The sequence below is a fragment of the Bombina bombina genome, chromosome 1 (assembly GCF_027579735.1).
Source record: "Bombina bombina isolate aBomBom1 chromosome 1, aBomBom1.pri, whole genome shotgun sequence".
In the NCBI taxonomy this organism is placed as follows: domain Eukaryota; kingdom Metazoa; phylum Chordata; class Amphibia; order Anura; family Bombinatoridae; genus Bombina; species Bombina bombina.
In genome coordinates this window covers 1,374,460,422-1,374,604,600 of record NC_069499.1, presented here as the reverse complement: position 1 = coordinate 1,374,604,600, position 144,179 = coordinate 1,374,460,422, and the positions used below count along the sequence as shown (strand labels likewise).

At 38.7% G+C, this 144,179-nt stretch overlaps 2 protein-coding genes across 5 annotated transcripts; both read right to left on the bottom strand.

Annotated features, from left to right (window-relative positions):
- Window positions 1-24,386: 24,386 nt before the first annotated feature.
- Window positions 24,387-124,370, bottom strand: CREB3L4 (cAMP responsive element binding protein 3 like 4). Of its 4 annotated transcripts, none has more exons than XM_053704428.1 (11): window positions 124,055-124,370; window positions 81,368-81,454; window positions 51,527-51,709; window positions 40,716-40,986; window positions 38,689-38,831; window positions 38,528-38,614; window positions 38,281-38,387; window positions 37,484-37,552; window positions 36,700-36,784; window positions 36,452-36,551; window positions 24,387-26,730 (listed from the first exon to the last, which is right to left on the bottom strand). In XM_053704428.1, the coding sequence occupies exons 3-11, from the start codon at window positions 51,692-51,694 to the stop codon at window positions 26,411-26,413; spliced, it is 1,350 nt and encodes a 449-aa protein (XP_053560403.1). In that variant the 5' UTR covers window positions 51,695-51,709; window positions 81,368-81,454; window positions 124,055-124,370; the 3' UTR covers window positions 24,387-26,410. The 4 variants fall into 4 exon arrangements, with proteins under 4 accessions (XP_053560403.1, XP_053560404.1, XP_053560402.1 ...); XM_053704429.1 differs by lacking the exon at window positions 124,055-124,370 and adding an exon at window positions 83,781-83,818; XM_053704427.1 differs by lacking the exons at window positions 81,368-81,454; window positions 124,055-124,370 and adding an exon at window positions 56,030-56,116.
- On the bottom strand, window positions 92,253-124,384 carry LOC128650529 (leucine-rich repeat and immunoglobulin-like domain containing-NOGO receptor-interacting protein 4). The gene is made up of 2 exons (XM_053704426.1): window positions 124,321-124,384; window positions 92,253-94,544 (listed from the first exon to the last, which is right to left on the bottom strand). Exon 2 carries the CDS (start codon window positions 94,538-94,540, stop codon window positions 92,630-92,632), a length of 1,911 nt encoding a protein of 636 aa, XP_053560401.1. The 5' UTR covers window positions 94,541-94,544; window positions 124,321-124,384; the 3' UTR covers window positions 92,253-92,629.
- Window positions 124,385-144,179: the final 19,795 nt, after the last annotated feature.

The following is a 144,179-nucleotide window of genomic DNA, read 5'->3' as shown; positions in this document are numbered from 1 at the left end:
TGATGAAGATTACTGGCCCCAGTGGAAGTTAGGAGTACCTTGCCTGGGAGGACCTCCCAGGGAGGAATGGCTGTCTGAATTGGATGGACTGGTCCAGGATGAGATGGTTCTGGATGACAGCTACAGGGCCCCCTGATGGTATGCTATGCAAGTGTGGCCATGGCTGGGTGATGGTGTCCCCACAGAGAGCTTTGGCTACTGCAGCCCTGGATTACTTTTTGAACTAATGGCAGAGGACCCAGATTTTGGGAGTCAGGAGGAGTGGAGACTTAAGGACATTTGTGAGTACAGAGGAAACATGCTCTCAGGGGTACCCTGGCTGCAAGTCAATTTGGATTATATATGTGGCCAGGACTTGAAGATGGAATAGAGATACAAAAGACTGCTAGATTGCGTTAAACAGAATGCCACAGAGCCTGCAGGGAGCTATGATACAGCAGTCTGGGAATCATGCAGGTTGGCCTCCCAGGAGTGGCAACAGAGCATAAGCAACGACGAGCTGCTAGATACAGATCAGCAGCCTGGCCCAGAGCTTATGGACTTGGACAAGGGAGCCACCCTAGCAGAAGTGCTGGCAACAGGGCAGAGAGCCATTGGCCTCTGCCTAGCCCCTGCAGCAGCTCTGGTAAACCAGGGAGAGGAGGTAGTTGTCCTCCCTCTACTTACACAGAAACCCTTGCAGGGAGAAACAGATGTTGATAACTCTCCCCAGCAGCAAAACCCCTTCCCAGGAGAGGAGACAGTCTGTCTTTCTCCCCAGCGGCAGAGCCAGGTACAAGGAGAGGAGACAACCGGTCTCTCTCCCCAGCGGCAGAGCCATTCCCAGGGAGAGGAGGTAGTCATCCTCCCTCCCCTTACACAGAACCCCTTCCTGGGAGAGGAGACAGTCAGTCTCTCTCCCCAGCGGCAGAGCCAGGAGCAGGGAGAGGAGACAGTCGGTCTCTCTCCCCAGAGGCAGAGCCATCCCCTGGGAGTGGGGGTAGTCGTCCTCCCTCCCCTTACACAGAACCCCTTCAAGGGAGAGACGGATGTTGATAACTCTCCCCAGCAGCAGAACCCCTTCCTGGGAGAGGAGACAGTTGGCCTCTCTTCACAGAGGCAGAGCCATCCCCTGGGAGTGGAGGTAGTCTTCCACCCTCCCCTTACACAGAACCCCTTGCAGGGAGAGACAGATGTCGATAACTCTCCCCAGCAGCAGAACCCCTTCCCAGGAGAGGAGTCAGTCGGTCTCTCTCCCCAGTGGCTGAGCCAGGAGCAGGGAGAGGAGACAGTCGGTCTCTCTCCCCAGAGGCAGAGCCATCCCCTGGGAGTGGAGGTAGTCGTCCTCCCTCCCCTTACACAGAACCCCTTCAAGGGAGAGACGGATGTTGATAACTCTCCCCAGCAGCAGAACCCCTTCCTGGGAGAGGAGACAGTTGGTCTCTCTTCCCAGAGGCAGAGCCATCCCCTGGGAGTGGAGGTAGTCTTCCACCCTCCCCTTGCACAGAACCCCTTGCAGGGAGAGACAGATGTCGATAACTCTCCCCAGCAGCAGAACCCCTTCCCAGGAGAGGAGACAGTCGGTCTCTCTCCCCAGTGGCTGAGCCAGGAGCAGGGAGAGGAGACAGTTGGTCTCTCTCCCCAGTGGCAGAGCCATCCCCTGGGAGTGGAGGTAGTCATCCTCCCTCCCCTTACGCAGAACCCCTTCCTGGGAGAGGAGACAGTCAGTCTCTCTCCCCAGCAGCAAAGCCAGGAGCCAGGAGAGGAAACATTCGGGCTCTCTCCCCAGCGGCAGAGCCATCCCCTGGAAACGGAGGTAGTCGTCCTCCCTCCCCGTAAGCAGAACCCCTTCCTGGGAGAGGAGACAGTCGATCTCTCTCCCCAGTGGCAGAGCCAGGAGCAGGGAGAGGAGACAGTTGGTCTCTCTCCCCAGCGGCAGAGCCATCCCCTGGGAGCGGAGGTAGTCGTCATCCCTCCCCTTACACAGAACCCCTTCCTGGGAGAGGAGACAGTCTGTCTCTCTCCCCAGCGGCAGAGCCAGAAGCAGGGAGAGGAGACAGCTGGTCTCTCTCCCCAGAGGCAGAGCCATCCCCTGGGAGTGGAGGTAGTCATCCTCCCTCGCCTTACACAGAACCCCTTCAAGGGAGAGACGGATGTCGCTAACTCTCCCCAGCAGCAGAACCCCTTCCCAGGAGAGGAGACAGTTGTTCTCTCTCCCCAGTGGCAGGGCCATCCCCTGGGAGTGGAGGTAGTTGTCTTCCCTCCCCTTACACAGAACCCCTTCCTGGGAGAGGAGACAGTTGGTCTCTCTCCCCAGCAGCAGAGCCAGGAGCAGGGAGGGGAGACAGTCGTTCTCTCTCCCTAGTGGCAGAGCCATCCCCTGGGAGCGGAGGTAGTCGTCCTCCCTCCCCTTACACAGAATCCCTTCCTGGAAGAGGAGACAGTCGGTCTCTCTCCCCAGCGGCAGAGCCAGGAGCAGGGAGAGGAGACAGTCGGTCTCTCTCCCCAGCAGCAGAGCCATCCCCTGGGAGTGGAAGAAGTCGTCCTCCCTCCCCTTACACAGAACACCTGGCAGGGAGAGACAGATGTTGATAACTCTCCCGAGTGGCTGTTGATAACTCTCCGGAGGAGGAGACAGTCGGTCTCCCTCCCAGCAGCAGAGCAGTTTCCCATGGAGCGGAGGCAGCCGACCTCCCTCCCCAGCGGTAGATCTCCTTCTCTGGAGTATTTCTCACAGGGGGCAGGCCAGGGGGGTACCTGCTCATGCAGTTAGTGCCACAAGTTTGGGCACCCGAGTTTTGCCTGCCCCACAAAGGAGCAACTTCCACCTACAGCCTGAAAAACGGCAATGGCTTTGTTGGATACCCGCCCCTGCAGTTGGTGCCACAAGTTTGGACACCCGAGTCTTGTCTGCTCCACCAAGGAGCAACCTTACCCTCCAGTCTGGGGTTAGAATACAGCCGGGAAACCGGCACTGGATTTGTTTGTGAGTGGGTCAGCTGGTACTCAACCAAGTGTCACAGAAGGAGACAGTGTGGCCATAGAACCTAAAGACACTAGAACTTGTGGGAGAGCAACTGTTTGGGAGCCGGCCTTGGCAAACTTGTTTGGGACCAGGGCGCAGGGAATAAACACCAGCAGGAACCCCCCAGGATGCCCCAAGCCCAGGAGAGATGGGATAACCTTCCCCAGCAACCGAGAATTGGAGGGCCACTGGCGGACAGCCTCAGGCCGACCCGCTAAGGGTCTAACCGGGTCTGCCGAACTGGAGGGGGGGAGATGTCATGGATACCAGACCCAACAAAGGTTTTTTTTGGTTAAGCACACCACAAAAAAAAGACTGTTTTATCTTAGCACACATATTGTGGGAGTGCTACCGAAGTGACCAAAACAATTACAAGACAACAAAAAGTATCGGTGCACATCCAACCACTTAAGTCCACTTTTTCATGGCATATTTGTATATGCTTCTGTCAGTCAAATATACTTACCTAGCTTCTAATAAGATTGGGATCAACATCTCACAATAATATTGGCTTATATTTGAGCTTCAAAAACAAATATACTTCTATCTACTAAATATACTTACATAGTTCAAATAAGATTGGGATTAACATCTCGCAATAATATTGATTTATATTTATGCTGCAAAATTTTTTTTGCTTGTTAAAAATGCCTTTAAATTTAAATAAAAACTTCTGTCTGCTAAATATACTTACATAGTTCAAATAAGATTGGGATAAACATCTCACAATAATATTGACTTATATTTATGCTGCAAAAAAATTTTGCAACATAAATATAAGTCAATATTATTGCAAGATGTTAATCCCAATCTTATTTGAACTATGTAAGTATATTTAGTAGATAGAAGTATATTTGTTTTTGCAGCTCAAATATAAGCAAATATTATTGTGAGATGTTGATCCCAATCTTATTAGAAGCTATGTAAGTATATTTGGCAGACAGAAGCATATACAAATATGCCATGAAAAAGTGGACTTAAGTGGTTGGATGTGCATCGATACTTTTTGTTGTCTTGTGATTGTTTTGGTCACTTCGGTAGCACTCCCACAATATGTGTGCTAAGATAAAACAGTCCTTTTTTTGTGGTGTGCTTAACCAAAAAACCCCTTTGTTGTATCTTTGAATAGGGAGCTGACCAAATCCCTCCCCTTTGGTTAATGCACGCCACCCAGCCCAGGTGTGTTCCAGATAAATTGTGATATACTTAATAAGCTAGAAAGCTTCACACTGTGTAGACATGACTTGCTGCAGTGTGGAAACTGGTTAGTTAGGACCAGTCTAATATGGGGACACCTTGTAAGTGGTGACAGGCTTAGCAGAATATGATCATATTGTGTGACTAAGATCCCTATTTTATTTAATTTTAAACAGGCAATTTTTTTGCAGCATAAATATAAGTCAATATTATTGTAAGATGTTTATCCCAATCTTATTTGAACTATGTAAGTATATTTAGCAGACAGAAGTTTTTATTTAAATTTAAAGCATTTTTAACAAGCAAAAATTTTTTTGTAGCATAAATATGTCAATATTATTGCGAGATGTTAATGCCAATCTTATTTGAACTATGTAAGTATATTTAGTAGATATAAGTATATTTGTTTTTGCAGCTCAAATATAAGCCAATATTATTGTGAGATGTTGATCCCAATCTTATTAGAAGCTATGTAAGTATATTTGACTGACAGAAGCATATACAAATATGCCATGAAAAAGTGGACTTAAGTGGTTGGATGTGCATCGATACTTTTTGTTGTCTTGTGATTGTTTTGGTCACTTCGGTAGCACTCCCACAATATGTGTGCTAAGATAAAACAGTCCTTTTTTTGTGGTGTGCTTAACCAAAAAACCCCTTTGTTGTATCTTTGAATAGGGAGCTGACCAAATCCCTCCCCTTTGGTTAATGCACGCCACCCAGCCCAGATGTGTTCCAGATAAATTGTGATATACAGGTGGCCCTCGTTTTACAATGGTTCAATTTACACCGTTTCAGAATAACAACCTTTTTTTCCAGTCATGTGACTGCTATTGAAAATCATTGAGAAGCAGTGCATTTAATAAAATAGCCAGTAGGTGGAGCTGTCCGCTTGTGTTGCAGCAAAGTGAAGCAAGCTGAAATTAATCAGTTTAACCAGACCTGAGCTATCGAGCAGATTTCAAAGGAACAAGATCTTCCTGTCTATAAATCAGTCCAGATTGGAATGCATAGAAAGAACTGTTTGCAGAAAAATGCAAGTGAAGTCTGTGTTGTGTGATTATTTTATTAGGTTTATAATGCTGTTTAGCAAATGTTTTTGTTCATTTAACTTAGTTTAATTATATATTCTGTGTTGTGTGCTTATTTTATTAGGTTTATAATGCTGTTTAGCATTTAAAGTCTTCATTTCAAAGCTTTAAAAATAATGTATTAGGTGTTACTTATGACAATTTTGAGAGGGGTCTGGAACCTATCTCCCTCACTTCCCATTGACTTACATTATAAACTGGGTTTCAATTTACAACGGTTTTGATTTACAACCATTCCTTCTGGAACCTAACCCCAGCGTAAACTGAGGGCTACCTATACTTAATAACCTAGAAAGCTTCACACTGTGTAGACATGACTTGCTGCAGTGTGGAAACTGGTTAGTTAGGACCAGTCTAATATGGGGACACCTTGTAAGTGGTGACTGGCTTAGCAGAATATGATCATATTGTGTGACTAAGAATAAGATCCCTATTTTATTTAAATTTAAACAGGCAATTTTTTGCAGCATAAATATAAGTCAATATTATTGTGAGATGTTTATCCCAATCTTATTTGAACTATGTAAGTATATTTAGCAGACAGAAGTTTTTATTTAAATATAAAGGCATTTTTAACAAGCAAAAAAGTTGTTGCAGCATAAATATGTCAATATTATTGCGAGATGTTAATCCCAATCTTATTTGAACTATGTAAGTATATTTAGTAGATAGAAGTATATTTGTTTTTTGCAGCTCAAATATAAGCCAATATTATTGTGAGATGTTGATCCCAATCTTATTAGAAGCTATGTAAGTATATTTGACTGATAGAAGCATATACAAATATGCCATGAAAAAGTGGACTTAAGTGGTTGGATGTGCACCGATACTTTTTGTTGTCATGGATACCAGACCCCAAGGCTAACCTCCACCCCCTTACTACCTCACCTCTGTTGTTTCTCAGCGGTTTTGGGCTCCTCAGAGCAACCGCGGTCTCTGGAAGCTTTTGGTTGCTTGTTTTGTCACCAGTACTTTGTCAGAGAAGAGCTGGCCGCTGACCGGAAAAACACTACTAGGCTGGCCAGGCTCCTGGAACTCGTGGTTGGCCACCTCACAACGGACACCCACCTAACCCCTCTCAGGCTGGCCGGGCTCCTGGAACTCCCGGTCGGCCACAGAACAGCAGGACACCCATTAACTTTACCCCTGGTCGCTCCAGCAACCCTTTGCCCCAGAGCTCCACTCTTTTGGGGATTGGTAGCCTCTTGGGAGGACAAGAGCTGAGGCAATTATTGGAGGGGAGCTCCTTTGGGGACTGGGGGTTTTGGACACCCCTACCCCCAAAAACTTCAACGGACTGTAACTCTGGTCCCCAGTAACGAATCATGTCACTTTTTGGACTGTGGCATCTGGTGACAGAAAGCTTTAAAATGAGACCCTCTTGGCATCAGTCAATTTACTTTATGGTAATAAGTAAGGGTATGGGACGAAGCATTGAAGTAATGTGAACTATTATATATGCCCCCAATAATGGTAATTTGCTAGCCCGCTTGGATATATTCTATCAGGCCACATAGGGAGTGAAGGAGTTATTTTGGGAATATCCAGTTGCTATATTTTTTATGCAGATGCCGTGTATTTGCAAGTGGCAGTCCATTTACAAGAACGGTTCATGTGGAAACTTTTCATATGTAGATACTTATATGTCGACTTGCCGGCTTAATATATTATATCTATTTTGTTCTAGGTACCCCTGCTTTCTGGGTAAGGAATGAATTGCATATGCTTATATTTAGGACCAATTAATGTATGGTTTCTCTTTTTGCACACTTTTTTTGCACATGATTAAGAATACTAATAAATAATATATTATTTACCAGACATCCTTGGTAGTGTCTATTTGGGAGGGAGACGGTTCCTATACTTATTTGATTAATTGGCTTCATATGGGGTTGCTGGATAAGGTTTTGCTGATCTTTTTGTATTTTTATGTATATATATATATATATATATATATATATATATATATATATATATATATATATATATATATATTATATGTATAAATATAGATGCTATCAAAATACCATTATATATATTCATATATATATATATAAATTTATGAATAAATAGAACATATTCTTCTATGTGAAGAACATTGGAATGTGAAATATTCATGTTTTCATGTGAGGTTCGCACACATGAGAATATGCAATCAGGTTTGCGCGCGTGTTGGGTGTTAGTTTTTGTTCCATTTTTTTTCTCCTCAGACTTCTATGGGGGAATATGTTATCGCGCACGCAATATTCAAAGTTTGGCTTTTTTGGTAATTTCACTTTGCACATCGGGGTATTACATAAACCCCGCCAGCAGTTCCTAAATTGCCGTAAGTCGGATAAACTAGCAAAGTCCAGAAATTAGAATAAATACAAATTTCTGGAGTCGCCAGTGACTTATGGCACTTTAGAAACTGCCGGCGCCTAAGAAAAGAAAAAAAAACATAAAATCTCCTGTAAAAGTCTAACCCACCTCCCAAAAATAAACCTGACACGTAAAACCCCTATATCCACCATCAAACCCACATCGGAACTAATAATACAAATATTAACCCCTAAACCAACAACCACCCACAATGCAATATGCCTAATTAAACTATTAACCCCTAATCCGCAATTCACCCACATCGCGATCTACCTAATAAAAGTTTTAACCCCTAAATCCGCCAACCCCAACATCGCAAACTACCTATTAAAACTATTAACCCCTAATCCACCATTAACCCACAACGTAATAAACCTATTAAACTATTAACCCCTAATCCGCCAAACCCACACAGCGCAATAATGCTAATAAATCTATTAACCCCTAAACCACCAAACCCCACAATGCAAATAACTAATCACTAAACCCCCTAACCTAACACCCCCTAAATTAACCCCATTACATAAATTAAAATAAAACTAAATTATAATTAAAATAAAGTTTAAATTAAGCTAAAATTACAGAAAATAAAAAACAAAATTATCAAAAATAAAAAAATTATACCTAATCCCTATAAAAATAAAAAAGCCCCCCAAAATAAACCCCCCAATCTAATACTAAACTGCCAATAGCCCTTAAAAGGGCCTTTTGTAGGGCAGTGCCCTAACTTAAACAGCTATTTTCCTTAAAAAAATACTAAGTCCCCCCTCTAACAGTAAAACTCCCCACCCACCAAACCCTCCAAAATAAAAAAAAATAACACTAACAAAACCTAAACTACCCATTGCCCCTAAAGGGGCATTTGTATGGGTAATGCCCTTAAAAGGGCATTGAGCTCTTTTACTGCCCTTAAAAGGGCATTCAGCCATTAGGATTTTATAGGATTTGAACAGCCAATAGGATTTCAGTAGCTCTCATCCTATTGGCTGATTTGAATTTGAAGAATCAAATCAGCCAATAGGAATTCAAGGGACCCAATTTTTAATTACTTACCTTGAATTTACTATTCATTGTAGAGCCGTACGAAAAGGATCCTCCACGCTCCATGGCTCCGCGGTTGCCGGTCTTCAGTTCCACGGTCGCAGGTCTTCAGTTCCGCGGTCCTGGATGAAGACAGAAGAGGTCGCCACTTGGAAGAAGACTTCACCGCCGGACTTCAGGAACCGGTCGCCGCTTGTAAGAAGACTTCACCGCTGGACTTCAGGAACTGGTTGCCGCTTGGAAGAAGACTTCACCACCAGACTTCAGGAACAGTGAGTACCTATCTGGGAGTTAGAGTTAGGCTTTTTTTGTAATTTTTTTTTTTTTTGTAATTTTTTAGATTAGGGTTTTGGGCACTCTTAAAAGAGCTGAATGCCCTTTTAAAGGGACAGTCAAGTCCAAAAAAAACTTTCATGATTTAAATAGGGATTGTCATTTTAAACAACTTTCCAATTTACTTTTATCACCAATTTTGCTTTGTTCTCTTGATATTCTTAGTTGAAAGCTAAACCTAGAAGGTTCATATGCTAATTTCTTAGACCTTGAAGACTGCCTCTAATCTGAATGCATTTTGACTGACCACTAGAGGGCATTAGTTCATGTGTTTCATATAGATAACATTGAGCTCATGCACGTGAAGTTACCCTGGAGTGAGCACTGATTTGCTAAAATGCAAGTCTTTCAAAAGAACTGAAATAAGGGGGAATCAGGGGCGTATTTATGCATAGGCCAACAAGACCGGTGCCTATCCGACAGATTTTGGGGGGCGGCATTTGTTGGCAGTGGCACTGATTAACTTATGTTGGCATTATTATGTAAAAATAAATAAATTATTTTTTCCGTGCGGCGGTCACGTGACCGGCTTTTGCCAAGGTCACGTGATGTTTCCTCCTTCCGCCCCCCGCCTACCTGTCTGTTCACACGCCGCACATGGATGGAGGGAGTCACGCAGGTGCGCACGTGATCTCCAGTCCCAGGGCAAGCGGTGAGAAGACAGAAGCGGAGCTGTGCTGCTGAGAGATGGACAGTCAGAGTGGGATCGGTGAGCCTGACTCCTGAGACAGAGTCACAGAGGGGACCGGACCGACTGTCACTGGACTACTGGAGAGGAGGCGGATGACCCGGGCCGGCTGTTACTAAGTAAAGTACTTAAATCAGGTAGGGCAGCAAGCAGAGATATTTAGCGTGCACTGATGCTGCCAGATCTCAGCTCACACAATGCTGTCACGTTGGCTACATTTACTGTCTATCACAATATAAGTGCCACCATTATTTTATTTTTCTTCTCATTTATTATTATTCTGAGTTACCTTAAGAGCATCTCCTGTGCATGAGGGATTGGGATGGACAGATTGTGTGGCGTGTGTGCCAGTTACTGAGGCAAAAGCTGTTATTCACTGTGTGCCCTATAGCCAAAGGATATGCTTGTATGTTATTAAACAGTACTAGAAAATGCTATGTGCTCGCCTTATGCCCAGTGTGTAAAGGGGCCACCCAGGATGCCCTAGTACTAGTAGTCAGCATTCATTAGCAATGTGCAATAAGATGCCCGTTTTGTCTTCTGACTACAACACACATTTAACTGCCCCAAACGCTTGTCAGTAGATTATGGGTTTATTTTGCTCTAGCTCAGAACAGATATTTCTTATCCTCATCACCCGGCAAGCATATCCTCTTGATGCCTAACTGCCTATTGTTACAAGCATAATGAAGAGCTGCCATTATAATGAGAGAAACCTAAATTAATAAACCGCCAATTCTTAAGGGCTCGTGCCCATTCAAGCTGGTATTTGCTGCTACTGTGTATTTCATATTTAGGTATTTGTTGTGCTCACACATTATAGAAGAGTTCCACAAGCAGGAGAATGTGGAGTAAAAATAGAGGCCGACAGGTGAAATATACGCCCCACATTTTCACGCGGCGCTGTATATGTAATACCAAAATCACGTAATGTAGCCCTGGGTTAGCACAAAAAAGTTTACTTTTAACTTATAATACCAGCGCAACCCAACGAGTGCAAAAAGTTTACTTCTAGCACAATTAGCGCTCTAGTGAATGCACTAATTAGCGCTCCACTCGTAATCTGGCCCTTATTTTGCAAATGCACCACTTCACTCACTATATATTGTTTTAGGATTCAATGATCAGCGTAATAAAGACAGGAAAAAAAGTTGCAGCGTGCTCCAGCCGCACGTTGGCTGTAAGAGTTTAAAGTACACTCAGAAAAATAAAATATTTACTTTTGTGTGTAAAAGCAGGATGCTGGGTGTGTAAGAAAAGGGGAGTCATACTTTTAATGCAAGGAACCTACGCAAATTTGTAACTTGTTATCCAATTCCGAACTGGCATTTGCAATCACATTGTAAACAAGATACCCTGGTGCAAACACTTTAGTGAAAACAGAAACTTCTAAAGTGATCAGAAAGGGGTTGATACTAGTAAAATACCTTGTATTCTCAAATACAAATGAACAATACCTATTAAGTCACTGTTTTTCTTGACATAGCTGCTAATACCTTCATATTTCTAGAAATGTACATGCATGCACAGTTACTCATTCCACTTTTATATCTGAATGGAATCCTGTTCTTTCGGAATGCTTTTAAAAAATGATGCTAATTTTAATTGTTTAGGAGGGAGCAAGGATAAAAAAGGGAAGGTTTTATATAAGGATAGCTTTTGTATGTTGCATTAAAAGTAAAAAATGATGAATGAACTTTGCTCTAAAATCTAAAGTTTTTTTCGATTATTACTTGTACCGTACTACCGTGGGAAAATGTATAATTATTTTAACAATTTAAGACAAGAAATAGTGGTTATACTGAAGGATTTAAATAAGTTCATTAACCATTATGATTATAAAAAAAAAGATTTATTACAGGAAATTGTGTCATCAGTAATTGATCAGGCATGAATGTATTTATGACAAGTTATCACAATTTGATAGGAACAATGCAGTTTACATATGGCCCTCTAAGCAAATTAGAAAGATAACTATTATATTGAGAGACATCAGGTGGTAGAAGAAGTTTAAAGGGACACTGAACCCAAATTTTTACTTTAAAGATTCAGATAGAGCATGCAATTTTAAGCAACTTTCTAATGTACTCCTATTATCAAATTTTCTTCATTCTCTTGGTATCTTTATTTGAAAAGCAAGAATGAAAGTTTAGAAGCCGGGCCATTTTTGGTAAATGCATCCAGCATTAAACAAGTGCTGCCTGGTGTCTGAACCAAAAATTGTCTGGCTCCTTAGCTTAGATGCCTTCTTTTTCAAATAAAGATAGCAAGAGAACGAAGAAAAATTGATAATAGGAGTAAATTAGAAAGTTGCTTAAAATTGCATGCAATATCTGAATCCTGAAAGAAAAAAAATTGGCTTTAGTATCCCTTTAAGGAATATGATATAATAAACATATGTAATATATAAAACATCACATTCTCAGTCACTAATCCTGATTCTGCTGAAAGTGAGGGTGGAAATATTTCTAACACTGGACCAAGTGAAAAAATAGATTGCTAGATTTCCTTTGAGAACTGCAATGTAAAACTTTTTGTCATAATAGGTCTATCCTAAAAAATTATATAGGAGGAAACCCTCACCTACTGATCTACACAGGCAGAAATTTGCAAAGTATAGGCTTTTCATAACATAAAAGGAGTATTTATGCCTGATGTAAGGGGGTACTAAGGTCCCAATATTCAAAGCATGAAACAGACTGAAGAGAAATTGTCTGTTTGGGTTCCCCAGGCTTTCAGTCTGTCGGTCTGGCGATATATTTTAAAAAAGTGGGCTGAACCATGTGCTGACGAGTGGTGTTGTGTCTCCAATAGGATATAATGGGGATCGCAACTTTAGTATAGCGACCGCCACTGAGCTGTGATGTAGGCAGTGGGGGGGTTGTCTTCAAAGTGTGTTTATACAAAATAATGTGTGTGTTCACGAAGCTAAAACATTTTTTATTTGTAGCAACACTTCAATATACATATGTATATTCAGTTTCACTGTACATTCACTAGATTTGTCACACTGGGAAATATCGCCAATGAAAAGCTGGCGAGACTGATATGACTGAAAAGGTATAGCTAAGATGGAGAACAGTGCCTATTAGGGCTGCAACTAACAATTATTTTCATAATCGATTAGTCGGCAGATTATTTTTTCGATTAATCGACTAATCGGATAAAAAATATTTTTTTTCCTATATTTAAAATAAAATCCACATACTGAGTGTTATGAATATAAACTTCCGACTAAAACTTTACATTAGAACAACTGTTTGTCCAATTTTTTAAGCAGCAGAACAAATTTTTAAATTAAGCAAAACAAAACCACAAACTGAAAAGAGGTAGAACTAGAAAGAGGTAGACTACCACTGTTTATAACATTCTGTTATTCACTCTGTCAGACACTTTGCATTAAAATGCAAAAATATCAACATGTCCACATGCTCCTGGCTGAGGCTGGCTCTCTTTTTGCAGCTATTTTGCCTGTAGCAGAGAAGAGGCGCTCAGATGGTGTTGAGATGCCTGAGATGCATAAGTAGGGCTTTTGCCAATTTCACCAAGGTGAGCTATTTATCCTTGTTAGCTCTCCACCAATGCAAGGGGCCTCTCAACAAAGTAAGCTTGGACTTAATTTTAACATAAAAATATCTTGAATATCTATATGCAGTGGTAAATAACCATCTATAAGGTTAGGGGGAAAAATATCTAGTCCACTCTTAAAATAACAGATATATACTTACAGAGGTTGAATTTGGTACATATTCCAATTAATTAAAAATAGAGAAAAAAATAAAGGCAAAAGGGCTAAAGACTATATATCAGTAACAGGACAAAGCCTTACACATTTATCTATACAGTACATAGATCAGCAATAGCAAGCGATCCGCTAAAAATTGTGCAAACAGGTAATAGTGACATCAATTCATATAACAAATGCCACCAATCTAGGGCTAGGTGTAAAAAACAAGCTCAGCACTATATCATGCAAAGCATTGTCCCTAATCACCTGATTTTATATAAACAATCCAAATTATGACTCCTATTTTATTTCTGGGTTGCACATAAGACAGGAGTAGTTGTAATCTTAAAAAGAAACTTATAGTGTCCTAAAAAAGTGAAAAGTAGACGTCTGTAGACGTTGTTTAGGCTAAGGGCATAACCATAAAACACAATACCATGTGCAGGATCTCACTGGAGTGAAGCAGCTGGTGCTGTGCACAGGCAAACTAATTGCATACCAACTAATCGATTATGAGAATCATTGACAACTATTTTCATAATAAATTATTATCGATTATGCCGATTAGTTGTTGCAGCTCTATTGTCTATATATACAGTATGCTTAAACCCTGTTAACCTATCATATGAATGAATGTCTGAATTGGAGATTCAGGATTTCAGATGAACAGACATAAGGACAAAGGAGGGGGTATTGTGTTGATGAGCAAGATGGATTATATATAGGAGGATTTGTAAGAGTTAAGTGCTGGTCAGGCTTATCATGTATTAGATAAAGATCCCACATACCTTATAGATAATGAGAAGGAAATGGGAGTACTGGATGATGACCCCTATCGCTACCTTATGGTACTTAAACCTGTCACTCCCATATTTCACCATCTTCTGGTTAATATTAAAGGGATATAAAACCCAATACAATTTATTTTGTAATTCAGACAGAGCATACAACTTTAAAAAACTTTCACAATTTACCTCTATGATCAAATTTGCTTTGTTCCCTTGGTATTCTTTGTTGAGGAGATACCAAGGTAGGTGTCTGGAGCACTAGATAGCAGGAAATAGAACTGCCATCTAGTGCTCTTGCAAATGAATAACATTTTTGCAATGTTCTTATCAACAACAGATAACAAGAGCAAAGAAAATGTAATAAAAGGAAATTTTAAATATATTTTATTATTTTTTTTAAATATTTAATATTTTAATAACGTTTCTTCATGTGCGCTAACCCGACCGCGTTAGTTCTAAGTTGCGAACCCCGATGCGCATTACTCATATTTTACATTCCAATGTTTTTAACATAGAAAATAATGTAGTTTTACTATTAAATATACAGTATATATATTATATTCCTAATATAGGAATAGATATATAGGTATATAAGTATTTTGACATTATCCTGTAAGTGAAGAACATTGGAATGTGAAATACGTACCGTACAGATACAGTAAAACACATAAATACATATGTACACACACACACACACACACACATATATATATATATATATATATATATACACACACACACACATATATATATATATATATATACATACACACACACACATACATATTTATTTAAACTACTGACAACATATCTCCCAAATTTCAAATAAAAATATTGTAATTTAGAGCATTTATTTACAGAAAATACCAAAAAAGATGCAGTGTTTTCAGACCTCGAATAATGCAAAGAAAACAAGTTTATATGTCTTGGCATGCTCTCCACCAGTCTTTCATATTTCTGTTGGGTGACTTTATGCAATTCCTGGCACAAAAAGTCAAGCAGCTCAGCTTTGTTTAATGGCTTGTGACCATCCATCTTCCTCTTGATCACATTCTAGAGGCTTTCAATGGTGTTCAGGTCTGGAGATTGGGCTGGCCATGACAGGGTCTTAATCTGGTGGTCTTTCATCCATACTTTATTGACCTAGCTGTGTGCATGTAGCATTGTCCTGTTGATAAAAACAATTTTCCAATTGAGGAATATTATCAGAGTAGAAGGAAACAAGTTCTCTTCTAGGATCACCTTGTACGTGGCTTGGTTCATGTGTCCTTCACAAAGATAAATCAGCCTCTCAGCCTTGCTGAAGCACCCCCAGATCATCACAGATCCTCCACCAAATTTCACAGTGGGTGCAAGATACTGTGGTTTGTAGGCCTCGCTAGGTCTCCATCTAACCATTAGATGACCAGGTGTTGGGCAAATTGGACTCATCAGATAAGATGACCTGGAATCAGGCTTTTTTACTTTTTTGTGGAAGATGCATGAACCAAGCCACGTACAAGGTTATCCTGGAAGAAAACTTGCTTTCTTCTGCTCTGACAATGTTCCCCAGCTCTGAGTATTTTTTTCACAGCAGGACAATGCTTCATGCCACACAGCCAGGCCAATCAAGGTGTTGGTGTGATCTTGTGCACAGATCAAGACCCTGTCATGGCCAGCCCAATCTCCATACCTAATGTTGATTTCTCAACTTTTGCTATGTTAGAATATTAGTATTGTGCTGTTTTAAAATTAATATGAACCAGTTGTCATTTTCTGCAAATAAATGCTCTAAATGACAATATTTTTATTTGGAATTTGAGAGGAATGTTTTTAGTAGTTTATAGAATAATAAAAAAATGTTAATTTTACCTACTACTCTTCAGCTTAAGATCATAACCCCTGTTCTATGTTACTCTTTTTGTGAAAAACAAAATTTATTCTTACCTGATAAATTCCTTTCTTTCTTGGTGGTGATAGTCCATGATTCACTACTGTTGGCCATTTCAGCGTAAAAACAGTAACGCAGCCATTACGAGTCTTGTCGGTATCTCAGTGTACATACATATACAAATAAACTGTTAAGCTCCAAAACCATAGAGATATGTGTTTGTCTCCTTGAGGAATTTGAAGATGAGGCTATATCAGTGTAGTGGGCATTTGTATTTGCTTGGTTATTGCAATATCGTGCTTGTGTTAACGTTACCGCTCCACTCATAATCTAGCCCTGAATATGGTAGAATAGCATAATTAACAACTGCCTCAACTCATGTGACAGCCATCAGCCAATCATAGACTAGTATATGTATACATTGTGAGCTTGTGCACATGCTCAGCAGCAGCTGGTGCCTCATAAAGTGTGCATAAAAAAAGACTATGCACAATTCCATGGAAACATTTTGATGGGAGATAAGAACCATAGGCCTAATAAGTCTGACCAATATTCCCTAAAAGTATAAATTTAGTAAAGTCCCCCACAGTGTTTGTCATTACCACCTCTTGTGGAAGCTTATTCCATAAATCAATCACCCTTTCTGTAAAGAAGTGCTTCCGCAAATTACTACTGAATCTACTATTTAATTTTTTTTAATGAAAAATAATCAGCTTCAGCTTTACTAAGATACATCTAAGAACAGAAGGCAGCACCCGGAAAATTCAGCAGACTCACTCACGGGTAAAAAAGCAAAAATGAAGTTTAATAAGCTCAAAATAATGCAGAGTACAGAAAGAAAAAATAAAGGTCAAACATGTTTCGTAACATAATCCTGGAGAGAAATATATATATATATATATATACTTTATATAGATTGTTCCATTTATCAATTATAATATATTTAGTTTTTGTTATAATGTTTGTATTAACAAATTAATGTACATGTATTTATTTCTATGTATTCCTCACACTTATCAAATTAAATAAAATTTCCGGGCGCTGCCTTCTGTTCTTGGATGTATCTTGAGTTGGAGCGTTGATGGAGCTCTCTTTTGAAGAGCTAGCACTGGTGATGTCATCATCCTGAGACCATCTATTCCCCTTTGGCGTGTTGCAGTAGTCGTTTAGCGTGAAGACGGCTGTGTCTCAGTGTGGGCTAACTGTTGCTCTTGAGAGAAAAGGGTTTTATTGCTGAGTGTTTGCGCACGTTGGAAGTAGTATATATATGTGTGTGTGTGTGTGTGTACATATATATTTACAACGTATATGTGTATATATGTATTTACAGACATATATACACATATAAATACACATTTACACACATATAAACACACACACACACACACACACATATATATATATATAAATATATACAGTAAATATATATAAACACATAAATACATTTGTATACATATATAGACATACAATATAGTGTAATCAGCAGAAATAAATGGTGTAGGTAGCTCACCTGTTAGATCACAGGGTCCAGTGATCAACGATGTATAACTTTCTTGGTATTTCTCTCCAGGATTAACTTATATTCAAAACGTTTAATAAATGATTAAGAAATGAAAACAGAGGGGGCGGAGCCTACTCTCAAAGTGGCAGGATGCGTCTCTGTGAAGCTCCTGAGGTTTGAGGAGTTTTTTATAGTTTACCTACGGTTAATCTATAATATTTTATATACTTCTAAAAGTTCTTTATATCTGGAAGCAGATAGATGCTCAAGGTTGGAGATCTGACTGTGCTTCCGCCTATGCTCTTTGAGACAGCTATGTGATGGACTCTCTCACAGCCTGGAAGCCATTTTGTGACTTGCTGAGTAAATGCAGCATATTGATTTAAAGCAAAAATTCTGTGTGAACCGAGAAGCATAGGTCTGGGGCTGCCGCATTTTAACCCCCCCCCCCAAACTCTGGGGTTATGATATCCTGAAATAGGATAAACTTTTGAATAGAGGGAACCATCTACCCTAATACGAAGCCTAGAAATAACTTCTACAGCGACATACTAACACCTAATATTGAAAATGGAAGGACTTAACAGATGGGAGCGGCAGATTACTCGACTCTTGAGCGACCACTTTAGAAGCCTGGAAGAGGAGCTATGCAGGCTACTTGTGGTCCCGCAGCCTTGTTCAGGTACTCATCTGGCGACAACGGACCGCTCAGTGGAGGAGCCCCATGGCGGATCTTTCCTCCCCACGGCAGACCTGACTTGTGAAGAGGCCCCCACTTCTATGCCCAGATGCATTGCATGAGGGCTGTCTGTGAAAGTCCTACCGATGCTCCAGAACCCCAGTTTGAGAGATCTTTACCACCAGGAGCCCTATCTAACAATCTTGCTCTGCTGTTGGCCGCCCATATACCGTTGCAGCCTGAGTCTGCAGGGGAAATGGAAACTCTGACCTATTGCAGGATCACCTCTCTCTGCCAAACACCTCTGGGGCAGCTGAAATTGATCCTGAGTTAGGTATGAGCTTAGCTTCAAAGCTCAAACCTAACTTTATATTTCTACACTACAATAGGCAAAATGTTATTCAGCCTATTCTAGTAGTTCTCTTTTTAATGATGGTTACCATTTCAACATATTTGTTTGCATTTACTAATGGACCCACAAGTGGTCCTTTTCCCATTTCCTCTCCCTCATATCCCCTACTTAATCTTTCTTCATGGCTTGCAGTCCAAGAGTGGCTGCTTTGTTTCAAAATGGGGGAAATTATTATTTGACATTTAGACTTATTAAATGAAGGGACATCCTTGTTATTATATAATGAAAATGAGGTTTCTGACAAGTAATCATATTTGTTATTGTATACATGCACATTGTATTTACCTAAGATTAATGTGTGTTGCTCTACCATTGTGCCGTTAATTATCGCACTGTAAGATATTCTTAAAGTTTATGTATGAGAAAGTTACACTGGGACACTGAACCCAATTTTTTTCTTTTGTGATTCAGATAGAGCATGCAATTTTAAGCAACTTTCTAATTTACTCCTATTATCAAATGTTCTTCATTCTCTTGGTATCTTTATTTGAAAAGCAAAAATTTAAGTTTAGATGCCGGCCCATTTTTGGTGAACAACCTGGGTTGTTCTTGCTGATTGGTGGATAAGTTTGTCCACCAATAAAAAAGTGCTGTCCAGAGTACTGAAAAAAAGCTTTCTTTTTCAAATAAAGATAGCAAGAGAACAAAGAAAAAATAACAGTAGTAAATTAGAAAGTTGCTTAAAATTGCATGCTCTATCTGACTCACAAAATAAAAAAAATTTGGGTTCAGTGTCCCTTTAACCTCAATAAAAATATAAAAAAAAATAAAAAAATGAAAACAGTAAAATTCCCAGACAATCTGGATAGAGACTGAAGAGGAATTGTAGGACTTCCCCTCTGATTCCACTCCGTATGATTGGACAGAGGGTGGATAGAGAGGGTATTCCACTTTATTATGAGCTGGTATCCGTATAGGAAATGTGTGAAAAAAATTGTAATAAAAAGGATTTTATTGAGAAGTTTTAAAATATGATAATAATAATAAACAATTCATGTCACAAATAAATACGTAATAAATATATATGTATAATAATGATTATATAAAAATATATAAAACATTGATAAAAGGGGTATGTACTGCTAAAAACAATGTAAAAAACAGATGAGTTCAGACATAACACGAATGGGTGGACAAACAATGGTAGAATAATGTGTAATAGATAGTGGATTTGCCGTTTAGTGCAACCCTATATAAACACTTACTTGATAATAAATGAAGGGTAAATGAGAAGTGCGAACAGCTAAGAATAGCCGCTAGTGAGAGGGACTGTTGGCGTGTACAGCCTGACAGTGATGTCAGATATCCGGAAGTGACGTCATGGACGTGCGTCACGTGCCTTACGCGTTTCGTGAGCGTATCAGCTCACTTAATCAGAGGCATGTACCCTTCATTTAATATCAAGTAAGTGTTTATATAGGGTTGCACTAAATGGCAAATCCACTATCTATTACACATTATTCTAACATCGTTTGTTCACCCATTGGTGTTATGTCTGAACTCATCTGATTTTTACATTGTTTTTAGCAGTACATACCCCTTTAATCAATTTTTTATATATATATATATTTTTATAATCATTATTATACATATATATATTTATTACATATTTATTTGTGACTTATGCATTGTTTATTATTATTATCATATTTTAAAACTTCTCAATAAAATCCTTTTTATTACAATTTTTTTCACACATTTCCTATACGGATACCAGCTCATGATAAAGTGGAATACCCTTTCTATTCACCCTCTGTCCAATCATACGGAGTGGAATCAGAGGGATAGTCCTACAATTCCTCTTCAGTCTCTATCCAGACTGTCTGGGCATTTTACTGTTTTCATTCTTTAATCATTCGAATATAAGTTAATCCTGGAGAGAAATACCAAGAAAGTTATACATCGTTGATCACTGGACCCTGTGATCTAACAGGTGAGCTAGCTACACCATTTATTTCTGCTGATTACACTATTGTACTGATTGGGGATACATTTATCTCTTTGTACCCACATATGCACATGCGGAACATCTCTTGGAAGCGCTGTTAGAAACATCATCTCTTCAAACCACTAACATTTCATCTCACTCTGGAGGAAGCCAGATACCCCTAACAGCAGCAATCTTCAGACTCACTCCCAGTGCTCTTGCTCATTTAACCTCCCTCAACCTTTTTAGGCACAATTACCTACAAATACATCCAGAAACATATATAGACATATATTTATATATATTCTGTCTATGATTAAGGCTCCCAAGGAGTTGAAACGCGTCAGACGCCCACCCCAGCCCCTTCTCTGCTGTCTATCATAGCCATTTGCCTATCAACAATAATTTTAGGAGCTTCTAATTGACACTGTAAATAAATACTCACTTGCTTTGAGCTCCCTGTCTGGACTCTTTTTCGTTATATATATTGAATAGACATGTGCGATTCGGTTCGGTTCGATTCGGAAATTCGGAAAATTCTGCAAATTCGGAGATTCGGATCGAACCAAATCTCCGAATTAAAATAGTGCCGAATCTACCGAATAAATCCGAATTACTTCGGATTTATTCGGTAGATTCGGATGGCCATGGATTACACTAGTATTGTACAGTATATTAGGTTATATCACTCTGCTATGGGTTACACCTAAAGTACAGTACATAATACTAGTCTAATCCTACCTAACACTTACCGAAATTCCGAATTTCCGAATCGAATCGAACAGAATCCAGCCGAATTTATTCGAATCCGAATGAATCCGAAACAAATCCGAACCAAATTTATTCGAATCCGAATGAATCCGAAACAAATCCGAACCGAATCGATTCAAATTTTTCCGAATTCGAATCGCTCCGAACCGAAATTCGAAAAAATCAGAATCGATCCGAACAGAACCAAATTTTTTCGCCATGCACATGTCTAGTATTGAAGCCTTTTGCAGTCAAGTAGCTGAAAACATGAAAAATGTTCTTCACACAAGGGAATATGTTCTAAGTACGGTATTTTTAAACAATATTACTATATATATATATAATATATATGAAAATATTTATACCTATAACTATATATATATGTATTTGTGAATAAACAGAACATATTCTGCTATGTTAAGAACATTGGAATATAAAATATTTATATCTTGTGTCAAGTTAGCGCACTTGGTTAAATGCGATCGAGTTTGCTCTTGTTGGGTGGTTTTTTTTTCTGCTTTTTGTGCTTTAGTGAAGTCTGTGAGTTAATATTTTAATGCAGTTACGATATTGTAACTTCAGCTTTTTGTGTGTGTCAGGTTCGTGTGCGAGCAAAAACTTTTTACTTTTAACTTGTGATAAGCTTTGAAAGTGTTTCATTGTGTTTTGCCCATGCTCACAATCAATGTTACATTCAAAATCGTTTGGGGGACTTGGCAATAAGTCAACAAGTTACTTTCAAAAGTGTTATCCAGGGTTTACCAAGTCCTTTCAGCTACTGAATTTGAAAAAAGAGAAACATTGCTGGATAAATGTGTCATTTGGTCTTTGATCAGACAACCAGCTTTAGTATTGGACTCACCAAAACCATAATAAAAGCGGTCAGCAGTTAATAGCGGATTGTGATATCTCATCAGCAGCCATTAACATACCATGAACTGTAGATTGTGATCAACCCCTTAAACGGACAGTTATACTTCAAAATTGTTTTCCCCTTAGTGTGTTTACAATTACTTTTTAGACCAGCTACCGAGTTTAAAATGTTTGGGATATTGAACCTTTAGGTATTTTTTTGTATATGAAATTGCTGCTTCTGGTAATTGAAACCAAAACCCAATAAAATGTATTGAGCTTGCAGGAAAAGCAGACCTAATCATCTTTCTCACATCTCTTCCTGGATGTCCTCTCACTACCTCAAGCTAAATCTCTCCAAAACTGAGCTCCTCATTTTCCCCCCTTCTTCCAAAATCTCCACCCCCAATATCTCTATAACTGTCGACAACTCCGTCATTACCCCTACCCTGCATGCCCGATGTCTCGGGGTCACATTTGACTCAGATCTTTCCTTCACTCCTCACATTCAGTCCTTGGCTACAGCCTGCCGCTTCCACCTTAAAAACATCTCTAAAATTAGACACTTCCTTACACAATACACAACTAAGATTTTAATCCACTCTCTCATTCTCTCCCGCCTTGATTACTGCAACTCTGTCCTCTCTGGTCTCCCCACCTGCTGCCTAGCTCCTTTACAATCCATAATGAATGCCTCTGCCAGACTCATCTTCCTTACACGTCGCTCTTCATCTGCTGCGCCTCTCTGCCAATCCCTTCACTGGCTTCCTCTTGCCTCTAGGATCAAACACAAAACTCTCACTCTTACATACAAAGCCCTCAACTGCACTGCTCCCCCCTACATCTCAGACCTTGTCTCCAGATACTCTCCCTCCCGTCCCCTTCGCTCTGCTCATGACCTCCTACTCTCCTCCTGTCTTGTCACCTCATCACACTCCCGTTTACAGGACTTCTCCAGACTGGCTCCCATCTTGTGGAACTCTCTGCCTCGCTCCACAAGACTCTCTTCTAGTTTTAAAAGCTTCAAGTGCTCCCTAAAGACTCTACTGTTCAGGGATGCATACAACCTACGCTAACCTTTCTTTATACCAGTTCCTCTCCTCCATTGCTATCCCCTGAACCCTCTTAGCATGTAAGCCTAAAAGTCCAGCGGTTTGTAGATCACCTTCTTAAGAGCTGACTACAACAGTGCAACTCTTGGCAGGGCCCTCTACCCTTTAATTGATTTGTTGTACTCCCCCTTTGTTTATAGCACTGCGGAATCTGTTGGCGCTCTACAAATAACCGATAATAATAATAATAATAATAATAATAATCTTATCTCTCTATATTTCTACAAAATCCTTATCTTATCTCTTGCTGCATACACAGTAAGACTACAGTAAGAGAATGGGAAATCTCTCTGTCCCACCCCCATTGGGAGCAAGATTACTTTTTAACTGCCTTGTTTACATAGCTTTTCTATAACTATTACTTAAAGGGACACTGAACTCAATTTTTTTTTCTTTCCTAATTCACATAGAGCATGCAATTTTAAGCAACTTTCTAATTTACTCCTATTATCAAGATTTCTTCGTTCTCTTTCTATCTTTATTTGAAAAAGAAGGCATCTAAGCTAAGGAGCCAGCAATTTTTTGGTTCAGACCATAGACAGCACTTGTTTATTGGTGCTGTCCAATCAGCAAGGACAACCCAGGTTGTTCACCAAAAATGAGCCGGCATCTAAACTGACATTCTTGCTTTTCAAATAAACATACCAAGAGCATGATACAAATTTGATAAAAGGAGTAAATTAGAAAGTTGATTAAAATTGCCTGAATCACAAAAGAAAAAAAAATTGGGTTCAGTGTCCCTTTAAGTACTGACATTTTCAGAAAAGGTGAGGGTACAACAGGCAAAAACAGTTGTTTCAAATGGGAAAACAAAGGTAAAGGATAAATTTTAATAATAAAAAATAACAAAACGAATACACTCCAGCAGGTAAAAAGGTAATTGGAAATACATTAAATGGCAGAATTATTTATTTATAGTACACTGTCCCTTTAATATCTGTACGGAGCAAACAAACTCCATTTGTTTTAATCTCCTGCATGGCCCTTAAGATTATGTGGGTTTACTACAAATAAATAGCAACTAATCCATACATTCAAAGAAAAAGAAAACAGTTAATAATACAAATGGAACATTTTTATTAAATTATATTACAAATAGTTTTCTCAGCCAAAGACATAATTGGTTCCCAAAATAATCAATATAAGTATAAATATTATAAAAAAAGATCTCTGAATATCAGGAAATGAACCCAGTAAGAGCCACATAAACAAAGCAAGTAACAGTGAGGGTTATGGCTGTCCGCAGACACGTACCGTTTGAAACACGTGCACAGTACCTGTAGCTCTGACCAATATGACGTATCCCTAGATACCGTGTGCACTTCCAGTTTAAGAATCAGAAAACAGCAAGTGTAATTTGTAGAGGGTATATTACATATAGAGGGACAAGAAATCTAATAAGAAGATGACACAATATTCCACAATTGTCATTTAGTTTGCATTTGTACTACTGAACTAACGTGTCTACTCTTTGCTACCATAAAGCTGATTTGTGTAGACTGTATCTGGACTTTATACAACCATTTTGAAAAATTATTCTGATTTAGTTATTTTGATTGTCACAGTCATAGAAATAATGTGATGCCGGTCCTTTTGTGGCCCTTGAAGACTGATCTTGGATAACCCTGACTTCCATTCCAATCCATTTGGTTGCTGTGCTAAAACTTTGTTATGAACTCATTCAATTGGAAGCGCAGTTTTCTTACATGCAAATAGGGCAAATGGAAGAGTCAGCTTTTTTTTCTGAATTTCATTGAAGGGGGAGTTCCCTAAGTGTTTCTGTATGGAAGAAAACTATACAAGGTCCATACTAAAGTAAAACATAGTGGCTAGTTAATTAAAGGGACATGAACGTCAAAAATAAACTATGATTCAGACTGAGCCTATAGTTAAAAAACAACAACACCAACATTACAATATACTTTTATTATAAACTTTGCTTTTTACTTGGTATCCTTTGTTAAAGAGCATACCTATCTATGCTCAGAGCAGGCATGTGCCTTAAACACTATTTAGCAGTATTTTCAGCAATATTATACATTGATGAAAAAACTACTGCCATATAGTGCTCAAGACGTGCATATTCCTAAGCCTATACAGGTATTCTCTCATGGAAATTATCTAAGTTTTAATAGAGGATACCAAGAGAAAACAGCAAATTTGATAACAAAAGTAAATTGGAAAGTTTTGTAAAATTTCTAACACTCCTGAGTCTATCTAGGTATGCTCTTCAGCAAAGAATGTCAAGAATAGTAAATTTGATAATAGAAGTAAAGGTGGAAAGTTTTTTTTATTTCAAACGTTATCTGAATCACAAAGTTTAATTTTGAGTTCCATGTCCCTATGCACAGTACTTTCAGAAGCTTGTCAAATGGATTGGAATAGACCCGACTGTGTTTGTGTTTCCTATCATTTTATGTGTGTGCTTGAAAGAATCATTCAACACATTTGTTTTTATCATTATATCTGTTTGTGAAATGTTATTTTATGTAGTTGATCCTTGTGCTGATCACACTTGTGTTTAATGTAACTTTATATTATTGTGTATAACTCTGTTTTATTGATAAATATATATATTGTTTTATAGATCACTGACTATATTATAGCTGTATTTTTGTGTATATTGACGTATGTAGCTGTATTCTTAAAGAGATAATTATGTTGTGTAGATCAGCATATATTAGCTGCTGTATCTCTGCTTTCCCAGTAAGTACGTGCCCATTTGTATGTGTAGATGTCAGTATAACCCAACATGTATCTGTACCGCAGGTCTGTAAGCACCTCATTGTATATCTTTGCATCTGTTCGGGAATACAATTACTGAATCAAAATTACTGGCAGTTTTTTTCTCTCGCTCCTCTGGAGCTAGCCCATCACTGTGTCCTCTGGATCAATACAGAGCTAGCCCATCACTGTGTCCTCTGGATCAATACAGTGCTAGCCCATCACTGTGTCCTCTGGATAAATACAGTGCTAGCCCATCACTGTGTCACAGTGTCTAAAAGCATGTGCATAGTCTCTTTTCTCAAGCCTCTGCTCCTAAAAGCATGTCTAGCAGGTGGCTAGGTTAAAGGCACTCACATCTCATCTGCACGAGCTGTCTTTGAATAATCTTTGCTATACGAGTTCTCTTCTTGTGCCAGTAATACTCCATTCTCTGAGGAAGCTCTGGGTTCTGCTTCTAGGGGAACCCTCACTTCTGAAATCTGCCTTTCCTGAACGAGCCTCACACCTTCCGTGTCTACGTCAGCCCCTTTCAGATCTGTGATGGTGGGGGGCAAATCATGATTCTCCATTGTTTTTTCTTCTGGTTTCGGCTTGTACTGAGTGTCATCCAGTCCTGGAGGTTCCAGCACCTCAGAAGAACCCACTTTATTCAGAATATTTCGGGATATGACTGTAAAGATAATTGTATTGTTATTTATCGATAATTTGTCTCTAAAAATAGCAATGAAAGCAGTTGTATTATTCACAGTATTGGCTAGTGACCCTGTAACCATGCCACAAAGAGCTGAAAAACATCATTTATGCTTACCAGATAAATTCCTTTCCTTCCTGGCAGGGAGAGTCCACGACTTCATTCCTTACTGTCGGGAAATACAACACCTGACCACCAGGAGGAGGCAAAGACACCCCAGCCAAAGGCCTAAATATCCCTCCCACTTCCCCATTCCCCCAGTCATTCTGCTGAGGGAACATGGAAAAGTAGGAGAAACATCAGGGTATAAAGGTGCCAGAAGAAATTATATAAAAAGGGTGCCGCCCATCAAAAAAATAAATTACGGGCAGGGTCATGGACTCTCCCTGCCAGGAAGGAAAGAAATTTATCTGGTAAGCATAAATTATGTTTTCCTTCCATAAGGCAGGGAGAGTCCTCAACTTCATTCCTTACTGTTGGGAAAACTATACCCAAGCTCCAGAGGACACTGAATGAATAACGAGAGGGAACAAAAAGAGAGGCCAACCCTATTCGGAGGGCACTACAGCCTGCAAAACTTTTCTCCCGAAAGCTGCTTCAGCCGAAACAAACACATCAAACTTGTAAAATTTAGAAAAAGTGTGTAAGGAGGACCAGGTAGCCGCCTTACAAATCTGATCTATAGAGACTTTGTTCTTAAAAGCCCAAGAGGAAGCCACTGCTCTAGTGGAATGAGTCATAATCCTCTCAGGAGGCTGTCGCCCCGCTGTCTCATAAGCTAAGCGGATGAAACTCCTCAACCAGAAAGATAGGGAAGTCGTAGTAGCCTTCTGCTCCTTACGCTTCCCTGTATAAATGTCAAACAAAGAGGAAGATTGACTGAATTCCTTAGTAGCCTGAAGATAGAACTTCAGGGCACAAACCACATCCAGATTGTGAAGCAAGCGTTCCTTCACTGAATAAGGATTAGGACACAAAGAAGGAAGAACAATTTCTTGATTAATGTTACGGTCCGACACCACCTTAGGGAGGAACCCTAATTTAGTACGTAAAACCACCTTATCAGCATGGAAAACAAGATAAGGGGAGTCACATTGTAAAGCAGAAATCTCAGAAACTCTGCGCACAGAGGCAATAGCCAGCAAAAAAAAGAACATTCCAAGTTAACAATTTAATGTCAACAGTATGCATAGGCTGCTTTACGGAGCCTGCTGTAAAATACTAAGAACAAGATTTAGGCTCCAAGGTGGAGCCCCAGATCTAAACACAAGTCTGATCCTAGTCAGAGCCTTAACAAAGGACTGCACATCCGGAAGCTCAGCTAATCTCTTGTGCAGTAACACCGACAGGGCCGATATCTGTCCCTTCAGGGAACTAGCAGATAGACCCTTCTCCAGTCCATCCTTGAGAAAAGATAACATTTTGGCCACCTTAAAGGGATAGTATACACTCATTTTCATATAACTGCATGTAATAGACACTACTATAAAGAATAAGATGCACAGATACTGATATAAAAATCCCGTATAAAACCGTTTAAAAACTTACTTAGAAGCTGTCAGTTTGGCTCTGTTGAAAAGGTAGATGGAAAGCCCACTGCAAGTGGCAAATAAGACACTCCCCCCCTCCCCCTTCTTTTGCATATGAAAAGACCCTTTACACAAACAGCAGCAAGCCGGAGAAGGTAGCTGACAGTATTCACATAAAACTTTGGGGCTTGGTTAGGAGTCTGAAAATCAGAGCAATGTTATTTAAAAATAAGCAAAACTATACATTTATTTAAAAAAAAAAACTTTATAGGCTATATAAATAGATCATCTACAAAACATTTATGCAAAGAAAAAATGAGTGTATAATGTCCCTTTAACCTTATGCCAAGAAAAGTCACGCTCTTCACACCAGTACAAGTAAGTCCTCCACACTTTATGGTAGATACAAGTAAGTAACTGGCTTACAAGCTTGAACCAGAGTGTTGATAACACTCTCAGAGAACCCTCTTTTGGCTAAGACTAAGCGTTCAATCCCCACGCAGTCAGCCTCAGAGAATCTAGATTTTGATGAACGAAAGGACCTTGTATCAGCAGATCTCTGCGACAAGGTAACCTCCACTAAGGAGATGAGGACATCCCCACCAGATCCACAAACCATGTCCTTCGCGGCCACAATGGAGCAATCCTGCTTGATGCGAGCCACCACACAAAGGAGAAGTGGTAATGGAGGGAAAAAGATATATGAGTCTATCAATTCCGCCTGAGGATCCCTCGACCTCGACCCGTACCTGGGTAGCTTGGTATTGAGGCAGGATGCCATGAGATCTATTTCTGGCATCCCCCACTCGCTGCATATCTCTGCAAACTCCTCGGGTGGAGAGACCATTCCCCTGGGAAAAAGGATTGCCTGCTGAGGAAGTCCGCTTCCCAGTTGTCCACACCCGGAATGTGGATCGCTGACAGCGTACATATGTGAGTCTCCGCCCACTCTAGTATCTGAGATACTTCTCTCATCACCAAGGAACTTCTCGTTCCCCCCCTGATGGTTGATGTAGGCAACCAAGGTTATATTGTCTGATTGGAATCTGATAAACTGGGACGAACCCAGAAGGGGCCAAGCTTTCAAGGCATTGAAGATTGCCCAGAGTACCAAAATATTGATCGGAAGGGAGGACTTCTCCTGTGTCCACAGACCTTGTGCGTTCTTGGCACCCCAAATGGCTCCCCAGCCGGAAAGGCTTGCGTCCGTAGTCACAATCTCCCAGGACGGTCTCAAGAAGCACGTGACTTGGGACAGATGATCTGGACAGAGCCATCAAGAGAGCGAGTCTCTTGACAGGTTGTCCAACAAGATCTGTTGAGACAGATCTGAATGGTCGCCATTCCATTGTCTCAGCATGCATAGTTTAAGGGTCTGAGATGGAATCTGGCAAAAGGAATGATGTCCATAAACGACACCATGAGTCCGATCACCTCCATGCACTGAGCCACTGAGGGTCTCAAGGAGGCCTGGAGGCAAGACATGCAAAAGTTAGCTTGCAACGTCTCTGATCGGTGAGGAATATTCTCATGGATATGGAGTCTATTATTGTCCCCAGGAAATTCACCCTTGTACTTGGAGTAAGAGAACTCTTTTCCAAGTTTATCTTCCATCCATGTGATCGAAGAAGATTGAGAAGGGACTCCGAATGTTCTTCCGCTAGACAAAAAGATGGTGCCTGTACCAAGATATCGTCAAGGTAAGGCGCTACTGCGATACCTCGTGTTCTGACAACGGATAGAAGAGCCCCCAGAACCTTCGAAAATATCCTTGGAGCAGTAGCTAGGCCAAACGGAAGAGCTATGAACTGGAGGTGCAGGTCCAGAAAGGCAAACCTCAGGAACTGAACATGTTCCCTGTGTATCGGGACATGAAGGACATGACGAAAAGTTCCCTCCTTCTTTGGAAAAAGGTTTGAATAAAACCCCAAACCTCTTTCTGTTGTAGGGACTGGGACAATTGCTCCTAGAGAGGAGAGATCCTGTATGCAACCTAAGAAGGCAGCCCTCTTTTCTGGTCTTGTAGACAGACTAGAGAGTAGGAATCTGCCCCTGGGCGGATGAGACTTGAATCCTATTTTGTATCAAAAAAGAAGAAAAAGTAAGCTCAACTATAAAAAAAAAAAAGAAAATGGTATCAAATATGTGGTACCTAAAGTGAGGTGCAACCTGGAAAAATTATATACTAAAGCAGTAAATTAGAAAAGTGGATCAGAAAAACAGCACCCTCACTATAAATAATTAATCAATCACAAGGACACAAAGGTTAATATGCAAAATAGAAAAATATTTATAAGATCATAAATACATAAATAAAAACCACATGTAGACACATAGACACACAAAACAACACATGAGCCCCTCACAAACAAAAGAGTAACCTAGCCAGCTGTAATAGTCATTGATGATGCACCATATTAGCAAAAGTCAATGCAATTACTGTTCAATATTGCAATAATTAAGCCACAATGCTTGATTCCATGGATGTATAAGGTGTTAGTTATAACAGCCAAGCGACAGATGAATACATGAATATGTGACAGAGCAAGCAAGCAATTAATCATATAAGGTGCATGCAGACAGGAAGGCACTCAAATGAATAAGAAAGTTATAATCCGCTGTAACCCTGTGTGGGGTATCCACATGAGCATAAACAATATGCGGTATCAAGAGGCAAGTAGCCGTCAGCAGTAGCCACCAACTCCTCCGGTAACAGCAACAACCAGTTATACTACCTCTCCTTCAAAAGAGACAATGACACCAAAGATGGTTAAATGTTGGTAGGCAAGCTCACTTCTCCTCCACACAGTGAAAAATTACAGCTGGGTAAGGTGGGGGGATCCTACGGGTAGAATGCTGCACACCAATGCCTCTTGCGCGTTTCGCTCCGTAACATGAGCATCCACTTTTCTAATTTACTGCTTTCCTATCTTGTATCCTTGAGATACAACCTCCAGGACCCAAGAATCCTGTACATCCTGGAACCAAGCGTCTGAAAAAAGAGACAGTCTGCCCCCTACTTGATCCGATCCTGGATCGGGGGCTGCCTCTTCAAAGCGATTTGTTCTCGGTGGGCTTCTTAGTCTGTTTGGACTTATTCCAGGACTGAGTCGGCTTCCAAGTACTCTTGGGCTGCTCGACTTTGGATGAGGATTACTGTTGTTGTGAGTTGTCAGAACGAAAGGAACGAAAATTAGAAAATTGCCGTCCCTTAGGCATATTTTTCTTATCCTGCGGTAGGAAAGCACCTTTCCCTCCGATAACCGTAGAAATAATGGAGTCCAGCCCTGGACCGAATAAAATCTTCCACTTAAAAGGAAGAGAAAAGAGTCTGGATTTAGAAGTCATATCTGCAAACCAAGACTTTAACCAGAGAGCCCGGCGTGCTAGGACCGCAAAGCCAGAAGCCTTTGCATTTATGTGAATAATCTGCATATTCACGTCACAGATGAAGGAGTTAGCAATTCTCAGAGCCTTAATTCTCACCTGAATATCCTCGAGGGGAGTCTCCACCTCAATGAGCTCCGACAGAGTGTTGCACCAGTAGGTAGCTGCTTCAGCAACCAAGGCTACAGCTGCCGCCGGTTGAAATAAAAACCCTGTATGTTGAAAACATCTTCATCAGAAAGGTTCCCATTTTCTTATCCATAGGCTCTCTAAAAGAAGAACTATACTCCAGAGGGATAGTAGTACACTTAGCCAGCGTAGAAATAGCGCCATCTACCTTAGGGATGGAGCCCCACAAATCTAATTGAGAGTCAGGGACCGGAAATAATTTTTTTAAAGTAGACGAGGGGGAAAAATAAGTTCCTCTTCTTTCCTATTCGTTACTAATAACGTTCGCCATTTTAACTGGCCCAGGAAAAGTCAGAGGGACCTTCCTGTCTTCATAAACCCTGTCTAATTTAGGGATCTTAGGTTCCTCAGGGAGTGTAGCCTCTGGAACCTCTAGCATAGACAGAACCTCATTTAATAGAAAACGCAGATGCTCAATTTTAAATCTCCGCTGAAGGAGGTTTAGAAACTGAAGTCTCTGACTCAGAAACGTCACTCTCTGAAGCTACAGAGGTTAACTCATCCTCGTAGAGCTGGGACATAGTAGCTAAATCCGACAAATATTTAGATGACTCTAGGTCAGGAGAACTATGTTTAACCTTTCTCTTGCGTTTGTTAGAGCGAGGTAAGGCACTCAGGGCCGCAGACACCGCTGATTGTAACTGTGCGATAAAGTCCGCCGGTAAAAAACCCCCTTCAGATGGAGGATTAGTTGAGCCACAGGGAATTGCATGTGGAGCGGGTAGTGTAGAAAGGGTAGTAATCTCTCGGGACCCAGATTCCTGAGAGGTAGACGGCTCAGAGGGGCTAATAGCACTATGAGTATTAGCAGGCTTGTCTCCCTTCTTAGACTTTAGAACAGTGCTTAGGTAAATGGAAAAAAATTGAGCATGCGGGCAAACCACATCCTCCTCACAATATAAACAGGAATTATTAATCAGTACATAAGGAGCGGTACCTTATCAGAGTATCAGAGTCCTCCATAGTTAGATATTCACAGGACAGACAAAAAGTAAAAGCTTTTATTAAAAAAACTGCACCTTTATAATCCCAATGGCTGGGGCACTCACCACCACCTAGACAGCTTACAGTGAGAACGCTCTTCTTAGGAGTGATGTCCGCAGCAGGATTGAAGGAAATTAAAAGAACGCACCCGGTGACGTTAAGCGTAGGACAGGACTTCCCCTGCTATGAAAAAAGGCGCTAAGCTATTTTGAGCTGCGCAACACTCAAAAACGAAAGTGAAACCTGTTTGTTCCAAGCCAAAAGCACACAGTCTATGAGTCCAAAAAACCTCTCACATTAAAGCAGTTATAAATAACCTCTATCTGTTCAAATAATCTATCTGAAGGAAAAATTAACCCTTGATCCAATCGAGGCATAAAGGAGCCACATTGTGACCCTGAATAGCAAAAGTGTAAATATAAACTCTCAAGTGTGACAGTCTTGCAGCAACGCTTCTGACATGGACTTGAGTGTGTAACAGCAAGCAGTGAAACTTGTCAACACTGATTGCTCAGGAGCTGTTAGGCAACAGTCTGGATGGGTTCCCAGAAAAACTTTCCCTGCATCTCCAGACTCTAACTTTCATCAATACTCTCACTGAGAGATTGACATGATTACTTAAAACTCCAGTCCTTTCTTGAAGGGGACATACCCATTACAGGAATATCCAAATCTTCTGACACTTCTCTGCCACCTCCTATAGTGACGAAAGGCAAAGAATGACTGTGGGATAGAGGAAGTGGTAGGGATATTTAAGCCTTTGGCTGGGGTGTCTTTGCCTCCTCCTGGTGATCAGGTGTTGTATTTCCCAACAGTAAGGAATGAAGTCTTGGACTCTACCTGCCTTATGGAAGGAAATATGGAATAGCTAAAAAAAACAAAACTGCAAAATACTAAAATACAATTATAAATATATATAAAAAGGAAGTCTGAAACATGGCATATATTATCTGAAATGTATAATATGGCAAATCATAGTCATGGCTTGATTATTTTTGTCTACAGAAGCCATATTGTTTTGTAATGTGAAGTTATAGTTCATTAACCTGTGAAAAACCAATACAGTTGTTAGATTCACCTACACTTAATATTTGTATATGGTGAAATGGGTTTTGATTTGTTTTTATTACACAAGGGATTGTTAATAGTCATACCTGGTGTAATAAAAATAAAATAAAAAACTAATAGATCTCTAAGTATACTGTAACTAAGACAATAATAAATAAACATAACAAAAATATATTGAACATTTTTATGCAACAGGTCCATACATTCTGGACTTTCTATGTTTATTTACAAAAGAAAACATTAGTAGCTTATATTCCACTTGAATAGTTTATTAACCTCATTTTATACAATTCTCTTTTAAAGCTCATGTAGGTTTATAAAGATAAATTAATTCATTTTTCAGTTGGACTCTTCCACATAATTTGATTTTTTTTCTTGTATGTTTCAGAGAGATCATGCAACTGTAAACAACTTTTCAATTTACTTTTATTATCTAATCTGTTCCCTTCTTTTTGTATCCTTTGTCGAAAAGCATACCTAGGTAGGCTCAGAAGCTGCTGATTGGTGGCTGCACAGATATAAACCTCATTTGGGCCAGATTACAAGTGCTAATAAATGCTCCCGCTCTAACCTTAACTGTGCTAGAAGGAAGCTTTTTGCGCTCATCGGGTTGCGCTCGTATTATGAATTTAAAATTAAATTGTTTTTGCATGCGTGCTAACCCTACGAGCACAAGAAGCTGAACTTAGAATATTGCATGCGCGTTCACGTAATCCCCCGTTGAAGTCAACTGAGAAAAAAAAAGTGGAAAAAAAAACACCCACTATCGCGCAAACCCGATCGCATATTCTCATGTGCGCTAATCTAACATGAAAATATGAATATTTCACATTCCAATGTTCTTCACATAACATAATATGTTCTATTTATTCATAAATAAATATTTCTATATATTTTGGTACACTATATATTTATACATATATATAGATGATTACATATAGGTATAGATATATACAATATATATAGGAATATCTATTCATAAATTCATAGAGCATAGTCTGCTATGTGCAGAACATTGGAATGTGAAATATTTACAGTAAATACACAGTATAACACTTTATTAAAAATTAATATTGCATAAATATGCTTTAACATGTTTTTATCTACTTGACAGAAATGGGCTCCAATGCACTTAAATACATATATACACACATATAAAGCAAACAAATACATACTGTATATATATACATGTATATGCATATGTATGTCTATGTAAAAGCCCTAAACACCTGAGATCTCATATCTTTGAGCGTTTATAACTTTCATGTGCAATATTTGTTTTGATGGTGTTATTATGAGTGTAACTGTACTTTGTTATGTATTTTTGATGTGCTTTGTTACACTTTTTAGTTTTGTAAAACAGCTAACCAGAGCTCTGAGGACGCGTTAATCAGCTCTGATTGCAATCACGTTTACTTTTGAACTAATATGAGCGTAAAACCCGATGAGCACAAGCCCCAGCAATAAACCCCTTATCCCTCTTGCGCAAACATTTGTGATCCACTCGTACATTTATTTGCATTGGTGTTTCTTCAACAAAGGATATCAAGAGAATGAAGCAAATTGGATAATAGAAGTAGGCTTCAGAATGGGGCTCATTTTAAGTAAATCATTTATAATTAACACTTGTTAACATTTATGGTTTGCATTAAACTATAGCATTATTAGAATTCAAAACAAGAATATTAAAAATGGATTTTAAACACAATATTAAATTCCCTCTAATTGATTTTGGGCTAGATTCCAAGTGGGGCGCTAATTTCCTGCACGCTCGTAAACGGGAAAATTTGCCTGTGTATGAACGCGTGATAAATAACCAGCTCACGGTAGCGATTAGTGCTCCAAAAATTAACCAGAGATTAGATCTTTGGTTAATTTTCAAAATGTGACCCAATTGCCCCCCAAAATAATGTGTGTTGTAGTTATTAATAATAAAAAAGGAGCATTTTTATTTTTTTAAACATAAACTGCAAGAATCAGTTATGAGGGGTTAAAGTTGGCGGATGTGTGGTGTTAGAAAAAAAAGACACTGAAAAGCGCCTTTACATTGCGGTCTATTGGGAACAGTGTGTTCCTTGTAAATACATATGCTTATATACATATATATTTATGTGTTAATATGTGTATATACATATAAACATAAATATATATGTACAGTATATATTCATATATATTTCAACTTTGCTGCCCATCGTTGCTCGACTTCTCATGCCGTGTCTCATGGCATGAGAACGAGGCTCCCATTGGAGCCCATGGATGCGCATTCTCATGAGTGCAAAGCTTCTGTGCAATGCGAACGTGATACCAGTGCACATTAACATGCGCTGGTATTACTGAGTGGAGTGCAAATATTGTGGTTGCAAAAGCAATATTGTGCGCTCCACTCGTAATCTGGCCCTTTGTCTGTTAAAATTGGACTATGTTCACTATTCAATTTATTTAAAAAAAGGCCAAAAGGTGGAAATATTCTTACAATACAATGCCCTTAAATTTGAGTCCATAAAATCTCTTTGCTTTACCACCCAACCAGGTACTTTGATTACCTCCAGTGGGCCTGTAAGTGGATCCATCACTTAAAGAAGATCTAGAACGCAGAGGACTGTAGCTTGGGAAGATCAACAAGGCCAATGAGAAGACGAGAATCTGCAAAAGAGTGTCAGCTCTGTGACAAGTACATGTCAAAATGCACCAGTTGTGTAATCACACAAAAGTTGTCACAACATAAGCACTGTGGTCATGTTTTGTGCACTGAAATGAGAAGTTATCATGCACATAATCATGTGTGACATACCAGAACACAGGTGCTGGTCTGCGCAGCCTTGTTAGATGTTTGTTTGATGAGTGTCTGCAGCTTGCGGAGCTGGGTGATCAGTGATCTGCAGGGAATGAAAGAGAATCTCTGATTCCAGTACCTGACACATCCACATCATTTACCATATGTGCCCTGACCACAACTAACATATCTTCCTTGTCTTAGCTTCTGTCCACAATCTATCTCCTTCTACATAATCTGTCCCCTCTGTCACGCACCCAATGTCCCAGGCTACTATACACATCATCTTCTGCCTGACACCTATAGTCCACTGTTTATTAACAGCAATGTTTTACAATTTGAGCCCTCAAAACCCACAAACACATTAAATTAGGATGATGTCTGAAATATACAACAGGTGTTAACTGAACAACTCACTAATTGTTTTTAACTAACCTATTATCATTAAATGTAATCCTGAAATTCCTGGCTGATAGTTGGTGCTAAATGATGATGATGAAGAACCTTGATATATACAATGTATTTTTTACATTAACTTCCACCAGATGGATTTACTCCTTTACTTAACCCCCAACACATTATTTGCAACCCTGATTAATACCATCAAATGCTCCCATACAGCATACATAACTTTTATATTCTATTCCCTTTTGACCCATCATCCACACTCTTCTCTTTTTCTTACCATCTATCATAACATTCTACTATCCACAGGTCCCTTCTGATTAGTGAAAACCAAACCCAACACCCAAAGTTCCCTCTCCATCCAATCACCAAGTTTTCCCCTCTCTCACACACTTACACATTGTGTTTTTCCAGCTCCACAACCTTTTTGTGTAGCTCCTGATTCTGTGCAGAGCAAGCAGCAACTCTGAAAGAAGACATAGAACATTTACCATAAATGAACTATGTAAGCCATGAACCAATAATGCTAATATGCAAAAGAGTTTTAAACAAAAGACATTTCTGTGTAACAGAATCTTAGAACCAAAATAGCTACTGTCCTGCTGAGGACAAAAATCTACAATTGTTCAAGAAAGGAAAGAAAGCAGCTATAGAGCAGTGGCCGAAAGTCAAACTGACTGAAAGACCATGAAGAGAGGCCATAAAACAAACACATCTCACTACAGAAGATATCATGTACTAACGGAATGCAACATAAGGTCATATATAGAACATTGTGTGATATAAGAAATCCTTTGCAATGTACCCCAACTAATCTGCAGTTCAAGAGATGCCTTGAACCAAAGTAACTACAGCTGAGGAAGGGCTGTTAATTCATTATTGTGCAAGAGCAGTCATTTATTAAACACAACACAGTCCAGAAGAGGTCATACAGTAGACATTATACTGTGCTTAGTAAACAAACATACTAGGATGCAAATAATATCACTACATAAATACAGTACAAGACATGCTGTGAGCTATAGCTACTACATGCCATTAACTGAGCCATAAACAAGCAGCAGAGCAAACGAAACAATCAGCCAACTGAAACTAAAGTATAGGGGAAGATCTGAAGCAGACATTATATAGTGCAGGCTATATATAAGGAGACAATACATATTTCAGTGTTTGACACCCAGCTATTTGCTAGACCTGCTTTCCAGTCCATCGATATATTCTTTCTTGCGTTTCCGGCTGTCCTGTGCTGACTGCTTGTTTCTTATCTTTCTTCTCACCTTCTTCAAGATACGTTCCTCTGCCTGAACCAGAGATATTCACATAAAAGTGCAAGGACAAGGGAAAAAATAAGGAAGAAGTTAAGAGAACACAAGCACATTGTAGGGAGCAACTCCGTATAGATGAAGGGGTCTGTAGACTGTATGTACACCTGACCTCTTACCTTGGTGAGTGGCAAGTTACTGGGGAGCGCCACACCCTCTTGAGTCAGAAGTCTTTTCTCCTCATCAGTTAGGTGCAGTTCTGGGTACTAGAAGAAGGAGCAAGTGTCACAAAATGGTATAAAGCCAAATAAGAACAAAGAAAGACATCACTGTTACTCACCAAAGACTCTACAGAGAGCAGGTCAGATGAAGTCATTCTGACGGGTAACACTGCAGGCTTAAACAAGGCTGATGTGTGAATAGGGGGCACCTCATTCAATAAACAGCTCTCTGGTATTACCACCGGGGTGGTCCAATCTTCTGCTGCAGGACATGGACAGATACACACATATGAATGCAGACTAGAAAATTGCAACTAACTCAGTGAAACATTCATTGCAACTAATCTATATACTACTTATCTATATATTCTTTATATTTTTTTCACACAGTACAAAAAAGATTTCTTAATTAAATAACAAAGTTTCTGTACAGCTCAATTTGTATATGTACACATATATACAGTATGCATGTGGACGCAACCAATCGTGCATGTTGCATTATCCTTATAGCAACTTTGCACAAAGAATAGAACACAATCTGGTATTCCAAGTGGATTGTGAAAATGATTTACCACATGAATCTAAATGCGGCCGACTTTTTTTTAGTGCACCCTATACTTTTAATGGATAGTGGAGGGAATACCATTATCGCTCATATTACAAGTGATAATGCAATGGAGACCTGGGGGTCAATTTATCAAGATCTGTACGGAGCTTGATGCCCCGTGTTTCTGGCGAGCCTTCAGGCTCGTCGGAAACAGAAGTTATGAAGCAGCGGTCTAAAGACTGTTGTTCCACAACCTGTCCACCTGCTCTGAGACGGTGGAAAGAACTGCTGGTGCAATGATAAATGCTGACAGCGTATGCTGTCGGCATTTATTGATGTGCAGCGGACATGATACTCTACATTGTATCATGTCCGCTCGCACATTAATAAATTGACCCCGAAGTAAAGTGCTAACGCTTGAAAATAGGCATAATAAAACACGTTAACTATATTCAAATTCAATATTTCACTAATATTTATACATATTAAATTATTCAAAACATGTTTTAACAGTGATTTAAAGGGATATGGTCTATGATCAAGTGCTGGACTGGGATGGGCTCAAAGGTGTATATGTATGTATATGCCTGTTGTATGTGTGTACTGTATGTACCTATCTGTATGTGTTTGTACATATGTATTACAATAGAAAACCATAGTTTAGAAGTCAGTGGAGAGCTCCACTATTTGACCTTCAGTTTGGTACAAAAGTGATAGGTGACAGGAGTTTTTCAGCACCCCCCACATAAGTTTATTATGTGATGGATTTAGCGCACCAGCACTGTCAGACTTTTGCCCAATTGCTAAAATAATACTTTCAACTTGTAATATGAGCTAAAAAAATAAAAGCACTATTGATTGCACTCGAGCAATGTTAGCACACATTATTCCTGAGAGAGAAAGTAACAGAAAGGAATTTTATAATTTTTGGTTAAAGAATGTATGATATTTTCTGTCTTTCAAATGAAATTTGTTTTAATTTTTTTTATACTTTATTTTTTATTAACATTGATGCAACAATGAATATTTTTAACTTGTATATGTAAGTATTGTATTCTATGAAGTTACCTACATGAAATGAAGGGGTTAATAATTATGTCTCCTCAAAGGGGTGTGTAAATCAATTACACTCCTGCAAATTCTATTGGTCCATGGTAACTACAAATTGAACACAGACACAGGTTCATTATACCTGTCCTCTTGAAAAAGCCTGTTCGCAAAACGGGGGAAACGCGTTGAGGTATTGAATACACTATACTGGTGAACTCCAGTTAATCTACATTGCAGGCCATCTGTATTTGGGGTCCAGACATGACCAGGTGGGTTCACGGTGATCGTTTCGGGCGGATGAGCTTGTTTACATGTTTAACTCTGCTGTTTTTAAATTATCATCTTGTAAGTTCATTTTTATATGTGCGTGTCTGCTGTCTACTTGTGAATAAAATCCCTTGAATCCTGGTAGCGCTCTCTGTTCCCTTCTTGTTTTACATACAAAGGAACATAAAACCTTAGTGCTGATCTGGGCCATATGTGCTATATAGGTATATTCACAGACACATAAATCAGTAGTGATCATTTATTAAATACATCTCTCAGTACCTAGCTGTATAGAAATGACACTGCTCATTTCACTCTGTACTCTTCTTCTGTCCAAAGAGCTGACATCATATACCAGTTCGTACACAGGGGTGGGCTGGGGCAGTGGAGTACTTGTCTCATTCTGCGTGGGAGTGTCTGGCTGGGGATCGTCTGAAAAGCCACTGTCACTCTCAGGAGATGAACTAGTAACTGTCCCACCTGTGCTGTAAACCTCATTAGGGTTGATCATCATTTGTAGGAATTCATCTGCATCTTCTCGCTCGCTCAGTCCCTGAAAAAACAAACAACTTAACTAAGCCACTAACTATTGTATGTGCGTCCTGTAGGAACAGGAACAAGGTCAGAGGTCTGGGAGGGGCAGCAGAGCTGGTGCAGGAAGAAATGTAGGGCTGATCTGAGCTATGGGACTGGTGAGGCAGCATTGCAGGTGTAGGAGGAGGACAACATTATAAATTATAATTAAATGTATGATATCTAGAGGGAGAATCATGTTGGGGTTGAAAAAGTGATTAAAGGGATATTATACTAAAAAATGTTATCTGTTTCATTTAAAAGAGAATGTTTTAAAATGTATTACAGTGCTTTGTTTTGTGATAAATTAATGTTGCTGTACTAAATAAACAAACTTTTTTTATGTGGGAGTAATCCCTGTAAGACAATGAACAGTAGAATCCTAGGACCCATTGGGACAGAATCATTTCTTGTTTTGAGTTTAATGTAAACAGCTTTTTCTTATATTATTATTTATAACATATAAAAAACATTATCTGGGGTAAAAAAAAAGGTTAACTGTGCAGCTCTTTCATATACACGATCGAACAGTTTTGAATAATATGGCTATTTAAAGGGACAGTGTACTATAAAATGTTATCCCCTTTAATGTGTTCTATTTTACCTCCGGAGAGTATTAAACAGCTACTTTACCTTTATGTTGTTGTCTGAAATAACTAGTTTTGCCTATTGAAAATACCACCTTTACTAAAAAATATGAATGTTCGTATGCTCTGTAGAAAAGTTATGTAAACAGGAGATAAAAGTGAGGGGATGTGGGGTGTTTGAAGAAAAAAGGCACCTAAAGTGCCTTTGCATGGAAGTCAATGGGGGGACTGTGTTTTCTCTATAATTATATATGCTTATACTGTATATATATATATATATATATATATATATATATATATATAGAGAGAGAGAGAGAGAGAGAGAGAAATATATGTGTGTGTATATACACAAATAAACACATAAATATATATGTATGTAAGCATATACATATATATTTATTTATTGCTGACCAATGCACTGCAATAGATGTTTTTTTGTGGCTGCTGGCATGAAAATGAGGCTCCCATTGGAGCCTACTTGTGAGCGCTTGCCTTTCGGCAATGCGAACACGAGATTGCATTCACATTGAGCTGCACTTGTAATACTAGCGCACATTTACGTGCAATGGTATTACTGAATGGAAGTGAAGGCGTTATCTAACTTTTTAAACAATAACATTTTTAGTGTAGACTGTCCCTTTAACTATGCCTCTAAGTTAACTATAACTATCATAGGCCTAGATTTGGAGTTTGGCGTTAGCCGTGAAAACCAGCGTTAGAGGCTCCTAACGCTGGTTTTAGGCTACCTCCGGTATTTGGAGTCACTCAAAAAAGGGTCTAACGCTCACTTTTCAGCCGCGACTTTTCCATACCGCAGATCCCCTTACGTAAATTGCGTATCCTATCTTTTCAATGGGATTTTTCTAACTCCGGTATTTAGAGTCGTGTCTGAAGTGAGCGTTAGACATCTAACGACAAAACTCCAGCCGCAGGAAAAAAGTCAGTAGTTAAGAGCTTTCTGGGCTAACGCCGGTTTATAAAGCTCTTAACTACTGTGCTCTAAAGTACACTAACACCCATAAACTACCTATGTACCCCTAAACCGAGGTCCCCCCACATCGCCGCCACTCGATTAAATTTTTTTAACCCCTAATCTGCCGACCGCAAAGCGCCGCCAGCTAAGTTATCCCTATGTACCCCTAATCTGCTGCCCCTAACACCGCCGACCCCTGTATTATATGTATTAACCCCTAACCTGCCCCCCACAACGTCGCCGCCAGCTACCTACAATAATTAACCCCTAATCTGCCGACCGCAAAGCGCCGCCACCTACATTATAGCTATGTACCCCTAATCTGCTGCCCCTAACACCGCCGACCCCTATATTATATGTATTAACCCCTAATCTGCCCCCCACAACGTCGCCTCCACCTGCCTACACTTATTAACCCCTAATCTGCCGAGCGGACCGCACCGCTACTATAATAAAGTTATTAACCCCTAATCCGCCTCACTAACCCTATAATAAATAGTATTAACCCCTAATCTGCCCTCCCTAACATCGCCGACACCTAACTTCAATTATTAACCCCTAATCTGCCGACCGGAGCTCACCGCTATTCTAATAAATGGATTAACCCCTAAAGCTAAGTCTAACCCTAACACTAACACCCCCCTAAGTTAAATATAATTTTAATCTAACGAAATTAATTAACTCTTATTAAATAAATTATTCCTATTTAAAGCTAAATACTTACCTGTAAAATAAATCCTAATATAGCTACAATATAAATTATAATTACATTGTAGCTATTTTAGGATTAATATTTATTTTACAGGCAACTTTGTAATTATTTTAACCAGGTACAATAGCTATTAAATAGTTAAGAACTATTTAATAGTTACCTAGTTAAAATAATTACAAAATTACCTGTAAAATAAATCCTAACCTAAGTTACAATTAAACCTAACACTATACTATCATTAAATTAATTAAATAAAATACCTACAATTACCTACAATTAAACCTAACACTACACTATCAATAAATTAATTAAATACAATATGTACAAATAACTACAATGAAATAAACTAACTAAAGTACAAAAAATAAAAAAGAACTAAGTTACAAAAAATAAAAAAATATTTACAAACATAAGAAAAATATTACAACAATTTTAAACTAATTACACCTACTCTAAGCCCCCTAATAAAATAACAAAGACCCCCCAAAAAACAAAATGCCCTACCCTATTCTAAATTACTAAAGTTCAAAGCTCTTTTACCTTACCAGCCCTGAACAGGGCCCTTTGCGGGGCATGCCCCAAGAAGTTCAGCTCTTTTGCCTGTAGAAAAAACATACAATACCCCCCCCCCAACATTACAACCCACCACCCACATATCCCTAATCTAACCCAAACCCCCCTTAAATAAACCTAACACTAAGCCCCTGAAGATCATCCTACCTTGTCTTCACCTCACCAGGTATCACCGATCCGTCCTGGCTCCAAAATCTTCATCCAACCCAAGCGGGGGCTGGCGATCCATCATCCGGTGGCTGAAGAGGTCCAGAAGAGGCTCCAAAGTCTTCATCCTATCAGGGAAGAAGAGTAGATCCGGACCGGCAACCATCATCTTCCAAGCGGCATCTTCTATCTTCATCCGATGAGGACCGGCTCCATCCTGAAGACCTCCGACGCGGACCCATCTTCATCCGGCGACGTCCAACTGAAGAATGAAGGTTCCTTTAAGGGACGTCATCCATGATGGCGTCCCTCGAATTCCGATTGGCTGATCGGAACAGCCAATAGAATGCAAGCTCAATCTGATTGGCTGATTGGATCAGCCAATCGGATTAAACTTGATTCTGATTGGCTGATTCCATCAGCCAATCAGAATATTCCTACCTTAATTCCGATTGGCTGATAGAATCCTATCAGCCAATCGGAATTTGAGGGACGCCTCTTGGATGACGTCCCTTAAAGGAACCTTCATTCTTCAGTTGGACGTCGCCGGATGAAGATGGGTCCGCGTCGGAGGTCTACAGGATGGAGCCGGTCCTCATCGGATGAAGATAGAAGATGCCGCTTGGAAGATGATGGTTGCCGGTCCGGATCTACTCTTCTTCCCGGATAGGATGAAGACTTTGGAGCCTCTTCTGGACCTCTTCAGCCACCGGATGATGGATCGCCAGCCCCCGCTTGGGTTGGATGAAGATTTTGGAGCCAGGACTTATCGGTGATACCTGGTGAGGTGAAGACAAGGTAGGATGATCTTCAGGGGCTTAGTGTTAGGTTTATTTAAGGGGGGTTTGGGTTAGATTAGGGGTATGTGGGTGGTGGGTTGTAATGTTGGGGGGGTATTGTATGTTTTTTTTACAGGCAAAAGAGCTGAACTTCTTGGGGCATGCTCAGGGCTGGTAAGGTAAAAGAGCTTTGAACTTTAGTAATTTAGAATAGGGTAGGGCATTTTTTTATTTTGGGGGTCTTTGTTATTTTATTAGGGGGCTTAGAGTAGGTGTAATTAGTTTAACCCCTTAATGACCACAGCACTTTTCCATTTTCTGTCCGTTTGGGACCAAGGCTATTTTTACATTTTTGCGGTCTTTGTGTTTAGCTGTAATTTCCCTCTTACTCATTTACTGTATCCACACATATTATATACCGTTTTTCTCGCCATTAAATGGACTTTCTAAAGATACCATTATTTTCATCATATCTTATAATTTACTATAAAAAAAATTATAAAATATGAGGAAAAAATGGAAAAAAACACACTTTTTCTAACTTTGACCCCCAAAATCTGTTACACATCTACAACCACCAAAAAACACCCATGCTAAATAGTTTCTAAATTTTGTCCAGAGTTTATAAATACCCAATGTTTACATGTTCTTTGCTTTTTTTGCAAGTTATAGGGCCATAAATATAAGTAGCACTTTGCTATTTCCAAACCACTTTTTTTCAAAATTAGCGCTAGTTACATTGGAACACTGATATCTTTCAGGAATCCCTGAATATCCCTTGACATGTATATATATTTTTTTAGAAGACATCCCAAAGTATTGATCTAGGCCCATTTTGGTATATTTCATGCCACCATTTCACCGCCAAATGCGATCAAATAAAAAAAAAAAGTAAAATTTTTCCAAATTTTAGGTTTCTCACTGAAATCATTAACAAACATTTTGTGCAATTATGGCACAAATGGTTGTAAATGCTTCTCTGGGATCCCCTTTGTTCAGAAATAGCAGACATATATCGCTTTGGCGTTGTTTTTAAGTAATTAGAAGTCCGCTAAATGCTGCTGCACACCACAAGTGTATTATGCTCAGCAGTGCAGGGGTTAATTAGGGAACTTGTAGGGAGCTTGTAGGGTTAATTTTAGCTTTAGTGTAGTGTAGTAGACAACCCCAAGTATTGATCTAGGCCCATTTTGGTATATTTCAGGCCACCTTTTTACCGCCAAATACGATTAAATTAAAAAAAATAGTCAACTTTTTCACAAACTTTAGGTTTCTCACTGAAATTATTTAGAAACAACTTGTGCAATTATGGTACAAATGGTTGTAAATGATTCTCTGGGATCCCCTTTGTTCAGAAATAGCAGACATATATGGCTTTGGTGTTGCTTTTTGGTAATTAAAAGGCCGCTAAATGCCACTGCGCACAAAACGTGAATTTTGCCCAGCAGTGAAGGGGTTAATTAGGTAGCTTGTAGGGAGCTTGCAGGGTTAATTTTAGCTTTAGTGTAGAGATCAGCTTCCCACCTGACACATCAGACCCCCTGATCCCTCCCATAGAGCTCTCTTCCCTCCCCCACCCCACAATTGTCCCCGCCATCTTAAGTACTGGCAGAAAGTCTGCCAGTACTAAAATAAAAGGTTTTTTTTTTTACTTTTTTTTTTTAAGCATATTTACATATGCTGCTATGTAGGATCCCCCCTTAGCCCCCAACCTCTCTGATCCCCCCCAAAACAGCTCTCTACCCCCCCCACTGCCTTATTGGGGGCCATCTTGGGTACTGGCAGCTGTCTGCCAGTACCCAGTTTGCATATAAAAATGTTTTTTTTTCATTTATTTCAGTTTTTTCTGTAGTGTAGCTCCCCCCCCCCCAGATCAATCCCCCACCCCCTCCCAGATCCCTTCCATTACGTTTTATTTTTATTATATTGTACAAAAATATGTACAAGTTTCTGTAGTGTAAGCGGTTCCCACCCGCTCCCTCCCCGTGCACGCGCCCTCCCGCCGCCCCCTGTGCACGCGCGCGCGCCTGTGCGCGCCCCCGGCGATCCCGCCCCCGATCCCGCCCCCCTCTCTGACTAAGAAGCCATCGATGGCCGCCCACCCACCTCCCATTTACGCTCCCACCCACCAACAAATGCGGCCATCGATGTCCGGTGCAGAGAGGGCCACAGAGTGGCTCTCTCTGCACCGGAGGGGCAAAAATTGTTATTGCAGGATGCCTCGATATCGAGGCATCCTGCAATAACCGGAAAGCAGCTGGAAGTGATCAGGATCGCTTCCTGCTGCTTTCCAAACCGAGGACGTGCAGGGTACATTCTCAGGCATTAACTGCCTTTTTTCTGAGGACGTACCCTGCACGTCCTCGGTCGTTAAGGGGTTAAAATTGTTGTAATATTTTTCTTATGTTTGTAAATATTTTTTTATTTTTTGTAACTTAGTTCTTTTTTATTTTTTGTACTTTAGTTAGTTTATTTCATTGTAGTTATTTGTAGATATTGTATTTAATTAATGTATTGATAGTGTAGTGTTAGGTTTAATTGTAGGTAATTGTAGATATTTTATTTAATTAATTTAATGATAGTATAGTGTTAGGTTTAATTGTAACTTAGGTTAGGATTTATTTTACAGGTAATTTTGTAATTATTTTAACTAGGTAGCTATTAAATAGTTCTTAACTATTTAATAGCTATTGTACCTGGTTAAAATAATTACAAAGTTGCCTGTAAAATAAATATTAATCCTAAAATAGCTACAATGTAATTATAATTTATATTGTAGCTATATTAGGATTTATTTTACAGGTAAGTATTTAGCTTTAAATAGGAATAATTTATTTAATAAGAGTTAATTAATTTCGTTAGATTAAAATTATATTTAACTTAGGGGGGTGTTAGTGTTAGGGTTAGACTTAGCTTTAGGGGTTAATCCATTTATTAGAATAGCGGTGAGCTCCGGTCGGCAGATTAGGGGTTAATAATTGAAGTTAGGTGTCGGCGATGTTAGGGAGGGCAGATTAGGGGTTAATACTATTTATTATAGGGTTAGTGAGGCGGATTAGGGGTTAATAACTTTATTATAGTAGCGCTCAGGTCCGCTCGGCAGATTAGGGGTTAATAAGTGTAGGCAGGTGGGGGCAACGTTGTGGGCGGCAGATTAGGGGTTAATAAATATAATATAGGGGTCGGCGGTGTTAGGGGCAGCAGATTAGGGGTACATAAGGATAATGTAAGTAGCGGCGGTTTACGGAGCGGCAGATTAGGGGTTAAAAATAAAATGCAGGTGTCAGCGATAGCGGGGGCGGCAGATTAGGGGTTAATAAGTGTAAGGTTAGGGGTGTTTAGACTCGGGGTACATGTTAGGGTGTTAGGTGCAGACTTAGGAGGTGTTTCCGCATAGCAAACAATGGTGCTGCGTTAAGAGCTGAACGCGGCTTTTTTGCAGGTGTTTTTTCAGCTCAAACAGCCCCATTGTTTTCTATGGGGGAATCGTGCACGAGCACGTTTTTCAGGCTGGCCGCTTGCGTAAGCAACTCTGGTATCGAGAGTTGAAGCTGCGTTAAAAATGCTCTACGCTCCTTTTTTGGAGCCTAACGCAGCCTTTATGTGGACTCTCAATACCAGAGTTATTTTTATGGTGCGGCCAGAAAAAAGCCGGCGTTAGATTTTCGGGTCGTTACCGACAAAACTCCAAATCTAGCCGATAGCATTTACCTATCGCTGATTTGTAAAAAAAAAAAAAAAAAAGAGATTAAAACCACTAGCTTTAGGCTTATGCTCTTAAAATGTTTAGACATAATAATCTGTAAATGTCATGTATGCATTTCCATTTTAAATAGAATCATTTAGCAAATGTATCACTATTTTAGCTGTGCACAGACACCGAGCCTACTGAGTGACTAAATATTATTGCATCATTGGTAAGTCAAGTTGCATTCTAACTAAAAATAAATACTGCTGCAGGCTTACTGAGCAGGTGTGGTGTTAAAATGAGGATGCATGCGGCAAATCTACATATGCTCTGAGAACAGTAAGAGCTCTGCTTCATGAAATCATTCATGACTTTTGCTAGAAGCATTTCTGCTAATAAACGTATATTATTATACACAAAGACAACAGAATTCCCTTGACTTGGAATTTGTCAGCCAAAGTATTGATGTCATGCACAGCAAGAGTTTGATAACGGTGAGATACCTTCCCATGAGATTGCATTAACAGCTGCAATACTGAAGTCAGGTAAAAAGTGTGATGTGATTTTCCAAGTGTTTATCAATGAGCTCCATGGCATAACACAGGAACAAAATTAGTAAATACTTAATTTTAACTGAACCAGGCTGACTGTCTGGTACTAGAAGAGCTCTGATAGCGACCTGCCCAATATGTGAAGATATGACATTGTGAACATAACCTATATCTTCATATATTATTACTTGCTTTACAATTATAGGCTTCTGACAGCACATTTACTGACAAAACTACTGTCTACAGTGATATAAATATAACTTTATGTTATGTAATATAACCCAGAAATTAAAGGGTTAGGTAAGTCAAAATTAAAGTTGCATGATTCAGATAGAGCATGCCATTTTAAGACACTTTTAATTTCACTTCTATTTTCAAATGTGCTTTGTTCCCTTAGTATCCCTTGTTGAAAAAGAATATGCACATATCCTACACTAGTGAAAGCTAGCTGCTGATTGGTGCCTTCACACATTTATAAAGTATACCATCCTTATTTGTTATTTTATTTCTGGTGTTAAATGTTATTTTAAAGGTAACTTTTTCAATGTCATCTCTGTTTACATTATTATCTGGGAGGGACAGGGTGGTATCTAATCTGGGGTGTGAGGTAAATCAAATCTGAGAGGATAATTAGTGAAAACTTGGGAGAGGCAACATTTAAAGACCTAATCTGAGATGTCAATTAGGTCTGATCTGGGTGGACTATTTGGAACTGAATAAGGATTGAAAATCCTGGCTAATCTGGGGACGAGGATCAGATTAGGCTAATTTTGCAGGTAGAAATAAATTCTAATCTGGAGTATCAAACAGACATGAAGGGACAGTGAAGTAAAAAATAAACGTTCATGATTCAGATAGGGCATGCAATTTTAAACAACTTTCCAATTAACTTTTATCATAACATTTGCTTTGTTCTCTTGGCATTATTTGTTGAAGGCTAAACCTTGGTAAATTAATGCTCATTTATAAGCCTTAAAGGCTGCCTCTTATCTCAGTGCATTTTATCAGCTTTTCATAGCTAGACAGAGCTAGTTTGTTTGCCATATAGATAACATTGTGCTAAATCCTGCGGAGCACTGATTGACTAACAAGTTTGTAAATAGCACTGAGAAAAGGGGGCAGTCTCCAGAGGCTTAGATACAAGGTAATCACAGAGGTAAAAAGTGTATTAATATAGCAGTGTTGGTTATGCAAAACTAGGTAAAGGGGAATAAAGGGATTATCTATCTTTTTAAACAATAAAACTTTTCTAGTAGACTGTCCCTTTAAAGGAACAGTATACACCAATTTTCAAATAACTGCATGTAACAGACACTACTATTAAGACGAATATGCACAGATACTGATCTAAAAATCCAGTATGAAACCTTTTAAAAACTTACTTATAAGCTCCCAGTTTAGCATTGTTAATGAGGTAGTCTGGGACACCCACTTAAAGGCGCTGTGTAAACAAAAGAGTGGACACTCCCCCTCCCCAGCATATGAAAAGACAGATAACATAGACAGGAGCCTGCAGTAGTCTGTAGACATCAGTATACATCTGACACTGTGGGGCTTGGTTAGAAGTATAAAAATCAGCACAATGTTCTTAAAGAATAAGCAAAACTATATATAACTTTTTTTATAAAAACACTACCAGATGGGCTATATAAATGGATCATCTACAAAATATTTATGCAAAGAAAAATCTAGTGTACAATGTCCCTTTAAGGAAGACTCAGGTCTCATAATAATCTAAGTGTGGCTAATAGTAGGGCAGGGAATAGGTGAGGTGGACTGATGAAAAGGGGATCTAATATATGAAGATTTTGGGGTAGATTTATGTAGCTGCGAATGGAGCTGTTGGCTCGCCGGAAACATAAATTAAGAAGCAGCGGTCTTAAGACCGCTCCTCCTTAACTCATCCGCTACCTCTGAGGCGGCGGACAGCAATCATCCCAATCAGATATGATCGGGATGATTGACACCCCCTGCTATCGGCCTCTGCAGGGGGCGGCATTGCACAAGCATTTTACATGGAATGCTTGTGCAATGATAAATGCCGACAGCGTATGCTTATGCTGTCTACATTTAGCGATGTCGGGCGGACATAATCCGATACAGCGGATCATGTCCACCCGCATCTTGATAAATCGGCCCCAATGTTTGATCTGAAGAGACAGCAATGTTTAGATTGGGAAAGCATATTGTTTATTTAAGGATTATAAACAAGTAATAGCTATTTCTGTGAAAAGAACAAAATCTTGAAATATAGGAAAATATACTTTTACAAAAAAAGTGTCAAATGCGTTAAATATCATAGAAACTAATGGAAAAACTAATGAATGATGAAAGCTGAAATGGGGGAGGACAAATGGTTTCTGAATGGTGCAAGGGGCTGGGGTACCTGATCTGGATAGTAAAATTAGGATTATCAGGATCATAGCACAGAATATAGTTTGGTGTTTGTGTATAATACTATTGACATAGAAGAGAAGGAAGGATACCATCCCCTGCTGATGCTAACTTACCGTTTTTTCATTCATTGTCCAATCGTCATATAACTTCTCAGCTGGGAAGCCATGGGCCTCAGAGAGAGGGAATGTGCTAGCATCAGATCCAGAAAACCCGTCTGTGTGAAACAGCTCCTGTTGCTCAAATAAGGAACCTAACAGAAGGTCTGGTCTGGATGAGTCCATAATCTAGTGGTGGTGCTGTTTGGGGAATAGAAGACATACATACATAACATAAGCTCAAGGGAACTTCAGAACTTGACAAATCCTGGTAACCAAGGAGCCAAGGCTCATAATAGAAGAATGCTGGTTCCAGTTTTTTTTACTATCATACTTATACCTGTATACAAAACCCCTAACATAGCTCCTAAGAATAAATGCATCTAACTTTTTAAATTTGCCAAGTTCCTAGCATATAAACAACAGAGATCATTATAATGACATTTTTTATGACTTCTACGCAATAACCTATGGAATGCTGTGTATTTCTATGTGCACTAGTCCAGTGTATCTTTACTGCAGCCTTTAAAGAGACGTTAAAGCCATTTTCTTGGTTACATAAAACTGAAGGTAATTTAAAATGTATTCAAGTTTTTATGCTTGAGGTGTGCTACTGTCCATCAACAGAGCGACACTACAGAAGCATTGGGCACAAACATGCAATTCCAGTTAGTTTCATTGTTCCTGCAAATCCTCTTTGATATACATACTACACTTATATAGTTTAATCTCACTGTTTAAGTAAAGCTTATAGGCCACAGTTAAAGGACCACTAAATACAGTCAAACTACATAATTAACAAGTGCACATTAAAAAGACAAAGCAATAGCACTTACTCCTAATTTTAAATAAGAAGTAGATTTTTTTCCTGACCAATTCAATTTTTCTCCATTTGCTGGTTCCCTGCATCATGTGACAGCCATTAGGCAATCACAGACTAGTATATATATATATATATATATACTGTATATATATATATATATATATATATATATATATATATATATATATATACACATATCCAGCAGTGAACTTGTGCACATGCGCAGTATGAGCTGGTGCCTCAGAGTGTGTGTATATAAAAAGACTGTGCAAAATTTGATAATAGAAGTAAATTAGAAAGTCTCTTAAAACTGCATGATCTATCTGAAGCATGAAAGTATAATTTTGCCTTTTGTCTCCCTTTAAAATATCCCTTTCCATAAGTATAGCTGAGTTAATTACACTGAGCTTTTGATCATTCCAAACAAAATTATGAGGACTGCAGGAGAGAAACTTCATTCACTATATTCACTAAATTTGGAAATTCCTCTCAAGTCTTTCCAATTTCTGAGATTCTACAAAACCACTTTTTTGGTACAAGGTGCAGGGTTTTGAAAACTAGAATAAACCACTTGAAAACCCCAGTATATTTATCATATCTCCTTTGATTTTTGTCAGTTATGGATATCTGTAAGCTAGTTTGTACAATTCTTTCAGCTAATCACCATGACACAGAATACAAATGGAGCGCTATTGATAGTGGAAGGTGAGCTCTCAATATCACTTGACTGCGCTAAAATTAGCGCACAGAATGATATTATAAGTCTGTGATAAAACTGAATAACAAGAGAAGATGTAGTGGTGGAAATCCCTTTAGCATGCCCTATACTTCAAATGGATATCGCGACCGAGCTAATTATCGCTCATATTACAAGTTGAAGGTTATTTTTTGTGCAACCCGAAATAGCACTAGAAAATTTAGCACAACATGACACCTGAAGTAAAGAGTTAGGGATAGAATAAAAGTTTCGCAAAACACATGTAAAACATATTACAATAAAGTATATAAATATATTTAATATAAAATATAAGTTTATTATTGAAATAAATGTATAAAAATGGTTTAAAAGGGATATAATATATGACATGGTATTGGACTGGGAAGGACTCAAAAGTATCTCTATATCTTTATTTGCATGTGTGAATGTATACATGTGTATATATTCATATAGTTATATAGCTATATATACAGTATATATATATATATTTTACAAAAATATATGAAGATTTATAATGAAATATATATTCAAAATTAAAAAGAACATTTTCTTCTAAGTAAAGAACATAAGTATTAGTGCAGTTCTCCTAGCACACCTTCGAGTTAGTGAGCGAGCAAAAGACAGAAGAGGCTTTTTTTAGCGCGCCACCTAGAAGTATATGGGGAAAGGGGTTTCGTGCAGTTGCGTTATCTGACCTCCAGCTGTTATCATGCCCATGAGTCTTTCACTCGAGCCCTAACTTTTAACTTGTAATACATTTGCAAATATAGGAATGCTATTAATTTACTTTAAGTGGTGTTAGCGCTCAACAGATCCACTTATAGGGCATAGTATAGAATTTGATTTGCAGCCTCACTAGGGAGTTTGGGCAAGGACATTTCTGAAGTAAAAGCCAGCACAATAAATAATGTATGTGTACTGGAATTTTGTTTTAAAATATTCATTAATTAATTTATGGGGAATTCAATCAATTTAGAGAGAAATAAAATTAAATGCACAATTGTTGAAATTTACAAATTTTACTTCTATTATCAAATTTACTTCATTTGTCGTACTTTGTTATTGACTCTCGTATCCCTTTAAAATAACTCACTAGTGTACAGAATAACAGGATATTTAGACAGACTGAAGACATCATTCTAGGATATTTCTCCTGGAATATATAGAAATTTAATGCCACTATATAATTCTACTTATATTGCCAGTCTACTCACTGTAAACTAACATAGCTTACATTGAATGATGCTGAAGTACGACTTAAACCAGATTTCTAGAATTGTCTCCTATTCTGACACGCTTTTTATAACATAGCTTACATTGAATGATGCTGAAGTACAACTTAAAACCAGATTTGTAGAATTATCTCCTATTCTGACACCACTTTTCTAAAAAAACAAAAAACAACAATCACATAATGATATTTTACGAAGAACAACAACAAACTTTCTGATAAATGCTGCAGTTTTTACTTATATTATTTTTGACAAAAGTCGTTGGAGAAAATATTTTAATACACATAAATAAGACTATCTGTGTGTTAAGATCAGACTTAGGCAGACAAGACACACTACAGTTTTCTCCCCAGACCCTTTTAATGGGTGCACCTCCCAGCTAAATTTTTAGCCAATATTAAGCAAAAACTAATATTAAAAAAATGTCTTTGTTTATTGCACAAATTTTGATTAAATAGATTTATGTTAAATTATGCAATTAAATTGGTGCTTTGGATATAATGTTATACTATTAGAACACTGCCCCCACCCGACTACTTTATAATACCACTTAGATGACCAAATTTTCTGTGGAGAACATTGCACTATTGAGCAAACACAAACATTATATATGAATCACACATGAGGTTTCAGGATTTCACCCTGCTGGGCCGATTTATGAAAGTGCGAACGGACATGATCCGCTGTAGCGATCATGTCCGCCACACATTGATAAATGCCGACAGCATACGCTGTCTGCTAGCAGGAGGTGTCAATCAACCCGATCGTATGCAATCGGGCGGATTGCTGTAGCCGCCTTAGAGCAGACAGACGAGTTAAGGAGCAAAGGTCTTAAGAAGGCTCGCGCGGAAACAGGTGTTTACGGCCCCATTTGGGCCGTGATAAATCGGCCCCTGAGACTCAAGACTTTAGAAATAATCTCATTGTTATGGTACCAAATTCTTATGTAAGTTTTATGCAAATTCACACATTTTATTTAGTTTTTGTGGTTCTAATTATGTATAATTTTCGGAAAGTGGTACTACTGATCTGCCTCCACTATTAGTATTTACTGCCAATTAAAAGACTCAAAATCCTTTTAAATACCGCCCTCTATTTTACTTTCCCTGTATAGCTTCAAAGTTATATGCAAGCAATAGTGCAATAATAAAATACTCTGAGAGTATTTTATTTTGGGATTTTATGTCCCTTTAAGTGAAGCATTAGATAAATGGTAAGCTGATCTGACTCCTGATGAAGGCTTAGAGAGGGGCTGTAGGCCCTGGGGTCTAATCTAAGGTGACTAAGATGAACTGCAGGAAAAGGTGTCTGGTTGTTTATTTTTCCTTCACATATTTTTAATTTACCAGCATCATTTTAGAAAGGTTTTATGGCTTGACATGTTTTATGCAAGTAACAGGCAATAAGAAATGTTACAGATGCCATGTGGGTAAGATTCAATATTAAACCCATTTGCTGATGACACAGAGCTGCATTAAAGACATAATGTCATCAGTAAAGTTAATGCTGACTGTTCCAAGGACTATAAATAATGCAGCACAAAGAAATACACATCAACATTGTACAGTGGCAACAGAAAAGAATCTCTGTCATCTCAAATTAGTGTGAGTTCTGTATATTACACACTTGCACTTTATCTAGAATTAAGCAGATCTAGTCTTTACACAGTTTTGTTGTGATGTGCAGGTCCTGCTCTGTTACATATTATAATATAAAACATTAAATAGAAGCAAATGCATATTACTTACCCAGAGCCTGTAAGAAAATAGTCCAGCAGCCCAGTGGGATATGTCCCAGTGCTCCAGGATACTTAGATCCTGGATGTAAAAGCCAGGTACCACCCTCTAGCCTTAAAAGGGTAACACACCTCCTGTTTGGCAGGTTTCAGGGGCGTGCACCTCTCTGTGTTCACTCTCTCCCCTGCACCTGCTACACAGGTTACTTTGTGACACAGGTCACAAAGATTATATAGGTGTGTCTGCATGAGGAAGTCAGTGACAGGAATGAGAGCAAAATAAGAAACAGATATTACAGGCAGCTATAAATGTTCTGATGTTAAAATATTGTAAGATCTGGTTAGGTAAATGTAAAGCACTTTATTCCCTGGGATAAAAACCTGCTCTGTTGTACGATCCTGAAAGGAATTGCACAGAGCATCTTAACAGCAGAAGTGAAGAAAATAACTAATTAAATAAATTATTACTCCAGGAATAGCTCCACAGTCACACAGTATTTTACTATTTCATACTAAAGAAACACAGTTTACAAAACAATAATATATGAGTCTTCTCATATAATAAGTATAATATATCATATTTATGTTTGTTAAAGGGATACTAAACCCAATTTCTTTTCTTTCATGATTCGGATAGAGCAAGCAATTTAAAGCAACTTTCTAATTTACACCTATTATAAATTTGTATTCGTTCTCTTGCGATCTATATTTGAGAAAGCAGGAATGTTAGGTTATGAGCCGGCCCATTTTTGGTTCAGAACCTGGGTAGCCCCTGCTGATTGGTGGCTAAATGTAGCACACCAATCATCAAGCGTTACCCAGGTGCTGAACCAAAAATGGGCCGGCTCATAACCTTACATTCCAGTTTTTTCAAATAAAGATAGCAAGAGAATGAAAAAATAATAATAATAGGAATAAATTAGAAAGTTGCTTAAAATTGCATGCTCTATCTGAATCATGAAAGATTGGGTTTAGTGTCCCTTTAATGTTACCGTTTGCTAATTAGCCGATTTCACTTCAGCAATATCCAGATAAAAGGTAACATAAATTCACTTGAGAATTAACCTTGTTGCTTTCTGGGACAGAGCTAGACACTGACCATCATACAAAGTGTAGCAGGTCTTGCAGGAAGTTACCTAAAACATAGCTTAGGTATGTCACAGGAAGGAAAGGGAAACACAGCAATATGGAGACCATGGTGCGGCTCAGTCAGCATATTGCACTGTATAGAAGTGGTGTATGGCTGCAGAAAAACATATGCTCATGCCAAAGTTTAAGTTCTCACTTAAAGGGACAGTTTGAGATTGTAAAAATGTTTATGTGTAGTAAAAAAAACATAACATTTGCAATATACTTGTATTATTTATTTTGCCTCCTTTTCCTGTAATTTAAGCTGGAAAACCGTGGGTTTTTCAGACCTAAAATTCAGTAGTGCACACAGCGAACTTCACAAGCCCTGTGACATATCTGCCCCTAAATGACCTCAGCAAAACAATATATAGTATATATATATATATATATTACTATCAAAATGAATGTGTCTTGCCTTTTCTACTCCACTAAAACAATTGCAACAAACAAAGTGTTAATGTGTTTTTGTAATTACAAAGTGTTCCCTGTCCCTTTAATAATGAAAAAGCAGGGGGGATTCCTGGCTTCAGCTCTCTATGGGAATGGAAAGTACACTCTATGCTCTAATATGCTGTCCATCAACCATAAGCCAAAATGGCTTGTGAATGTTTAATAATTTTAAAGGAACATTCTAATGCAACAATTATATGCTCTAATTAATTAATAATATAACTCTTTGTTTAATTCATACAAATGGGTTACATAGGTAAATTCCTGGTTGGGAGCAACATTTACAGCTCTCAAGCAAGACACAAGACACCACCAATGATTGGTGGGGTTGTGTGACTGCTGCTTTTGATTGACTGACCATCTTTGTTCTGCTCTGCAGTTGCAAGGTCTGCAGTTCTGAGGCAGGACTTTAACTTTGTATTTATCCCCTAGGGATGGTTAAACACAGTTATCTAGTGCCAATAGTGCAAAAATAACATGCTCAATTGGATTAGAGTACACTGTTGTTGAATTAGAATACCCCCTTAAGTCTGAGCTCTGATATATAAAAATGAAAGATTAAATAAAATTTAAAAATACCAAATGTTATCAGACGTATACCTGTCTGTGATATTTAGTTCAGTAGTAAGGTGCTATATCTGCTGAACTTTTTGGACACTGGACAATTCCTTTTGCAGTTTTACATTTTATAAAGTAAAATAACTTATTAATAATAATAAAAAATAATAAAACTTAAAGGGATAGGAAAATCAAAATAAAAATTTGTATGATTCAGATAGGACATTACATTTTATATTCACTTCATTGTCAAATTTACTTTTTTCTCTTGGTAGCCTTTGTTGAAGAATATTTACGTATCCTTCACTACTGGGAGCTAGGTGGAAATAGTCTCTTGTTGTTGGTTTACCAGCTGTTTCCTAGTAGTGCATTGCTGCTCTAGAGCTTACTTTAACTATGTATTTATTTATTTTTATGGTTTAAAAACATAGTTATATGCAAGAAATAGTGAAATAATAAAATGCTCATAATTAATAAAAAAAAATGCACTTTATATCTCTTTAACGCAGTAACATAGCAATACATGTATAACATTTTTGCAAACATTCAGCTTGTTTACTAGTTTTGCGTTATGACTCAAAAAGCATTGTTATGGCCCATACCAATGCTTTTTCCCTAACGCCGATATTACAAGTCTTGTCAGAATAGGTGTACCGCATACCTTTTTGGCCGTCACGCAACGTCAGTACCGCACTTTTAAAAAAGTCCTTTTGAATGGGACTTCCATAGCGCCGGTATGGGCCTGGGAGGCCAAAAAGCGAGCGTTACAGCCTAAAATGACAAGATCTGTACCGCCATCTAAAGTCAGTAGTTGTGAGTTTTATGCTACAAAGCTGTACTATAAAACTCATAACTAAAGTGTTACAAAGTGCACTAAACACCCATAAACTACCTATTAACCCCTAAAAGTTAGCAAAAATGCACAGCAACACACTACATAGCATACACTTACATATGCACATACACACACACTACATAGCATACACTTACACATGCAGATACACACACACTACATAGCATACACTTATACATGCAGATACACACACTACATAGTATACACTTATACATGCAGATACACACACTACATAGCATACACTTACATATGCACATACACACACACTACATAGCATACACTTACACATGCAGATACACACACACTACATAGCATACACTTATACATGCAGATACACACACTACATAGCATACACTTACATATGCACATACACACACACTACATAGCATACACTTACACATGCAGATACACACACACTACATAGCATACACTTACACATGCAGATACACACACACTACATAGCATACACTTACACATGCAGATACACACACACTACATAGCATACACGTATACATGCAGATACACACACTACATAGCATACACTTACATATGCACATACACACACACTACATAGCATACACTTACACATGCAGATACACACACACTACATAGCATACACTTACACATGCAGATACACACACACTACATAGCATACACTTACACATGCAGATACACACACACTACATATCATACACTTACACATACAGATACACACACACTACATAGCATACACTTACACATGCAGATACAAACACACACTACATAGCATACACTTACACATGCAGATACACACACACTACATAGCATACACTTACATATGCACATACACACACACTACATAGCATACACTTACATATGCAGACACACACACTACATAGCATACACTTATACATGCAGATACACACACACTACATAGCATACACTTATACATGCAGATACACACACACTACATAGCATACACTTACACATGCAGATACACACACACTACATAGCATACACTTACACATGCAGATACACACACACTACATAGCATACACTTACACATGCAGATACACACACACTACATAGCATACACTTACATATGCACATACACACACACTACATAGCATACACTTACATATGCACATACACACACACTACATAGCATACACTTACACATGCAGATACACACACACTACATAGCATACACTTACACATGCAGATACACACACACTACATAGCATACACTTACACATGCAGATACACACACACTACATAGCATACACTTATACATGCAGATACACAGACACTACATAGCATACACTTACATATGCACATACACACACACTACATAGCATACACTTACACATGCAGATACACACACACTACATAGCATACACTTACATATGCACATACACACACACTACATAGCATACACTTACATATGCAGACACACACACTACATAGCATACACTTATACATGCAGATACACACACACTACATAGCATACACTTATACATGCAGATACACACACACTACATAGCATACACTTACACATGCAGATACACACACACTACATAGCATACACTTACACATGCAGATACACACACACTACATAGCATACACTTACATATGTACATACACACACACTACATAGCATACACTTACATATGTACATACACACACACTACATAGCATACACTTACATATGCAGACACACACACTACATAGCATACACTTACATATGCACATACACACACACTACATAGCATACACTTATACAGGCAGATACACACACACTACATAGCATACACTTACACATGCAGATACACACACACACACTACATAGCATACACTTATACAGGCAGATACACACACACTACATAGCATACACTTATACAGGCAGATACACACACACTACATAGCATACACTTATACAGGCAGACACACACACACTACATAGCATACACTTATACAGGCAGATACACACACACTACATATCATACACTTATACAGGCAGACACACACACACTACATATCATACACTTATACAGGCAGACACACACACACTACATATCATACACTTATACAGGCAGATACACACACACTACATATCATACACTTATACAGACAGATACACACACACTACATAGCATACACTTATACAGGCAGATACACACACACTACATATCATACACTTATACAGGCAGATACACACACACTACATAGCATACACTTATACAGGCAGATACACACACACTACATAGCATACACTTATACAGGCAGATACACACACTACATAGCATACACTTATACAGGCAGATACACACACTACATAGCATACACTTATACATGCAGATACACACACACTACATAGCATACACTTATACATGCAGATACACACACACTACATAGCATACACTTACACATGCAGATACACACACACACACTACATAGCATACACTTATACAGGCAGATACACACACACTACATAGCATACACTTATACAGGCAGATACACACACACTACATAGCATACACTTATACAGGCAGACACACACACACTACATAGCATACACTTATACAGGCAGATACACACACACTACATATCATACACTTATACAGGCAGACACACACACACTACATATCATACACTTATACAGGCAGACACACACACACTACATATCATACACTTATACAGGCAGATACACACACACTACATATCATACACTTATACAGGCAGATACACACACACTACATAGCATACACTTATACAGGCAGATACACACACACTACATATCATACACTTATACAGGCAGATACACACACACTACATAGCATACACTTATACAGGCAGATACACACACACTACATAGCATACACTTACACATGCAGATACACACACACTACATAGCATACACTTACATATGCACATACACACACACTACATAGCATACACTTACACATGCAGATACACACACACTACATAGCATACACTTACATATGCACATACACACACACTACATAGCATACACTTACATATGCAGACACACACACTACATAGCATACACTTATACATGCAGATACACACACACTACATAGCATACACTTATACATGCAGATACACACACACTACATAGCATACACTTACACATGCAGATACACACACACTACATAGCATACACTTACACATGCAGATACACACACACTACATAGCATACACTTACATATGTACATACACACACACTACATAGCATACACTTACATATGTACATACACACACACTACATAGCATACACTTACATATGCAGACACACACACTACATAGCATACACTTACATATGCACATACACACACACTACATAGCATACACTTACACATGCAGATACACACACACTACATAGCATACACTTACACATGCAGATACACACACACTACATATCATACACTTACACATACAGATACACACACACTACATAGCATACACTTACACATGCAGATACACACACACACTACATAGCATACACTTACACATGCAGATACACACACACACTACATAGCATACACTTACATATGCACATACACACACACTACATAGCATACACTTACATATGCAGACACACACACTACATAGCATACACTTATACATGCAGATACACACACACTACATAGCATACACTTATACATGCAGATACACACACACTACATAGCATACACTTACACATGCAGATACACACACACTACATAGCATACACTTACACATGCAGATACACACACACTACATAGCATACACTTACACATGCAGATACACACACACTACATAGCATACACTTACATATGCACATACACACACACTACATAGCATACACTTACATATGCACATACACACACACTACATAGCATACACTTACACATGCAGATACACACACACTGCATAGCATACACTTACACATGCAGATACACACACACTACATAGCATACACTTACACATGCAGATACACACACACTACATAGCATACACTTATACATGCAGATACACAGACACTACATAGCATACACTTACATATGCACATACACACACACTACATAGCATACACTTACACATGCAGATACACACACACTACATAGCATACACTTACATATGCACATACACACACACTACATAGCATACACTTACATATGCAGACACACACACTACATAGCATACACTTATACATGCAGATACACACACACTACATAGCATACACTTACATATGTACATACACACACACTACATAGCATACACTTACATATGTACATACACACACACTACATAGCATACACTTACATATGCAGACACACACACTACATAGCATACACTTACATATGCACATACACACACACTACATAGCATACACTTACACATGCAGATACACACACACTACATAGCATACACTTACACATGCAGATACACACACACTACATATCATACACTTACACATACAGATACACACACACTACATAGCATACACTTACACATGCAGATACACACACACACTACATAGCATACACTTACACATGCAGATACACACACACACTACATAGCATACACTTACATATGCACATACACACACACTACATAGCATACACTTACATATGCAGACACACACACTACATAGCATACACTTATACATGCAGATACACACACACTACATAGCATACACTTATACATGCAGATACACACACACTACATAGCATACACTTACACATGCAGATACACACACACTACATAGCATACACTTACACATGCAGATACACACACACTACATAGCATACACTTACACATGCAGATACACACACACTACATAGCATACACTTACATATGCACATACACACACACTACATAGCATACACTTACATATGCACATACACACACACTACATAGCATACACTTACACATGCAGATACACACACACTACATAGCATACACTTACACATGCAGATACACACACACTACATAGCATACACTTACACATGCAGATACACACACACTACATAGCATACACTTATACATGCAGATACACAGACACTACATAGCATACACTTACATATGCACATACACACACACTACATAGCATACACTTACACATGCAGATACACACACACTACATAGCATACACTTACATATGCACATACACACACACTACATAGCATACACTTACATATGCAGACACACACACTACATAGCATACACTTATACATGCAGATACACACACACTACATAGCATACACTTATACATACAGATACACACACACTACATAGCATACACTTACACATGCAGATACACACACACTACATAGCATACACTTACACATGCAGATACACACACACTACATAGCATACACTTACATATGTACATACACACACACTACATAGCATACACTTACATATGTACATACACACACACTACATAGCATACACTTACATATGCAGACACACACACTACATAGCATACACTTACATATGCACATACACACACACTACATAGCATACACTTATACAGGCAGATACACACACACTACATAGCATACACTTACACATGCAGATACACACACACACACTACATAGCATACACTTATACAGGCAGATACACACACACTACATAGCATACACTTATACTTGCAGATACACATACAAACTACATAGCTTACACTTATACTTGCAGATACACACACACTACATAGCATACACTTACACATGCAGATACACACACACTACATAGCATACACTTATACATGCAGATACACAGACACTACATAGCATACACTTACATATGCACATACACACACACTACATAGCATACACTTACACATGCAGATACACACACACTACATAGCATACACTTACATATGCACATACACACACACTACATAGCATACACTTACATATGCAGACACACACACTACATAGCATACACTTATACATGCAGATACACACACACTACATAGCATACACTTATACATGCAGATACACACACACTACATAGCATACACTTACACATGCAGATACACACACACTACATAGCATACACTTACACATGCAGATACACACACACTACATAGCATACACTTACATATGTACATACACACACACTACATAGCATACACTTACATATGTACATACACACACACTACATAGCATACACTTACATATGCAGACACACACACTACATAGCATACACTTACATATGCACATACACACACACTACATAGCATACACTTATACAGGCAGATACACACACACTACATAGCATACACTTACACATGCAGATACACACACACACACTACATAGCATACACTTATACAGGCAGATACACACACACTACATAGCATACACTTACACATGCAGATACACACACACTACATAGCATACACTTATACATGCAGATACACAGACACTACATAGCATACACTTACATATGCACATACACACACACTACATAGCATACACTTACACATGCAGATACACACACACTACATAGCATACACTTACATATGCACATACACACACACTACATAGCATACACTTACATATGCAGACACACACACTACATAGCATACACTTATACATGCAGATACACACACACTACATAGCATACACTTATACATGCAGATACACACACACTACATAGCATACACTTACACATGCAGATACACACACACTACATAGCATACACTTACACATGCAGATACACACACACTACATAGCATACACTTACATATGTACATACACACACACTACATAGCATACACTTACATATGTACATACACACACACTACATAGCATACACTTACATATGCAGACACACACACTACATAGCATACACTTACATATGCACATACACACACACTACATAGCATACACTTATACAGGCAGATACACACACACTACATAGCATACACTTACACATGCAGATACACACACACACACTACATAGCATACACTTATACAGGCAGATACACACACACTACATAGCATACACTTATACTTGCAGATACACATACAAACTACATAGCTTACACTTATACTTGCAGATACACACACACTACATAGCATACACTTACACATGCAGATACACACACACTACATAGCATACACTTATACATGCAGATACACAGACACTACATAGCATACACTTACATATGCACATACACACACACTACATAGCATACACTTACACATTCAGATACACACACACTACATAGCATACACTTACATATGCACATACACACACACTACATAGCATACACTTACATATGCAGACACACACACTACATAGCATACACTTATACATGCAGATACACACACACTACATAGCATACACTTATACATGCAGATACACACACACTACATAGCATACACTTACACATGCAGATACACACACACTACATAGCATACACTTACACATGCAGATACACACACACTACATAGCATACACTTACATATGTACATACACACACACTACATAGCATACACTTACATATGTACATACACACACACTACATAGCATACACTTACATATGCAGACACACACACTACATAGCATACACTTACATATGCACATACACACACACTACATAGCATACACTTATACATGCAGATACACACACACTACATAGCATACACTTACACATGCAGATACACACACACACACTACATAGCATACACTTATACAGGCAGATACACACACACTACATAGCATACACTTATACAGGCAGATACACACACACTACATAGCATACACTTATACAGGCAGACACACACACACTACATAGCATACACTTATACAGGCAGATACACACACACTACATATCATACACTTATACAGGCAGACACACACACACTACATATCATACACTTATACAGGCAGACACACACACACACTACATATCATACACTTATACAGGCAGATACACACACACTACATATCATACACTTATACAGACAGATACACACACACTACATAGCATACACTTATACAGGCAGATACACACACACTACATATCATACACATACAGGCAGATACACACACACTACATAGCATACACTTATACAGGCAGATACACACACACTACATAGCATACACTTATACAGGCAGATACACACACTACATAGCATACACTTATACAGGCAGATACACACACTACATAGCATACACTTATACATGCAGATACACACACACTACATAGCATACACTTATACATGCAGATACACACACACTACATAGCATACACTTACACATGCAGATACACACACACACACTACATAGCATACACTTATACAGGCAGATACACACACACTACATAGCATACACTTATACAGGCAGATACACACACACTACATAGCATACACTTATACAGGCAGACACACACACACTACATAGCATACACTTATACAGGCAGATACACACACACTACATATCATACACTTATACAGGCAGACACACACACACTACATATCATACACTTATACAGGCAGACACACACACACTACATATCATACACTTATACAGGCAGATACACACACACTACATATCATACACTTATACAGGCAGATACACACACACTACATAGCATACACTTATACAGGCAGATACACACACACTACATATCATACACTTATACAGGCAGATACACACACACTACATAGCATACACTTATACAGGGAGATACACACACACTACATAGCATACACTTATACAGGCAGATACACACACTACATAGCATACACTTATACAGGCAGATACACACACTACATAGCATACACTTATACATGCAGATACACACACACTACATAGCATACACTTATACATGCAGATACACACACACTACATAGCATACACTTATACAGGCAGATACACACACTACATAGCATACACTTATACAGGCAGATACACACACTACATAGCATACACTTATACAGGCAGATACACACACACTACATATCATACACTTATACAGGCAGATACACACACACTACATTGCATACACTTATACATGCAGATACACACACACTACATATCATACACTTATACAGGCAGATACACACACTACATAGCATACACTTATACAGGCAGATACACACACACTACAGATCATACACTTATACAGGCAGATACACAGACACTACATAGCATACACTTACATATGCACATACACACACACTACATTGCATACACTTATACAGGCAGATACACACACACTACAGTGCATACACACACTACATATCATACACTTATACAGGCAGATACACACACACTACATTGCATACACTTATACAGGCAGATACACACACACTACATATCATACACTTATACAGGCAGATACACACACTACATAGCATACACTTATACAGGCAGATACACACACACTACATATCATACACTTATACAGGCAGATACACAGACACTACATAGCATACACTTACATATGCACATACACACACACTACATTGCATACACTTATACAGGCAGATACACACACACTACATTGCATACACACACTACATATCATACACTTATACAGGCAGATACACACACACTACATATCATACACTTATACATGCAGATACACACACACTACATAGCATACACTTATACATACAGATATACACACACACTACATTGCATACACTTATACAGGCAGATACACACACACTACATTGCATACACACACTACATATCATACACTTATACAGGCAGATACACACACACTACATTGCATACACACACTACATATCATACACTTATACATGCAGATACACACACACTACATAGCATACATTTATACATACAGATATACACACACACTACATTGCATACACTTATACAGGCAGATACACACACACTACATAGCATACACACACTACATATCATACACTTATACAGGCAGATACACACACACTACATAGCATACACACACTACATAGCATACACTTATACATGCAGATACACACACACTACATAGCATACACTTATACAGGCAGATACACACACACTACATAGCATACACTTATACATGCAGATACACACACACTACATAGCATACACTTACACATGCAGATACACACACACTACATAGCATACACTTACACATGCAGATACACACACACTACATAGCATACACTTATACAGGCAGATACACACACACTACATAGCATACACACACTACATAGCATACACTTATACATGCAGATACACACACACTACATATCATACACTTATACAGGCAGATACACACACACTACATAGCATACACACACTACATAGCATACACCTATACATGCAGATACACACACACTACATAGCATACACTTATACATGCAGATACACACACACTACATAGCATACACTTATACATGCAGATACACACACACTACATAGCATACACTTATACATGCAGATACACACAAACTACATATCATACACTTATACAGGCAGATACACACACACTACATAGCATACACTTATACAGGCAGATACACACACACTACATATCATACACTTATACATGCAGATACACAGACACTACATAGTATACACTTATACATGCAGACACACACACACTACATAGCATACACTTATACATGCAGATACACACACACTACATATCATACACTTATACAGGCAGATACACACACACTACATAGCATACATTTATACATACAGATATACACACACACTACATAGCATACACTTATACTTGCAGATGGGGCATGGCTTCTCTCTGCCTCAAATTCATTAAGAAATCAATATATATATTATATATTATATATATATATATATATATATAATATATATATATATATATATAATATATATATATATAATATATATACATAGAATATATATATATATTGGGGAAAGGTTGCCAGTCCCAAGCTTATGCTGCCTCCTCTGCCTTTGCTGGCTGCTATCCCCGTGAACCGCTCCGGGAGCCCCTCCCTATCTGCTTTGGAAGCCCGTGTGTAGGTCAGACCTGTTGTGGTTTGTGTACACTAAAGTGGGGGAAGCCCTGGTCATTATTCAATAAAAATAAATCATAAAGGCCACACATCCCCAGACTTTTCTAAACTACCTCCCCCAATAGAGACCACGCCTTACCTGGGCTTGATTCCGTCCGCGCCCGCGCTCCACTCATAGTGGCCCAGGCGGCTGGAGATGTAGGAGCCATTGCTAAGCCTGGAGGCGGAGCTGTTCCCCGTGTTGGTTTATTTTACAGGATGCATTGAGTATGGCACCTCCTCCATCTCCCCCTTCTGGTAACACGCCTAGGACAGAGTGTTAGGTGGCCGCAGCCGTCAGTGACAACATCTGGAGTAACGTCTCCTTCTCCCAGCACTCAGTGGGTGTGTTTGTGTGAGAAACCAATGGGCTGATTCATCTAAGTATAGAAGCGCTCCCCACTCCCACATCATCTTCTGTCTCTACTGCAGACTCCACCTACCCCAGGCTAAGCGCTCCTCTGGCCAGCTTATTTTTTGTAAAGTAAAAGTCTGTGCTCACTGCTGCTTGCTGCGCCAGGGGAGCGCTTCGCCCGGGACATTTAAGGCTAGTTCCGGGACACGGGACCGGGGCGGGTGGTAACCCTAACTACATAGCATACACTTATACTTGCAGATACACACACACACACTACATAGCTTACACTTATACATGCAGATACACACACACTACATTGCATACACACACTACATATCATACACTTATACATGCAGATACGCACACACACACTACATAGCATACACTTACACATACAGATACACACACACTACATAGCATACACTTATACTTGCAGATACACACACACTACATAGCTTACACTTATACTTGCAGATACACACACACTACATAGCATACACTTATACTTGCAGATACACATACAAACTACATAGCTTACACTTATACTTGCAGATACACACACACTACATAGCATACACTTATACATGCAGATACACACACACACACACACACACACACTTATACATACAGATACATAACCCACACACCATTACTTTTCCACAAGAAATCTAACAGGTATATAACCCTGGGAGAGAAAAGCCAGCTGCTTCTGAGTATGTGCCCAATAGAATTAAAAGAAAAAAAAAATTAACTTTTTTTTTATGCATGGGGCAATGTAGGACAGATGGCTAGCAACCCAGGACAGCGGGACAGACCCCTAAAATCGGGACTGTCCCGTGAAAATCGGGACAGTTGGGGGGTATGTCATTATATTAGTTTTATCCTGATAATTCAGATATTTGACGATAACTGGTCTGTTTTTAATCTTGCCATCTGCAAATGTTCTAGCACTGTCTACCCTGTGTGCTCTTTCTACCTGTAAACCTTGTGGGGTATTTGCATACCTAATATTAGGGGTAATTGTATTGCAGTAAATTGTACTAGATCTTGAAATTGTTTGGATTCTGGTAATCCTATGATTCTTACATTGTTGCGTCTTGCACGATCTTTTCATGTTAGAAATATTATCCACCTTATATAACTGTTGCTGTGGTAACTTACATATGGCAATAAATGGTAATAATTTTGGTAGCTTATAAGCACTGCAACACATGATTAATGGCACCAGCTGTTAACGGTGTGGACTTTATAGGGCTATGTGTATACTACCCTCATAGCTTAAACTTAATTATAAGATTTGGAGTTCTGGTAGTTGTAATAGAGGTAATAAATGGTAATAGGTATCAGCCACTTTGGCTGATGATTTGATAGCTTAATTCTATCGCTACCTTAAGTTGAACTTCATCCGTCTATCTACTGATATGCACTTCTTTCTGTGCTAACCGGATTGGGAATTAATAGTACATCTCCATCATTCAGGGAGCAGTCATCCTTATATGTTTTTTAGTTGTTTTTAAATGTATGTGTATTTACCCCCCTTTTTATATATAGATTTTGAGTAAAAGTTAAGTTTTAATGATCCAACTAGTTTTCCCCACTTTCTCCCGAGATTATGGTTCCAACTGTCACCCCTTATTAGCATTAAGTGTGCCACAATAGTGCTTCTTCCACCCTCTTTATTCTATCCCTTCTCAGTTTAGCCACTGTTGAAAACTAAAAGCTGCTGTGAAAAGTAAAGCTGCAACAACTAATCAATATAATCGATAATAATCGAGTATGAAAATATTGTCAACGAATCTCATTATCGATTAGTTGGTCTGCGATTAGATGGTCTGTGCACAGCACCAGCTGCTTCACTCTAATGAGCTCCTGCACATGGTATTGTGTTTTATGGTTATGTCCTGAGCATAAAGGATGTCTACAGACGTTTACTTTTCACTTTTTCAAGACAGTATAAGTTTATTATTAAATTTACCCAGAAATAATAGGAGTCATCATTTGGATTGTTTATATTAAATCAGGTGATTTGGGACTATGCTTTGCATGATATAGTGCTGAGCTTGTTATTTACACCTAGCCCTAGACTGATGGGAGTTGTTATTTGAATTGATGTGCACTATTATCTGTTTGCACAATTATTAGCGGATCGCTTGCTATTGCTGATTATATGTACTGTATAGATAAATGTGTAAGGCTTTGTCCTGTTATTGATATACAGGTGGCCCTCGGTTCACGCTGGTTCAATTTGCGGCGTTTCAGAATAACAACCTTTTTTTCAGTCATGTGACTGCTATTGAAAAGCATTGGAAAGCAATGCACTAATTAAAATAGCCAGTAGGTGGAGCTGTCTGCTTGTGTTGCAGCAAAGTTATGCAAGCTTAGCAGACTAAAATTGATATGTGTACACAGAGCAGACCAGACCTATCGAGCAGCAAGATCTAGCAGCCACTTCCCTTTTATCTTCCTGTCCAGCTGCTTGAGGTGATGGTGCCTAACTGCCTATTAATCACTGCAGATTGAAATGCATAGAATAGGGGCAGACCAATATTATCTAACATGCTAACAATGCCGAGAACTTTTTGCTGAAAAATGCAAGTAAAAAAACGTTTTTGTTCATTAAACTTAGTTTGTTGATGATACAATCTGTTGTGTGATTATTTTATTAGGTGCTGTTTAGCAAATGTTTTTGTTCATTAAACTTAGTTTGATGATGATACAATCCATATTATTAGGTTTATAATGCATTTAAAGTCTTCATTTCAAAGTTTTAAAAATAATGAATTAGATGTTACTTATGACAATTTTGAGAGGGGCCTGGAACCTAACTCCCTCACTTACCATTGACTTACATTATAAACTGAGTTTACAATGGTTTCGATTTACAACCATTCCTTCTGGAACCTAACCCCGGCGTAAACTGAGGGCTACCTGTATAGTCCTTAGCGCTTTATACTTTATTTTTTATTTTAATTGTTTTTTTTATATTTTTAATAAATTATGATATGTACCAGATTCAACCTCTATAAGTATATATTTGCTATTTTAAGTGCGGACTAGATATTTTTTCCCTAACCTTATAGCTGGTTATATACCATTGCATATAGATATTTAAGGTATTTTTATGTTAGAATGAAGTCCAAGCTTACTTTATTCAGAGGCCCCTTGCCAAAGAGGAAGACACTTTGCATTGGTGGAGCTAACAAAGATAAATATCCCAACTTGGCAAAAGTGGCAAAACCCTAATTATGCACCTCAACACCATGTGAGCGCCTCTTCTATGCTGCAGGCAAAATAGCTTGCAAAAAGAGCCAGCCTCAGCCAGGAGTATGTGGTGTGGACTTCTTTGCATTTCAATGCAAAGTTTCTGATAGAATGAATAACAGATTTTTATAAACAGTGATAGTCCACCTCTTTCAAGTTCTAACTCTTTTCAAACAGTTTGTGGTTTTGTTTTGCTTAATTATAAAAATGTGTTCTGCTGCTTAAAATTTGGACAAGCAGTTGTGTTAATGTAAAGTTTTAGTCTTATTTTTTTTTATTTGTAACACTCAGTATGCAGATTTTATTTTAAATACAGGAAAAATATATATATATATTTATCTGATTAATTGATAAATTAAAAAAATAATCGGCCAATTAATCGATTAGAGAGGTGACGTTTTAACCTCTTAGCCAATAGCCGTGCACGAAATCCGGCTCCCAAGGGCACCAAGCCAGATTTCACGCACAGCTATTTGCTAAGTAGTGGAAACGTCACCTCTCAGCCAAATAGCGATCTGCCGAGGGCTGCCTTAGCAGCTCAGAACGGCGAACGCTTGAAACAAATAAAGGAGCTTTCAGCATAAAGTATTTTATACTTCATGAATGAAAGTCCCCTTTTGTTTCAATGTCAATCCTAGCGTTTCACAAACGCTAGGATTGACTTTCACTTTAAAAAGATAAAAAAAACAGTATAAGTGGAGAGTTTGAGAGTGAAAGGGTGAGTGGAGGACTGAGAGTGAGTGAGAGATGGAGCGACAGAGAGAAAGGGACAGCAACAAAGGGAGAGAAAGGCGGAAAGAGAGAGGAAATACATAATAGTAGGGCATAGTAATAAAGGGAATGACATGGAGAGTAATAGAGAGGGGGGAGAACTGATACATGGACTGATTATTAGGATAGCTTCATGAGAGAAAGATGTGTGAGTGTAAGGTGAGGTAGATGTATTAAGCTGCACTCACAGCTTTGAGGCTTTGCAAGGCAGCAACAATTTTATGTAGCAGAAATAGCTTCTTTTGCCTCTTCACCACCTCAGATGCGAGATCAATAACCCTGACGCTCGTTTGTTCGGGGTGACTGACATGCCCTGCTCTCAGTCAGTTGCGTGAGAGCATTGCACAATAAATCTCTTGTGCAGTGTTAAATTTTGCTAGCAATGCAGCATCTTAAGTGGCAATTGCAGGCGGACACGTTCTCTACTTGCAAACTTGTCTGCCTGCAATCATGATACATTTTCCCCTGTGTCTGTAAGAGAGGAGTAGGTCACTGGAGGGGGAGTGAGAAGAGAAAGCACCAGTGAGGATGTAGCCCCTAAAAAATAAATAAAACATGCTAATGGGATATGAAAAGAAAAACAGAACTAATGCGCCTCAGTTTTCAAGTATTCCCTTACAAACACAGGAGCCCCAAATTCAATCATACAAAAATATATGCCTAATAGAGGGTCTGTATTTTCTAAACCATTTGTTTCACCTGAGAGTGAGAAATGCTAAGAAAACTGCACTGTTGTTAAATTAGAGATGGGCCTCTAGTTATCAAGCCGTCAACCTCAAATACGCTGGGATTCCGCAGCGTATTTGTGGCGAGGCTGATTCGCCTAAGTTATCAAGCCCTTTACACCGGCAAAAGTAGAATTTTGTGACGTAAGCTTCGATCCGCCGGACTCAGTCGGACACAGATCGATTCTTACGTCACTCCAGATGTTCCGCACACAAATTCGGCACAATCTGACTACTTTTGCTAGGTACGCTCGGCACTTTTCCGGCCCAACGTACCTGGTTTTCAAATGGGAGTCTGACCATAGCGAAAGCTCATGTTCGCTGCTGCCCGACATCCCATTGATTCCTATGGGAGCTGTCTACACCTAACACCCTAATATGTACCCCGAGTCTAAACACCCCTAATCTGTCCCCCCCTACACCGCCGCAACTAAATAAATGTATTACCCCTAAACCGCCGCTCCCGGAGCCCACCGCAAGCTACATTATACATATTAACCCCTAATCTGCCCCCCCTACACCGCCGCAACTAAATAAAGTTATTAACCCCTAAACCGCCGCTCCCGGACACCGCCGCAACTATAATAAATGTATTAACCCCTAAAACGCCGCTCCTGGACCCCGCCGCCACCTATAATACATTTATTAACCCCTAATCTGCCCCCCTACACCGTCGCCACCTATAATACATTTATTAACCCCTATCCTGCCCCCCTACACCGCTGCAACCTATAATAAATTTATTAACCCCTATCCTGCCCCCCCTACACCGCCGCAACTATAATAAAATTATTAACCCCTAAACCTAAGTCTAACCCTAACACCCCCCTAACTTAAATATTAATTAAATACATCTAAATAAATGTAACTCTTATTAAATTAATTATTCCTATTTAAAACTAAATACTTACCTTTAAAATAAACCCTAATATAGCTGCAATATAAATAATAATGTTATTGTAGCTATCTTAGGATTTATCTTTATTTTACAGGCAAATTTCAATTTATTTTAACTAGGTACAATAGCTATTAAATAGTTATTAACTATTTAATAGCTACCTAGTTAAAATAAAGAGAAATTAACCTGTAAAATAAAAACTAACCTAAGTTACAATTACACCTAACACTACACTATCATTAAATAAATTATTCCTATTTAAAACTAAATACTTACCTGTAAAATAAACCCTAAGATAGCTACAATGTAATTAATAATTACATTGTAGCTATTTTAGGATTTATAGTTATTTTACAGGTAACTTTGTATTTATTTTAGCTAGTTAGAATAGTAATTAAATAGTTATTAACTATTTAATAACTACCTAGCTAAAAGAAATACAAAATTACCTGTAAAATAAATCCTAACCTAAGTTACAATTAAACCTAACACTACACTATCATTAAATTAATTAAATAAATTACCTACAAATAACTACAATTAAATACAATTAAATAAACTAACTAAAGTACAAAAATAAAAAAAGCTAAGTTACAAAAAATAAAAAAAATAAGTTACAAACATTTCAAAAATATTACAACAATTTTAAGCTACTTACACCTAATCTAAGCCCCCTAATAAAATAACAAAGCCTCCCAAAATAAAAAAATGCCCTACCCTATTCTACATTAAAAAGTTCTATTACCTTACCAGCCCTTAAAAGGGCCTTTTGCGGGGCCTGCCCCAAAGAAAACAGCTCTTTTGCCTGTAAAATAAAAATACAACCCCCCCCAACATTAAAACCCACCACCCACATACACCTAATCTAACCCAAACTCCCCTTAAATAAACCTAAAACTACCCCCTGAAGATCATCCTACCTTTAGCCGTCTTCAGCCAGCCGACCACCGATGGAACCGAAGAGGAGATCCGGAGCGGCAGAAGTCATCATCCAATCAGATTGAGCTCGCATTTTATTGGCTGATCGGGACAGCCAATAGAATGCGAGCTCAATCATCCAATCAGCCAATCGGATTGAACTTCAATTTGATTGGCTGATTGGATCAGCCAATCAGATTTTTCCTACCTTAATTCCAATTGGCTGATAGAATCCTATCAGCCAATCGGAATTCGAGGGACGCCATCTTGGATGACGTCACTTAAAGGAACCGTCATTCGTCGTTCAGTCGTCGGTGGAAGAAGATGGCTCCGCGTAGGCTTGTCTGAAGATGGCTCCGCGTAGGATGGATGAAGATAGAAGACGTCGCCTGGATGATGACTTCAATCGGAGGGAAGACTTCTTCAGCGCCCCTTGGATGATGACTCCGGATCTCTTCTTCGGTTCCATAGGTGGTCGGCTGGCTGAAGACGGCTAAAGGTAGGATGATCTTCAGGGGCTGTTTTCTTTGGGGCATGCCCCGCAAAAGGCCCTTTTAAGGGCTGGTAAGGTAATAGAGCTGGTAACTTTTTAATGTAGAATAGGGTAGGGCATTTTTTTATTTTGGGGGGCTTTGTTATTTTATTAGGGGGCTTAGATTAGGTGTAAGTAGCTTAAAATTGTTGTAATATTTTTGAAATGTTTGTAACTTATTTTTTTTATTTTTTGTAACTTAGCTTTTTTTATTTTTTGTACTTTAGTTAGTTTATTTAATTGTATTTAATTGTAGTTATTTGTAGGTAATTTATTTAATTAATTTAATGATAGTGTAGTGTTAGGTTTAATTGTAACTTAGGTTAGTTTTTATTTTACAGGTTAATTTCTCTTTATTTTAACTAGGTAGCTATTAAATAGTTAATAACTATTTAATAGCTATTGTACCTAGTTAAAATAAATTGAAATTTGCCTGTAAAATAAAAATAAATCCTAAGATAGCTACAATAAAATTATTATTTATATTGTAGCTATATTAGGGTTTATTTTAAAGGTAAGTATTTATTTTTAAATAGGATTAATTTAGTTAATTAGAGTTATAATATTTAGATGTATTTAATTAATATTTAAGTTAGGGGGTGTTAGGGTTAGACTTAGGTTTAGGGGTTAATAATTTTATTATAGTTGCAGCGGTGTAGGGGGGGCAGGATAGGGGTTAATAAATGTATTATAGGTGGCGACGGTGTAGGGGGGGCAGATTAGGGGTTAATACGTTTAATATAGGTGGCGGCGGGGTCCTGGAGTGGCGGCTTAGGGGTTAAACAATTTATTTAGTTGCGGTGTGGTCCGGGATCGGCAGGATAGGGGTTAATACATTTATTATAGGTGGCAGCGGTATAGGGGGGGCAGGATAGGGGTTACTAGGTATAATGTAGGTGGCGGTGGGCTCCGGGAGCGGCGGTTTAGGGGTTAATACATTTATTATAGTTGCGGCGGTGTCCGGGAGCGGCGGTTTAGGGGTTACTAACTTTATTTAGTTGAGGGGGGCTCCGGGGGCGCCGGTATAGGGGGTAGAACAGTGTAGTTAGTGTGGGTGCTTAGTGACAGCTTGTCAATAAAACTGTCAAAAAGCCGAAGAGCAGCGAGATCGGATGAGTGATAACTATCACAGTCCGTTGCTCATCGCCCCGTACTTGGTGCGCGGCTTTTTGACAGATTTATTGATAACTGTGGCGAGATTTTTCAGGTCGGCGGCGGCGATGGTAGGCGAGCTTAGGCGGGCGTATTGGGCCGGAGAAGGCAGGTAAGTAGACACGTTGATAACTAGAGGCCATGGTGTAAATAGTGTCATCACAAAAGGGGTCCACTGAATATGTAAAAGGTCTATGTGTTCAACCCCTGCAAAGCGGTTAAACACACAGTGAAAGTACTGCTTATGATACGCAGAGCACTGCTGGGGGGTTTCAGCTACTTTTATCTGGGCTACTAGTTTATATATTAAAATGAGGACTGGACTGCAAGACTGTATTAAAGTAGGGTAGGGTGGGTGTTTGGAGTGAAATGCACATGAAATAATTTGCAGCAAAAGCTCCTGCTGTGAATCCAGCCCTATGCCCATCTACTCATTCCCTATATCTGCATATCTTTCTTAAGTAGCAATTTACTACAGATTGCCCTAACTAAAATGGTACCTGGTTAAATAGCCTGATTGGTGTTTGGCTCATAGGGTCATCTCTCCCATTTGTAGACTTAATTACTAGTACAGCAGTGAATCATGTCTCAAGGATCCTCAGCATTTTAATCTTAAGTGAGTTAGCCTTATTTGCCATTAACTCTAACAAAACTGTGAGTTCCATATCTGTAAATCCTAAACAAACTAAGATCCCGCCATAATAAGCTTTCCCATATATGACCCCTCATGCACAATGCACCCTTACACCTAATACCCAAACAACATAACCTACCTAGAAAAAATCCTCTTGAGTATTAAAAGTACCTCCTACATAACCTAAAAATCAAGATGGAACCAGGGCCGTCTTTAATATTGACTGGACCCTGGGCAAAAATTTTCTTGGCCCCCCCCCCCACCCCATGCAATTTCGCTCTCCACCCCAACATCCCAAAAAACAACTAAATCAATATCATCTACTGCTGGGCTAATCATTTTAAAAAAAATGAAGTAAATTGCAATATGTGAAACTGTATCTAAGCAGTATTAATAAGTAAATAAATGTATAAATTCCTCCACTGTGGATTTATTTAATATTCTTTTGAATGTGATTCTGGTGTGAGGTTAGCTGGTTAAAGATATTTAGGGCAGCCAACAGGAGCAAAGCAAGTTAAAAACGGAGGAAGAAGCATGGAGGTGCAGCCAAATATAAGTTTACTGACTGGAACAGCAGAACTGCTATGGGAAACTGTAAAATCTGAGACACAGAGAAAACAAAAACTATAAAAATAAACCTTACATTAATGTGTGAAGACATCAGCCACAGCAGCACATGTCACTTCTTTGCTAGGGACAAGTTCCCTCTCACCCTGCACTAGACAATGCTGCATGGGGAGGGGCGTGTGTGCACTCACTTATTCTTCCCACTAACACCTTTCTACAAAGCACTGTTCCCGTAACAAACTTCAGTTAGTTGATCTTAGGGCCACAGCGGAAAGAGCCGGGCTAAGGGGACCAGCAGACTGGATGCTGTCTTCCCAAGGCTGCATGGCTACAGTGTGAGATGAGTCACACAGCCTCAAGACTGAAGAGAGCAATGTATGCAGCTGCACAGATGCTCAAATCCTCATGTGTCTGCCGCTCCAGCTTTCTGCTGCATGCGCCTACAGTCAGCCCTACCCAGAAACAATCCCCACCACCAGAGCAGTTACCTGGTAACAGTGGTAACCCCAGTAGGACCTTTTCTGATGCAGTGGGAATGGCTGGATGCCAAGTTAGGGCTTTGCATTCAGTGCTGCACAGTGCTCATCTAAAACAGCATATGGCAATAGCTTGGCATGTCACATGACACCGGCACGGTCTGGCAGTTTTTTTTTTTTAAATATAGCAGAAGTACTTTTGACTGTGACAGTATTATGACTGAATGTGTGTGTTCGCCATGTCACATCAGCAGTCTGGTATGAACCATAAAAAAAGAGACTGGGCCCTGGGCAGCTGCCCCTTTTAGCCCTGTGTTAAAGACGGTCCTGGATGGAACCTATGATTTTCTTCATACTTCCTTCTGCACACATAGTGGATATAATCACTTCTGTTGTAGCTCTAATATGAGGATTAAATGACTGCTACCACACAGTCTCATTACCAACCTAAATCATGCAAGCCCTGGTTTTTAGGTATTTTTTGATTGTATGATGTACTGCTTTGCATATTTGTAGCATATTATTATTATACATTGCTGAAATGCCCACAAATCATTTAACACCTCCAATATTTCTTCATTATTATTTTATTTATTTTGTTCATAACGTAAAAGCAGATCTGCCAACTTTAAGAATTACTTCATAGTGTGAAATCATTTTCATGTGCAACTATTTCTTAAAAGGGGCAGTTACAGTTCTTAGCAATCTTCATTTCTTGGACAGAACAGAATTTGATAACTAAATAATAAAAATACTGATGTGTATCTTGCTATGTTTGTTAAACAGGACTGTTTTGTTTATTATCATTTAATAGCAAGATTCAAAGAGATACGGATCTAGCTTGTTCTTCTATTGTGCTAAAATACAGGTGCATATGGGTCAAGCCACCATACACACATTTTACTGTCAATTAAAAAAAATGCACTATGCAACAAATGCAGTATGCTTGTACAAGCACAGTTAAGTGGTGATGGGGCTGCCAATATGACACTGGCTCCGCTCCCCCAACCTTTGCATTGTTCACTGTGGCTCCATTGAAATCCTTACCCTCTCAGGACAGCTCAACACCTCCTCTCATTAGTCACCAGAGTTTTCCATTTCTTCCTCTCTCTCCGACTGCTTCACTGCTGTTACCTACATAACACAAATAAAGGATAAATCTTCCTTCACGCCTCACCAATTTCAAAGAGTTACTGTCTATAGGTTTATATATATATATATTATTTATTTATTTTAAATCTAGGAACCAAATCTGCCTCTTATGTAGAGCCATCAGCTTGCTCCCACTCTCTCCTATAAAACATATCGGGGGTACACCACTACTGGAGTCTTGATTATGGAATCTCCTATACCTAGAGTTCTCCAGCAAAGAGTTGAAGAAGTTTTTATCTGTAATTTGGCACAAATTTGAGAACACACTGTCGCCAGGTTTTTGTATAGTTGTCCTAGATTATGTGGGTGCCAAACTTGCAAGTCCAGTTTATTTCCTGAAACAAACGTGCCTGTGAAGAATCAAATGTGCCATGTGATTTTGAAAAGAGGATAGACATATTTTAAAATGTTATTTATTTATTCGTTTGGGTACCTGGTTATTTATGAAGAGCTCTAAATAAATAAAGGCCAGATAGAATAATACATTAAAAAAATGTTTTTGTCTCAGAGTAACATGTAGATTTATTTTTTAAGTTTCATTAGTTGTTTAAATAGTAAAGAAATAAGTGTAAAGTTTTAAAGGGACAGTCAAGTATAAATTAAACTTTCATTATTCAGATAGGACTTTTAATTTTAATTGACTTTCCAATTTACTTTTATCATCAAATTTGCTTTTTTCTCTTGGTATTCGTAGTTTAAACTAAACATAGGTAGGCTCATATGCTAATTTCTAATCCTTTGAGGGCTGCCTCTTATCACCTGCTTTTTAAATCTCTTTTCAACACAAAGAGACAGAAAGTACACGTGGGCTATATAGATAACACTGTGTTCAGGCACAGAAAGTTATTTAAGATCTAGCACAATACAATGCTAAATTTAAGACAATAGATAATAAACAGTCACAGTCATGTGATCAGGGGGCTGGAAGAAGGTTCTTAGATACAAGGTAATCACAGAGGTAAAAAGTATATTAAAGGGCCACTAAACCCAAAATCTTACTGTCATGATTCAGATAGAGAATAGAAATTTAAACAACATTACAATTTACTTCCATTATTTATTTTGCTTCATTTTTTAAATATCCTTAGTTGAAGAAAAAGCAATGCACATGGTGAGCCAATCACACGAGGCTTCTATGTGCAGCAACCAATCAGCAGCTAGTGAGCATATCTAGATATGCTTTTCATCAAAGAATATCAAGAGAATAAAACAAATTTGATAATATAAGTAAATTAGAAAGATGTTTAAAATTGCATTCTCTTTCTAAATCATAAAAGAAAAAAATGTGGGTGGCATGTCCCTTTAATATAACTGTGTTGGTTATGCAAAACTGGGGAATGAGTAATAAAGGGATTATCTATCTTTTAAAACAATAACAATTCTATGGTTGACTGTCCCTTTAATGTCTATAAAACAACGGGAGCTGCCATGTTGTAACGTAGGTTACTTTCTCTGCTGTGGCCAATTAGGGACATTTACAGTGTGCAGCCAATGGCTGTGTGGAATATAACAGTGTGCTGCACCATTTCTAACAAGAACAGAAATGCTCACATTTTCAGAATGGAGTTACAGGAAAAGGGGACAAAATAAATAAAGTATATTGTAGAGTATATATATATATATATATATATATATATATATATATATATATATATATATACAGTATATATATATATATATATATATATATATATATATATACAGTATATATATATATATATATATATATATATATATATAATTTATCATTTTATATTACCATCTCAAAGTGTTTAATGTCCCTTTAAGTTAGACAAACAAGTAATTTAACAAACTCATCTTTAATTATATTATGGAAACCAGATATTTTATAGCCATTCCTTGCTATTAAATTGGCAGGAACATGTTATGTATAAGACCCCAGCTGGCAGGAACCTCCTAAGAACTAGTTAATAAATTTGAACTTGCTGATGATCTCGGAGGCTTGGTGATGACACTGGAGGAGGCACAGTTTGCCCTTTAACATACTATTTTATGAAAACATATATACAGATTATCATCTGAAGACAAGACACTTACTCGAAAAGCTAACTTGACAGCTTTTGTATATAGATACAAATTTATCACTGCTTATCACATACATTGTAATTTCCCAGGTGTAACTACAACAGAAGTCCATAGCAATATGGCCATGGGCAGTATAGGCATTAGAAGAAATTGGTGTCTCAATGCACAATATACTGAGCATAGGGTAACACTGATATAAGGGTTAGGGCCAAGCAACGGTTGCCATAGAAACGTTTTTCTAAGGGACCACAAACTCACTTACCGCAGCTCAGCAGCGTTACGTCACTCCAGACAAAAAACTTTAACTCTCTTTCTATCATTGGCTGGAAATGCTCCAGCTCAGCCAATACAAAACTGGCAAAACTATTGGGCATGGCTCGTGTGTGACAACCTGGCACATTAGGCGCAAGATGATTGGGTGTTTAGGTGTCAGTCAACATTATTCCTCCCATAGCAATGCAAGAGCAGCATCCTTCAATTAACCCGTGTACTATCAGAATGTTTTCAAAGACATGAGCGAAGTTATTCAAATGAAGACCTTGCAATGTGTTGGTTAATTTGACATTCCGGAGAACGTGGACATAGCTAGCAGTAGTCACATTTTCGTCCTCCATTTAGAGTTTGTAGCGCCTTGTCAGTTCACACAAAAATTGTAGTACGCCATTGTAGTCCCATAACTAGTACAGAAGGGACTGTAAAACCTCAAACTTATGTGGCACAGTTTTAATCAAAACTATTCGCTCTGCTTTGTTTGGAAGGAGGATAACAGAAGACAGGAGTGTGACTGGTTAACAGCGCAGTTATATACACTTTTGTGCAAAACTAAATGTAAACTATTTTCAGAATTGTATTTTATTGAAAATACTCAAATGGTCAAATAAATAACAATACACTGTTATCTAGGGTTGCCATCTGTAAAATACTGGACAATCTGTCGATGACTGGGCACTATGGTAGGAAAGGTCAAAATGCCACTAAATCTTTACTTTAGCACTGAATTTTAAACCTAATGTTTATTTACACAACTGAGCAGTACTTTTACCCCTTGACTGCCAGTAACATGTAAACCGATGTGATTTGACCCCTTTGACTGCCCTCCCTTTCTGCTCCATATTTGTAATGCATTTAGGCATAGTAGCCTTTTACATTTAGTTAACACTCAAGGACTTTACAAAAAAGTAGACATTTAATTGTCCAGTATTTTTGTGAAAAATGTACTGGATATCTTAAACAAACTACGGACTGTCAGGTTGAATAATTACTGGACACCCTGTCTGTCTATCTATTCTACATATATCTATCTCTGTGATGCTGCTTTTTCATAGCATTCTTTTTAACTAAATTGTGCATTTATTTCATTTACTAATTCAATTGTTTGTCTAATCCAAACTGCTGTCTAATGAATTGGAATATATTTCACAAGGAAGCAAATAATCGACAAGCTGTGTATGATGTTATTGTGCAGAAATTTTGACAGATTAAAAGGGGATCCTTATATTGGTAAATGCATAGTTCTAAAAAAACATAACAGTTTAATGTTGTCAAATATTCTTATTAACTTAGATTCTCATTTTATATTTTACAATAACAAACAAACAAACAAAATACATGTATTATCATATAAAACTGACAGATGAACCTTTATTACAGGTTAGGTAAGTCACCTCATCCAGATAAAATAACCACTTCAGAGTTGAGTCATTTATCATCCTGTGCTGAATCTGTTTTTAATTACATTTTTTTAAGATTTTTGTCTGCATAACATGCACAATAGACATTAGAGTGACATAAAGACAAATATACAGAAGCACCTGTTGTTACCATACAAGGCTGTGCTGTTAATACATATTTGAAGTACATAGACAATCTTTTTAAAAAAAAATCTATTTTTTTGATTTAGACAGAGCATGCAATTTTAAAAAAAGTTTCCAATTGACTTCTGTTATCAAATTTGCTTCTTTTCCATAGTATTCTTTGTTGAAGAGATATCTAGTTAGTTGTCTGGAGCACTACATGGGAGGAACTAGAGTTGATATCTAGTGGGTTTTTTTTGCAAATGGAAAACATTTTTGCAAAACTGCTGCCATATAGTGCTCCTGAGTTAAAGTGAAGGTCAATTTCGATGAATTGGTGCCCGGTTTTTAATAATCCTGTTAAAAACAAGTGCACTTTAATTAATCAAAATTGACATTTCACTCGTTTTCTTCAAAAACGTACCTTTTAATCCTGACAGCCGCTCCAGCGATTCCCCTGGCCGTCGGAAGCCTCTTCATACGTCAGAAATGACGAATCCGGCTTCCTCCAATCCCCCCAGGGGAATCATAGCCTGAGGCAACGCCGTGATTGGAGGAAGTCGGATTCGTCATTTTGGACCCTCGAAGAGTGCTTGCGACGGGTGTAGGAAGAGCTGTAGTGGCTGTCAGGATTAAAAGGTACGTTTTTGAAGAAAACAAGTGAAATGTCAATTTTGATTAATTAAAGTGCCCTTGTTTTTAATAGGATTATTAATTACTGGGCACTAATTCATCGAAATTGACCTTCCCTTTAAATTCCCTGCTTTTAAACAAAAGATATCAAGAAAACTAAGACAATTTGATAATTGAAGTAAATTAGAACTTTGTTTAAAATTGTATGCTCTTATCGGAATCATAAAAGAAAAAAAAATTGTGTTTAATATCCCTTTAATATGCGTCACTATCTCTAACATCTGACTCTCACTCATGTGCTTATCATTTAACCAATGTCATAGCTAAAAATAGGTATACAGAAAGGTATCTCTGGTGTCAGATCATGGTGAAAAGCCTCACCATCAGGGCAAACATAACCTTTTAATTGAATGCAGAGCAAACATGAACGACTGTATCAATAGGTATTGTTCAGCATATGCCGGGCCATATGCCAACCAGCCAGTAATTTATAGTATCATTTGTACAGAGTCACATAGTAGATCATGGACATGGTGATGATAATGACCCCCACCATTCCTTACCCATGTCTTAATGTGTCTATAATTTATAAAATGAGGACAATTATTCATGCACCTGTAGTATACATAAAGTGATCTATCCTTGGGGTTACTTCTCTGAGGTTACTTTTCTGAAAGTCTCAAATACTCAAAGTGCAGTTGCTTAGGGAGAACATATTCTTTTGTAAATATGGTCATCTAAGAAAGCCTGCGTGATAAGGGTACAAACCTAGATAGTCCGAGCACTTCCCAGCTGTTTTAGTCTTTTGCTCTTCTATTTTAATGCTTTTTTCTTTAGGTTCCTCCAAAAGTCTTTTTTTTTCCCCAGCAGACCAATGACTTTTAATAACTAATTTGCAGAATGCAATTTCAGTAGTATACATTATATGGTCATTTATTTAGCAGCTTTTCACTTAAAGCAAATAAACAAAATGTACATTTTAATACCTAAGTAAAAATAAAAAAAGAGTTGCCAAAAAGGCGTTTTAGTTGCTGCGCAGTATTTTGAACTTTATGCACAAAATTAATATAAATAACATTTAGCCTTAAAAAATACATTTTTAGAATACACAAAAGTGGGATTTCACAGATAGGTATCTCATATGCAAGTGAACTGCAAGAAAATGCTGTGCATTTGTAGTTCATTTTATGTCCCTTAGTAGAAAATATGCTGAATACAGAAGATATGAACCTCCTTGTTTGGTATTGGGTGATTTGTATTGAGTGATTCATTTCCTCTCTGCTTTCTCCCTAGACAACGTTCATGGATCAACAGTAGGCAGCAAATGGTTCACTTGCATGTTTTCTTTATGTTATAAAACTGATCTCCCCAAATCTCATCACTGCAAATTTGTGACCAAACACAAAAATCAGGGATGGAATACAAATGAATGTTTAGTATTTATGATTATTATCATTTTAAATAAACATATTTTGTACAGCTGTAAAAGAGGTATCAGAATAGAACATACAACAAGGTGTTTTATCACTGTAATAATTGGTATTGCATATCAATCCTTTCAAATGTAACATCTTAGGGGTATCCTCCATTTGAACCTGAAATATTGCTTATTTAAAGTTACTTAAACCCAACTTTGTTCATGGTTCAGATAAAAAATACAATTTTAAACAACTTTCTAATTTACTTATATTATCTAATTTGCTTCATTGTCTTGGTATCCTTTGTTGAAGAAAGACAATGCACATGGTTGAGCCAATAACGTGAGGCATATATGTAATGATAAAAACAAAACAAAGGCGCCACACAGTGCAGACAGCCACTCTGATGGTGAGGGAATCTGTAATAATGTTACTCACATATGTAGAAGCACAGACTTGTGCTATAGAGGCAGGCCGGATCCTCGGAGTCGTCCTGCAGACTCAACTCTAGCACTGGAACAAAGCCAGAGTACAGCGGCAACAAGCTGCAGGCAGAACCCAGGCGAATGTGTATCCAACAGGAACCACGCGTGGCCGGCTACGGGAACGTAGCCCAATCCTTGAGGACCAAGAGCTTGCAATCTGCAGGAAATATTTGTAACCTTCGCAGACAGAAGGACAAAAAGTGGCAGAGTAAAATCAAAAGCAATTTATTATAAAAACAGTATAAGCAACATGTTTCTTGGTGATAACACAGTTTTATCAGACTATACTCTGCTACTTTTTGTCCTTCTGTCTACGGAGGTTACACTCCGAGGATCCGGCCCGCCTCTATAGCACACGTCTGTGTTTCTACATATGTGAGTAACATTATTACAGATTCCCTCACCATCAGAGGGGCTGTCTTTTTGTTTTTATTGTTATAGATTCCTCATCGTCTGGCCGGGCTTTACAAGAAGAGCTGCCTTATATGGGACACTCCTCATAGAAAAGATCCTATCTTCACATATTTGACATATTCTATGCTCAGAGACTGCAGCTATTATATGCACCCCTCTTATGTTTTGTATATATATATATTCCTATTTACTGTTGTCTTTTGCCTCTGATCGTTTAGCGGTCTGTTAGTATTTTGGAGTCCCTACATACCTCGCTATAGTATTTAGGCAAATATATGCAGCCACCAATCAGCAGCTCCAGAGCCTACATAGGTATGCTTTCAACAAAGGATACCAAAAGAACGAAACAAATTAAATAATCAAAGTAAATTGGAAAGTTGATTAAAATCGCATGCTTTCCCTAAATCATGAAAGAAAAAGTTTGGGTTTCATGTCCCTTTAACCATCGAGACAATAGGACTTGGCACCTTACTTCATACCATTCTATTTACTTTTACCTTGTCGTGGCTATGCCTGATTTGTATCTCACTACTTGAAATTGTTTCTTGTTTTTTGTTCTTATTTTAAAAAAAAATCAATAAATAATTTGAAATAAAAAAACTGCAATTTCTCTATGAATGCTTCAGAATTTCATTCCACTAGAGGGAGCCATAATATTATTTATATAACTTTTAAAAACACCTCCACCAACCTTGTGTAAATTTGGTTTAACAGACATCTAAGTCAAAATTATTCTTTCATTACCCTGACAAATCATATCATTAAAAAAAAAAAAAAAAACTTTCTAATTTACTTCTACATAAAATGTTCTTTTTACTTGGTATGCTTTGTTGAAACTTTGCTCCTTTTTATAAGAGCATATTGAGGTGCAAAATACCCCAGAGTTTTAATGCCCAAAACTGTTGGATTGAAATGGGGGGATGGTAATCCACAGATGTGTTTTTAGAATTGTGCAGGGGTTACGATATAGGGCCAGATTACACGTGAAGCACAATAATTAGCTCTTAGGGTTGCCAGGTGTCCAATATTCAACCGGACAGTCCAGTATTTTTGCAGGCTGTTGAGTAAAATCTACACAAAGATACAGGACACTTAAATGTCCAGTTTTTTAAAGTCCCCTGAGTGTCAGCTAACTTTAATAGGCTCTATGCAATACAAATAGAGTCCTAAATAAAAGGTACACTGTGCATGCACTACTATATATGTTATTGGTAGACAATAAGGGTAAAGAAACAATGTTATGTTTCTGGTGGTCTTGGGGGTGTTAAATAACTGAGCTATGTGTACTCCTGGCTGTCACGGGTGTCTAATCACTACTATGTACAGGTGTTACTGGCATCTTGAAAGGATAAAATATTGATTTATATGTTACTGGCAGCCAACCCCCCCATAGAATGGTTAAGGGTGCAGTCTAAGGAAGATATTTTAAAGGGGCTATTTTGTGACCCAACCTACGAATCGTGCCCAGTAACCCACAAGTTGTCCAGTATTTTTGTGGAGTACAGCTGGCAACCCGAAAAGCTCAGGGTGCGTTATCTTGCACTCTGTCTCATGTAAAGAATAACACACAATCTGGTATTACAAGTAAATGGTTAAACATTTTTAACAAAGCATCTAAACATGACCAAAAGTTTTTTAGCGCACTCTATAATTTTAATTAATAGGGCAGGGAGTGGTATGAGCATGCTCATTGCTTTTGTATTACAAGTGGTGAGTTAAATGTTGCGCTTTAGCACAATGTAAATAGTGCTGTAAAATTTAGTGCTTTTTGAGACTTGAAGCAAATGACTATGGCATAACAAAACATATTATAGTGCTACGAAAATAAAAGCTTTTAAATTATATTCACAACACTTGCAATAGAGCCGAATTGAAATTCAACAATTCCTGAGATATTTAGAAGCCATCTATGGGGTACTTTACAAACCCTGTTCTGGTTTTTGCTCAAGAGATAACTCGAAGGTGCGCCAAGCTAAGTGCACTAAAGCCAAAGGTGCGTTAAAAAATGTTTAAATAGCATTGTTCTTATTTTAAAGATACATATATATACACATATATATATATATATATATATATATATATATACTGTGTTTTCCCCAGGACCTTTTTAGCGGGTGCACCTCCCAGCTGATTTTACTGACCACCCTGCTAAAATTATAGCCAATTATTTCCACCCTGCTAAAATTATAGCCAATATTAAGCTAAAATTAGATAATATTAAAAATGTATTTTTGTTGCACAAATTATCATTAAATACATTATGGTTACATCAAGGAGTAAACTGAAAACATTCGACAGGAGGTTCCTGCGGCAATGACTGCGAATTTATTGTCTTATGGATGGCTAGATGTTAACTCATACCTGGTGAGGTAGGCGCTTCATTTAATCTTTGCCGTAAAACCTTGGAGGTGATGTACATCTAACTATAGAGACAAATCTTTCAACCTGATACCTTGATTGCCGCAGGAACCTCCTGTTGAATGTTTTCAGTTTACTCCTTGATGTAACCCAGAGAGCAGCCTGGTTTTCACTATCTCCCACTTGAAAGAACGCTCTAGCCCTATGTCTGATCTGATTGCCAGATAAATACATATACGTTTTGTAAAGATTCCGTCTACTTTGGGGACTTTGAACACCCATCTCTTGATGAATTTACAGATATATGATTGATATGATATGATCTAACACAAGTGGGCTCATGTTCGTTCTTGTATATACAATTGTGTCCTGATATTTATGCATTGATTGTATATTTTCTGACCATTTATATGCTATCTTGTATCCTTTTCCTGCTATTTGAATTAGATAGTATTACTAATCAACCTTTTATACTATGGTGCTGGAAAAAGGGAACTTTGTGGGTTTTATAATCCACTATTTCTTTCTGCTCAATATATATATATATATATATATATATATATATATATATATATATATATATATATATATGTATGTGTGTGTCTAAGTGCAAAGTACTTAATTTAATATGTTTTACATGTGTTTTTTGTTATACTGTTATACTTTATTCTTAAATTAAGGTCTCAAGTACAATCTAAATTTTTTAGCCCTGTTACACAACTTGTAATATAAGTGCTGTTAAGCGTTTGTACTATCCATTGAAAGTATAGTTTGTTTTAAAAAAATATTGGCCGCGCTAAACATTTTCTGGCAATTCTGTTTTTTCATGGACTTGTACTACCAGATTGTGTGCTATTCTTAGAGTGGGCCCACAATATTGATAGCGAACCTGCACTATTAGTAGCACTCCACTTGTAACCTGGGCCAACATGAGCTCATGACATATGCAATTAACAATTTCATATCATGTTTAAACACTTTATTAAAATAATATATGACTGGTCTAATTAACATAGTTTAGATGTGATTAAAGTAAAAATGTGATTTGAGCTATATTTTTATCTTTTTATTTAATCAGAAAATTGTTGTACAGAGGCCAGAAAAGAGCACTATTTAAACTTGGTAAATATAAATGTCTTGCATGAAAAGTTATAAGTTAAAGATTTGTATTTTGATTAAAAACAAACAGATAGTGTGCAACTAGTCTGTAGGATAGAAGCTCACTGGCTGACATGGAAAACTATCACTGCTCTATTGGTGGATCGTGACAAGCCCCACAATCATTAAAAAATGGGGGGGTTTATTTCAGTTTCAGCACAGGAACATCCATTTTACAAGCAAAAAGAATAAATAACTTTGAAATATTCCCTTGTATTTTAAAATAATGAGAAAATGCATGCAAAACACTTGAATGGCTCTTTTAAAATCGTGTGCCGTATAACAATTTTACCTCATTTTTTACATTTGCCACCTAAAATGAACATACATCCTTTTTTCTTGTCTCTTATAGAAGGCAATTGAAAACATTATTTTATAGATCAAATTAAGAAATAATAATGAAAGGTTCTAATAATGGATAAATGGACACATTTCTCTGTTTGTAAAAAAATAATAATTTCTTACTAACCAAATCTTAATTAAAAAAAGTGTTTATTGCATTTGATGCAGGTACCAAAATAATAAAACAGTCTTTTCTGTTTGTCTAAAGTACCTTATATTTTTCAGGTACCGTGTTATGCTTTCTATAAGCTTATTGGCTGTCCTTTCTTTAGAGTCCAGAGACTTTATGAAGTGTTTTGTTTTAATAGTTCTGTTAGCTATTGGTGATATAAAGTTGGTATTTCCTGAGTGTAGGTTTTTGTTGTTGCTGCTGTTTTCCAATGGTCTGCACGCACTAATAGTATTTATAAAATAATAAATGCAACCATTTGTAGATCGCCACATCTTATACATTTTTTTCAACCACTTATTATTATACTTAATTCTAGTCCAGTTACCTTTCTTCACTCCCTAAAGGAGCTTCATTGTAAATTTGTTGTCATCTGTCTCTGTGGCTCCCTGAGTTGCCCGGGGAATATAGTCTATAGTTACTGTATGTTTAATGTTGCCACGTCCACGGCTCCAGAGGAAGATAAATATGAAACATAAGGTCACTGAGCTAATGAAAGGTAGAATACCACCAGCAGTAATGACTGCCAGTATATGTGCATGTAGAATAGGGAGTTCAGTGGTTGCCATACTACCATTGAAGGGAGTGACCTCCAGATGAACCCAAACAGAGTCATTTCCAGCAACATTACTCACCAAGCAAAGGTAAGCACCAGTGTCCTGTGCTTGCACTTGGCGGAATTGGAGAGAGCCCTCAGGGAGAATAGTGACCCTTTCCAAAACAGTTGCTGTTTCTGCTGTCACCAAGCTGGGCCTTGATATCCATTTGGGTGTGTATGTAGCAGACTCCATATGTTGTTTTATTTCTCCTGTAAAACTTGAAACAAAATGTGTAAATTCAGTGCTTGCAATTGATCTTACTGTTGTTACGGGTTCATCTTTTCCCGTGCCCCCTGGCCAAGGATTCTGTGGAAGTACCCAATGAATTGAAGGTTCAGGTACCCCCTGACTATGACAGCTGATGGTTAGTCCCTCACCTTCCTGTACTCTCAGATCTCGTGGTCCAGACTCCACTATCTTGGGGGGCTGACACATGAAAAGTTCAGGGCAAAGCAAATCTGAGTTGTCTGGGATCACCATTCCCTTTAGTGGGTCAGGAGCAGCACAGATTGGGGGTCTTCCTCCAAAGCGGACCTTACGGTGCAGTAGCCAGCAGAGGCGACAGTCACAGGACAGTGCTGTTCCAGAAAGAAAAATAATCTCCATTGCACTGAGAGCAGGGGGTAGAACATCCTCTGCCAACCAGATGATTGGGTTATTTGAGAGATCTACCATTCGCAGGTGGTCCAGGCCATGAAAAGCTGCAGAGGGAATCATATGAATCTTTCCTCCAGACAGCCGTAGCTCTTCTAGGCTTTGCAGGGTGCTCAGACCTTTTGGCATCACTGCAGTGATAGGATTGTGGGAGAGATCCAGCCTCCGAAGATTAAATTGGTATCTCAATGCTTCTTCTGGGACTGAGCTGAAGTTACATCTAGTGAGGGATAGTGAAGTTAAGTTTAATCCAGATAAGCTAAGTGGCTCAAGGTATCTTAGTGAAGGCCAGTGGTCAATGTCCAACACTCGCAACCATTTCAGACCAGGGAAAGCTAAATCACGCAAGATGAAGCTGCTTACACCTCCCAGACGCAGGTCAGAAAGTTTTGTGAGAGCAGACAGAGCTCTTGAGGGGACATTACTTAACTTTGTCTCTTCCATCCCCAACCTTTGCAAGTTGCGCATCCCATTGAAAGACTTATGCGATACAAACAGCAGGGGGTTTTCCCCAGCTTCCAAATGCTTTAACTCCTGCAAGCCCTGGAAGGTCTGGTCCAGCAATATCACCAGTTCGTTTGCTCGGACATCAAGCCAAGAGAGATCAGGCATTCCCAAGAAGACCCCTGGAGACAGCAATTTGATTTGGTTATGGTGTAGCAGAAGAATGCGTAAGCTTGGCAAGCCAGCAAAGACTCCTGGTTCTAACCGGGACAACTGATTGTGACTTAGATCCAACTGTTTTAAATTGTGCAGATGCAAAAAAGAATCTGGCAGCACTAATTGGATATTATTATAACTAAGATCCAGTAAGTAAGATGAAGGTGGGATCCCCAAGGGAACCAAGCTGAGAAGGCGATGTCGGCACAGTGTAGCATTGTCAAGAGGAGGACATTCACATGGAAGTGGGCAGCAGAAGCATAGAGATCTACACAATACTCCAGTAATTACAACAAGGATAGGAGCGAACATTTGGAATGCATGCTGCATCACTGTCATCTTACTGTAAAAGAGAGACAGGAACAAGAAGACAAATTAATATCCTAATATGGTAAAAAATGAATCACCAAATACAATAATTGATAAGTGCTTTATTTGGTACTGATCTCTAGAGATTAAATTAAACTAAAAAAAACAAACAAAAAACACACAATCTATTCGGACCATACATATTTAAAAGTATCAGGATTTAAAAAGTTTTTTTGTGGTGGATGTCCTGTAGACTGGGTTATAAAGAAGTAATGACTGTCTCTGGGTGTTGGAAAAGTCTTGCTGACAAGAGCAGATATATTGACAGATGCAGTGTTATGTAGTTTATGTTAGGGTCATTTTATTGCATTTTATTCTTGAGGCTTATAAAAAAAAACAGTGCAGGGACTAACTGTTGCAGCAGATGATGATTGATGAGTAAGACAATGAGTATTTGAGAGAAAAAGTGGATTTTTTTTAAAGATTTATAAAGTATAAGTTGGAAAAACTCAACCTTTGTTGCCAACAGACCCTGATTTCCAGGGATAGTCCCTGGATTTTGTTGTATGTCCCTGGTTTTTTTTTGTCCCTGTAAATGTCCCCTTCAGGAGATTTGGAGGGCTGAAGCTGAGCTGGGGCATGTATGACACAATGGGGCGGAGCTGCCGGTGAGGCTGTGCGTGCAGCTAGTACTCTGTTTGATCACTCTGAGCAGGTCTAGGAAGCGACTCCTTCCTGCACCTTTTCTGAGTGATCGATATTTAAACTGCCACAAATCAGAAGAATAAAACACTTAAAAGCAGCTCCTCCACACTAGGTAAGAAGGAACTGTGCTGATTTGTTGTAAAAGAGGGGGGATTACTTGGCTACTACTGTAGATAATTTATTGTTTGCATCTTTGCATTATTTAGTTTGACAGTAATCTTCATATTTTAGCACTCTATTCTCTGCAGCTTACTGATTTTAGCTGTCAGACTAAATAATAAATAATGCAAAAATCCATTTATCATTTGATATTCCATCACAAATCGACAATCCCGTTTGAAGTCGGATCACTAGGGTACAATCTTGTTTGAAAGACCAGTTATGCCTGTACTGAAAGCGACAACCAAGACAATGCTGTGTGATTTAGATAATGAAAAATTATTAAAAAAATGATTGTTGAACAAAATTTCTAGATATTGGGTTCCTGTTCTCACTTGTCCTGAGGATCCACTTAGCTGAATGGGATATAATGTATTAAATGCATAAACATATGCACATTTGTGTCCTGCCCACAGCAGATGGACTATACAATACTGATGACTAAAGCTTTAATGACTCTAGACCATGTATACAAATACACCTCTAAAATGTCACATGTGGACTTTTCAGAGTGTTTTGCACAAGTTCAACATAATAAAACTATTCTAAATTGTCTTAGAATATTGCAAAGATGTCAAAAAGGCCATTTTGAGACTTTATCAAGTGCCTTTAGGTGTCATATCCAATAAATGTAAAAGGTCTGGAAAACCTGTTGAAAAGTATCTAGAAAATAGATTGTGATCACAGAGAAAATGTTGGCTCCATGTGAAATATATGGCTAAAATACATAATGGTTACTAAGCAACACGCTCTTGTTTTCATCCCGTGCCTACAGCTCTCTTTAAAGCCATTCTTTGTTTTTAACCCCATAAAAACAACTCACATATTTATAATGTGTACGGCCTTCTTGGAGCGTAGGTATTCTTGCATCCTGTGAAAGAAGCAGTGCACATACACAGGTCACAAATGTTGCTAGCTTTTTGACAGGGGCATTGTGTTTTCTAACATCAAGTACTCACTACAGCTGTCAAAAAGCTGTCAGTTTCTGGTCCACCACACTGCTTCTGTCACACAATGTGAGAATTCCTATGCTTCAAAATGGAGGCACTCAGTATAAATATCTAGAGTTTCACAACCAGCACCTGTAAAGGGTTAAAATAAGGACCGTTAAATACAGTAGAAGAGCATAATGAACAAGTGCATAATAAAAAGACAACACAGTAGCACATACTCTGAATTTTAAAAGAGCACTTAATTTCACAAATTTACTTAAATTTGCTGACTTTTATATCATGTGATATCCATTAGCCAATCACAGACATATTCACAGTGAACTCTTACACATGCATAGTTATAGCTCAGTAATAGCTCAGAAAGTGTTCATATAAAAAGACACAATTTCATAATGGAAGCATATTGGAAAGTCTTGTAAAACTGAACACATTTGGGTTCCATTTATCAAGCAGTGGATGCTGTTTCTGAGGCTCATAGTTTTAGGCTCACCTGAAACAAAAGTTAAGAAGCAGTGGTCGTAAGATCGGGATGATTGACAGCCACTGCTAGTGGCCAATTGCCGCCAGTGAGCAGGTGACTGCATTACACAAGCATTTCAGAGGAAATGCTTGTTCAAGGATAAATGCGGACAGCGTATGCTGTCAGCCTGCAACGATATCCAGTGGACATGATTCGGAATAGTTTTTTTGAATGGAAAGGTGAAAGCCTACGCACGCTAACTTGAGGACTTCGATATCACTAACGCATTAACTTTTTCTCCCCATAGATTTCAATGGTGTGTGCAAACAAAAACAAAAAAAACACTTATCACTCACATGCTAACCCGAATGTAGTTATGAATATTTTACATTCTAATGTTCTTATTTTATTTTTTCAATCTTTATCATTGAAACAGAGGAACAATGATTCACTGTCAGCTAGATTACCAGTTTTGAGCGCTATAGGGAAATTGAAGACCGCCACAGAAGCGGTGGTATTTAACCTCCCAATAGTGCTGCTATTACAGGTTTTGTAAAACCCGGCTTGCGCGGGCGATATGGTTGCGTTAAGCTCCATACCTCAACCAAATACAAGCAGTGTTTTGACGTGCTCATGCAGGATTTCCACATAGACATCAATGGGGAGAGTCGGCTAAAAAAAAGCCTAACACCTGCGATCAAGGAAACAAAAGCTCCGTAACGCAGCCCCATTGATGTCTATGGGGAAAGAAAAAGTTAATGCTGTCAGCCTGCAACGATATCCAGCGGACATGATTCGGAATCGTTTTTTTGAATGGAAAGGTGAAAGCCGACGCACGCTAAATTGAGGACTTCGATCTCACTAACGCATTAACTTTTTCTCCCCATAGATTTCAATGGTGTGTGCAAACAAACAAAAACCACTTATCACTCACATGCTAACCCGAATGTAGTTATGAATATTTTACATTCTAATGTTCTTCTTTTATTTTTTCAATCTTTATCATTGAAACAGAGGAACATCTGTAAGACACTTAGAAACAAGTTTGAGCAATGGCACTACACTTAGACACGCTCCCCAATATGTCTATAGTGGTCAATAATAATTACTTATTGTGAAATTATTCTGTGCTGTTTGAGGGAGGGGTGCTACCGCACAAAAATAGCATTCATACAAGGAGTGGAGGTGATAAAGTCACTTCCACGAAAGAATGCGGATATAGCACTCACTGTCTTAACCTCTTTTGTGGCGTCAACTTCCAGAGTATAAAACTTAACTTTTATTTATTTAGCTAAAATAATTGGAGAAGGGGGAAAAAAGGGGAAACATAAACAATTAAAAACCTAAGATAGAGTAGTCCTGTATAGATTCTGTTGTATACAGTAATTATGTAAATAGGCCTTTGGGGTACGATAGCCCAAATAATAGTATTACAGTATAATCTATACAAAAATCAGTGTGGCACACCGGCTCAATTGAATAAACACTACCCAGTGGGGAATTACTTCAGCTCAGCTGAGTTAGAAATTGTGGGTATTCAGCAATAGCAAAGATATCCCATACAACAAATAATCAGTTTGATGCTGACATAATATTTTTATATATACATATTGCTGTCATCCATATTATGAGGTTGTTATTTATTTGAAATGATCAATCACAAATAGGATAATCTACACAAATATTTGCTAGATTTGTATGGGTTGTCCAGTGTGGAAAACAATACTTATGTTATAGTGTTGGGCTTTTTCTATTCTCTAAGATACCAGAGATAATATAACTGTCAGTTTTAAGGTTCAGTTATTCATTATTGTATCAGTGTAAATCATTTGATACCGACAGAGTTATTACTGCTGTTGTCTATCCATTCACTCACTTTATTATTTACTTATCGTGGGGTTAATGTCAAGTAAATTTGTTTATTTGCATTATAATGTCCTAATACCACTGATGTAATCACATTTGACCCTCTGGTCTGAAATGGTTTTGTGTTGAGAATAAGCTGGAATTTAGTGTTATCAAGCTATTATAGTTTCAGGCTTAAATGTAGCCTCTTGAATCTATATTCTTAATTTGTTTCCTAATAGCTGAGTATGCATTGAGGAAGTACTAAGTATTTCATATTGTCACATCAGTATAGTGGTTTGGTATTAGATATGACTGCACAAGGTAACTTTATTTATGTGCAGCAGAAAACGTGTTACTGTGCTGTTCATATGCAAGCCCCACTAAAGTGTTATATACTATCACTGGTTGTCGGCGTAATTAGACCAGCATATTTTGGTGCGGTAATACCACTGCAAAGTGTTTAATATTTGGGTACAGTTTATTGCACTAGTTGTAGTTCCTAAAGTTCATTGAGCATTAACGGTACTGCTTGCAGTATTGTACAGCACCTACAGTGGGTGTTTATAGTGAGTTAGAATTCACTAAGTTATAGTTCAATGGTCATAGTTAATATCCCTTTAATAAGATCACAGTCAGTGTTCAAATATATAGTTTGGTTACAGAAGTAAAGCGTAATGTAGTTAAATTTAGTTTTTTAGGCAGCAACAGTGTACCTGCCAGAAAATCGCTACTTGTGACTCAGTGTCCTGTTAATATGTACACTTTAGCTCACTTCTGTAATATAGTTAGGTACTATTATGAATGCTGTTTTATTGTTCTCAAAATAGTATTGAGCTGCCGGAGGCAGTATCTTCTGTTAGACTACTGTTTGTGAATCTATCTTTCTATTCCTTGCATGGTTTTTACAGTAATTTCATATACTTTAGGTTTTACTGGTACCCTAGATTAGCCCAGTTACTCGCATACATGCCCCATATTATATATAGCCGTATTTTATCTTTCAACCTATAACATATTACTGATTACGCTATAAAGATGTCATGAATTTGAGCTTGTGTTGTAAGCGATATTAGTCAGTGGATGACCCTCTAAGTATTGTGTCCTAAGTGGTGTACCACGCTGACACCCTATTGATGCCGGTGAGCCACAGTACAACGTAACAGACTACTTTCTCTTAATTTTAAAAAAGAGCTAAACAGTGCTCTGTATCTACACCTAACGCGTTTCGCCCGTTTAGGGCTTTATCAAAGGCGGCGGGCCGCCCGTCTCTGAGAAATTTAAACCCGGTACAAACCGGAAGTTCCGCCTTAGACATTTCCTGATTGGGCAAATCTTTGTGTCAATCCGTGTTGACATTTTTTTGTTGTGGGTCCCGGATGTTATTAAGGAGGATTTGTATGTATCAGCTTTAAGGTGGAATATGTTTAGTTGCGATCGATTTGATGTATCTTTGTTATTATGTAAATACATGGATCTATCATTCCGTTCAGATATAGTGATTTTTGTATAGATTATACTGTAATACTATTATTTGGGCTATCGTACCCCAAAGGCCTATTTACATAATTACTGTATACAACAGAATCTATACAGGACTACTCTATCTTAGGTTTTTAATTGTTTATGTTTCCCCTTTTTTCCCCCTTCTCCAATTATTTTAGCTAAATAAATAAAAGTTAAGTTTTATACTCTGGAAGTTGACGCCACAAAAGAGGTTAAGACAGTGAGTGCTATATCCGCATTCTTTCGTGGAAGTGACTTTATCACCTCCACTCCTTGTAAGAAATCTGTAAGACACTGTCAGCTAGATTACCAGTTTTGAGCGCAATAGGGAAATTAAAGACCGCCACAGAAGTGGCGGTATTTAACCTCCCAATAGTGCTGCTATTACAGGTTTTGTAAAACCCGGCTTGTGCAGGCGATATGGTTGCGTTAAGCTCCATACCTCACCCAAATACAAGCAGTGTTTTGCAGGGCCGGACTGGGACCAAAAATAGGCCAGGGCATTTTAAGGCAAAGCAGCCCACTCCTTCCCCATGTTTTATCTAACCGCCCACATACACACACCAATATGCACGCACACACACATATAAACACGCATATGCATGCACATTACACATATACACTCATAAGCACGCACACCACACACAAACGCCTGCTTTTTGTAAATTTATAATACCAGCGCTATAGGGAGTGAAATACCGCCGAAAAAGCTGCAGTCGTTAATTTCCCTTTATCACTCAAAACTCGTAATCTGTCTGAAAGTGTTCTATAACACTAAACAGTTTTAAGGATGTGACAAAAGATTAAACAGCGCTTGTAAACTTGGTGAAAAAGAACTGTATTGCAATGTATGAAATGTATCACACTTATTCAAATTTTTTTAACTACTATGATAATAATACAAGACTATAAATGTATGGCGTAAATTGAAATAATACACTTATAGTAATACGTTTATCTAAAAGTGAAAACACAAAAATAAATACTGGTTTAAATGCAGGATCTTAAATTTCAAATATCAAACATAAAACCCAAAGGTTTACTCACAACCGAGGTAACCAAGAAACCAGTTGCTGCTGATTTACCGAAGGTGTCCTTCGAGCCGCCCGGAGCAGGGTATAATCCAAAAGAATCTGTGAAAAAATGAAGCGCAACCAGAATCAAGTGTAGAGTATTTTAAATGAAACACGCAACACAGTTGTATTGCACTTACAAGGTTAACAAACTTTATTGCACATCAGCTGAGCAGCAAATCTTGGTAAAAGTTCCAATAAAAAGAAAAGTCAAACGGAAAGTGAAAGTTGGAAATCCTCCATACATCCGTAGTTCATGAATAACCTCCACTGGCGTGTCTCTATCGCAAGTGCTAACGGCATACGTCCTCACGTCCCGCATTCGGCTGTATCCAGTAGCATGAATCTTGGTTATTGTGCAGGGAGGTGAATACACAGTTAGTCTCCTACAGGTCATCAGGTACACCAATCTTAACCTCAACGCATTTCAACCGACACTCCCTCTTGAGAAAGACCGCACGTTAGAGGTTGAAACACGTTGAGGTTAAGATTGGTGTACCCAACGACCCATAGGAGACTAACTGTGTATTCACCTCAGACCCAGTTATATTTTTGAATACAGGGAAAATTATAGCCAGCGGCTTCCCTCTCTTGAGATAGTCTGTGTAAAGACAATTTAGGTTTATTTTTTCCCCATAAGAAGTTTTTAAAGGCTTTATTCAGTCTTTTTATATCGGTAGCTGTAATAAACAGCGACATGTTCTGCATAATATATAAAAGCTTAGGGAGTATAATCATTTTAATCAAATTAATTTTTCCTGCTAAGGTAACTGGAAAAATCGACCATCTCTGAAGATCCATCTGCACTTTGTCAATTAACCCAGACAAATTTTCTTCATACCACTTTTCTGGGGCTAAGTTTACATTAATGCCTAAATACTTTAGGCTCTTAACTTCCTTAAATGGAATGTCTCCTCTAGAATATTCATTCTTTTGGATCCATAAGATTTCAGATTTTTTAGAGTATCCAGAGAAGGTACTAAAACTTCAAAAATCTTCATAAGTTTCGTAAAGTTTTCTCTGGTATTAGTAATAAATACCAAGAGATCGTCGGCGTACAAGGATATTTTAAGTTCTCTGGAGTCAACTCTAGAACCAACTTTAATACCTGAGATACTATTTCTCAATACCACTGCCAGCGGCTCAATACTCAAATTAAACAGCAAAGGTGATAACGGGCACCCTTGTCTAGTACCTTTATTTAATTGAAAGTGATCTGATATAAGCCCATTAACAGACAGGGCCGAAAAGGGTTTGTCGTACAGCAGAGCAATACATTTCAGAAAATAACACTTCAATCCAAATCGTTCTAGAACACTAAAGAGATGTTGCCAGTCAATTGCATCGAAGGCTTTTTCAGCATCAATGGGTACAATTGCCTTATCCTTATCTGTGCACCTAGTATCATTCTTCTGTACACTAAAATAATCTACCGTTAAGAGCAACTTCCTTAAATTGGTAAATGAGCATCTACCCTTCATAAATCCTGTTTGATCCGGGTGAATTAACTTTGATAACAACTACTGAAGTTTTGCCGCAACTATTAAAGTTAATATTTTGTAATCTGAGTTAAGCAATGAAATGGGACGGTATGCATCTAAAGCTTCGGGGTCTTTACCTTTTTTGGGGTATTAAGGTAATAATGAATTTTGTAAATTCTCGAGAGAATTTTGACCCTTCCACATAATAGTAATTAGATAAGTCAGCAAGGCTTTGCACTATGTTAGTCTGCAAAATTTTATAATACTCGTTCGGTAATGCGTCCGGCCCAGGGGCCTTATTACAAGCTAGATGTTTAATAGCCTTCACAATTTCTTCCTGCGCTATTGGTCCATTTAGATCTAGAAGATCTGTGGATGACAGATGTGGTAATTCACAAGTTTCCCAAAATTTCCTCTTATTATCCTCGTTGATTTCTGAGGGGGAAAAGATCTGCTTATAATAATTTAAAAATTCCGAGCTGATATCACTAGTTTGTGTTAATCTTTTCTTGTTCCCTTTTATCGCCAGTATAGTTTTAGGACCATTAATTTGCTTTACCAGGCCGGATAAGCTTTTACCCATTTTGCCTCCATGCCTATACAGGCATGAGATAGTCTGTGTAAAGACAATTTAGGTTTATTTTTTCCCCATAAGAAGTTTTTAAAGGCTTTATTCAGTCTTTTTATATCGGTAGCTGTAATAAACAGCGACATGTTCTGCATAATATATAAAAGCTTAGGGAGTATAATCATTTTAATCAAATTAATTTTTCCTGCTAAGGTAACTGGAAAAATCGACCATCTCTGAAGATCCATCTGCACTTTGTCAATTAACCCAGACAAATTTTCTTCATACCACTTTTCTGGGGCTAAGTTTACATTAATGCCTAAATACTTTAGGCTCTTAACTTCCTTAAATGGAATGTCTCCTCTAGAATATTCATTCTTTTGGATCCATAAGATTTCAGATTTTTTAGAGTATCCAGAGAAGGTACTAAAACTTCAAAAATCTTCATAAGTTTCGTAAAGTTTTCTCTGGTATTAGTAATAAATACCAAGAGATCGTCGGCGTACAAGGATATTTTAAGTTCTCTGGAGTCAACTCTAGAACCAACTTTAATACCTGAGATACTATTTCTCAATACCACTGCCAGCGGCTCAATACTCAAATTAAACAGCAAAGGTGATAACGGGCACCCTTGTCTAGTACCTTTATTTAATTGAAAGTGATCTGATATAAGCCCATTAACAGACAGGGCCGAAAAGGGTTTGTCGTACAGCAGAGCAATACATTTCAGAAAATAACACTTCAATCCAAATCGTTCTAGAACACTAAAGAGATGTTGCCAGTCAATTGCATCGAAGGCTTTTTCAGCATCAATGGGTACAATTGCCTTATCCTTATCTGTGCACCTAGTATCATTCTTCTGTACACTAAAATAATCTACCGTTAAGAGCAACTTCCTTAAATTGGTAAATGAGCATCTACCCTTCATAAATCCTGTTTGATCCGGGTGAATTAACTTTGATAACAACTACTGAAGTTTTGCCGCAACTATTAAAGTTAATATTTTGTAATCTGAGTTAAGCAATGAAATGGGACGGTATGCATCTAAAGCTTCGGGGTCTTTACCTTTTTTGGGGTATTAAGGTAATAATGAATTTTGTAAATTCTCGAGAGAATTTTGACCCTTCCACATAATAGTAATTAGATAAGTCAGCAAGGCTTTGCACTATGTTAGTCTGCAAAATTTTATAATACTCGTTCGGTAATGCGTCCGGCCCAGGGGCCTTATTACAAGCTAGATGTTTAATAGCCTTCACAATTTCTTCCTGCGCTATTGGTCTATTTAGATCTAGAAGATCTGTGGATGACAGATGTGGTAATTCACAAGTTTCCCAAAATTTCCTCTTATTATCCTCGTTGATTTCTGAGGGGGAAAAGATCTGCTTATAATAATTTAAAAATTCCGAGCTGATATCACTAGTTTGTGTTAATCTTTTCTTGTTCCCTTTTATCGCCAGTATAGTTTTAGGACCATTAATTTGCTTTACCAGGCCGGATAAGCTTTTACCCATTTTGCCTCCATGCCTATACAATTTAAAATTTATTCTAAGGATTTCAACAGCAGCATTCTGCTGTAAGAATATCTCCCTCTCCTTTTTAGCCTGAAGGTATGGACTCCATTTCTCATTCGACAGTTCTCTTAAGTAAGTATTATAAGCATTGGCCAATTGGTTGGTAAGTTGGGTAATATGTTCATTTTTTTTTAAGTTTGCACAGATATACTTTCACTTCTCTCCTTAAAACTGCTTTTGAAGCTTCCCAAAGGATCTCAGGATTCCGTACTGAATCCTTATTGTAGAGAATATATTCTTTCCATTTTTCATTTAACCAGTTATTAAAATTCATATTGTTAAAAAGAAACTTTGGAAAGCTAAAAGACGCACAAGACCTTTTTATCTGGTCCACCCTTTATCTCCATTATTTGCGCCATGTATGTTACAAAGTGTAAATTTCTGTCCTGATAATATAACCAGAGCTATAATATATCTACCATCTTCATCAATGTCTGCATGCATAATTTTGTACTCTAGATTTTTATGAAATAATATTGCTACACCTTTGGCACCTGAGGTTGCCACTACCTCCCCAACCCATCCGGACTTAAGTTTGGGAATTTCATTAGCTTGTAGATAGGTTTCCTGGATAAAAGCAATTTGAGCTTTAAACATCTTTAAATGATTTAATATAGATTTGCGTTTAATGGGAGAAGTGACACCACGAACATTCCATGACACAAAGTTAATTATCGTTATGATTTAACAGACTTGTTTTCTCCAGGATCTCTAACTCAGCCATGACAGAAAGAATTTCAATAGATTCAATGTTACTCTTAAACATTAGTCTGGCCTTTAACAAATAATGCGCAACCATCTTAGCAGTACCTTAAGGCATTTTTCGTCTAGAAAATGCATAGCCTCTGACTTATTATTCAGAAAGTGCCATACTCCTGCTTTTAACACTTTGATTTTTGCTGGGTATAACAAAAAAGCATTAAAACCTTTCTCAATAAGACGAGAACAATAGGGGGCATTTCTTTTCTACGGTTAGAGGTTTCTAGCAAATAATCCTGGAATATTAGTACTTTCTTATCCTTAAAAAGGACTGATTTTTTTTCTTCCTGTAATGAGTCAAAATTTCTACCTTGTCCTGAAAATGTGATAGTTTGACAATAATAGGTCTTATCAGCACTGTGCCATCTGCCCTAGTTTTTTCGGGCCCTATTCTATGAATTATTTCGACCATTATTTTGGGCCTGCTATTAGGTATTTCTAAGAGGAGGGGCAGGGTTTCATTTATAAACTTATTTAAGTCTTGAAATTCTTAAATTATTTCTTCTAGAACGAATCTAATGTTCTTAACATAGAATAAAATGCTTTAATTATTTTTATATATATATATATATATATATATATATATATAAAAATATATATATATATATATATATATATAACTGTTTAAAAATATATATCTATACCTATATATATACCTATAAAAATATATATAGGTATATACAGATTCATACATTATAGCCCTTTCCATTCAAATAATTTGTCATATACCTTTTAACCCTTATAACTTTTTAAATTAATATTTATATGAATATTTTTTATCATATAGCGTATATATGAGTGTAACTGTTAATTTTAATGTATTTACAGTATGTTGTGTTTGGTGCAACTTTTTCCCTGATGTGAAGAACACTGGAATGTAAAATATTTATAGCACATATAAAGTAAACATTAAATATTAAAATTTATTAAAAATGCTTTTTTATGTTTTCAGGTATTTGAATAGAAAGGGCTCCAAAGTATATATACATACAGTATGTATATATGTGTATATGTGTATATATGTGTATATATGTGTTTATATGTGTCTATTTGTGTCTATTTGTATTTATGTACATGTATACACATTTAAACATAAATACACGTGTACACATTTATAAATATGTAAATATTTATACATTCATATACATACATATATTTAGACATGTATATGTATATATACATTATAGCCCTTTCCTTTCAAATACCTTGTCATATACCATATACCTTTTAACCCTTAAAACGTTTTTTTTATTAATAGTTACCTGAATATTTTTTATTACATAGAGTAAATATGAGTGCCACTGTTAATTTGAATGTGTTTATGCTGTCTTTGGTGAAACTTTTTATTTAGCCCTGACCCTTTATGTGAGGACTTCAGTTGCGCTAACCTGATGAACTCAAATTTAGTTTGTGCTTGTGCTGTTTCATTTACATTCAACTTGTAATATGCGCGCAAATGTTAGCGTGCCACTTGTAATCTAACCCAAGGTCGGGTTAGCACGTGAGAGATGTGTATATTTTTTATTTTAAAGCGTGCTCCATTGAAGATTATGGAGAGATGGAGAGAAGAAGTTAACTTGGTCGTGATATTCAAAGTCCTGAAGTTAGCACGCATTGGGTGTTCCTCATGCGCAAACATTTTACTTTCAGTGCATCACTTGTAATCTGGCCCTCAGTTAGATTTCCTGTTTCACTCTGGTCTCATATATTTTGCTTAGGTAAAGGCTTGTGAAAAACCTCTGCAAAAAAATTCATTTGAAAGCTTCTAAAATGCCTGTTTCCCATAGTTTAACCACAATTTTCTGTTATTTTGTGTATATAATCTGGGTGGTTTTATTCATTCAAATGTCAGCTGTTCTAATGGATTGAAAAAAGTTAAAAAATACGTTTTTTTTTAAATGATTTTATTTATTTTAATGGCCATTGTATGTAGAACTTGGGATATTTTAACAATTAGTTTTGGCATCACAATTTAGTGGGAAGCTCTTCTATAACACTAAACTAGAGAGATGTAATTAAGTCCACTGGTGGTGCCACAAAGGTCCATATATTCTGTATGTAAAGCAAAGGACATCGAAGGACATCTAGCACCTTATAGGTGACTCTTGTAATCTAGAATAAGAAGTACTACATGCAAACAAAAATAAAGGATCATCAACATATATTCTAATATTATTATTATACATAGCAACTTTTAGCATTTAAGATTTGTATTGCACCAGTATTGGACCTACTCAACTGAGGATAGAAATATTAATATACAGATAGACCTGCAACCTGCACTAATAAAAGGCTCCATCAGGTTGTACACATTCTGCAATGTAAAGGCTGGTTGCTATGGGCCCCCCAGCACTTGGGCCCTGATGCCGCTGCACCAATGATAGTTCTCCCCCTGCATTACACAAAATAGATATAAGTAGTTTAAGGCTCCACTCCTTAAAAAACCTCTGCAAAAAGCTGCCTTTAAGGAAGCAATCACCACACACCACCACCTCATAAAAACCGCCAAAAAAACAGCCATCCAAGACAGAATCAACTTTAACGCACACAACAGCAAGGAGTTGTTCTCAGTCATCAAGGAATTCTCTAAACCCAACAGCTACACTACCAGCATCCCATCCTCCCAGGACCTCTGCAATACCCTTGCTGTACACTTCCACCGCAAGAACCTCGGCATCTATTTCACACCTCATAACTCCACCACCCACTCTCCTACACCCAACGACACCCCTCCCAAATTCGCCCCCCCCCACACCACACACGGACTATCTGGAGCTCCCTCACCACAGAGGACACCCTCAGAATCATGAAATCCATCCACTCTGGAGCACCCTCGGACCCATGCCCCCATCACATATTCAACAAAGCAAGCTACACCATTGCCCCTGAACACCATCAACTGCTCCATCGAAACCAGCAACTTCCCTGATGTCTGGAAGCACGTGGAACTGAAATCCCTGCTGAAGAAGCCCTCGGCAGACCCCACGGACCCGAATAACTACTGCGCCATCTCTCTACTCCCTTTACCGGCCAACTTGCAACTTTGAGGCCAACCACACCCTGGACCACTCCCAATCTGCTTTCAGAAGCAACCACAGCACCGAGACCGCCCTCCTCGCCGCCACAGATGACATCCGCACCATGCTCGACCAAGGAGAAACCTCATCCTCCTAGACCTCTCAGTAGCTTTCGGCGCTGTCGATCACAACACCCTCCGCACCCGCCTACACAATGCCGGAATCTGCAGCAAAGACCTGGAATGGATCACCTCCTTCCTCACGGGCAGGACCCAGAAAGTTAGACTCCTGCTCTTCTCCTCCAAACCCACACCAGTCAACTGCGGTGTACTGCAAGGCTCTTCGCTGAGCTGCACCCTCTTCAACATCTACATGGCCCCTCTCGCCGCCATCTTCCGACCCATAACCTCAACATCGTCTCCTACGCCGACGGCACCCAGTTAATTATCTCACTCACCCGAGATCCCACCACCTCCAAAAAGAATGTCCACGAAGTCCTGACAGCAGTCACCGCCTGGATGAATGACAACTGGCTCAAACTAAACACAGACAAAACCGAAGTCCTCCTCCTCGGACCCAATAAATCCACATGGTACGACTCCTGGTGGCCCACAGCACTCGCAAAGAATCAGTCAAGAAGGTGACAGCAAACATCTAATATTTATTAAATAAGACAGAAAATAGGCTACGTTTCGGGATGTTATCCCTTATTCATGCCATGCCAAACAAACAATTCACACACCTTTATATACCTAAACACCACTAGGTGGCGATAGAGAGAGATTAACCCTATCAATACATCAAATGTAAAAAGTGTAATACACAGATAGAAGCATAACAATTCAAATAGATATATCTCATTTAACAACAAATTAATATATACATGTATAAAGAGAGACATTTTCAATCTATATAATTATCAAAAACCTTATTTTTGTCTTCAAAAAGGGAATACATAACTAGCAAATGGCTGATATACAGAACTACAAAAAGATAGATAGATCCCATTCTTTATTCATTCCCTTAGGACTGAGTGACCCCAATTCATATATCCAAAAGGATTCTTTCTTCTTAAGCAATTGCTCCCTATCTCCTCCCCTACGTGGCAGCAAAATCTTATCGATTATTTGAAATTTTAGTTGGCTAATTGAATGGCCAGCAGTTACAAAGTGGTAAGCAAGTGGTGTTTTAAATTTTTAGTACGTATATTACTTTTGTGTTCAATTATACGGTCTCTGGCGCTACGGGTCGATTCTCCTACATAAACCATCCCACAAGGGCATTTAACCATATAAATTATAAAAGTACTAAGGCAGGTGTAATAACCCTTAATACTATATTTCTTGCCTGTATGGGGATTATAAAATACAGAGCCTTTTGACATATTACTGCAGCATGAGCACCCTAAACATGGGTAACAACCTTTATTACAAGAGGAAATAAATCTAGTTTTAGAAACACTTTTGGGGCCTATATCCACAGCACTCGGTCACCCTCCAACCCCAACCGACCACGCACAATATCTAGGCTTCATCCTGGACTCCTCACTCTCCATGGACCGACAAATCAATGCCATCACCTCAACATGTTTCCACATTCTCCACCTGCTATGAAAAATCTTCAAGTGGATCCCTGCCGAAACCAAGAAAACAGTCACCCATGCCCTCGTCAGCAGCCGGTTGGACTACGGACTCGACTCCAACATATCCAGAACACCTCAGCCAGACTCATCCTCGACATCCCTCTCCAATGCCACATCACCGAACACCTAAGGAACCTTCACTGGATCCCCATCAACAAGAGAATCACCTTCAAGCTCCTTACCCACGCGTTCAAGGCCCTACACAACATCGGACCCGAATACATCAACCACCGCATAAATTTCTACACCCCCGCCAGACAACTCCAATCGGCCGACCAAGCACTCGCAGTCATCATCCGCATCAGCAAATCCACAGCGGGCGGAAGATCCTTCTCCCACATGGCAGCAAAGACATGGGACACCCTCCCGCTGCACCTCAGACAATCCACCTCCATTACAAAGTTGAGAAAGGACCTCAAAACCTGGATCTTTGACTGAAGGCCCATCCCCTCCTCCCCTCCCCCCTCCTCCTATCCGCTTTCCCTTAGCGCCTTGAGACCCTCACGGGTGATTAGTTTGCGCTCTATAAGTACCCAATAGATAGATAGATAGAAACCTGGAGCCTCATTGGATCTTGATTGAAATGTGAGCATCCCTTTGTCTATATTTTACACAGTTTTGTTAAAGAAGGTTCCTTCCATTAATATATATAGTTGTGTGAGGCGCCTAATACATGATATGTCACACATCAACATGAACCACTAGCAATATGAAAAAACAGGTCTTACAACCACAACACTTCAAAAAACATGCTTGTTATGGTAGTCTTGCTGGATATAACAACAGATGTCTGTAGGGGCTGGCCTTGGGAATTCTGGTATATTCTAGAGGCATAGTGGGTATTTTTCACCTACACTAAGGTCCAGCATGCTAAACGTATAAAGACTAGTATTGACCCCCTGAAGTATCATCTTGCGTAATGTTTTGCTTTTTCAAAGCTGATAAGGTTGTCTTGTTTTCACTTTTAATGCTCTTTCAATGTTTTCAAGTTTTGCATTTTGCATATGTTAGATGGGTCTGTTTTATGTAGGGAGATTTATTATTTTTTTGTTGTTGTTTGCTTTGAAAGGTTTTAGGGGTGTTTTATGATGCTGGTATCCTTCACAGTGGAACATTGTCAATAGGTTACTCCATTTTAAGAAATGTACAAATAGGTGATGATTAAGGTAATTTGTGAGAGGTTAGATGTCTTCTAGGTGCTACTGCTCACAGAGATTTCAATTGTCATTCAAGAATTAAGGCAGCTAGAAAAGACAGGGAGTTAGATGTTATTATTCACCTAAGTACAAATCATGTGGCCGCATCTGTGTCTTTCTCTGCTGTTTTACCTGTGTATGGACAGGAAGTAGGAAGAATGCAGCGTATAACAGAATATAACTCTTAGTTAGGGAAGTGGTGCAGGGAGAGAGGATATGGTTTTGTTAGCCATCAGAGCCCTGCTTGGCATGATAGCAGATTGTATAAGAGGGATGGTTTGTATTTGGCTTTTAAAGGGACAGGAGATCTGAGTAAAGACACTTTATTAGTGGCAATTTAAACTAGAGAAGGGGGACAATGTTAACATACCCACCTGTCCCCCATAGCATGACAAAATAGTTAACCAAAGTTTATATTCTAGTTTATTTAATGATAAAAACACTATGTTTACGAGTAAGACTTTGAATAATGTAAGCAGAGGATGTATTGACCATGCAAAAGGATTTGAGAATTCTATTATTTTTACTAATCGTTATTTATAAAGCGCCAACAGATTCCGCAGCACTGCCCATGGGTACAAAGATAAAAGTACAACGGAGAAACAATACAATATAAGACAACATTTTACAGACAGATACAGGGGGAATTGAGGGTCCTATTCCAGTGGGAACTTACAATCTAGAATTCTAGAAATGTTATTCATGCAATGTGCACAAATGCTTGCAGTTTAGTAAATAAATTACATGAACGTACTGCAATAATGATTCAAGATAAGTTGGATTTGGTAGCTATAACAGCAACAAGGTACAATGACTCTCAAGACTGGGAAACAGTCATACCTGGTTGCATAAAAAAAAAAAATTAGAGTAGGAAAAAAAAGGGGGGAGTGGCTCTGCACATAAAAGAAAATATTAAAGTAACAGAAAAAACAAAGGCCTAGATTAAGGCCCAGACTGGGAAATCAGATCGGCCCTGGAAATTTGTATAGACCAGCCCAGCCCCACCCCCCTCGGAGTCAGCCCCTCCCCTTTATCTTAGCCCCACCCCCTCCGGCTCAGACTCGCCCCCCTCTGGCCCAATCTCCCCGGGAATGTAAAGACACCCTCCCTTACCTCACACTGTAAGGCTCACTTGTGCTATACTGTTTTAAATGCATAATTTTCTGTCAACCTTAATGTACCATAATACACGTATAACAATAACATTGTGCACTCTTTTGTCTCCTTACTTAGTATTAATATTTCACACCAGATTTTTTAGCTATTGTACCCCTGGAAATAAGATTTTCTATAACCACCTGATCCCCAGCATTACAGCTGCTGTATCCCCTACATTAGAACTAAGGCGTCCCTCAGCATTAGTGTTAAGTTAACTGGCTGTGTTCTACAGTAGTAGGGATGCAAATGCAATAGTCCTAATACTGAGATGTATTACTTTATTAGTGTTGTGGAACTCTCAGTAATGAAGCTGTATTCCTAATAATTAAAAAATTACATACATGATGGTCGTGATCGATTCAGAGTTCGCTTGATGATCACTTCAGACACTGTCTTGAACTGACTGTGCCACTGCCTGCCTCTGTGTTGCTGCCAAATTGCCACTGGCCAGCCTGTGAGTGTGACCGTTGTCTTTCTTCCGTCCCACATGTGACCCTCACCTCACGTGGCCTGCACATACTCAATGGCTCGGCTATCATGTCACAAGAAGTTTAATGGAAGAGAGATAGAGAGTCAGACGTCAACTCACCTCAGTGACGTCACGTAAGCCGCAGGCCCACCCGGCACGCATATTCATTGATTCCACCATGGTCCGGCCCGTTGCCTCCCACATCCAGCGACAGCCATCTGTGACAGACAGACTGAGCCTGAGACTGTGAGTGAAAGGTTAACTTGCGGTCCGGAATCAGAGGCAGAAGGGATTATAGACAGACAGTGCACAGTGCAGGCCAGTCACAGACAGTGGTCAGTGACTGTAAAACAAACAATTTAGTTAAGATTATTAACATTATCGCAAGGCGCACACAAGAAATAATAATACTATAATAAGGCTTTCGCAATGCATCATATACAGCAGCAGCCAGCCTGAGCCCTCAGCCCAGCCCAGCTGAGCTGCCGGACAGCGGCCCACCGGGATTTTTCCCGGTATCCCAGCTGGCCAATACGGCCCTGCCTAGATTACAAGTTTTGCGTTAGAGGCTATGCGGTACTAACAAGCAGTTTTGTCTCACTGCTCACTTATATGCAGCGCTGGTGTTACGAGTTTTCAGAAACCCGTCGTTAAAAGACAAGAAGAGAGCGTGAGCAAAATTTTGCTTATTACCGCACGCCAATACCAGCGCTGCTTAAGTCAGCGATGAGCTGGTCGTACGTGCTCGTGCACGATTTCCCCATAGGAATCAATGGTGAGAGCCGGCTGAAAAAAAAGTCTAACACCTCCAAAAAAGCAGCGTAAAACTCCTTAACGCAGCCCCATTGATTCCTATGGGGAAATAAAAGTTATGTCTACACCTAACACCCTAACATGAACCCCAAGTCTAAACACCCCTAATCTTACACTTATTAACCCCTAATATGCCGCCCTGACATCGCCAACACCTACATTATAATTATTAACCCCTAATCTGCCGCTCTGGACACCGCCGCCACCTACATTATATGTATTAACCCTAATCTGCTGCCCCCAACATCTCCAACACCTACATACTATTTATTAACCCCTAATCTGCTGCCCCCAATGTCGCTGCAACCTACCTACATTTATTAACCCCTAATCTGCCGCCCCCAACTTCAACACCACTATATTAAAGTTATTAACCCCTAAACCTTAGTCTAACCCTAACCCTAACACCCCCTAACTTAAATATAATTAAAATAAATCTAAAAAAAAATCCTATCATTAACTAAATTATTCCTATTTAAAACTAAATACTTACCTATAAAATAAATCCTAAGCTAGCTACAATATAACTAATAGTTACATTGTATCTAGCTTAGGGTTTAATTTTATTTTACAGGGAAGTTTGTATTTATTTTAACTATGTAGAATGGTTATTAAATAGTTATTAACTATTTAATAACTACCTAGCTAAAATAAATACAAATTTACCTGTAAAATAAAACCTAACCTAAGTTACAATAACACCTAACACTACACTATAATTAAATGAACTAAATTAAATACAATTACCTAAATTAAATTAAATTAGCTAAAGTACAAAAAAACAAACACTAAATTACAGAAAATAATAAACAAATTACAGATATTTAAACTAATTACACCTAATCTAATAGCCCTATTAAAATAAAAAAAGCCCCCACAAAATAAAAAAAAATCCTAGCCTAAACTAAACTACCAATTGCCCTTAAAAGGGCCTTTTGCGGGGCATTGCCCCAAAGTAATCAGCTCTTTTACCTGAAAAAAAAAAAATACAAACAACCCCCCCAACAGTAAAACCCACCACCCACACAACCAACACCCCAAATAAAATACTATCTAAAAAGACCTAAGCTCCCTATTGCCCTGAAAAGGGCATTTGGATGGGCATTGCCCTTAAAAGGGCAGTTAGCTCTATTGGGCCTTTTGCGGGGCATTGCCCCAAAGTAATCAGCTCTTTTACCTGAAAAAAAAAAAATACAAACAACCCCCCCAACAGTAAAACCCACCACCCACACAACCAACACCCCAAATAAAATACTTTTGCGGGGCATTGCCCCAAAGTAATCAGCTCTTTTACCTGAAAAAAAAAAAATACAAACAACCCCCCCAACAGTAAAACCCACCACCCACACAACCAACACCCCAAATAAAATACTTTTGCGGGGCATTGCCCCAAAGTAATCAGCTCTTTTACCTGAAAAAAAAAAAAATACAAACAACCCCCCCAACAGTAAAACCCACCACCCACACAACCAACACCCCAAATAAAATACTATCTAAAAAGACCTAAGCTCCCTATTGCCCTGAAAAGGGCATTTGGATGGGCATTGCCCTTAAAAGGGCAGTTAGCTCTATTGCAGCCCAAAGTCCCTAATCTAAAAATAAAACCCACCCAATACACCCTTAATAAAAACCTAACACTAACCCCCTGAAGATCGACTTACCGGGAGAAGTCTTCAACCAAGCCGGGCCGAAGTCCTCAATGACCAGCCAATTGAATTGAGCTCGCATTCTATTGGCTGTTTCAATCAGCCAATAGAATGCGAGCTCAATCCTATTGGCTGATTGGATCAGCCAATAGGATTGAAGCTCAATCCTATTGGCTGTCTGCATCAGCCAATAGGATTTTTTCACCTTTAATTCCGATTGGCTGATAGAATTCTATCAGCCAATCGGAATTCAAGGGTCGCCATCTTCGATGAGGTCATTTAAAGGAGAATTCATTGTTCAAGAAGACGTCGATTGAAGAGGATGCTCCGCGCCAGATGTCTTGAAGATGGACCCGCTCCGCGCCGGATTGGATGAAGATAGAAGATGCCATCTGGATAAAGACTTCTGCCCGGTTGGATGAAGACTTCTGCCCGGTTGGATGAAGACTTCTGCCACTTTGTTGAGGACTTCTGCCTTCTTCGTTGAGGATGGATCTCGGGTCTTCAAAACTGTAAGTGGATCTTCGGGGGTTAGTGTAAGGCGTTTTTAAGGTTTTATTGGATGGGTTTTATTTTTAGATTAGGGTTTGGGTGGAAAAAGAACTAAATGCCCTTTTAAGGGCAATGTCCATCCAAATGCCCTTTTCAGGGCAATGGGGAGTTTAGGTGTTTTAGTTAGGATTTTATTTGGGGGGTTGGTTGTGTGAGTGGTGGGTTTTACTGTTGGGGGGTTGTTTGTATTTTTTTTTACAGGTAAAAGAGCAGATTACTTTGGGGCAATAGCCCGCAAAAGGCCCTTTTAAGGGCTATTGGTAGTTTAGTGTAGGCTTTTTTTGGGGCGGGGGGCTTTTTTATTTTTTTAGGGCTATTAGATTAGGTGTAATTAGTTTAAATATCTGATCATTTCTTTTTGTATTTTGTGTAATTTAGTGTTTTTTTGTAATTTAGTTAATTATATTTAATTAATGTAATTGATTTAATTGTAGTGTAATGTTAGGTGCTAGTGTAAGACAGGTTAGGTTTTATTTTACAGGTAAATTTGTATTTATTATAGCTAGGTAGTTAGTAAATAGTTAATAACTATTTAGTAACTATTCTACCTAGTTAAAATAAATACAAACTTAGCTGTGAAATAAAAATAAAACCTAAGATAGAAACAATGTAACTATTAGTTATATTGTAGCTAGCTTAGGTTTTATTTTACAGGTAAGTATTTTAAATAGGAAGTATTTAGTTATTAATAGTAGGTTTTATTTAGATTTATTTTAATTACATTAAAGTTAGTGGGTGTTACGGTTAGGGTTAGACTTATGGGTTAATAACTAGTATAGTGGCGGCGACGTTGGGGCGGAAGATTAGGGGTTAATAAATGTAGGTAGGTGGCGGAGACGTTAGGGACGGCAGATTAGGGGTTAATAAATGTATTGTAGGTGTCGGAGGTGTCGGGGCGGCAGATTAGGGGTTAATAACTTTAATGTAGGTGGCAGCGACATTGGGGGTGGCAGGTTAGGGGTTAATAAGTATAATGTAGGTTGCGGTGATGTTAGGGACAGCAGATTAGGGGTTAATAATATTTAACTAGTGTTTACGATGTGGGAGTGCAGTGGTTTAGGGGTTAATATGCTTATTATAGCGGTGGCAATGTCCGGAGCAGCAGATTAGGGGTCAATAATTTTATTTTAGTGTTTGAGATGCGGGAGAGCCTCGATTTAGGGGTTAATAGGTAGTTTATGGGTGTTAGTGTACTTTTTAGCACTTTGTAGAGTAAAACTCATAACTTCTGACTTTCAGTTTACGGTATGAATCTTGACGGTATAGGTTGTACTACTCACTTTTTGGCCTCCCAGGCAGACTCGTGATACCAGCGATGTGGAAGTCCCATTGAAAAAGGACTTTTTATAAGCTGCGGTAGTTACGTTGCGTTACGGCCAAGAAAGTGTGCGTTGCCCCAAAACCTGCAAGACTCGTAATACCAGCGGTAGTGAAAAAGAGCCTTAACGCTGCTTTATCATTCATACCGCAAAACTCATAATCTAGCCGTGTATTTGCTAACCATAACCCATTGTGTTAAAGGACATGCCCAATTAAGGGCCAGATTACAAGTGGAGCATTATTTAACGTTCCCGCTCGGGCGTTAATTGTGCTAGAAGTAAGCTTTTTAAGCTCGTCGGATTGCACTCGTATTACAAGTTAAAAGTAAACAGTTTTTGCTTACGCACTAACCCGACGAGCGTAAATAGCCAAACTTACAATATCATGCACAATAACCTATTCCACCATTGAAGTCAATGGAGAAAAAAAAGTGGACAAAAAAATACCTTACTCACACGCAATCCCGATCGCATATTCTCAAGTGAGCAAACCCAACATGAAAATATGAATATTTCACATTCCAATGTTTTTCACATAGAAGAATATGTTCTATTTATTCATAAATAAATGTTTATATATATATATATATATATAAACCTCAAAGATGATGCACTCTCAGCAATGCTGATGAAGGGGAGGCTGTCCCCGAAAACGTTTCATTAAACTGAACCTTTGTTTCACAAAGACCTGAGAGTGCATCATCTTTGAGGTTTATTATTGGTATTTTTGCACCCAGGCAGATGTCCGGTTGGATTGTGATCCTGTTAAATGGACTGTGATATATATATATGATGGTATTTTGATTAAATATATATCTATACTTATACATAATCATGTAAAAACATGATTATATCTAGGTATAGATATATACATATATATATATATAAGAGCTGCAACAACTAATCGTCATAATCGATAATAATCAATTATGAAAATAGATGTCAACGAATCTCATAATTAATTAATCGCATTCTATTGGCTGTTCCGATCAGCCAATAGAATGCGAGCTCAATCTGATTGGCTGATTGAATCAGCCAATCGGATTGAACTTGATTCTGATTGGCTGATTCCATCAGCCAATCAGAATTTTCCTACCTTAATTCCGATTGGCTGATAGAATCCTATCAGCCAATCGGAATTCGAGGGATGCCATCTTGGATGACGTCCCTTAAAGGAACCGTCATTCGTCGGGAAGTTGTCGGAGAAGAAGGATGGATCCGCGATGGAGGTCTTCAAGATGGAGCCGGTCCTCATCGGATGAAGATAGAAGATGCCGCTTGGAAGAAGATGGTTGCCGGTCCGGATCTACTCTTCTTCCCGGATAGGATGAAGACTTTGGACCCTCTTCTGGACTTCTTCAGCCGTCGGATGATGGATGTCTAGCCCCCTCTTGGGTTGGATGAAGATATCGGAGCCAGGACGGATCGGTGTGATACCCGGTGAGGTGAAGACAAGGTAGGAAGATCTTCAGGGGCTTAGTGTTAGGTTTATTTAAGGGGGGTTTGGGTTAGATTAGGGGTATGTGGGTGGTGGGTTGTAATGTTGGGGGGGGTATTGTATGTTTTTTTTTACAGGCAAAAGAGCTGAATTTCTTGGGGCATGCCCCGCAAAGGGCCCTGTTCAGGGCTGGTAAGGTAAAAGAGCTTTGAACTTTTGTAATTTAGAATAGGGTAGGGCATTTTTTTTATTTTGGGGGGCTTTGTTATTTTATTAGGGGGCTTAGAGTAGGTGTAATTAGTTTAAAATTGTTGTAATATTTTTCTAATGTTTGTAAATATTTTTTTATTTTTTGTAACTTAGCTCTTTTTTATTTTTTGTACTTTAGTTAGTTTATTTCATTGTATTTATTTGTAGGAATTGTATTTAATTAATTTATTGATAGTGTAGTGTTAGGTTTAATTGTAGATAATTATAGGTATTTTATTTAATTTATTTATTGATAGTGTAGTGTTAGGTTTAATTGTAACTTAGGTTAGGATTTATTTTACAGGTAATTTTGTAATTATTTTAACTATTTTAGCTATTAAATAGTTCTTAACTATTTAATAGCTATTGTACCTGGTTAAAATAAATACAAAGTTACCTGTAAAATAAATATAAATCCTAAAATAGCTATAATATAATTATAATTTATGTTGTAGCTATATTAGGGTTTATTTTACAGGTAAGTATTTAGCTTTAAATAGGAATAATTTATTTAATAAGAGTTAATTTATTTCGTTAGATTTAAATTATATTTAACTTAGGGGGGTGTTAGTGTTAGGGTTAGACTTAGCTTTAGGGGTTAATCCATTTATTACAGTAGCGGCGAGATTAGGTCGGCAGATTAGGGGTTAATAATTGAAGTTAGGTGTCGGCGATGTTAGGGAGGGCAGATTAGGGGTTTATACTATTTATTATAGGGTTTTTGAGGCGGGAGTGAGGCGGATTAGGGGTTAATAACTTTATTATAGTAGCGGTGCGGTCCGCTCGGCAGATTAGGGGTTAATAAGTGTAGGCAGGTGGAGGCGACATTGAGGGGGGCAGATTAGGGGTTAATAAATATAATATAGGGGTCGGCGGTGTTAGGGGCAGCAGATTAGGGGTACATAGCTATAATGTAGGTGGCGGCTCTTTGCGGTCAGCAGATTAGGGCTTAATTATTGTAGGTAGCTGGTGGCGACGTTGTGGGGGGCAGGTTAGGGGTTAATAAATATAATATAGGGGTCGGCGGTGTTAGGGGCAGCAGATTAGGGGTACATAAGTATAACGTAGGTGGCGGTCGGCAGATTAGGGGTTAAAAAAATTTAATCGAGTGGCGGCGATGTGGGGGGACCTCGGTTTAGGGGTACATAGGTAGTTTATGGGTGTTAGTGTACTTTAGAGCACAGTAGTTAAGAGCTTTATAAACCGGCGTTAGCCCAGAAAGCTCTTAACTACTGATTTTTTTCTGCGGCTGAAGTTTTGTCGTTAGAATTCTAATGCTCACTTCAGCCACGACTCTAAATACCGGAGTTAGAAAGATCCCATTGAAAAGATAGGATACGCAATTGACGTAAGGGGATCTGCGGTATGGAAAAGTCGAGGCTGAAAAGTGAGCGTTAGACCCTTTCCTGACTGACTCCAAATACCGGCGGTAGCCTAAAACCAGTGTTAGGAGCCTCTAACGGTGGTTTTCACGGCTACCGCCAAACTCCAAATCTAGGCCTTAGCATTGGTGAAGAGCTAACAAAGATAAATATCCCACTTTGGTGACATTAGCAAAACCCTACTTATACACCTCAACAGCCTTTTCTCTGCTGCAGGATATAGCTGCAAACAGAGAACCAGCCTTAGCCAGAAGCTTGTGGACATGTTAAGATTTTAGCATTTCAATGCAAAGTTTCTGAAAGAGTGAATAACAGAATGTTTTTAACAGTGATAGTCTAACTCTAACAGTTTGTGGTTTTGTTTTTTTTGTTTAATTATAAAACTGTGCTCTGCTGCTTAAACATTGAAGAAACAGTTGTGTTAATGTAAAGTTTTAGTCTGAAGTTTATATTTGTAACACTCAGTATGTGGATGTTATTTAAAACATAGAAAACTATTATTGATTCTCTTTTTATCCGATTAGTGGATTAATCGGAAAAATAATCGGCCGATTATTCGATTATGAAAATAATCGTTAGTTGCAGCCCTAATATATATATATATATAGAGAAAGAGATGTGCAGAACATTGGAATATGAAATATTTACAGTAAATACCCACTATCACACTTTATTAAATCTGAATATCGCATGCTCCAGCGCACTTCTATATATGTCTATAAAGCCCTTTTTTGTGCAATATTTTTTTTTACAATAATTTTTATTAGATGATGTTATTAGATGTGTAACTGTACTTTGTAATTTATTTTTGATGTATTTTGTTTCACTTTTTTGTTTTGTGAAACAGTTAACCAGAGCTTGCTCTGAGGTTGCACAAACCCAACGCGCATTAACTTCAACTGTGCTCAAGCGATTGCGTTAATTTTCAACTTGTAATATGAGCGCATTACTGTTATCGCTCCACTTGTAATCTTGCCTTAAATGGGATGTGCCTACAGGAAAAGCTTACCTGCTCATTTTATCTCACTCTCGCTAAACAGAAAAAACAATTGCTAGGTACTGAAATGTTAAAGGGACAGAATACTATAACATTGTTTTTCCCTTAATGTGTTTCCAATTACTTTTTTTACCAGCTGCAGAGTATAAAAAAATTAGATTTGCTTTTTTAAAGGAACAGTCTACTTGTACAATTTTAGTATTTAAAAAATTTGATAATCTCTTTGTTACCCATTCCCCAGTTTTACATAACCAACACTTTTATATGAATGTACTTTTTACCTCTGTGATAACCTTGCATCTAAGCCTCTGCAGACTGCCCCCTTATCTCAGTTCTTTTGACAGACATGCAGTTTAGCCAATCAGTGCTGACTCATAAATAACTCCACAGGAGTGAGCACAATGTTATTTATATGTTACACATGAACTAGCACTGTCTAACTGTGAAAAACTGTCAAAATGCACTGAGATAAGAGCCAACCTTTAATAGCTTAGAAATCCGTTTATAAACCTACCTAGGTTTAGCTTTCAACAAAGAATACCAATAGAACAAAGCAAATTTAGTGACAAAAGTAAATTGGAAAGTTACTTAAAATGGCATGTCTTATCTGAATCAAGAAAGTTTCATTTTGACTTGACTGGCCCTTTAAGGCTTATTTGTGTATATGATTTAACTGATTTTGTGTTTTGAAGCCACAACCTAATAAAATGGGTTGAGATTGTAGGTATAATAAGATCTCATTACATTATCACATTGTGTAAATATATCTGCTTCTTTATCTTATATCTGTCCATAAACCAATCACCAATACTTGGAGAGAACAATGGAAAATTAACATTTTATTACCTTATCTCTTCTATAGCCCACTGGAAATGTAATTTCTTCTACTGGCTTTGTTAACACAGCTTGGCCTCGTGGCCAAAAACTTTCAGGATGGGTGGGGATACCACAGGCTAAATAAACTATTTCAAATGCCAATATAAGGATAATGGAAATACTTGTAAACAATTTAATACACTCCAGCAGGTAAAGTGGATCATTGGGAAAAAATTAAAGGGGAGACATTTTTTGAGTTAACTGTCCCTTTAACTATGGGTGAGGGGCTTTAATGAGCAAAACCAGCCTTTTCAGATACAATAAACCTCTCTCTCTCTCACCCCCAGTGGGTGATTGAGTGCTAATATTTTTGTACATAGCTCTTTCTATAGAAAATACTGCAGTATTCTTTTTTTTAGTATATGTGGTGGGTTCAGTGAGCAAAAATGACTATTGCAAATGACACAATAAAGGTAAAGGCGCTGAGTTAAATAATTTAATACACTCCAGCAGGTAAAATAGATTATTAGGAATACATTAAAGGGACATTTATTTTGTTAAAGCATGCAATTTTCGCACTAGCAACCCTGCAATACTATGTGTATAACTCCCACAAACGTGTTACAAACATAGTTAAATTATCACTTGGGAGTCACGAGCGCTGCTGCTCCCAAATGGATAAAGTTGGAAAGGCAACCAGCAGAGGTAGTTGCATGACCCACCTGGGCCACTGGCTCTGCTGATTGCCTTAGTAGCTGAATATGCATGTGACCAGCAGTTCTCTGTGTCTCCCTAGTGGTACCTTAACCATTGCAGGGTTGCTAGTGCTAAAATTACATGCTCTAACCAATTAGAGCATGTCTAAAGCAGGGAACAAAAAATTTATAGTGCACTGCCTTTAATTTATTTAAGTTTTTTTCAAATATATTAATATGTAAAAAAAAAAAAGGAAGTCAAAATGATGAGTGCGACAAATTAATATGGATTGAAAATGTTGTCATTCTCAGACAGGGCATCTGGAAACATTAGTGTGTTAAAGCTCCTTGCTAAGCGTCACATAAAACTAGGGCTGAAATGAGAAAAAAAAAGTTTATACAAAGCTTCATAGTTAAATACTCAGTATGATTTTTTTAACTTGGTTTTTCTATAATTTATGTTTTAAAGTACTAACAAAGGCTTTAATATAATGCTCATAATGGCTTTTATTTTAATAATATGTAATACAATATAAGCAACTTCTGGTGCATTTAATACAGAAAATATAAAGTAACTGTCTATTCCCGTTGAATATTTATACTTAAATGGTCCATATACTTCTATGTGTTTTTTTTAAAGATATAAATGTATGGAATGTTATTTACCTGGAATAGAACATGTATTCAGATAGTATAGTATTATAGTGTTTTTAATGAAGTCTTTTTTTGCTTGTGGTGTGAGAGGTAATAATCTTTCTTTGCTTGGTGTGCTGTGCAATACCATTTTATTGTTCTTACGGGACACTGTACCCATAAATTATAAATCCAGCATATTAGTAAAGAAATCTATTAGCTATTTAAAGAAATCCTTCCTGTGATGTATGACTAATGAGACCTTGTTTTTTAGTAGGAAGAAAGTAATACATATTAAAATCCATTATTGAAAACAACTGCTAACTTTATATATGTTTGTAAGTGTTGTAGACTTTGTAGTGAGTGCATCCCTGAAATCCCCTGTACATTGAGACCTCTCAGACAGGCAAGAGGTTAAATGGTGCAATAGTTTTCATCATACCCTTCTTTTTCTCCTCTCCGTTCTAGAAATATGATGGTCTTCAAGTCTTTTTTGTTATGTTATTCCATCTGTCTGGCAGAGAAAGTCCCCACATCTTGTTTTGCTATCTGAGTTTCGGGTTGGCGAGTGAGTGAAATCTTAGTGCACCTCCTGTTGAATATTTAATTTGCTAATTTTGTTGGTTCCCAAGCTGCTGGTAGCAGCTGTCTTGCAGAACGCTTGAGCCACCTCCAAAGAAAAAATATGAAATGAGGGTATAGTGTTACCTGCTTGTTTGCTTGAAATGTGAACAAGGTTCAGCCAGCCAGAAGTCTGCTGTGTGCACGTGTATATCTGTATTTGCCCTTCAGTTGGCAAGAGAGGTCAACTTGTGTGGTTCTAAGAGAGAGAGTGTGAAATAGGGAGTGTGTGTGTGTGTGCATAACACCCACAAATATGATTGACAGTTATATATCTAGGATAGAAATGTTAATAAATGTGCTGTGTCATATTCACATCAACACATCCACAAATACAAAAGCTAACCTTACAATTGCCATATGTAATTCTACATGGGCTGTCTCATGCCTCTTTGCTCAGGGACACATGCTTAACATGGTATTTTAATGTTTGGACTTGTGTGTGGGGGGAAATATCATCTGAATAGAGAACATTTCTGGGGGTTGCGGAAGTGATTTTGCATATGGGGAGAAGATCAAGCTAAATTTTGAGGTGGTATTCAGTAAGGCAGTGATTTGCAACCTTTTTTTTGCCGTGGCACACTTTTTTACATTAAAAAATCCTGTGGAACACCACCATCCCCAAATTTTACAAAATCACACATTGTAGCCTAATACAGGATATATATACAGTGTGTATATATATATATATATATATATATATATATATATATATATATATATATATATATATATGTATATATATATATATATATATATATATATATACACACACACACTGTACTGTGCTGTCATGCCATGCCTCCTACAAACTATACATTACATATTGACATTCATTCACAAACAATCATAATGATTGTCTGTGAATAATTGTCAATGTCATGGTTGTAAATGATGCCTGATGAGCCTGTCACATACCTACCAATATTTCAAAATTTGAAAGAGGGACACCACCGCACTGTTGTCAGTCTGCCACGGCACACCTGAGGAACTCTCACGGCACACTAGTGTGCCACTGCACACTGGTTGAAAAACACTGCAGTAAGGTATAGTTGGGTGGCTCTTGGGATTTTCTAATTTTTTGCTGGGGAGCAAACCAAATTTCCTTTTATCTCTATCTCAGCCTGGAAAGCAGATTCATCCCTAGAAAGACAGTAGCAGAGGAGGGAGTCAAATTCAGGTCCTGGTTTTACATTTCAGGGCTCCGCACACAAGGAGATACCTGAGAGGTTTGTGTTTCTGAAGATACAACCGCTCTCTGCACAGGGTAGATATGCAGAATTTCATTTTGTCAGCTGGGATATCCCAATTACTGCGCATTGGGACGAGGTAGAACATTTTCTCAGCTTTTGTATAGGTATGTGTCTTCTAAATAAGCTCATGAGTTGAAAAAAATACTTATTTGTAAACCAGCTCAAAATTTGGTTTTGTATAACCCTAAATCACGTTATTATATTATTTCACTTACTCTTTTAAGTGTTTATAAATCTTTGTATACATTACAGACTGCACTATTAGGTTTACTATGCAGGGGTAGGTTTTCATAGCAGTGTGTGTCATTTGTTTGACTTTTCTGTTACTCCAGTGTGATGGGTCTGTATGGTAATGGGATGCTGCATATAAGACACATTAGCTCACTGGGAGTAATTTAACACACATTAACAGACAGCTGACAAAATAACATTTCTTCAGAGATCACTGTTCTTGCTGACATGTCTAATCTGGTGGATGTTTGGTACTGACTGATTTGGAGAAGTTTTAAGAGGTAGATATGACCTTAAATGTTATCTGATCTTTAGGGGAGTTAATTTAATATCTGAGTGACAGATCTGGTCTTTGGGGTAGCAGATCTTTTCTTCAATGGGGAGCATCTAGTTTTTGCAGTACTGATGGAATGTGTATGGTTCGAGTGCACATTTATCCTATATTTTATGGCTGAAGAAACAAGTCTTGGTGAATGTCTCTAATCTTAAAAAAACAAAACAACAATGTATTAATCCCTAAAGGAATATAAATGTAGCCTTTTGGGTGGCTGCATCCCCTTCATCAGACCTAGCTACTTAAAATGTTACATTAGCATAAACCTATGGATCAGTAACTACTTTTTGTTTATGACAGACATATTAAAATATTGATTTTTTTTGTAATGTATATGCATCCTGTATATGAAATACGTTAAAAAGACATTTTGTTCAATTTAATGCATTTAGTGCATTTGAAATCCATATGTTTCCTCAAGCTAAGACCCATCTGTTTTCTCATTCCTGTCTTACTAAATCTGATCCATGTATCCAGTGAGTTCAGTACCACTTATCTACCTTAAACATGCCCATTCTTATCTCCATCAAATGGACATTCCTATCCCCTCAGTTCAACTTATGTTCACATCTGATCTGCTAGTTTACCCCAAATACAACTTGTCTGTTGATTTAGATAAAACCCCTAGATTAGTATTATTTGGGTTTTCAAGAATATTATCTTCTTTCCCCAAAATATAATCCACCTTTCTCCCCAAATGAAGTCACTCCATAAAAAGTATTGTCTGACATCTTAGATCATCTAGAGCAGTGTTTCTCAATTCCATTCCTCAGGACATTAACAGGCCAGATTGTAAGGATTATATTGTGTAAGAGCACGTTAATAACCATGTTTACAGATCAGCTGATTATGTAACCTGTGCTCTTGTTTAGATATCCTGAAACTCTGGTCTGTTAGTGTGCCCTGATGACTGGAATTGAGAAACACTGCCCTTGGCCCCAAGTCTTAATACATTTTCCCATCAGATTTAAGTCAACTTTGCCTGCAAGCCATGCCATCCTGCTCCCTACAAAAGACCAATCTGTTCTAATTATACCTCATATAAATCCCGCATTGCCAGGACCAGTAGTCTGATCTGATGTGCAAATAGTACTGACAGAGGGACGACAAATCCATTTGGCTCTAATAGGAAGTGTGATGTTGGTATGGGGCTTCTACAAAAGCTGCAGATCCATTTGGGTCTGATCTAGGTCTGATGTGAGTGTAGGGTTGACAGAGAAGCTGCAGGGCCATTTGGACTTGATCCGAGGTGTGATATGGGGCTTCTAGAGGAACTGCAGGACCAAAATATTGACATATAAGAGGTGTGATATGGTATGTGGCTGACAGAGGGAATACAGGCACATATGGTTCACTAGCCTACCTGCCATATTAGCATACCCTTTTGTTTGAAGACAGGTGCTGAAGTACTCTATTAATACCTTTTTTATTATTATTATTATTATTATTATTATTATTATTATTATCATTTACTTTTAGAGCACAAAAAGATCCAGCATAGCTGTTAACATAGGTAAAATATATAAAATATTCAATTAAAGAGGCAAATTGTGGACCAGATGAGTGGGTAGAGGGCTCTGCTAAGTGTTGCCAACTGTTGTAGAGTAGATCACCTTTCAAGAAGGTGGTCTACAAGATGGCTGAGCTTGTATGCTTACAAACTAGGGGTGTAAGGGACTAACAAAAGGTTAGCATAGTCTGTATGTATTCCTGAACAGTAGAGTCTTTAAGGAACACTTGAAGCTTTGAAAACTAGGATAAAGTCTTGTGAAGCGAGGCAGAGAGTTTCACAAGATTGGACAAACAGAAGCCAGCAGTAGTATGTAAACGCGTGTATACATCTGACACTTTGGGGCTTGGTTAGAAGTCTGAAAATTAGCACAATGTTATTAAAAAATAAGCAAAGCTATACATTGTTACAAAAACACTCCCAGATGGGCTTCATAAATGGATGATCTACAAAACATTTATGCAAAGAAAAATCTAGTGTACAATGTCCCTTTAAGGGAAATAGAGCAGTAGAGGGGAGGTTGAATCTAGATCATTTTTTTTTGAGGATAGGCGTGATTGAATTTTTAGGCATGAGAGAAAATGCACAAGTTCTGTAAACTCTATGTTTAATATAGAGAAGTGTAGAAAACCAGCACTTTGAGTGTCCTGAAACCCAAGACACAACATTCAAATATCAGCAGAGATACCTTGCTATGTAATTAGCATTGACTAGATCATATGCAGATGTCTATATTATGGTTGCAGCTGCAACTTGATCAAACTTACACTGCTGTGATTTAGGGCCTGATGATCAAAGATTCTACTGCTTGGAGAGAAGTTGTAGTGCAGACACAGGGCCTGAACTCAATGAATGCTCAAAGAAAAAGGGCGGAGCTCTCCAGCACTGTGAGATCTCTCTTATTTCTGTATCCGGAGGAGAGACAAACCCAGTGTAATATAGCACTGCATGATATGAGAGTTTTGTTACACTTACATTGTGCACTGTATTTTATATTACTTTACACTTCAGATTGGGTCTTTTTAGTGTTAATACATTTAAGCTCTACACTTTCTATTTTATATTTGAATACATTTAGATCCAGCAGTGATTTAACAAATTCTTATTATGTTTTGAAAGTTTTTGTTACTTTTAACAAATTAGGATAATGTTTTATATATTTCTGTGTATCTTTTTACAAATTACATGGCACTTTGTATTTTCTATAGTGTACAAAAAAACAGAGCTTCAGAAGGTGTGAGTGAAAGGGGAGTTTCCTGGGCTGAACAGGGGAGTTCCCATGGTATGTCTGAAGCTCTCTCACAAGCCTTGTGAAATGCTGTAAGCATTTTAAAGAAGCTGGTCTCACTGAATTATCTTGCCAGCTGTATGCAGATTAAGTCTGCTCAAAGTTGACAATACAGTTATTTAACTGACAGAAAAGTAATATATACTAAAGTATAGGCAAACGCAAGTTAAATTGTGGTGACAAGGGGGGCGGAGCTGGCCATCTAGCTGAGCAGACGTGCTTTGCTAGAGCTCTCTGCTGAATTAGTATAATATAAAAGTTTATATAGCAATATAACTGCCCTAAACGTTTATAAAGTGACTACTGAGAAGTGACCTGATCCCAAAAACAATATCTACACTGAAGTAGTGGGTAACTATATACGCTGGACTTTTAAAGGCAGAAAACCATCCAGGCCTGAGAATCTACGCTGCCTGAGACGCATGTGGAAATCTATCCTCCGGAGGGTCGGGGCTCCGCTCTCGGAGGTAATCTACAAACACCTGCTGCTTAGATATAGGCGAGAAGCGGCTCCCCTGCACTAACCGGCTTACAGGCTCAGGCGGTGAGCACATCCATCAGTGCGACTTCTGTGGAGAGACCGGAACGCTCTCTCCTGAGCTCCGCATAGCAGCCGGGGATCTGAAACCTGTGGCGGATTTATCACCGGAGGACCTGAGTGTAGGAAAGAGGGAAGGAGAAAAAAAACAACAGGTACGCCAAGAAGCAGACACCGGACCCACTGCAGCCACTGGCGGTGATCATCCTTGGAGCGGCTTGCCTGTTGTCAAACAAAAAGGGCGCGAATTTCCGCCATCTTTGCCTACACAACGGTCCTTCAGCAACGGGACAGGAGATACTCAGCACTACTGCAGATAGCATTTGGGGCAGCAGTGGAGCTTACACAACCTGGTAAGAATTTGTTATCTATGTTTGATGTAACCTACCCCTACACCTCCTAATATCGTGACACAGATACCAGTGAGTTCCACCGCTGCAATTCTCCATCTACCCCCTTGCTTCTATCATTCCACCTTGTGTCAGGCATAAAATTACAAGTACTGCACGCTAAGACTGCCTTTTATAACCCTTAGGACTGATTCTTGAGCTCTGCACTTGTCGATATTAAGTGAGAACACCTGAGCAATTGTGATTTACAGGGTTACTTGAGAAATAAAAAGAACTTTCTCCCTTTGCCAGCATTTATACTGAGTAGCTCAAAAAGGAACTAGCTTCGAGTCCAGTCCCACATCACAACTAATATTCCACAGAGCTCCCTGTTCTAAATTCCAGAAAAGTGTGACCTATTCGTGATATAAGTTACTGCATAACTGCATACCCCTGTAAAGGGCCTCCAACATCTAAATTAAAGGCGGATGTTACTTTAATGTTCTGTTGCAGCACCAGCCTTCACTGATACCTCTCACCAGGTTTGGACACCCTCCCCCCCTTTCCCGCTGCCCTCAGTGACAGCGGGTCATACCCCACTTCCCTCTCCTACTTCGCCCAAAAGGGGGCACTCCCCTGGGAGGGTGCCATGCATGGACATTGAACTTGCTGTGTTGCCGCTAATACTCTGGCCACATTAAGGCTACTATACCTCTAAGTCAAAGATATCCTGGTAGAAGCCTGAGAATACATACCCTATAAAAAGCAGCATATGTGGCGAAGGGCTGCATCCAAGTTCTAAATTCCTCCTAATCTCATGAAGTGAGAGGTAAAAGAATACCTTGTAAAGCCCAAAGGCACTCTCCTATTCTACAAATGTTCTGCTAATTGCATTGCTTCAGGGGAGGGGGCGCTCTTAAGGCTCTGGATCTTAACACATATACACATTGCTCTAGTCCATCTTGCAACGCCAATTTTCAACTTCTTTCTCCTCTGGCCTTGGGCTGAGTCTCTGCCCACAGGTTGTGCCACCTACAGTTCTGAGAATGGCACAATCCAACAAAAGAAAACCTAAGCCATCAGTTGGCCCTAAAAGGACTGTGGTGGATCATTTCAACCCTATGCTACTATCTACAAATGAAGACTCACAAGACAGCTCCAATACATCAACGCCAGGATCAGACATGGTGACCACTACTCTTCAGGCCCTTCAAGAAGCTGCCCCGACAACTGTAACACCTTCATTTATACTATCTTCTCTACAATCTTTACTTGAGGCACACCACTCCTCCTTTCAGTCTCAAATTACTGCCTCACTGGCAGAGATGCGGCGAGACCTGACCTCTACCTCAGAAAGAGTGGATACAATTGAGAGGAAGCAGGAGGATATGGTAGTTGAACAGGCTAATGTCCTAGCATATGCCCAGAGTTTGGCGGAACAGCTTATCATGTTAGAAAATAAAGTGGCGGATGCTGAAGACCGATCCCGTCGGAATAATCTACGTCTTAGGGGGATTCCTGAGAGTGTAGCCTCAAGTGACTTAGTTACCCACCTGTCTGAGTTCTTTAACTTTCTGGCACCACCGGTGAATCCCAATGAGGGACTTATTGATAGGGCACATAGGGCCCTTCGTCCTAGAAGCCTAGCAACTGATAAACCAAGGGATGTCATTGTGCGACTGCATTTCTATACATATAAGGAGCGGCTTGTTAGAGCTTCCATGTCCAAGCCTACTTTACCAGAGCAGTTCAAGGACATCATCATCTTTGCTGACCTTTCTCACCACACCCTTCAGCAGCGAAAGTCTTTTGGAAACTTCACTAAGTTTCTTAGAGCACACAGTATAAAATACAGATGGGGTCATCCGACACGACTTTTTGTTCTAAAAGATAATCAGCAATATATTGTCACCACACTTGAACAAAGTCTTCTGCAGAGATGGAGTTCTGCATCTTCATCTTCACATCATACTACACCCCAGAGCTCTTTGAATCCTTTGGTCCCACAATGGGGTCCACTTCCTCAAAGATTTCCTAAAGACTCAGCTACAACCAGTCAGATCCAAGAGGAGGGTGATGACTGAACATGAGACGCAGGAGAGGTGAAATAGCTACATTCTTTCACTTTTTTTTCTCTCCACCTCTACATATAAACTGCAAGTGACTTTTCTATTGATAAATGTTCTTTTTTTTTCTTGGTGGTTTTGATATATGCAAAGACCTTAATCTTAAGTGTATATGTGTCCATACCTTACCCTACCCATCCATCCCTATCTCCTCCCTTACTCCCCCTTTTCTCTTTCCCCCCTCCTCCTCTCTCTGTTCTTTTTCCAGCTTTTCTCTTCTCCCTCTCTTTTTCCCTCATCCCCTCTCAAACGGGGATACCCTCTCTCACCCAAACTAGGAACTAAGGATGCACTTGAGTTTTCAGGAATGTATCTGTATCTGTAAGGTACTACTGTCAGTGTGCTATATTCTGCCTAGACGGTGGGATGGCCACATACTGGCAGCATACTACTGAGTCCACCAATTAGTGGTCATGATGCTTTCATGTGCACTATTATTTTAGATATACCACTTGTTTTCCAGTTGAATTATATCCTAGATGATGTATACTGTAATACATATGCCATTTGTGTTTCATGGTGCCTTTTCCGGTGGCATACTTCCCCACTTGTCTTGAGATGGGCTTGTGCGCTGCTTACAACTCACGGCGCAGGGAGGCGTTGTGTTCCACAACTGGCATACTTGTTCTCTCTGATTTGATTGTTAATGTTTCAATGATGTTCCACAGCCATTGAGTTTTGCAGATTATATGTTATTTTTATTGCATATGTTACTGTTTTTATTGCATATGTTACTGTTATATTTATGTACTGCAAGTGTTTGCCTAATCGGTGGGGTGGACATATTATGGTAACTAACTGACTGATCTACCACTGGTTTTGATATCTTCTTCCATAATATTATTCTCTATATGTTACTTGTTTATGTCTGAACTTCACCCTGGGTGATATGCATTATAATGCTCATGCCATTCTGTGATGCATCCTTCCTCTATCATTACTATGCTACTAAGCCTACCTCTTTTTGGATAGGCCAATGAGATATCTGTGATTTACAGTGTTGTGGGGGTGTGGTGCTACACAGCTGGCTCACTCACTCTCTCCGTTTAGATTATTATTATTATACTGATGTTTCCTAATTACTGTTTTTGCCTTAGTACTTCTGGCCCACATATGGCTCTACCTTATCCCCCCTCCTTTGCTCCCTTTTCCATTCTGGTCCTTTCTCCTTTCTCTCCCCTCTACCCTCTTGCTCATTCTTTCCTTGATCCGGAGTCTATGTGCTTCCCCCTCCCCCCTCCTCTCACTTCATATTATCTTTTCCCTCCTCTCTTTTGTATAGTTATCTCTCTAATTTAATCTAATAACCAAGTTACTGGCTAGTACTAGCTACCCTCCCCCCACTTAAAGAACTCTGGAAACGTGTTCCAGAGGCTACACACGCGGTTTACCTTGTTTATATACCGCACCCTTTGTGCTCGAATCTGTTTGTTTTGCTTGTTTTGTATATCTTATCTCAGATTTTGTCCGCACCAGCGGTTCTTTTTTCTCTCACATTTTGAGACTGTGCTAAGTGTATTTATCTACCTTAACTACCCTTTTTTTTTTTTTGTGTTTGTTGGTCTCCCCCTCCCTTTTCGCCCTTCACCCTATTTCTCCTCCCCTCAATTACCCTCCTTTCCCTAGCGTACCCCACCTCCTTCTTGTTAGCCCATCTGGCTCCTACCTACGTAAGGAAGAAAAATAACTGCAAGTATGCCATTCTGTTGTGTCACTCACAATGTGAGGGGACTCAACTCCCCGACTAAGCGCAGCATCTGCCTTAGGTCTTTAGCCAAGTCTGGTGCCCACCTGGTTTTTCTCCAAGAGACCCATTGGGTAAAAGGTGCAAAGACACCCATTCAGTCTAAATTGTACCCGATAGTCGAGACTGCTAGCTTTTCCCAGAAATCAAGAGGAACGGCTATCCTTATACACAAGGATGTCTCATATGAGAGTGTTTTTGTTGATGCTGACCCTCAGGGTCGATATTTGATTCTTGTTTGTAAGTTGGATGGTGCTATGTATACATTGGCCTCCTATTATGGACCCAATAAACAACATATCCGGTCATTGCGTAAATTCCTCCAGAGACTGGAAGCTCTGCGCCAAGGCCTCTTGCTTCTCGCTGGTGATTTTAATATTATCTGGGACCCCAATCTGGATAGGCGATCAGATACCATTCGCAAATCCCCTAAGCCATTGGCTGAATTGTCGCACAAATTCCGGAATTTGATCTATCGCTTTAACCTGTTTGACATATGGCGCGCCCTTAACTCGACTGCTCGTGATTACACTTACTTTTCTTCGGTGCATCGCTCTTATTCGCGTTTAGATTTTTTCTTTTGTGACCCGGGTCTGCTGGATGGGGTAACTCGTGCCTGGATCCCCCAATGCTCATGGTCTGACCATGATCCTGTGTATATTAATTTGCGATCTTCTATAGAACTCCAACGATCCTCTACATGGCGCTTACACCCTCACTTGTTCTCAGCTCCTGGAACAGAAGCTTCTATTGCTGGGGACATTGCAGAATTTCTAACTTTAAATGATACCAATGAGGTAGATGACTTCACTTTGTGGGCCGCATTGAAGGCGTATATTCGGGGGTCGTTCATAAAAATAGCAGCAGCCGAGAAAAAACGCAAAGGGGAAACCCTAGCACAACTCACTATGAGCCTCCGTAAGATCTCTGAGGAACATAAAGTGAACCCCACAATCACGCTGTCCAAACAACTAATGGACCTTAAGGCGTGGATAGTTCATCTAGAGACCGAGAGGTCAGCCGTGAGACTTTTACGGCTTAAAGAAATATACTACCACAAAGGTAATAAAGCAGACAGACTACTGGCCAATAGGCTACGTCAAAAAACTGCAGCGGCATGCATCCCCCTGTGGAAGGTAGATGGACGGTGCATTTTGAAACCTACAGATATTGGTAATGCCTTTGCGGACTATTATGCCTCTCTCTATAATTTGAAACAGGACGGCTCAATTTTCCCCCCAACATCTGAAATTGTTGAGGCATTCCTAACTCCATTAAATCTTCCTGTGGTTCCTCAGGATCGTATTGCCTCATTGCAGAGTCCCATCTCGCTAATGGAAATTAAAAAAGCTATTAAATCCCTCAAAGCTTTCAAATCCCCGGGGCCGGACGGTTTTTCTGACTTATTTTATAAAAAGTTTCAAGTTCAGCTACTTCCCATTCTAGGGCGTCTTTTTACACTGGCAAGTGAGCAGGGAACCTTCCCGGCCGAATTCTTGCAGGCCACTATCATCACTCTCCCGAAACAAGGGAAAGATTTAACGCTTTGTGGAAGCTATAGGCCCATTTCGTTGCTGAACCTTGACGTTAAGCTGTATGCCAAAATTCTAGCCTCACGCCTTAACTCCTTATTACCTATGCTGGTCGACTCAGATCAGGTGGGCTTTGTCTTACATCGGCAGGGCCCAGATAATACAAGACGACTCCTGAATGTCTATTTTGAAGCTCATGGTTCACGTCTGCCCTGTGTCACCCTGTCGTTGGACGCAGAGAAAGCCTTCGACAGGGTGAACTGGGAATATATGTTCACTGTGCTGCGACGATTTGGCCTTCTGGAATCCTTCATCACGGCAATCGCGGCGTTATATTCTACCCCGTCAGCAGTGGTCAAGGGCCTGGGGTTCTGCTCCAGGCCTTTCATGATCACGAACGGCACGAGACAGGGGTGTCCAATGTCCCCGCTCATCTTTGCCCTTATGATGGAGCCCTTGGCCGAGGCTATCCGGTCTTGCCCTTTGATTAAAGGGGTCTGCATTCATCGCACAGAGCAGAAGACAGCTCTATTTGCAGACGACCTAACAGTACTCTCTTCCCCATCTATTCTCGCTGCTGGACAAATTTGCCTTAGCTAGCTACTATAAATTAAATGTTCTTAAAACAGAGGCTTACGCAATCAATATCTCGGAAGAGACTCTCAATACGCTAAAACGTACTTATAAGTTTTCATGGTCCACATCCCATATTAAACATCTCGGAGTCTATCTCTCCCATAGTGTTTCCAAGATGATTGACTTGAATTTTACTCCTCTGCTATCAAATATCGAAAAGTCTACCGACACATGGAATGTTCCATCGCTGTCATGGCTGGGTCGGATAGCAGCTTTCAAAATGAGCCTCTTACCGAAGCTTACCTATTTGTTTCGTTCGCTCCCTATTCCGATCCCTAGATCTAAAATTTATAAATTCCAGCAATTGTGCAATAAATTCATATGGCGCAATAAAGTCCCGAGATTAGCTACTAACATCCTGCAACAGCCCTTACTAGCTGGCGGTGCGGCTGCCCCCAATATTTTGAAATATCACGAAGCAGCCAGACTCTCCCACGTAACTCAATGGAATTCGACGGTGGAGAGCTGGTGGTCAGAGATTGAACAAGCATCTCTTCCGGCTGGGTACACCTTGAGAGATCTTCTGTGGATCCCCAAGCACTCTAGGCCATCTGCCCTTCTGGCTAACCCTATTATAAAGTCGAATTTGAGATTCTGGGATAAGGTTCGTAGCCTTCCGTCCATAGCGCCTCACCCCTCACCGTCACACTCCTTGAGAGGATTGCTATTGTCACTGCCAGACTCTCATCCTAACTTATGGCTTGCTTTGGGTTTGACCAAGATAGCAGACCTCTATGCAGGAGACAAATTACTCACTTATCAAAGTTTCCTTCGGAAATTTAGCCCACCCCCTCTTCTGCACTTTGAGTTTTGGAGACTACGTAGCCTCCTCATATCATGGGGCTTTGATACAGGCTATTTGAGAACCAAAACTACCTGGGAGGTGAGATGGGACTCTCTGGCCCCTCCTACCAGACTCATCCATTTCGTATCTTGTACTCATGAAGCCCCCAGTTTTCTACAAATCTCCCCCAATTCGGCACTGGGAATCTTCCCTGGCGGTCTCACATGAACCACAGCAATGGCGGACTGCAGTCCAACTCACTAAGAAAGCTATACACTGCACAACTCTGTATGAGTTGTTTCTCAAGGTCGTGCTCCAATGGCATATGACTCCCATTCGCTTGTTTAAGATTTCGCCAGTCAACTCGCCTAAATGCTGGAGGGGATGCGAGGACGTGGGAACTCCTCAGCATATCTGGTGGTCTTGCCCACAGATTCAGCCGCTCTGGCAGAGAGCAATCCGGTATTGCTCTTCGGGGGGTATTCCTATACCTCTGTCCTCAAGTTCATGTCTGTTTCACATTTTGCCCGGTAAGTTGACCTTACCTCAAAAACTGTTCTGTATCTACCTGTTCCTGGCCGTTAACCTAGCTGTGGCCCGTATGTGGCTACAACGTGTTGCACCCTCTTGGGAGCAAGTGACCGACATTTTGGACTTTGTTAAGAGAATGGAGTCCTATGTCTCTCACATCCATGGGTCAGTGGACCTCCAGATCAAAACCTGGGCATATTGCCCAAAGTAATTCTTCCTGCAAATAATATGGGGTGATTGTGGTTCTCTGGTGTTGGACCTTCCTAACACTACATTAACACTTCTACCCCCCCCCTCACCCCTTCCCCCCCTTACTGAACCCTCCCTAAAATTCCACTCCCATATCTCTTGCCGGTCTGTGTGTTTTTTTTTGTTTTTTTTTCTCTCCCTTTCCCCTTCCCCCGCCTATTTGATAGCTTGGCACAGCCTGCATTTGTTTTGACTAATATATCTGATTTGTAATGTTTTATGGTTAAGTTATGATATTGGTATGCACAACTATGATAAAACCTCTACATTCTCTGGAGAATGCTGATTTATCTGGATAGATAGCAATGTGTTTGTCCTTTTGCAGCAACTGACTTTTAGCGCTCTTACCTGGAGAGGTGAGGGTAAGATTGGAGATCCACAAGCAACTGACATTAACTCTAACACTCAGCATTCTCTCTTGCGTTCCTTATTATATGTGATTGCTTTACATATTATAATTTTCTGTTAATATTGTATTATGCTCTATTGATATGTATGTACATGCTTTTGATGCTCTCATGTTCATTCATCTTTCAAAAACAATAAAAATTATCTTTAAAAAAAAAAAAAATTGTGGTGACAACATTTCAGTTTAATTTGTAATTGATGCAAACTGAACATTTATATACGTACCAGGTGTTCTCTAGTTACCTTCTCTCTCCCCTGTGAAATTCTGTATCCCAGGGAGCTTAATTACTTTTTATGGAAGGCATCCGTCATCTCTCTGGGACTTTCAGGTTCCACCTTTTTTCTGATAGAATTCAGTGAGTTCAGCCCCTGTGAAGTATGATCTATAATTTCTCTCCAAACTAGTGCATCTTTGCTTATCGGTCCCATAGAAATTACTGAAGCGCTCTGGGAAACTGAAGCTATCAGTTTTTTAGCTTTATTTTAAATAGAAGAAATACTAAGTGCAATGTAATTTGTAAAAGATAGATATAAATATACGTTTGATCCTAATTTGTTAACGTTACATAAGAACTGTGAAATCATAATCAGAGTTTGTAAAATCACAATCCTAAATACGCTGCTGTATACAAAATATAATACAACATAGAAGGTGCAAAGTTTAAATGTAATAAAACTTAAACTAAAGTGTAAAGTAATATAAAATGCAAAGCACAAAGTGTAAATGCAACAGAGCTGTCATGTCATGCAGTATTATATTGCACTGGGCTTGTCTCTCCTTTACATACAGTTCTCAATGGAGGGCGAGGTACAGAGGGAGTAACCAGCGTTTTTTTTTAAACTTCAATATTACGCTTAATACAAATTAAATTACTTAGTTTTCAGTGCACTGTACTTTAAAGGGACAGCCTACTCCAGAATTTGTATTGTTTAAAAAGGTAAATAATCCCTTTATTACCCGTTCCCCAGATTTGCATAACCAACACAGTAAAATTAATATTCCTTTTACCTCTGTGATTACCTTGTATCTAAGCCTCTGCAGACTGCACCCTTATTTCAGATTTTTTTGACATACATGCATTTTAGACAGTCAGTGCTGACTGAGATAAGAGGCAGTCTTCAATGGCTTAGAAATTAGCATATGCACCTACCTAGGTTTAGCTTTCAGCAAAGAATACCAAGAGAAAAAAGCAAATGTGATTATAAAAGTAAACTGGAAAGTCATTTAAAATTGCATGCCTTATCTGAATCATGAAAGTTTAATTTTGACTAGACTGTCCCTCTAAATACTCTGAAAAACAATAGGAACAGAAGCAGCAGCATAAATAATCACAAAGTTTATTTGCAAAAAAGCCTGCAACGTTTCGGGGATCACCCCTTAGTCATGTGGATACAAAGTAACACTGAATCTCAACCCTTTATACACAGGTGTAATTAACATATCACTATCAATTACAGGTACACATTCCTGTTCATAACACCCTCTAGTGGTAGTTACAGAAAATCACACCTTTTCACTAGAGAATACAAAAGAACAAAGTGTCATAACTCAGAAGTGATTAACACATACATAAAAGGAAACAGCCTATACCTAAACCATCATTAAACCTCTCATAGGAAAATGGACCAATCAAGGTCCCTATTCATACCTTTTGGTTGCAAGGCCCCTAACTTAAATATCCAGAAAGCCTCTCTCGTTTTTAATAAAGCTTCCCTATTGCCACCCCTCCTAGGTCTATGGACCTGTTTAATAATTTGGAACCTAAGTTGCGAAATTTGATGATTTGCCTGAATAAAAAGGTGAGCTACAGGGGCGTCCAGATCCCTCCTTCTGATGCTGGATTTGTGCTCGTTCATCCTCTCACGAGCCTTACCAGTCATCTCACCCACATAAAGCAAACCACATGGGCATTTGATTAAGTAAATAACATTTTCACTATTGCAATTGTAATAGCCCTTCATGTCAAATATTTTGCCTGTATGGGGGTGAAAGAAAGCAGCACCTTTAATAATGTTTCCCCAACTAAAACATCCCAAACATGGGAAACAGCCTTTGCTAGCACTCATAATATACCAAATGCCACTAGTTTTAGTTGTGCTAACATCATTTTTGATTAATTTATCCCTTAAGGAGGGAGCACGTCTAAAGGCGGGCATGAAAGTATCCTTAAAACCAGTAACATGGGGATTACACTCCTTCAAAATGTGCCAATGCTTTCTCAAGATATTCAACACCTTATTACTTTGTCTTTTGTAGTCTGTGACAAAAGTGATTCTCTATTTTTTCTCCCCACCCTCACTGATTTTTTTATTGATATTCTTAAACAAATCCTTTCTCGACTGCTCCTCAAGTTTTTTGATGTTACATTGAATCACATTATCTGGATAGCCCCGCTCCCTGAAATACTGACTCATTTCAGCAAGTCTGCAAGGAACTGATTGTAGGGAAGAGAATTCAATAATGCAGGAGGATGAGCACTCTCATAACGCAAAATGTTATTGCAATCAATTGGCTTCCTATAAATGTCTGCCTTCAAAATATTCTCTTCCCTATAGACAGAGGTGTCAAGGAATACAATGTGCTCTTCAATCCATGTCAGCTTAAACTGAATATGTGTAGAGCAACTATTGAGACCATTAACAAATGCGAGCAGGGTTCAAATGTCGCCCAACCATATGCCAAAGCAGGGGGGGGCTGGCAGCCTTAGGCCTGGGGGGCAAATCCAGTCAAGTGGCCCATTGCACCACCAAATCAGCTCACAGCCAGCAGGACCCACCGCAGGCCACAGCAGGACCCATAGCCAGCAGGACCCACTGCAGGCCACAGCAGGACCCACCAGGAATAACCTTTACTGAAGCCAACTGGGAACAGATAGTGCATGTTCACTTCCAATTCTTAAAATTAGAAAAAAACTTACGGCCAGATTACGAGTTTTGCGTTAGGAGCCGTATGTCTCACCGCTCACTTACCTACAGCGCTGGTATTACAGGTTTTTACAAACCCGGCGTTAAAAGGCAAGAAGTGAGCGTAGAGCAAAATTGTGCTCCTTACCGCACTCCAATACCAGCGCTGCTTAAGTCAGCGATGAGCTGGTCGTACGTGCTCATGCACGATTTCCCCATAGACATCAATGGGGAGAGCCGGCTGAAAAAAAGTCTAACACCTGCCAAAAAGCAGCGTAAAACTCAGTAACGCAGCCTCATTGATTCCTAGGGGGAAACACATTTTATGTTTACACCTAACACCCTAACATGAACCCCAAGTCTAAACACCCCTAACCTTATACTTATTAACCCCTAATCTGCCACCCCCAACATCGCCGACACCTGCATTATATTTATTAACCCCTAATCTGCTGCCCCCAACATCGCCGCCACCTACATTATATTTATTTACCCCTAATCTCCTGCCCCCAATGTCACCGCAACCTACCTACACTTATTAACCTGTAATCTGCTGACCCCAACGTCGCCGCCACTATATTAAATGTATTAACCCCCTAAACCTAATTCTAACCCTAACACCCCCTAATTGAAATATAATTTAAATAAATCTAAATAAAATTACTATCATTAAATACATTATTCCTATTTAAAACTAAATACTTACCTATAAAATAAACCCTAAGCTAGCTACAATATAACTAATAGTTACATTGTAGCTAGCTTAGGGTTTATTTTTATTTTACAGGCAAGTTTGTATTTATTTTAACTAGGTAGAATAGTTATTAAATTAGTTAATAACTACAGTACCTACCTAAAATAAATACAAATTTACCTGTAAAATAAAACCTAACCTAAGTTACACTAACACCTAACACTACACTACAATTAAATCAATTCCCTAAATTAAATACAATTAAATAAATTAAATTAAATAGCTAAATCACAAAAAAAAACACTAAATTACAGAAAATAAAAACAAATTACAGATCTTAAGCTAATTACACCTAATCTAAGAGCCCCTATCAAAATAAAAAAGCCCCGCCAAAAAAAAAAAACCCTAGCCTAAACTAAACTACCAATAGCCCTTAAAAGGGCCTTTACGGGGCATTGCCCCAAAGAAATCAGCTCTTTTTCCTGTAAAAAAAAATACAAACACCCCCCCAACAGTAAAACCCACCACCCACACAACCAACCCCCCAAATAAAATACTAACTTAAAAAACCTGAAAAGGGCATTTGGATGGGCATTGCCCTTAAAAGGGCATTTAGCTCTATTGCGGCCCAAAGTCCCTAATCTAAAAAATAAACCCACCCAATACACCCTTAAAAAAATCCTAACACTAACCCCCGAAGATTCACTTACCGCGAGAAGTCTTCATCCAAGCGGCAAGATGTCCTCAACGAAGCCGGCAGAAGTGGTCCTCCAGATGGGCAGAAGTCAACATCCAGACGGCATCTTCTATCTTCATCCTTCCGGCGCGGAGCGGGTCCATCTTCAAGACATCCGACGCGGAGCATCCTCTTCAAAACGACGTCTTCTTCGTAATGAATATCTTTTAAATGATGTCATCCAAGATGGCGTCCCTTAGATTCCGATTGGCTGATAGAATTCTATCAGCCAATCGGAATTAAGGTAGAAAAAATCCTATTGGCTGATGCAATCAGCCAATAGGATGGAGCTTGCATTCTATTGGCTGTTCCAATCAGCCAATAGAATGCAAGCTCAATCTATTAGCTGATTGGATCAGCCAATAGGATTTTTTTCTACCTTAATTCCGATTGGCTGATAGAATTCTATCAGCCAATCGGAATCTAAGGGACGCCATCTTGGATGATGTCACTTAAAGTGATATTCATTATGAAGAAGCTGTCATTTGAAGAGATGCTCCGCGCCAGAAGGATGAAGATAGAAGATGCCGTCTGGATGAAGACTTCTGCCCGTCTGGAGGACCACTTCTGCCGGCTTCGTTGAGGACATCTTGCCGCTTGGATGAAGACTTCTCCCGGTAAGTGAATCTCCGGGGGTTTAGTGTTAGGAATTTTTTAAGGGTGTTATTGGGTGGCTTTATTTTTTTAGATTAGGGACTTTGGGCTGCAATAGAGCTAAATGCCCTTTTAAGGGCAATGCCCATCCAAATACCATTTTCAGGGCAATGGGGAGCTTAGGTTTTTTAGTAGTATTTTATTTGGGGGGTTGGATGTGGTGGGTGGTGGGTTTTACTGCTGGGGGGTGTTTGTATTTTTTTTTTACAGGAAAAAGAGCTGATTTCTTTGGGGCAATGCCCCGCAAAAGGCCCTTTTAAGGGCTATTGGTAGTTTAGTTTAGGCAAGGTTTTTTTTTTATTTTGGGGGGGGGCTTTTTTATTTTGATAGGGCTTATTAGATTAGGTGTAATTAGTTTAAAGATCTGTAATTTGTTTTTTATTTTCTGTAATTTAGTGTTTGTTTTTTGTGATTTAGCTAATTTAATTAATTTATTTAATAGTATTTAAATACACAATTATGTGAATATTACCAACAATCTAACTATCTGACCCCTGATCAATCAGGTTTTCGTACAAATCACTCCATTACAACTGCCCTCCTAAAAGTTTGCAACGACATCCAAACTGGAATGGAACAAGGAGACCTAACTGGAGCTATTTTCCTTGATTTTGCAAAGGCCTTTGACACAGTAGACCACGACATACTACTGCTCAAACTAAAAAACTCAGGTATTGGTGATCATCCGCTAACCTGGTTTCGATCATATGTATCGATCGATCACAATATGTCTCCATATCTGACAGCGACTCACCTCCCTCACGTGTGGTGTTCCACAAGGTTCCATTCTCGGCCCCCTGCTATTCACATTATTTATAAATGATCTGCCTAATGTCTGCAAATCCTCAACTGTACACATGTATGCAGATGACACGGTAATCTATGCAAACAATTCCGATCTGCCGCAGCTTGAAGCAGTGCTCCAAGACCAGTTCACAGAGGTAGAAAAGTGGATCTCAAAAAACAAACTCTTCCTAAACACTGACAAAACTGTCACAATGATCTTTGGAACGGGACCTAAACTACACAAACTACAGAATTCCCATCTACGCATCAAAACAAAATCAATTTTCACACTGACCACAGTCCACTCTTTTAAATACTTGGGTATGTTGTTAGACCCCAATCTATCTTTTGGCCTCCATATAGAAAAACTGGCATCTAAACTTTATCCAAAAATAGGTGCCCTGTACAGAAACAAATCCTGCCTCAGCCTTACTGTAAAGGAAAAGATTGTACAGCAAATGCTGATGCCAATCATGGATTATGGGGATGTAGTATATGCACCTGCACCGCAAACTCACCTTAATAAACTTAATACATTGTATAACTCGTTCTGCCGCTTTGTGCTACAATATAACTACAGGACCCACCATTGTGACATGCTAAAATAACTAAACTGGCAGTCGCTGGAATCTAGACGCACCCTCTATCTTTCCTGCCTTGTGTTTAAAAGCTTTTCTGG

Bases quoted from the DNA above. Each gene is read 5' to 3' on its own strand.
- LOC128650529 (XM_053704426.1), bottom strand. From the start codon at position 94,540: ATGACAGTGATGCAGCATGCATTCCAAATGTTCGCTCCTATCCTTGTT.
- CREB3L4 (XM_053704428.1), bottom strand. From the start codon at position 51,694: ATGGACTCATCCAGACCAGACCTTCTGTTAGGTTCCTTATTTGAGCAA. The intron at 38,832-40,715 runs GTACTGAGAGAT...CATGTCCTGCAG, and splicing joins TGTCATTTCTATACAGCTAG to CAGAAGATTGGACCACCCCG. The intron at 36,552-36,699 runs GTATGTCACACA...ACTCTTTTGCAG, and splicing joins AGACCAGCACCTGTGTTCTG to ATTCTCGTCTTCTCATTGGC.